This window comes from Carcharhinus amblyrhynchos, chromosome 2, assembly GCF_965287045.1.
Source record: "Carcharhinus amblyrhynchos chromosome 2, sCarAmb.v2.hapA, whole genome shotgun sequence".
In the NCBI taxonomy this organism is placed as follows: domain Eukaryota; kingdom Metazoa; phylum Chordata; class Chondrichthyes; order Carcharhiniformes; family Carcharhinidae; genus Carcharhinus; species Carcharhinus amblyrhynchos.
The window spans coordinates 132,602,072-132,746,250 of record NC_137325.1 but is presented as its reverse complement, the minus strand read 5'-3'; the positions used below and the strand labels follow the sequence as shown (position 1 = coordinate 132,746,250).

Sequence of the window (144,179 nt, the reverse complement as noted above, 5' to 3'; positions counted from 1 at the left end):
TGCCAGCATGTCTGAGTGCCAGGATTTTAACAGAGGTGCCAGCAGAGAAGGTATTACTCCCAGAATTTAGAATAGAATAGAATCCCTACAGCGCAGAAGGAATCCATTTGGCCTGTCAAGTCTGCACTGACCACAATGCTACTCAGATCCGACACCCATAACCTCATGCATTTATCCTGTTACTCCACCTGACACTAAGGGGCAATTTTCAAGGCCAATCAATCTAACCGCACATCTTTGGAGTGTGGGAGGAAACCGGAGCACCTGGAGGAAACCCACGCAGACATGGGGAGAACATACAAACTTCGCACAGAGAGTCACTCAAGGCTGGAATTGAACTCAGATCCCTGACACTGTGAGCCAGCAGTGCTAATCACTGTGCCGCCAATTTCCTAGATTCTAAAGTAATCCTTATGGATTAGAAGAGAGAAAATTTAACACACTGTTCAAGAAAGAAGGAAGAGAGAAAACAAGGAACGCTAGGTCAGTTAGCCTGCCATCAGTAGTAGGGGTAATGTTAGAAGCTATTATTAAGAACATGACAACAGAGCACTTGAAAAACCATGATACGACTGAACAGTCAAGAGTCAACGTGGTTTTATGAAAATCATGTCTGGCAAATCTAATTAGAGATTTTTCATAGTTGTAACTGGAATGCTGGAAAAGGGAAAACCAGTGAATGTATTTCATTTGGGTTTTCAGAAGGACTTAATAAGGTGGCACTGAAGAGGCTCCTACACACGATTGGGGCTTACGGAGTTAGGGTAATATATTAGCATGGATTGAGGATTTGTTAGTGAACAGTCAGCAGACAGAAGTAATTGTCGTCTTTAGTTGTTGTGCATTTGATTTGATGTGAGTCAATTTCCTATTGAAGGTCACTGTGCCTGATTGGTTAAGCCTGGGCATGGGCTCAGGGTGAAATAAACAAACAGTAATCGAGTGGATTCTCAGAGGCTTTTTCCCAGGGCTGAAATGGTCGCCACAAGACGACACAGGTTTAGGGTGCTGGGGAGTAGGTACAGAGGAGATGTCAGGGGTAAGTTTTTCACTCAGAGGGTGATGGGTGCGTGGAATCGGCTGCCAGCAGTGTGGTGGAGACGAATTCGATACGGTTTTAAGAGATTTTTGGATAAGTACACGGGACTTAGTAAGATAGAGGGTTATAGGTAAGCCTAGTAGATAGGGATAAGTTTGGCGCAACTTGTGGGCCGAAGGGCCTGTTTGTGCTGTAGTTTTTCTATGTTCTGTGTCCTATAAAAAGCTAGAAGTCAGAGCACGTGGCAGGCATTGTAAAGCGCTGTGAATCAAAACCTTTTGAACACGTAGAAATTAGTGTCATCTTTGCATAGATCTGAAATATAAAATATAAAAAAAGTAATGAATGGGTCATTTTTGCGACAGTGGGGTCTGACTAGTGTAGTGCTACAAGGATTACTTGATGGGTCTCAGTTACTTACAACCAATGTCAATATCCAACTATATTCAAGTTTGGTAATAATATAAATCTAGCTAGAAAAGTGAACAGTAAGGTGCACTGATAGGGGCTGCAAAGGGATATTGACCATATAACTATTGGGAAGGCTGAAGCCTTTGTCTTTGGTCTCCAACACAACTCTGCTCCCTCGCCACCAGTTCCAACTCTCTCCCTGGAAACAGTCTGAGGCCGAGCAAGACCATTCACATCCTGTGTCATAACTGACGCCGAAATTAGCTTTCAACCACATATCCACAGCATTATGAAGACAGTCTATTTTCACTTCCAAATATTGCCCATCTCCACCCTTTGCTCAGCTCTGCTGCTGCTGATATCCACAATCAAGCCTTTGATACCTCCAAGCTTGACTATTCCAGTACACTCCCAACATTCGATGCCCCAAAATCTTCAGGAAATCCAAACCATGGTGGGCCATGTCCTAACTTGCAGCAAACCCTTTACCCCTGACCTGCTCTGGTTTCTGATTGAATAACACCTGGATTTTAAAATTCTCATCCTTGTTTCCAAATGCCCCCAATACCTGGTTCCTCCCTAATTCTGTGCCCTCCCTCAGCCCTACTATCCCTGAGATAGCGACACTCTAACAAAGAACAAAGAAAATTACAGTACAGGAACAGCCCTTTGGCCCTCAAATCCTGCACCGACCATGCTGCCCGACTTAACTAAAACCCCCTATTCTTCCAGGGACCATATCCCTCTATTCCCATCCTATTCATATATTTTCAAGATGCCTCTTAAAAGCCACTACCGTATCCACTTCCACTACCTCCCACGACAACGAGTTTCAGGCACCCACCACCCTCTGTGTAAAACATCTGCCTTGTACATCTCCTTTAAACCTTGCCTCCTAGTAATTGACTCTTCCACCCTGGGAAAAACTTCTGACTATCCATTTTGTTCATGCCCCTTATAACCTTGTAGACTTCTACCAGGTCACCCCTCAACCTCTGTCGTACCAGTGAGAACAAACCAGGTTTCTCCAACCTCTCCTCTTAGCTAATGCCTTCTATACCAGGCAACATCCTGGTAAATCTTTTTTGTACCCTCTCCAAAGCCTCCACATCCTTCTGGTAGTGTGGCGACCAGAATTGAACACTATGTTCCAAGTGAGGCCTAACTAAGGTTCTATAAATCTAGTTCTGACCTCTCGAGCATTCCTGCGTTGGTGGCCATGTCTTCAGTTGCCTAGGTTCCAAGCTAAGGAATCCTCTCCCTAAACCTCTCCACCTCACTATCTGCTTTCCCCCTACGTCTTTAATTAAGCATTTTAATCATCTGATCTAATAACTCCTTATGTGGTCCAATGTCATTATTTTGTTTTATAATGCCTCCATTGAAATGTTTTAGTACATTGCTGTTGTTATTAGTGATTGAGCAAAAAGGTGGCAGATTGAGTATAACGTGGGAAAGTCTGAAGTTCTCCACTTTGCTAGGAAAAAATGGAAAAGCGCAATGGCAGGGATTCTCCCAAATCAAAACTAAGTGCCCAACGGGCAGGAAAATGGAAGAATTACCCGCCCATTTTTTGGACATGCTTACATGAATGAATCTCTGACATTCCATGTAATGCAGAGTGCATCGGTGTGATTCACCGGTGGAGCCAGGGAACTGACTGTGCTCAAAAAATGCACCTCGAACCCCTCTGCTGTTGTCTGCCTACCTGCCTCAAGCAGCGCAGCGGCCAACGTTTTCAAAAGGTGAGAGACTCGCTAATGTTGGGATTCAGATGAATCTCACATATCCTTGAACATGAGTCACAGAAAGCTGATGTGCAGGTGAAGCAAGCAAATAGGAGGGCAAATGGAATCTCACTGTAGGAAGATTAGAGGATAAAACTAGGGGAGACGTGTTGCACTTATATTGGACTTTGATGAGACCACACCTTGAGTACTTGTGTACAGTTTTGGTCTTATCTCAGGAAGGGTATACTTGTCTTAGGAGAGATGCCACAAAGGTTCATCGGATTGATTCCCAGAATGAGAGGGCTAATGAGAGAGAAAGTAGAATGGTCAGATATTCTCTGGAGTTTGAAAGGATGAGAAGTGATCTCATTGAAACTTGTGAAATTCTTAGAGGGCTTGACAGTGTAGCTTGTGACAGTCATAAAGTCACAGAGGTTTACAGCATGGAAACAGGCCCTTCAGCCCAACTTATCCATGCCATCCTTTTTTTTAAACCCTTAAGCTAATCCCAATTGCCCACATTTGGCCCATATCCCTCTATACCCATAGTACCCATGTAACTGTCTAAATGCTTTTTAAAAGGCAATATTGTGCCCACCTCTACTGTTAGCCCCCACTGGAGAGTCTGGAACTGGCAACCACAGATTCAGGATTTGGGTCAGGACTGAGATGAGAAGAAAGTTCCTGATCCACAGTTGGAGAAACTTTGCATATCCACCCAGAGGACTATGGACACTCAGTGAATATATCTGCAAGAATCAAATCAATAGATTATTTGACACTTTGGCGAATCAATAGACGTTGGACTCAGGTTGGAAAGTCGAGTTATAGAAACATAGAAAATGGGTGCAGGAATAGGCCATTCAGCCCTTTGAGCCTTCACCACCATTCAAGATGATCATGGCTGATCATGCACTTTCAGTATCCCACCCCCACTTTCTCACCATATCTCTTGATCCCTTTAGCCTCAAGGGCCACATCCAGATCCTTCTTGGACACATCTGGATGTCACAGATGGGTAGCACAGTGGTACAGTGGTTAGCCAGGGACCCGGGTGTGATTCCCAACTTGCATCATTGTCTGTGCAGAGTTTGCACACTCTCCCCATGTCTGCGAGGGTTTCCTCCGGGTGCTCCCATTTTCTCCCACAGTCCAAAGATGTGCAGGTTTGGTGGATTGGCCATGCTAAATTGCCCCTTAGTGTCAGGGGTCTGCTAGGGTAAATACATGGGGTTATGGGGATAAAGTCTGCATGCAATTGTGGTCGGTGCAGACTTAATGGACTTAATGATCTCCTTCTACACTGTAGTGTTCCATGATTCTATGATACCCAACAAACTGGTCTCAACAGCTTTCTGGGATAGAAAATTCCACAAGTTCACAACTCTGAGTGAAGAAGTTCTCCCTCATCTCAGTCCTGAATGGCTTACCCCTTATTTTCAGATTCTATCCCCTAGTTCTACACTTCCCCAACATCGGAAACATTCTTCCCACATCTAGCCTGTCCAGTCCCATCAGGATTTTATGTTTCTATGAGATCCCCTCTCATTCTTCCAAATTCCAGTGAGTACAAGCTCAGACGATCCAATCTTTCTTCATGTCAGTCCTATCATTCCGGGAATCGGTCTGGTGAACTTTGGCTCCACTCCCTCAGTAGCAAGAATGTCCTTCCTCAGACTAGGAAACCGAAATTACACGATACTCAAGGTGTGGCCTCACCAAGACCCTGTAAAATTGCAGCAAGGCATCCCTACTCCTGCACTCAAATCTTCTTGCTATGAAGGCCAGCATGCCACAGGTTCCTCACTACCTGCTGTACCTGCATGTCAGCCTTCAGCGACTGTTCCATCATGACACCCAGGTCACATTGCACTTTCCCTTCTCCTAAACTGCCACCACTCAGATGATAATCTTCCTTCCTGTTTTTACCACCAAATTGGATAACCTCACATTTATCCACATTATATTGCATTTGCCAAGCATTTGCCCACTCAGTCAGCCTGTCCAACTCACCCTGCAGCCTTTTAGCATCCTCCTCACAGCACACACTGTCACCCAGCTTAGTGTTGACTATAAATTTGAAGATATTGCACTCAATTCCTTCTTCCAAATCATTAATGTATATGGTGAACAGCAATAATGTATGGGGTCCCAGCACTAAACACTGTGGTACCCCACTAGTCACTGCCTGCCACTCTGTAAAAGACCAATTTATTCCCACTCTCTGCTTCCTGTCTGCCAACCAGTTCTTTATTCACATCAATACATTACCCCCCAATACCACGAGCTTTAATTTTGCTCACTAATCTCTTGTGTGGGACCTTGTTAAAAGCGTTTTGGAAGTCCAGATACACAACATGCACTGGTTCACCCTTGTCCACTCTACTGGTCACATTCTCAAAAAATTCCAGGTTTGTCAAGCACGATTTCCCTTGAGTGAATCCATGCTGATTTGAACTGATCCTGTCAATGCTTTCTGAGTGCTTAGATATTATATCCTTAATAATTGACTCCAGGATTTCCCCATCATGATCACGAGGTTCAGCCTTGATCTTACTAAATAACAAGTCAGGCTCTTTGTCCTAAATGCACCCTCTCTGTTGTATCATTATGATTCTATGACACTATGATATTAAAGTACTTCAACAGCTGAGAAGTGCTTTGGGATATACTGAAGTTATGAAAGCTGCTCTACATGACAACTTCTATCTTCTTTCCCAAGTAGCTTAATTTGTTTCCATGAAAAGAATGAAAAGAGAGTTTTGCCGGAAAGAATAAAGCAAACTGAAATCATTTCTCAAATGCATCTGGAACTTACTGGCTGAATTAATTTATGTGACACATAATAAAAAATAACCTCAGTTTAAGGATATATTTACCTGACGAAGATTGCATTGTGCTAAATGTGCAGAGTGTAAATCCAGCGTTAAGGTCCAAGCTGACTGTATAGGTGGCTCCATGCTCCAAACTTTTGTTGATTGGTGAGTAACAGTGGAAGGTGACAGCATGCCTTGAGGGCAAGGCTCTTTGCTGGTGCAAATCTAAGACCAGATCAGAGGCTGAGGTCAGGGCAGTTAAAGGGGATGGTGGAGTCGACATATCCAAGGGCAAGGTGAAAGGAATGCATGAAGAAAATTGGTGATATACAGTGCCAGTAGCTGAGTGCAGTAACACCATATAGAACTGTAAAGGTTACATTGCAACTATGGTATCAGTGAGAAGCCACTTCATTTTACATCAGTACTGTAGTTACGATGTAAACCAGTGTTGAGTGACCTATAATATTGACTCAATCTACACTTTCTGCTGCCTTAAAAAAGCAGCCAGCATAATCAAGAACCTCACACACCCTGGGCATACTTTCTTCCACCTTCTTCTGTCAGGAAAAATATACAAAAGTCTGAGGTCACCTACGAATAGCTTCTTCCTGCTGCCATCAGACTTTTGAATGGACCTATCTTACATTACGTTGATCTTTCTCTATACCCTAGCTATGACTGTAACACTACATTCTGCACTCGCTTGTTTCCTTCTCTATGAATGGTGTGCTTTGTCTGTATAGCATGCAAGAAACGATGTATACCAATTCATGTGACAATATGGGTGGCACGATATTTTTCAATGTCTACTAATACATGTGACAATATGAGTGGCACAATATTTTTCAATGTATACTAATACATGTGACAAAATGGGTTAGCACTGCTGCCTCACAGCGCCAGGGACTCGGGTTTGATTCTGGCCTTGGGTCACTGTCTGTGAGGAGTTTGCACATTCTCCCCATGTTTGTGTGGGTTTCCTCTGGGTGCTCTGGTTTCCTCCCACAGTCCAAAGATGTGCGGGTAGATTGATGATAAATTGCCCTTTAGTGTCAGGGGGATTAACAGGGTAAATGCATGAGGTTATGAGGATACGGTCTCAGTGGGATTGTGATTGGTGCAGACTTCATGGGCCAAATGGCCTCCTTCTGCGCTGTAGGATTCTATGACCTAATAAAACATCAAAGGATAGTGAGTGGGCTGCATGAGTGGCCCTTTTTCATCTCAGTGGGCTGTAAGATTTAAATTAGGCATGATCACTAACTATGATTTTGGGATAAGAATGAATACATTTATTGCATGCCAAATATTTCATAACAAATTATAGAAAATGCTGAATAATTCATATATTAATAGAACTGTCATCAATCTCAAATGGTCAAAGCAAAAAGAAATGCAAAGGAAATGCATGGTTTGACAAATTTATTGGAATTCTGTGAGGATGTGACTAGTGCGGTAGACAGAGGGGAACCGGTGGATGTAGTGTTTCCGATTTTCAAAAGGCGTTTGATAAGGTGCCGCACAAAAGATTGCTTCAGAAGGTTAGGGGGCATGGAGTTGGGGGTAAGGTGTTAGCGTGGATAGAGGATTGGTTGTCTAATAGGAGGCAGAGAGTTGGTATCAATGGGTGCTATTCTGATTGGCAGTTGGTATCTAGTGGAGTACCGCAGGGATCGGTGCTGGGGCCTCAGCTATTTACTATTTATATAGATGATCTGGAGGAGGCGGCTGAGTGTAGGGTGACGAAATTTGCTGATGACACAAAGATGAGTGGAAAAGCAAATTGCGCGGAGGGTGTAGAAAGTCTGCAGAGGGATCTGGATAGGCTGAGTGAGTGGGCGAGGACCTGGCAGATGGAGTATAATGTTAGCATGTGTGAGGTTATCCACTTTGGCAGGAATAATAGTAGGAGGGATTACTATTTAAAGGGCAAAAACCTGCAGCATGCTACGGTGCAGAGGGACCTGGGGGTCCTTGTGCATGAGTCGCAAAAACCCAGTCTGCAGGTGCAGCAGGTGATCAAGAAGGCGAATGGGATGCTGGCCTTTATAGCGAGGGGGATAGAACATAAAAGCAGGGAGGTCTTGCTGCAACTGTACAGGGCACTGGTGAGGCCGCAGCTGGAGTACTATGTGCAGTTTTGGTCACCGCATTTGCAAAAGGATATTTTGGCCTTGGAGGGAGTACAGAGGAGGTTCACTAGGCTGATACCGGAGATGAGGGGGTTAGACTATGAAGAGAGACTAAATAGACGGGGTTTGTACTTGTTGGAGTTTAGAAGGATGAGGGGGGATCTTATAAAGACATTTAAGATAATGAAAGGGATGGATAGGGTAGAGGTAGAGAGATTCTTCCCGCTCAGAAAGGACAGCAGGACTAGAGGGCACAGCCTCAAGATAAGCGGGGGGGCGCAGTTTAGAACAGAGTTGAGGAGGAACTTCTTCACTGAAAGGGTGGTGAATCTCTGGAATTCTCTGCCCGTTGAAGTGGTGGAGGCTACCTCGCTAAATATATTTAAGACACAAATAGATAGGTTTTTGGCAGACAAGGGAATTAAGGGTTATGGGGAGAAAGCGGGAAACTGGAACTGAGCCACTTCAGATCAGCCATGATCTTATTGAATGGCGGGGCAGGCTCGAAGGGCTAGATGGCCTACTCCTGCTCCTACTTCTTATGTTCTTATGTTCTCTCACAGTCAGTGTTGTGTGCAATCAACATGCAGCTCACTTCACATGATCTTGCTTTACATGTGTATCACTTGAGTTAGGGTAAGATCCTGGCATGGATAGAGGATTGGCTGACTGGCAGAATGGAGACAGTGGAGATAAAGGGGCTTTTTTCAGGATGGCAGCCAGTGACGAGTGGTGTGCCTCAGGGGTTGGTGCTGGGACCTCAACCTTTCACAATATACATTAGCAATTTGAAAGAAGGAAGTGAAGGCACTGTTGCTAAGTTTGCAGATGATACAAAGATATGCAGAGGGACAGGTAGTGTTGAGGAAGCGGGGGGGGCTGCAGAAGGACTTGGACAGGCTAGGAGAATAGGCAAAAAAGTGGCAGGTGGAATACAATGTGGAAAAATGTGAGGTTATGCACTTGGAAGGAGGAATGGAGGCATAGACTATTTTCTAAATGGGAAATAAGAACATAAGAACATAAGAAATAGGAGCAGAAGTAGGCCATCTGGCCCTTCGAGCCTGCCCCGCCATTCAATAAGATCATGGCTGATCTGTCGTGGCTCAGTTCCACTTTCCCGCCCTCTCCCCATAACCCTTAATCCCTTCTCTTATCAAAAACCCATCAACCCGCTTCTTAAAAATATTTAGCGAGGCAGCCTCCACCACTTCAACGGGCAGAGAATTCCAGAGATTCACCACCCTTTGAGTGAAGAAGTTCCTCCTCAACTCCGTTCTGAACCGCCCCCCCTTTATCTTGAGGCTGTGCCCCCTAGTCCTACTGTCTTTTTTGAGCGGGAAGAGTCTTTCCACCTCTATCCTATCCATCCCATTCATCATCTTATACGTCTCAATGAGATCTCCCCTCATTCTTCTAAACTCTAACGAGTACAAGCCTAGTTTATTCAGCCTCTCCTCATAGCTCAACCCCCTCAACTCCGGTATCAGCCTAGTAAACCTCCTCTGCACTCCCTCCAAGGCCAAAATATCCTTGCGCAGGTGCGGCGCCCAAAACTGCACACAGTACTCCAGCTGCGGCCTCACCAATGCCCTATACAGCTGCAGCAAGACCTCCCTACTTTTATATTCAATCCCCCTCGCTATGAAGGCCAGCATCCCATTTGCCTTCCTGACCACCTGCTGCACCTGCAGGCTGGGTTTTTGCGACTCATGCACAAGGACCCCGAGGTCCCTCTGCACCGTCGCCTGCTGCAGTTTTTCGCCACGTAAGTAATAGTCCTTCCTACCATTCTTCCTACCAAAGTGGACCACCTCACACTTGCCAACATTAAATTCCATTTGCCATTTCCTGGCCCATTCGCCCAGCCTATCTAGATCCTTCTGCAGACTCTCCACACCCTCCGCACAATTTGCCTTTCCCCCAATCTTGGTGTCATCAGCAAATTTCGACACCCTACACTCGGTTCCCTCCTCCAGATCATCTATATAAATGGTAAATAGCTGAGGCCCCAGCACCGACCCCTGGGGCACCCCACTAGTCACCAACCGCCAATCCGAATAGCACCCATTGACCCCCACTCTCTGCCTCCTATTTGACAACCAATCCTCTATCCACGCTAACACCCTACCCCCAACTCCATGTCCTCTGACCTTCTGCAGTAACCTCTTGTGAGGTACCTTATCAAACGCCTTCTGAAAATCCAGAAAGACCACATCCACCGGCTCTCCTCTATCCACCGCCCTAGACACATCCTCATAGAACTCCAGTAAATTTGTCAGACACGACTTCCCTTTAATGAAACCGTGTTGCGTCTGCCCTATCAAGCAATTCCCTTCAAGATGCCTCGCAATTTCCTCCTTAATGACGGATTCTAACATTTTACCTACCACAGACGTTAAACTAACCGGCCTGTAATTCCCCGCCTTTTGCCTGGCACCCTTCTTAAACAACGGCGTAACATTAGCCGTTTTCCAATCCTCCGGCACTTCCCCGGAATCCAGCGACGTCTGGAAAATAACCACCAAGGCATCCACTATCACCTCCGCCATTTCTTTCAGAACCCTCGGATGCATTCCATCCGGTCCTGGGGACTTGTCCACAATCAGCCCCTCCAGTCTGTTGCGCACCACCTCTCTAGTAACAGTAATGTCATTAAGACCCTCCAGTCCTACCACCTTTCCATCGCTAACACCCGGCAAATTATTCACGTCCTCCTCCGTGAAGACAGAAACAAAAAAGTTATTCAAGACCTTAGCCATATCCCCATCCCCTACCACTAGGTCCCCTTTCTCATCCGCTAAGGGACCAACGTTCACCCTAGCCAGCCTCTTCCTTTTTATATATTTATAAAAACTCTTGCTATCCTTTTTTATATTAAGCGCTAGCCCAGCTTCATAGCTTCTTCTACCCTCCTTTATCAACTTTTTTGTCAATCTTTGTTGACATTTAAACCTCTCCCAATCCTCTTCTCGCCCACTGCTCTTAGCTACTCTAAATTCCTCCGCTTTTAATTTAACACTTTCCTTCACCTCCTTCGTTATCCACGGCTTATTACCTCTCTTCCTACTGTCCTTTTTAACCATCGGAATAAATTTCTGCTGAGCACCAAGAAAGATCTCCTTAAAGATCCTCCACTGCTCCTCAGTGTATGGGATCAGAAGCACAAAGGGATTAGGAGTCCTTGTTCAAGATTCTCTTAAGGTTAATGTGCAGGTTCAGTCAGCAGTTAGGAAAGCAAATGCAATGTTAGCATTCATGTCAAGAGGGCTAGAATACAACAGCAAGGATGTACTTCTGAGGCTGTAGAAGGATCTGGTCAAACCCCATCTGGAGTATTGTGAGCAGTTTTGGGCGCTGTATCAAAGAAAGGATGTGCTGGTCTTGGAAAGGGTCCAGAGGACGTTCACAAGAATGATCCCTGGAATGAAGAATTTGTTGTATGAGGAATGGCTGAGGACTCTGGTCGATAATTGTTGGAGTTTAGAAGGATGAGGAGGGATCTTATTGAAACTTACAGGATACTACAAGACCTGGATAGAGTGGACATGAAGAGGATGTTTCCACAAGTAGGAAAAATTAGAACCAGAGAGCACAACCTCAGGCTGAAAGGACGATTCTTTTAAACAGAGATGAGAAGGAATTTCTCCAGCCAGGGGATGGTAAATCTGTGGAACTTTTTGCCGCAGAAGGTTGTGGAGGCCAGGTCATTGAGTGTCTTTAAGACAGAGATAGATAGGTTCTTGATTAATAAGGGGATCAAGGCTTATGGGGAAAAGACAGGACAATGAGGATGAGAAAGATATCAGCCATGATTGAATGGCGGAGCAGACTCGATGAGCCAAGTGGCCTAATTCTGTTCCTATGTCTTATGGTCTTATGGTCGTAAAGCAATAGGGAAAAAAGGTACATTTGTGGAAACCAGTAGAATGTGGAAATTCTGCAAGTGTGCAACAGTCAAAAAAAGGCCTTGTAGGCTGCATTCAGAACCCTGATGGGTCACAGGTGGCCCTCACTGGTATAAACCATTGTTCAATCATGACTCTTTGGGGAGGAGGAGGTCATACCTCTGTTTCATTTCAGTATTAGTTCAGATTTCAATCATTGATTGATAATACACAAGTGTAGCATTGATGAGCGGGCAGCACGGTGGTTAGCACTGCTACCTCACAGCGCCAGGGACCCAGGTTCAATTCCCAGCTTGAGTCATTGTCTGTGTGGGGTTTGCACATTCTCCCTGTGTCTGTGTGGGTTTCCTCCAAGTGTTCCAGTTTCCTCCCACATCCTGAAAGACATGCTGGTTTAGGTGTTAAACTCTCCCTCACTGTAATTGAACAGGCATCTGAGTGTGGCGACTAGGGGATTTTCACAGTAACTTCATTGCAGTGTTAATATAAGCCTACTTGTGACACTAATAAATAAACAAAAACTAGGTTGTTCCTATGTTAAAATAGCAGAGAGAATTCACCCCAATGTGGAGTGTTGAGAAGTAACAGAGTGACTAGACCACCAGAGGCATTGTTAGAGTGCAGAAGGAAGAATGCGTTGAAATGAATAGCCAACACGATATGAATGGCAATGCAGGCTAGTTTGCTGCTGATCCCAGGATTGAGTTATTGTGATGATGGCTGACAGCTTCAGAGAAGCTGCATAGTCGCTAGAGCAGGAAATGGCCATCATTCCAAACTTCCAAATAATATTCAAAATGGCTGCCAGCAACTCAGTGCAGCGCCATCAACAAACTGATAAGTTCTGAATATTTTCAACAGCACTCAAGCTTGTTCTTTTGGGTTTTTAGACTGTTATAATTACCCCAAACAAAGAACAACTTGTTTCCATATGGCTCTGTTTATAACGTAAATTGCCCCCGCATTTCATGGCATTGTTATCAAGTGACACCTGTCACTGTACTGCACTAGGGGACATTCGGGCACATGATCAAACGCTTGTTAAAGATGTAGGTATTGAGGGGCATATTAAAGCAGCAAAGAAAGGTGAGGGGATGTGAGCAGGGAATGCCAGAACTTCAAGTCCAGGCAACTGAAGTCTTGGCCACCAATAGAGGATCAATTAATGTCAGGAACACAACAGATATCTCAGAGGATTATTGGCCTGGAGGGGATCACAGAGACAGGGGAAGGGGTGAGGTCCCTTGGAGAGATTGAAAAACAAGGAAGAGAATTTTAAAATTAAAGTTTTGCTTAACTGACAGCCCTTTCCGGGCACAAGGCTGAACTCACTGTTAATCCAGCTCTGGTAAGATCGCAAGAGACAAGAAATGGGTGGCACGGTGGCACAGTGGTTAGTACTGCTGCCTCACAGCGCCAGGGACCCGGGTTCGATTCCCAGCTTGGGTCACTGTCTCTATGGAGTCTGCACCTTCTCCCTATGTCTGGGTGGGTTTCCTCTGGGTGCTCTGGTTTCCTCCCACAATCCAAAAGACATGCTGGTTAGGTGAATTGACCATACTAAATTCTCCCTCAGTGTACCCAAACAGGCACCAGAGTGTGGTGACTAGGGGATTTTCACAGTAACTTCATTGCAGTGTTAATGTAAGCTCACTTGTGACACTAATAAATAAACATTTACATTTGAACCCGATTTTTAGCCTCTCTCGTGATCTCACCAGCTCACCCCAATCATCAACCAATGGGATGAGAAGGTAAGATCATCCCCATTATTTTATTCGAAGTTAGCGAATCTGTGCCAACTGTTTGTTCTGAGGCATCCATAAGCAGTCATAGGGCGGGTTTTTCTGGCCACGCTCACCCCAAAACCGGACAATCCCACCCAAGGTCAACATTGTCCCTCGCCCACTACGATTCCCACAACTAGCAGAAAAGGGCCCTTCAGCCCATCAATTCTGCACCAACAATAACTACCACTAAAGGCACGCAAATCCCATTTTGATACATATTCTGTGGATGGATTTATTCTTAAAATTCCACACACCTGTGTGACAATGCAGAACATTTCCCTCTGGAAACCTAGAGAGTTGATGGTTGGATGGGAACTGGGTTGGGAGAGGAGGGAATGGAAGTTGCTGAGGGACATCTTTCCATGGCAGGTTCTGGGAAGAGGTAGGGCGGGGCCAATGAGGAGTGATTGACAGGACGGGCCACGTGACTGAAGTATAGACGTCACAATGCTGGTCCGCCCCCTGGTGACGTCGCGGCATTCTAATTCCCTCTCCCTAGCCTGCCCCCCCCCCCAAGGAATGATTCAGTGCTGCTCCAATCCTGGTAATTGACTGTGACAAATAAATAGTGACTGCAATTTTCTGCGTGTAAGTTTACAGGAATGACCTCGAGTCTCCAGCAATGCCCCCAGCCCATTAAGCTCTTATTCTATTCCATAACATTTGTGTGTGTGTGTGTTTTGCTCCTCTCTGTTTGAATACCCTCACATGCTATCATGGGAGATACTTAACAGAAATACCATTTGGGGAGATTAAAACAAAACACAGGGAAGAAGGAAAAAGGCCCCCATTTCAGTCCATAACAATCAAAAATAATAATTAGTGGAGGAGATTTTTTTCCCCCCAGCATTTTCTGTTTTGTGTTGCAAAAAAAAATTAGTTTGGTCAAACGGCAAGATTGACCTCTTAAGGTGTGACCAGACCTTTTTAAATCCACATTCCAATCTTATAACCCTCTCTCCATAATCCAGGGGTAATTAGCATAGCTCCAAAACTCCAGCAGGCTTTACAGTTGAGTAAGGCCTGGTCTTGATTTAAATTGGTATTTGTTGTAAATGCATTTTTTTTGCATATTTTAAGGAACATGTTTTGATAACAAAGGTTTGTTTGTTTTTATTTTTTTTAAAGAAATCACGTTCTGCCTTTTAAACCTGAACTGCTGTTGCACTAAAAAATGTTTGGGAAGCTGGCGCCTATGGTAATTAGGTTTATTGTAGCCCACAGCTGTGGCTGGAGGCGGTGCAAGTGTATTGTCTTCCCCTGTAATGAGTTTCTGAGAATTCATAATTGCCAACTATCTGGGATTAAAGCGAATAAAGGCGATGTTTCTACGCCGCCGAGTTGTGGCTGAATGTTGCACTTCGGAAGAGGGGGGAGTAGGAGCAAATAGCATGCAGCAACCCCCGCTAATCGTTTCGGTTTTATTCCAGGCTTGGCGTGTGTTTGCTGCAAATGAGGAATAAGTGAAGGGGAGGAAGTTAGGGGAAGAGGGTGGGTTAAACTTCAGGAAAGAGATGGGGACATATTCTGCTGCCGTGTGTGTGTGAAAGTAGCAACACAACGATTTTTTTAAAAGCCAAATGAAAAGCGTTTTGCCTGCTGCAGATAAACTGTGGAAGTCACTGATGCGCTGCGGTGACAATGTAACTAGGTAGGAAAGGGAGAATCAATGTGAAGATGGGATATGGGAGTGGGGGGGGGGAGAAAAAGAGAGAATTCCCCCTGTGTAGTAACAAAATGCGAAAAAAAAGGATGTGTATTTTGTAGCATGATCAAATCAGGATTCCTTTTGCCAGAACGGAAGTTCTGAGGAACTGAACCCAGTTCAAAAGTTACACCCACTGAAAGGAACCGAAATTTTAAAAAGAATGCAAGCCCCAGCCTCCCTGAAAGTTAACACTGCCGCTGCAGGGTCACAGTGGCAGTCCCGTCCCGTCTCATACCTTCTGTCCGGCATTACTGGCACTGAGATCGCCCCTTCCATCTATTATTAACGCTTCCGGTGTGAATATATACAAGTCAAGTTTATTAACAGGGGTCTTTGCAAACTATTTTGTTCAGAATTCAAATTCCAGACGTTTGTTGTCTATGAATCGATTGGTCATGGTGCTGATTCCCAAAAGCTGGGAGTCGACAGTGTCAAGTTTTTTTTTGATAGCAAGGTGCTAGCGAGACCTGGAGATAGATTGCTTTAGTGTTTATGTGAACACATTTCACCACCACCACCACCCCCCCCTCGTTTTTTTTCTCCAAAAGGAATGTTAAAGCACCCTAATTATTTTTCGCAAATGGGCTGATTTGTGTATAGAATTCGTACTGAAACATTCGTTATCCAGTTCTGGTGGTGTGGCCAAAAAAAAAGCTTCCCTTGTGTCTGTGCGTTTTCAGTTTTTTTATTTTCTAAGGATTCGTTGGCAAGGGGCGACTATTCATATTTTCGAATAGTAAAGTGTTGGTTTTAATCGTTCAAGTCGGGGCCGGGTGCCTTTTAATTGCCAATAATTTAGCCAGATGCAGCGATTTGGTCCAACATGTTCGCATCTTGCCTTAGCAGTTCAGCACCGCTGTGGGCTGTGATGTATTTTTCCCCAGAGTTAACTTTGCTAGCTTTCTTCAAATCCCCGCAATGCCTCTCACTCTTTACCTGCTCCAGCCTTTCACTCTGGAGCAGAATTAGATTCCCCGTTTCAAACGTATGGGGAGGTTTGTGAATGTGTTTCTTTTTAATAGCTTCTCCAAGAAGACAAAACAAAACAGATTTCCTCGGAGCCCTGACTAGTGAATGTTTACTGAGAATCAAGTGTTCTGGCTATATAGATTTCCCCAACAATCCAACGCAAACAATAATCCGGAAGCTGACGTGAAATTTAAAACAATACTGAAAATTTAAATTAATTTTTTTGGGCCAAATGCAATTTATTTCTCGCCATCTCTTGTTTACATTTAAGCAGAGGAACTTAACGATTTGGGTTGAACTCTTGGTCAGGAGGCTTCTGCTCAACCGGCTTTCCCTCAAATCTTTCCTTGATTAAGATGGGAGTCCTACTCACAAGAAGTAACTTCCTAAAGGTCGGAAGATATGGCCCGATTCGCCTTTAACTAATATTACATGTATCTCAGTTTTACTCGGGATGCAACATTTGCTATGTAGACAACCCTTAAAATAACTGCAACATTTGTAAGACCATTGCAATATGTCACAACTGTTTCCTTGAAGCATCTCAATGTTATTGATGTATATAAAGAGCCCGAATGTGGTCACATAAACACTAAAGTATTCTCCGGGAATCGCTAGCACCATGCTGTTTTTGTGAGTGGTGGTCATTTTGGAATGATTTTAATGTTCTCACAGTTTTATGAATAAAGTATATTTTTGGGGAAAAAACTTTTTTTCTTTTTATCAAAGACATTGAGTAGGAAATACTTTACAGCTTCTTCCGAGTGGAGCAAGGTACCTCACTTGATAGGAGCACATTGCTTGTTGTAGATGTTTTAAAGTAGGAAGCGATTTGGGGAACCAGTGATTTGGAATCGAACAACCGACACAGGGTTATGTGTGGGATTATCAATCGCCACATTTTATCAGTAAGTTCACTTGAATTCGACAGTCTTTGGGTGCAGAGATGTACAAAAATGAATCTGCTCCCTAAATCCCACCTTGTACACTGGGTTGCTGGGTGGTGGTTGAGTGGACAGCTGGTGTTGTTGTGTCTACAGTGCGCATTTGTTTTTAACATTCGGATTTCTGAAATTGCAACACCGGGAATGCAGCATTTGGAACAAAATATAAGTGCTAGGAACCTGGAGCAAGAGATAGGACGTGCAACAGTGCAGTCCTTTAACCACAACCTCCTAGTCAATCGGCGGAGAGACGTCTCTGACGAATTCACTTTTTGCCCGCATGTGTCGTTCCACAGTGTGTTATGTGACACCGTGCATTCTTAAACACTTCCTTGCCGGTGCCTTGATCTGCCTCCGTGCCCTTACATTGCTCACCGCGCAATAAGTAGCGAGATCTACCCCGAAGGAAAGCTGCGGAGGCGGCCAATTAGCAGTTGTTCCTGCCTTCGTAATTGCTGTCATTTATTTCCCTCTTTCGGGGCGGCGATAATATTCCCTGGAATCCACGTGCGCATTTTAAGAGCTAATGAAAATATCAGGAAAATGGCATCCTGGAAAAAAAAATGGGCCATTAATTCGAAAGACTAATGAGTCGAAATTGTTTATCATCCTATTATAACCCCAGCACCGTCTACACAAAAGTTGAAAGCAGGATAAATGACCAGGCTTCGGCTGTCAATGAAGCCATTTTTACTAAACGGTGTCTCCAAAGACAAGAACCATCATTCAATTAGGTTTATCTACAGGTCCTTAATTGCGTTTTCGGATAGAGGAGGGTGTAATACACTGCTGCAAAGGGCTCGATTAGAAGCCGCTAGCAGAGTCCTGACGGCGCTTTTCACTCAGGTCCATTCAGAGGGGATTTCTTCACGCCGCGGCGATCAGGCGGATTAAAGTGTAATTAAAACCTAGAAATTATCTTTCGCAACATTCTTCCCCCCCCCCAACCACCTCCCTTCCTCCCTCCCTCCGACACCAAAGTGTCCACTCCGCCGAACAGAAGAAGCCCTCTGATGCCTCCGTTCACCCTTTTCAAAAGAAATGGGATCAAACACTCAACAACAAAAAAAGGAAGGGGAGGGGTGTTGGGGGGAGAGAAAGAGGACAGCAGCAAGTGACCTGGCGCTAAATTGGACATCGATACTGTTATAATTAAAATCTAATTAAATAGATACCATTCCAGGGCGAAAATAAGGATCTTGAAAACAGTATTCGCCCACACTGACATTAGCAAGGTGCCAATGACTTACACAACATTTACGTTTCATATATATATATTAATTTAGTCACTGGGCGGAATTGGCTTGTTTGTTCCATCTTGGTTGAAGGTTACAATCTCTCCCTCCATTGAGCATCCCCCTGATCAGTTTCCTAATCACCTGATCGTGATTTCACGCGTTCTGAGTGTGACTTTAACGGTGTGTGTGTGTAAAAATAAGCACCAAAGTTGTAAAGGGCGAGAATGATTCAGATAAGACCATCACAACACATACGGGCACAGTAAAACTGCTACTTTAATATACAAGAGAGGAACTACAGCTTTGGAACAATTGTCAGAGGGAATGTGCGGCCTGCAAAAGAAAAGCAGATGTTTCACGCTTTGGATAACGCTGCATTTTAATAGAAATTGCGTCATCGGCTGGGCCCTCATAGGGGTCGATTTAAAAATGTGTCTTCTCACAACACATCGACCTGCTGTAAACCCAGACAGTTTTTGTCCAACACTCTAACCCCCCAACTCTTGCCCGCAATGTCCCTCGATGTATTTATTTTTTTTAATAATGAGTCACATTTGAAGGACATGACTTTCGGGGCAATTTGGCTCCCCTCTTCCCCTCCCCTTCCTCTTCTGCTCCCCTCCCCATGTCTGATGCTTAAGGATTCGGATGGTGACCTCTCGCATTGTTTCGCGGCTGCTGTTGCACCGATCCATTCGACCACATCCTTGTCGTCACCCTGGCTCTATGATCTATGGGCTGGCAACTCCAACGCCGTTCATTCATAAATACTTTTAAATGCGGAGACAAGTGTGACATCCTTTGACCTATAGCAATGAATTGTCAATGACGTTCTGAGTATTGGATCCGCCGCACAAGTCTCTGATGTGAGGTCCTAACAAATGCACACCTAAATACACACGCAGCAATTTCCCCCCAGCGCACAACAACATCAACAAATTGGCACTACTTTTTATATACATATATATATAGGGTTTAAGAAGTTTTGATGAAGAGCTTCTGGAAATTGAATGTACCGGCAAAGGTTTGAGTGGGGGAAGTACCAATTACTTCTGCAAAAGCTGCTTTCCGGCCCCATTCAAAGAGGGCCCTTCCTTGCTGCTTCGGAAATCACAAAATCCTAATTACGAGATTCTTTGACTTGAACCCTCAGCCAAACATTTTTAACTAAAGCATGCCTGTCCTTTAAAGCTCAAATAAATGTAAATGTTTTTGTGTATTTAGGTTGTTTTAAAAAGAAAGTGTACAAATGACATCCCCTTCCTCCCCCACCCCCCCTCAACCGCTGCAACCGTACCTGATAGTTTTAGCATCAGTCAGCAAATCTAATTTTATATTGAGTGAGATTGACAAAAAAAAACAGCGGGGGAAATAAGGGAGAAAGTGGTGTGGGATGGGGGTTAGCACTGAACGGGAGAATTAATCAGACACTGAAACGTGGGCAATTGCAATCGATTAACCGATTTGATGGATACACCTTCACGTGTCGTTCCCCCCCTCACTCTCTGTAGGGACATTTCTCTCCCTCTGGCTGTTTCTTTTCGCACGCGGATAAAGTGACTCAAAGTGCAAATAAACAAAAGTCGAGCAAAGCTTGAGACAAACTGAGTGCGGTGGTAGGGAACTGTTTAATTTACAGCAGGCGAGCTGGGGACCAAAGAACATTAATTAAGAGCGTCTCCAGTCACAGCGAGGAGGGTAAGTGGCAACTATTGGCCTTCGAAGTAGATTAGATCCACATTTTTCTCAAGTCTGCAAAAGGATACCCTCTTCCCAAGCAAATAAAAGTTATTCTAATCACCACAAACTTTATATATGTATATGATATTCATATCACTATATATAGACATATATACCATATTTTGCATATCTATAACACCTTCACACTTGGTTGATGTGGTTTTAAAGGGACTACTCGAAGGTGACCTTTCAGTGCTAATGAGAATTGAATGTGTGGGTTTAAATTGTCACATTGAGTGAGCTAGTTACTACACCCTGTTAGGAGAAAATTATACCGGGGTGAAAATCCAAAGGAATTCGCCACTTTTTTTTCCCCTGTGTCTTGAATGGTCGAGCGGATCTTGTTTCCCTGACTTGGGCCTACGTTAATACCCAAGATCGGCTAGTGTTGCAGGAGTTTACCGTCACAATACTCCTTGTTGTGTCTACAAGGATTAGCAGCTCGGAAGTGGTGGCGGGAGGTGGGAGGGAGGGGGAGCCTTGAAACTCGAGGCATTTTGGAGAAAAGAAACTTTATTTCACACCTTTCGGGTTTTGAAAGGAAAGAGGAAGATAAGAGAAATTGAGGATGGATTTCCAAAATGACTTTCTCTTCATCGGAACTCGAAGTTTGTCTGCCTTATCCCGGGGGCGGGGTGGGTGTTGGCGGGTTTTCCACCCCGCTAACACCTAGGACTTTCTGACATGTTCACCCACAGCTGCAGAAATTAGAACCCCCTCCTTCAGTCTCGGAGACAATTTTTTTTCTCTGCATTTCCCCATCCTGTCCCCAAGTGTCATCATACCTTTGAGGTATTTCACAACAAGGGGTAGAGAGAGTCACAAACTCCAGGTGGGGAGAGATTATCTGGTGGAAGAATGAACTCAAGAGAATGGAAACTCTCCCAAGTAACTGAAACACTGCTATTGCTTCACTTAATGTTGGCTGTTAACAACCCCCCCTCAAGAAAAAATCACCCAGGCACTCCCCTGTGAATGACCCTGAAAACTGTATCTCTGGAGAAGTCCAGAACTCGGGGGACGATGTGGCAATGTGATACCACATTGAGAGATTAGCTCCGATTTTCAACTCAATGTGTTTGCCCCTCGAACATAATCCAATTTCTGAACGGTTTCCTGAGAGCCGGGCTGTGCAATCTCAAGGGGGGGGGGGGAGCTGCAGGCCCAAAGGATGAGAGATCTCTGACAGGGGTATGTGCTCACAACATCCGTTCACTTATTGTGAACATCGCTGGAGCGAATAGAAATAAAATCGCAGGGCATTTTGCTTTTTGCTGCAGAGCTGGGAGGGACTCAAAAGCAACCTGCTGCAGCAATATTGGTGGAGGCAATATTGAAGGCAGAGCACAGCAGCACTTTCATCGTTTGTTGTACCATTTTACTGAGTTTTTTTTCTCAAGCTGAGAACACTTTCTCACTCTTTTCCCTATTGGATAGAAATATGCAATGGCATAAAGGGCGATTACATCTCCCATTTAATTATTTCAATCCTGATTGTGGGAGCATTTTATTTTCCAGGAGTGGATGGCAGAATTTTACATGCAAATATTTCTGAAATGTTGATCACGATTCAAAGCGCTGAAAAGACGTTTAAATGCATCTGAACAATTAAATTGTCGATAGACAGGGAGTACCAATGTATCTGAAAGCAGTGTGGGCATGAGGTAAACATATTGTGGTTCTACCGGGTAACTGTTGAACTTTGCATTTAGCCAATACTCAAGTTACTTCACCACTCGGGAGAGTACATGAAACCCTCTCCTAACGCACAAAATACCTTCCCGAAAGGAGAATCTGCTCATATTCCAGGATCCGTAATATTTTAACTTTATCTGGAGAATCTGCACGATTATGTACACTAAAGTGAGCCGATGTCCAAAAGAAATGTGGCGGGGATGGGGGTGTTTAGAAATAAAATTCAGCTTTTGGTTTCTTGTTGGCTCTTGGAGTTAGGCGCTTCGGAGGGATAACCTCTTGAACATTATTGTCCTTTGACATTTCATCATCTCTCCGGTGTTTCCCAATACTGCGCCCACAGTAGGTAGGAGACTCGTGCACTCGCTGTTGGGCCTTACAGTGTTTTAACCGTTGGAATCGATTCTGGGATAAACATCAGTCAGGTCGGGAGCTTCATCAACGCTTATTCTGAAACGGCCTCTAATCGTTCTGCCTCTTTAGAGGAGGTTAATGTTTCTGGAAATTACTGGCGGATGAGAATAGAGGTCCTGTGAATGGTGAGCGCAGCTGCAGGTACATGTGTACAGTGTCCCCATGGAGCAGATGCTCAGGTTGTAGGTGGTTTAATTAAAGGTGAACTCACCGGGACTTAATACCATCCTGCCGTATGTGAAAAGGCTGCAGGATTCGATTACCAGGCTGGTACTAAAGGACAAAACAGAAACAATGTAATTGTTGTGGCGTTAAACAGATTGTTAGACAACCTCAGAATAGCACAACACTGGCTAAGTAAACCTGCAGCCGCCTTAAACGTTTTGTTTTGATTTATTATGCAAAAAAGTTTATTTATTAGTCACAAACAGTCTTACATTAACAGTGCAACGAAGTTACTGTGAAAATCCCTTAGCCGCCGCCACACTGTGAAAGGTACTGTTTCTTGCGCGCTGTGCAGACAAAGCATGCTGTACATAGAGAAGGAAAGGACAGGGTGCAGAATGTAGCGCTACAGTCACAGCTAGGGTGTGGAGAAAAGTCAACTTAATTTGAGGTAGGTCCATTCAATCAAAAATCTGATGGCAGCAGGGAAGAACTGTGTCCCTGTTTCATCCGTTGTTTTTTTTTCCTCTCTATTTTAGTAAATCAACAGCAGCTGAAAAGAACAGAAGCTGCTTCAACAGGTCTCTCTGACCGAATGTGTAGTCTCTGAAAGTTTGACTACTATTTCAGCTGAGCGACCAACCTTCAGCTTCCCTGGGTTAGTTAATGTTCCATCCTATTTCCAAACTATCCTCGATGACTCCTGGCGGGGGGCGGGAGGGGGGGGGGTATCAATTGTTGGCAATCTCGCTGTGCACAGACCTCTCCCGGGCTCAGCGCTGAAGCTCAAAGTTTGGTTCGAGGCCTGGGCCTAACTTCTCATTCACCGACCTCCTCATGGGGAATCAAAGCGCCAGGCTACCACAGTATCTGTGAAAGGGGAGGAGTGGGAGAGGGGGTCGTGCAGCTGAGGTGTGGGGCTGTTGGAAAAAAAAATGCAGCGATTTGTCCTTTCAGGCCATCAGTATTAATTAGGAAGCCCTCTCATGCTAAAAACACCCTGGCGCACGCAAGGTGCATCCAACATACTCCCTCTGTTACTGAGGACTATTTGAAATGATGCCTTTAAAAGGAACTCGGCTGATTTTTAAGCATTGTGAAACGGATTCTGTTTAAGCAGCCGACACTAGAAGATAATAAAACAAAAGCAAAATACTGCGGGTGCTGGAATCTGAAACAAAAACAGAAAGTGCTGGAAAATCCCAGCAGGGTCTGACAGCATCTGTGGAGAGAGAATAGAGCAACGTTTAGCGCCTGGATGACTCCAGATTCTAAACCTTAATTCCATTCTCTCTCCAGAGATGCGAGAAGATAACAATATTGGTATTTATGGACAATTTTGAGCATAATTTTGGTCACCTGTCCCTGCTGGTAAAGTCAGGCTGGAGCAAAGGGCAAGGACTGAAACAGTCTCTTATGTTGCCATTCGCCCCCCCCCCCCCCATCAGCTGATTGAATTCAGGATTGGCGGGGCACCGCGACAACCCCAATTTAATATATGCCCCTATTCACTATTTACACCGCCTCTAACCTTGGTTCCAAAGGAAGGAAAGAAAGACTTGCATTTATGTGGCGCCTATCACGCTCTCAGAACGCCCCCGTGTCGCTTCAGGAAGCGCTTTTGAAGGACAGCCGCTGTTGCAATGCAGGAAAGGACATCTGACAATAAAATAAATGATCAAGATTAAAGGATCTTAGTTCACGCTGCAACTGATGGAAGTTCCCGCTCCGGCCAAGAACTCGTTAAATTCCCTTTTTAGTTCTGCATCGGATTATCCTCCCTGCTTCAGTCCACACTTTCAAAAAACAAAATCAATTGTGTTATGTGAGGGTAGGACTAGAAATAACAAGATAAAGGCGAATTACTGCGGACGTTGGAAATCTGAAATTTAAACAAACAGAAAATGCTTGATAAACTCAGCAGGTCTGACAGCGCCTATGGAGAGAGAAACAGAGTGAGTGTTAGGAGTCCATGTAGAAGGGTCATCCAGTACTCTAAACGTTAACTCTGTTCCCCTCTGCACGGATGCTGCCAGACCTCCTGAGTTTGTCCAGCATTTTTCCGTTTGAATACCCGCCTAATAGCACCGTGGCCACATAACATGAATGGGTGTTTTCTGTATTTGTACACAGCATAGTAAAAGAAATATAGCATTGTACCCAGCCTGCTTATCGGCAAAGTGCAGCCTTATTTCCATAACAATTATAAATGTTGATTTTTAGAAAACACGTGGAATGACTGGGATGGGGTGGGGGTAAGAAGCAATCTTAACAAGTGTATACTCCAGCAACAAGTCACAGTACACTACGGTGCTGGTTTAGAGTAGGTGCGATCTGGATTTAAATAGAGACATTTAGACACTTAAATATTTGAAAGGGCGCCTGCAGCAAAAACAAATCTGTCAGAATCGTAAAACTTAACGATTCACGCACTGTTGGTAACAATACGGAAAACTGTGAGTCGTTTTCAGGTTGTCGACCTACCTAGTTTAGCATGTATCTTTCATTAATGCAAACGAGGACTTTGAAACAGATGAAAGAAATAAGTGTATTTGAATGCAACACTCCAACGGGTTTATTGTGTGGTGTTTTTATATACATATAATATATGTAATTATAAATTCTTGACGGCACAAGTGGGGGAGGAGAGAGAGAGAGAGAGAGAAAATGTATAACCCTACAGGGTGTCAAACCAAGTTTAAGGTGGATGGGGAGATTAATAAGGGGATCAAGGGTTATGAGGAAAAGGCAGGAGAATGAGAAAAATATCAGCCATTATTGAATGGTGGAGCAGACTCGATGGGCCGAGTGGCCTAATTCTGCTCCTATGTCTTATGGGGGGGGGGGGGCGAGAGACAAATAAATAAAGTTTACTTTCAATGTATTCATAAAGCGAGAGTTTGCCGGCTAGAGTGAGAGAGAACCAGACGGAGCTCGGCTCAATGAAGGAGAACAGCGTTGAGAGTCCACCGTGTCGGCAAACAAGCAAACTGCATTCCTGTAGCGCCCCGTGGCGTCCCAAAGGGCTCTCCCGCCGCAGCGCAGCGATGCTGAAAATGGTTCTCCCGGCTCCAGCCGCCTCGATCTCACTCACTTCATTACCGCTGCAAGATTACACCTAAATCTGAAGGCGAGGCATTTTAAGTGCACCCAATTAAGACACAAGCCGAGTGCGACTGGAACTTGTTTCAACTGGTGAAGTGCTGCGAGGAGAATGCCTGGTGGCGAAACACCTTGCAACAACTTTTTTAAAAGGGGCTTAATGAGCGGGTATTAGCGCGCTAGAGCAACCCTAAACTGCTTTGGCAGACTCCCTCTAATCGGCTTCAGTGCAAAAGGGAGAATGCCAGAACTTGCCCAAATTTGGGGAGGAGGAGTGGGGGGGGGGGGGAGAGGGGGCAACCATTAACCGCCTCCAGATTTCCGCCCCAAGCCTGGCGAGTCCACAGCCCCAGCTGGCTCTTGGAAGTTAAAAAGGTGGAAATGTGTTACGAGGGTCGGGGTAGATGGTGCGGAATATTTTAGCAGGAATAAATGGAGGGGTCCAGCCACAAATGTGGATTTATTATCCGCCCCCACAGAGTTAGGAAGAGTGTGTGTGTGGGGGGTTGGGGGGGGGGTAACTTCACCCCCTGTTTTACTGGCATGTCTTTGAGCTTGTGATTTGGGGGGGGAGGGGATGGGTGAGGATAGGGGAGAGTGCTGAATCAATGTTACTGACCATTGCCACATTCATGTACAATTGCTGCCAGTCCTGTTATAGACCCTTCATATTGCATCCCCCAGGCTGGAGAGGGACTCCGGCTCAATCTACTACCGATTCGCCCCCCTCTTATCCTCCCTCTCACCTAATTCCCCACACCCCCCCCAGTCCTTTCGTAATGCCCGCCACAACCCCATTATAAATGTACCGCGAAATGAAAGCAGATTGCAATATGGGGATGAGGGAGGGGGGGGGAACGGCGGTATCTGCCTCCAGAAAGATCATTTCTCGAACTGCACCCCCCCCCCCTCCCCTCCCCTCCTCTCCTACATCGGCCTCTGGTTTCAAACTTCTGAAGCTTCCCCAATGCCTGGTTCACAGGGAAGAGTGTTGTTAGGGTGGGTGTAGGTGTGTGCGTGTGTGTGTGTGTTTGGTTGGTGGGGGTGGGGGGGGAGTAGTGGTGGCGAGGGGATGGTGCTGTGGGGAAGCCGAGGCTGTGTTACCAAAGGCTGACAAGCAGTCCATTCCACCCAGTTAAAATTAGTTGTGATCACTAATCGGTCGAACTAGCTCAGGGAAAGCAGCCGGCGGGAGAGGTGGGTGTCGGATGCGTGGCTTCTGCTAATGTTCCTCTCGCTGCCGATCCCTCGAGATCACAGGAGTTTGCATCAATGTTCATTTATATATAATAAAGAAAATGCAGGGTGGGGGGTTGAGAAATGGTTATTTTCTAAGGGACCCCCACCATCCCAGCTCACCACTCTAATGCAGTCTACCCCCGGCTGCAAGCCCCCCCCCCCCTCCGCCCCTGTTACTGGCAAACGTCTTACCTTAAAAACCTGGGACTGTCCCTGACTTTTCTAAAGCTTTGAAACGAGCCCTGGAAAGGGGAAGGAGGGAGAGAAAGGTCAGTGCAATTTCAGACTGAAATTCCAATGAGTGCAGTGATCAAGGGAGGTTGCAATGAAATTAAGAAGGCTTTGGATTGGAATGGGAAATAGCTGTTTTCTCTCTCTCTCTCTCTCTCTCTCTGTGCCACCCCCACCCCTACCACCTCTTTGTGTTTTACCCAATCAAAAATTATTTGTGTTATAACAGAGCGATGGATTGTGGGTAGGTGGGCAGAGGAGAGAGAAAGAGGGGGAAAGAAAAGAGAGATTTCTATTATAGAGTGTCAATTAGGGGAAATTGGCATTGCAAAATGTGTCTATTTTTTGGGGGGGTGCGGGCTGGGACGGGGAGGGGGGCTCGTTGCTGTTGTGGTTCTGTTGAGCCAAGGGCGGGAAAGAGAGTGTGAGGGGGCTGCTGGAGTGTGAGGGATGGAGTGGCTTCCTCCTTTCCTCCCCCCTCTGCGCTGGGGATGTGTGGTTGTGCCTTGGAGAGACTCTGCAAGCTTTGAAACAGAGGAGGAAAAAGGTGGTGCAGGGAGGGAGGGAGGGAGGGAGGGGGTGGGCGGCCGTGTGTCATCCACTGAAGAGAGAGAGAGAAAGACAGAGAGAGAGAAAGTGTCATAGTCATGTGGTGAAATCTCCTCCAGTTTATTGGACAGAGGCACGTGTCCAGGATACCGGGGACCTGCATCACGTGATGGGCCCTATTAAAAAAAAGAACAAAAAATCCGGCAGAGTGAAAGTATTTCTGATCCGTTGGCGGTCACTCTTTAATATTTATTTGCCAGCGACCAGAGAGAGATAGAGAGAGAGGGAGGGAGTGTGTGTCTAAGAGAGGTAGAGGTTGGCTTTCTCTTTTGCTGCAATAGTGGAAGGAGCTACCCAGCAGGTTGAGAGGAGGGGGATAACAGCCTGGGAAAAAGTGAAGGCTGAATAGATGTGTACCATGGATACTGGGGGAAGAGAGAGTATGCATATCCGTCTATAGAGAGACGGGGGAGGGAGGGAGGGAGGGTGGGTGGGTGGGGGGAGAAAGATCTTCTCAAAAGCTTAAGAGATCGATGCTGCAACCAACTTGAAGGAAGAAGGTTTTAGGGGTTTTTTTTTGTTTTAACAAAGCAAGATTGTGTGTGCTGTTTTTTTTTCCCCTCTCTCACGCACACACCAAGTTGGATATCGTGCGGGGAGCCAGTGAAGGCAAAAAGGAGAAGTGAGATTGGAAAGGGGAGGGGGGGTGGTGAAAGAAGAGGAGGAGAGAGTTCTGAAGATTTGACACATTATGGAAGAAAATGACCAGAATACTGCCCGCGTGGACAACCAGGAGTCGAGTAACGAGTCGAACCGGGTTATCATGCCCCTTCTCCAGGCGCCCGGCAACCAGCTCCCCCACCGCATCACCAACTTTTTCATCGACAACATCCTCCGGCCGGACTTTGGCAAGAGGAAAGAAGGTCACCGGGACTCCAGCCACGTCCCCGGGAGGGAGAATGTCAGCCCCTCGGCTCTGGTGGCAGCTCAGAGTGGAGGCAGTCCGCCCGGAGCAGGAGGAGGAGGAGGAGGAGGTGTGGGCGCTGGTGGAGGAGGTGGAGGTGGAGGTGGTGGTGGTGGTGGTGGAGGAGGAGGGGCTCCTGCCAGCCCCTCTGCCCCGGCCAAGAAACGTGATGTGGCGGCAGAAGGAGCGCGGAGGAAAGGCGAGAGCGCCGAACAGTCCTCCGACTCGGACAGCTCCCAGAGCAGCAGCACGGCAACTTCGCAGCCCATGCTGTGGCCTGCCTGGGTTTACTGCACTAGATACTCGGACCGACCTTCTTCAGGTGAGAAAACACCACACACACATACACAGACACACACAACCCCCACTCTTCATCTGTGCTTAATTCTAAAAAGAGAAATACAAGGCTAGTTTTACACTTCCAGGACAGGTATTACAACAAATTAAAAAAGGACACAATTCTCACTTCATTTTCTTTTGCAAGCCAAAGGCAACTTGAACTGAGCGAGTAGTGTCTCCCTGGCTGTTCTCAATCTCTCCCACGTGACAATAATATTTTACAGGGACGCTTCTTAGCCTTTCCAGCAAAGCAATGGCAGCAAAAAAAAGTTGCTGAAAATTGATCCTAACACCGCGGTGGGACATGCAATGAGCGTTTGTCTAAATGCTTGGGAAATAACAAAAGATAGGCCCCTCTCTCTCTCTCACACACACACACACACACGTGGGGTCTCGTCCACCCTCACTTCACTGTTAAAAAAATCATATTGCTGAATGAGTATATAAACCCGAGATTATTTTTTTTGGAGTGGGGGGAGAGAGAGAGGATAATGAATGTCACTCTCTACTTGACACACTTAGAGTCATGTCCAACTCTGAGATGGCTTTGCTGCTGTGTGTGTGTGTATATATTTTTTGTCCTCTCCAGTAAACCCAAAGGTTACATTTTCAAGTTTGGAAGGGGGCAGTTTTGCAGACAGGATCACCCGGTGAAGTGGCCGCTTCAAAATCTTTCCCAGAGCGGCTTTCGCTGTTGATATATATATTTTTTTCAATAGAGCGCCGACTGGGTAAATTATCACAGGACCTATTGTTTGAGAGCGAGAAAAAAAGCTCCATCCATTGTTAGATTAAAATGGACGATAACTAGGAGTTCCATTGCTGAAATAAGGTGCAAGGTTTTTTTCCCCCTCTCTAAGCAGAAATCTGTCTGGTAATTATTACAATATAAGAACACTCACGATGCGCTCCATCGCTCTTGTATGTCTGATGGAGCTCTTTGTTGACTGGTATTTAGCATATTTTTGTCAGGGAAGTGGGCCTCGCTAAACTAGCTCGGCTTCAGACTTGCAGCTTTCAAGGGCTGGGGAATAGATGTGGACGGAATTGGTAAAGAGTAAAAATATATATTTTTTAAAAATCCCTCGCAGTGAATGAACCCTCAGCGTACTGCACTGAAATCTGATTCTGACATTTCTCGAGGTGCAGAAAATGCAACTTTAGACCCCCCTCGGTATAAAAGACAGGAGTCAAATAATTTCGCCGGAAATAATAGGCAAATTCTGACCAAATAATAAATACCTCTGTTCTTTTAATTTGAGGGAATGATTATGTACAGGAGAGGAGGGAATGTTTAATTCATCGTAGCCTTTCGCTTTATTTCAAAATACATCCTAAGCGAGGCGAAATTTTGGAATACAGACCATTGTAGAATTGATCTCTGCTTGTAAACACAACTAGGCTTGTTACGCTGTCCGCTTTCGACATAATTATCCACATTTATTCGAACCTCGTAGTCCCGTGTGGTTGTGTCTGGTCGTGTGTTAGGTTCACACTTTTTGCCGAGCCGGGAAATGCATTAAAAATGTAACCGGCCCCAGCACCACAGTCGATTTGAAACCATCAGACAAAAAAAAACCCAGGCGACATTCCTCCTCCCTGCCCCCCAACCACCGAACCGTCACACTTCCTCCCAGTTCCAGTCAATAGATTTACTGCTACTGCCAACGATAACAATTTACCGAGAAATAGGTGCCCGCCGATTTTCCCCCCTTTCCTCTCACAAGCCATATTTTTTTTAAATGTACCCTTCCACATCTATCCCCCAGTGAAGCGAGAGAAACTTGCCTATTCCTGCCACTTCCAAATGTAGCTTGTGAACCAAACATTTGCTCCGATGGTGCTCCCTCCAACCTTTGATGATACTTTTTGACCCCAGGTTCAGGTAGAAATGAATGGTTTACTGGCTGACCTTTTATTCAAATAGATTTACTAATGGGATGTTCTTTTCTTTCTGAAGCGCCAATGGGGCTCCCCATTAATTCACCATTTTTTTTAAAAAAAAGTCTTCCTACCTCCAATTTAATGCCATTAAGAAATACAATTGGTAAATAATCATGGATCCGCATTTTATTAGACAGCTCACAGGATTGTCCAGATTAATAATAAATACGCCTGGATGACTTTTTTTCCCCCCTCCTTCTTTCTATCTGGAACGGTCAGCACACAATGTTCCATCTTCCCAATCCAAACAGCGAGGACGAGGCCACAGCCTGTGGGTTCATCTCTGGCCAATTTCTCAAAAAAAAACTTCACCAGTTTGTGGAACAAGGGCGCTTCGTCGAGTTCAATCCGGGATTCGAGACGCTACTTGTCCTGAGCAGCCCTGACGCTCGCAAATCGCTCCCATTAGCTCGGTCAAGTCGAGAACTCGAGCAAAGCGTCGTCCCCCTCTTCCCCCCTTAATTTGTAGGGCTGCTGGGTTTCGGGGAGAAGAGGCGTCAGGAGAACCTGGTCCAATTTGGTGGGGCTAATTTGCAAGAAGATCCACCGCACAGTTTGCGTTTGGACCAAGTTGCAGCTCACGCTGTAGTGTTGCAGTGATTTGTATCGTGTTGTACGCAGCATGCAAAAATGTCAGTTCCTGCAACCACTACATCAAAAACCTCAGTCTGTACCACTGAATAATTTAATTTCTGAAATTTACAATTGGGTGCTGATTGTCACAGTTATTTTACAGGCTAAAAATCAGCAGGTAAAACAGACAGAAATCGTGAATGGGCAATCACGACTTCAACCGAGACTGTTACCTTTTTAAAGTTCTGATATATTTGGGAGCGGAAAACGAAAAAGAGCCCAGTTTCTATCACACAAGAGTTTATTTTAAAAAAGACAAACTGTTATTTTTATTTTTCTGTTTCAAACCAAATTGCATTTTTTTAAAAAAGATTTGATTTATTATTGTCACATGTATTGGGTTGCAGTGAAAAGTATTGTTTCTTGCACGCTATGCAGACAAAACACGGTTCATAGAGTACATATGGGAGAAGGAAAGGAGAGGGTGCAGAATATAGTGCTACAGTCATTTTTTACAAGTTTATTTATTATTGTCACAAGTAGGCTTACATTAACACTGCAGTGAAGTTACCGTGAAAATCTCCTGGTCGCCACACTCCAGCGCCTGTTCGCTTAGGGTGTAGAGAAAGATTAATTCAATATATGGTAGGTTCATTCAAATATGTGAAGGCAGCAGAGAAAAAGTTGTTCTTGAGTCCGTTTTTTTTATTTGTTTTTTTTGTTCTTGTTTTGAAATTTTAGGTCCCAGGTCCCGCAAGCCAAAGAAAAAGAGCCTCAACAAAGAGGACAAGCGACCGAGGACAGCATTCACTGCAGAGCAGCTACAGAGACTAAAAGCCGAGTTTCAGACTAACCGCTATCTCACCGAGCAGCGCCGGCAGAGCTTGGCTCACGAACTGAGTCTCAACGAATCCCAAATTAAAATCTGGTTTCAGAACAAGCGAGCCAAAATCAAGAAAGCTAGCGGATCAAAGAACACACTGGCACTCCATTTAATGGCGCAAGGACTTTACAATCATTCCAGCACCGAGAAGGAACACAAGGAAGAGAGTGAATAGCAAAGATTTTAACAACTGAAGTGCGAGATACAATGCAATAATATAAATTTTAAAAAAAGGGCCAGTGTATTGAGAGAAAAGATACCAGCATAGTTTTTAAACAAAAATGAAATTGTATGAGATATTATTCCGCAATATTCTGTGTATATAATTCAGGTAAGGCAATGTAAAAAAAACTTGAGATATTTCAATATATGATGAGATTTTTTTGTTTGTTTCTGGGGTTTCAGAAACTATCTTTTTTTTGCCGTGGATGTTATTTGTTGGGCGCATTTTCTACCAAAGCGCCGACTGGATGCTGCAGACACTCTCGGTGAACTGTCTGATGTGATTTTTTTTAAAATACACTACACACAAACACACACACACACCACACACATACACACACAACCTGCTGAAGTCCAAAGAATTTTCCTGCTGTTGTTTTACAGAGAAAAAAAATGTTAAATTAAATAAATATCAAAATGTTTGACGCTACCACGAGGTTTACAGCTTTTTGGGGTCGATTTTGTTGAAGGGGATTGACAACAAGGCAATGTGTGGGGAATGTCTCCATTGTAGCAGCTCGCCTTTTAGACCACTTACATTCCCGAGGAAGGAACGGTTTTTCCACATTGGAGGGATTTGATTGTTCGGCTAATTTTGCAGTGAGGGGAGCTTGATTTTATTGCCCCCATCCCGCGAATTGTGCGAGTAGTTTAGGCATTGCATGTGGACAGCTCAACTTTCACTGTGTGTCTACCTTAGTTCCCAATCGAAATGGCTCAAACATTTGGGATATATCCACGAGTTGGAAGCTTGCAAGCGTCCGACGAAACTCTGGCAGAAATGTTTAAACACGGGAGGTTACAAAACAAAAAGTATAACCTTTAATTTTCAAAAAATAAGTTTAAAAAGAAAGGAGGGGAAGGTTAGAAAGCGAACGATCCGCAACGACGCGTTTCCGCCTCTGGAGCGCCTTCATGTGGTAGATAGCGAGGTGGAGAAGTCTCAAAATGTCAAGTTCAACTCACAAAACTTGATTCGAGATGTAAATGACCGGAAGTCCGGATAAAGGTTGTTTTTTTTAAAAAAAAACTTGAAAAGAGACACATACTTAAAATGGGGAAAGAGAAACATTTGATGTGCTCCAAATGACTTTCTGGCTCTCTTGCGATAGCATTGTTGTTGAGTGTAGGGTGGGAACTTTCTTTTTTAAGACAAGATACCATTCAGCAGAAAGCCACAAATCACCCTCTGCTCACCACATACTGGTGACTAGCCCGAGCAATGGGACGATCTGGAAATGGTTGCTGGTGTATTTGCTCTCTGCCGTGAGAGTACACTGAAAAAGGATCCTAGAGACTAGGACCTAATCTGGACTCTTCTCCGCCCTCAACTTGCAAGCGAGCAAAGCTTCACGTATAAACAACCCCTGCGGTTTTGTCCACGGTTCTGTATTTTTTTAAGGCGAAACGTGATTTTTTCCCCCTCCCGCTGTAACTAAGACCCGCACAGAAGCGTTCCCGCTTTGCAAAAGTAAAATTACCTTATTCGTTGATGCCTTTCAGATGCACTGAATTTTGAAGGATATGTGCCAAACACTTAACGCGGGCTTAGTTTCTGGTCGTTTAACCTCAACCCTTAAGTTGCGAAGAAGAGGTGCTGCCAGCAGCATGTTTAGGTCTCAGAATGATCCTAACGTGGTTGAATGTGCAGTTAAGGGAGACTTGGTAATCAAAAGATGTAGAGCTCCCAAACGGTGTGGTGCCGAATCTTGTAAAACAAAAGACATTATCAGAAAACTTAGCAAGTTGAGTGTAACTTGACTTTGCCCGCAAGGAGTACAAAACTGATAACATTAATTATGTTTTTGTTTTAAAAATGTTTTTCGTGAACTTCAGCTTTACACCTCTTCATTTTGGTTGACTGGCCTCGGCTGAGTGGTATACATAATACACACAGGACACTGGACAATGCTGTCTCCTTTAAGTAACTTAGCTGTTTGATTTCCGTGGAGCCGGTGTTAGTACAATGACACCGGGGAAAAGTTGTACAAAAGAGAAAAGAAAAAAATAGCAGCAAGTGCCTAGAATAGGAAGTATTCATAGGGAAGTAGGAACTGCGAGATATATTAGGTAGAGACGCAAACCGTGTACGAATGCTTTGCCAACTAGATATCAAAGAAAACCAATCAATCTGTATACATTCTTTCTAAATTATAATATTGTATGTGTGGTTTTATTTGTATGATTCCAGACTTGAAGCAATGGAAATTTTATATATATAATCTATATATCATTCATTCAAATTTGTCCTGTACAAGTGTTTTGTTCCGAGTGTGGATAAATAAACAACTGTACGCTCCTAGGCATAGCATTCAGTAATATTTCATTTAAAATCGAATGCGGATACAATGGAAGCCAGTGCAGCACAGGCAAAAAGAAAAAAAATCGAACACCGATTTCATTAGAAATTGAATCATTTTAAAGCCAAGATCATTGCCATAAAGGTTTTACATTTTCTATCCAATTTATCCAATCTCATTGAAATTAGACTTCGTCTGTGCCGATTTCTTACACTTTATATATAGCATGTTATGCAGCGACGTGCAATAACAACTTGACATGAAATATGCATAATTTGTCCCCCTCTGTTCTAATACAGTCTGGAACACGATGATTGAATCTAATTCGGCGAGAATATATTATGTCAGTATGGCGATAAACACTAAAAGGGATACGGTTTTTTTAAATAAAAGTATTTATTTTTATTTTTAAATGAGAAAACGCAGTTTATAATCAATGGATATTTTAATACAACAATATCGTTCTCTTTAATTTTACCAAAGGAAATAGCTTTGTTGTAATTACAGTTTGGTGACTCATAAATTCAGTGTAACGTATATAGAGGTTCTTAAGCATCGTATATAAAAATATAAATCAAACCCTCCCAAAATAAGCGACAGCAGGGAGAGTGATGAAGTCACAAGTTTAACACACCGACTTTAGCGTCATACAGTGTATGAGGCAAAATGCATGTTGTGTATGTGTGGACACATATGAAACGTTACTCGGTCTATTTATAAGTCCAATAATGTCCACAAAGGATTCTGACTAGCATTTTATAATATTTCAGCAGTCCGACGAAGTTTCGGAAAACAAAATTTAAAAATTCCTGAAACGACAGGCGCACATCTTGGTAAAACTGAAGAAAAGCCTGCATGCAGTATACCAAACAGGCCCTGCGTCTAACAATAGAACCGAGCACTGTGTTGACATGCTATATTCATGTTTCCCAAGACATTGCATGGTTGCATTAGGAAAATAAAGCCACGGTGTTGGAAACGAAGGGAAAACAAAACAAAATATTTTTAAATGAATAAAAGGGACTTTAAAATGTGTATAAATACGATGGGAAACAAAGGCCAGAGCTCAAATCGCTTTGGCTGAGATTCGTATTACATGCAACACTAAACAAAATTAGGGATTTTTTTATATCAGTGACTGATAATTCAACTGATCCTCCCTCCCCAAAAAAAGGAACAAAGCTTGTTGGCAAGCAATACTAACAGACCCTGTAATACTAACAAATATCTGCACTTTAAGAGGACAAGGGGAAACGATTCCAGTAGAATTTCCTTTGCATATTCTTAAGCAGATGCCAACTTTTGGCGAGTGGAAATTAACTGAGCATTTGTGGGGGTGCTAAATGTGGATGTTTCTGATGTTTTCTGCCGCCGTTTCTAACTGTCTTGGCGAGGAGAAGTCACTTCGAGACTTGTGGTCACAGCCTCGGCTGCGGGGAGAATGGACACAGAGGCAGCTTTAACACGTGGAGTTGGGCGAAAAACTCCCAAAGCAGAAATCTGAAAGACGAGCAAACGACATTCTGGGAGAAGAAATCGCCCTCGAAACTCCCCTTATTTTCACGTGTGACCCAAATTGTGCCGACTGATGCCAGTCAAGGGCTGAGGTTTGCATTGAGTGCAAAGGAGTCAAATAAAAATGAATGTAAATGTTGGAATCGAATGTTTACGATCATTTAATTGTTTAATGTGTTGTTCGGACAGAATCCGTATCCGATTAGCAGTGCTCCTGTAGATATGTTTCTGATTCTGTGGAGTGTTACCTATTTAAATACAGCCCAGTGAGATATCGATGGACGATGTTAGTGAAGGTAAAGATTCTCGAGTTTTTCTTGTTTTGGGTTCACCAAAGTCGCTCATTTTCAGTACAGTAAACCAAAGTGAAACTGTTTGTGGATGAAACATCACAAATACCATTTCAAATAACCAGGGCTGAACAACTGTAATCGACTCGTTGTTGACTGTTTGCGAAGCGCACCCCTGCAATACAAACCGCGGATTGTTTATAGAGTTACCTGAAGTACCGCGGTACAAACAAGCCATTAGTCAACCAAAACAGACTAAATATGATGGGCGGCCAGCATTCTGTGACAAGTGAAACATTAGGGAGCGCGTGGGTTTAACAGTATCCTTTTTTTCCTTAAAAAAAAGTCCCCTCTATTAAATGTCTGGGCTACTTGCTACAGTTAGAACGCGGGCATGAGTAGCTGTGCACAGACAGCATGAAGAAGTTTTGCAGGAGCAACAGCTGCCAATGTTGTAATGCTCTGCTTAGCAGATCACTAAATCTCTCGCCCTTGATAAAGCTATAACATGAAATGCAAGAGAAAGGACAGTTTCGGTTTACCAGAGAACTTGAAGCCGGTGCCTTGTAGAAAAATATCATTTTCCTTCCAAGTATTCCAACCCATTCTGATGATTTCAGATAACAGTCCAATTATTCAATGGGTTTAGCCACCTTAATTTTCGAATGAAAGGGTTTATTTCCCCTGAAAATATTGGCTGCTTTCAAATGCCAAAAAATTGAACAATTATTAATTGTGGCTGATGGACACAAGCTCCCCCCTCCCAAAAAAAACACTTAATTGGACTTTTTCCTCACTCCCAATATACAAGTCACAGAAGGGGCAAAGAGGTGAAGAGACCCCGGTCATACGTTTTTAAAGGTGTGAATTAACCTAGCCGCTCAAATGCCCAAGAATGTACAAATGCTCTTTTCTGTACTCTTGGGTACGGCTGAGCTTTGGAAAACATTCCAGGAATGATAATTAAAGACAGTTTCCCATCCGCGGAATGTCATTGTTAGCAAAATAAACGTCGCTTCACACTCCCGCTCACGTTCAAATTTCCCCTCGCTGATAAATTCTGAATCCCTCAACAAGATGCACATTTCACAGCACACGTTGTAAAGTTTGGAACCTTTGTAGCGAAAACTATCGCAACTTGTAATTAAAGGGACAGACCCAGGATTCCTTTCCAACAGCCTGCGCGCCGGTAATATTTAGGTTCTGAAAATGCGTGTGTATGAAATGCATACAGGTAAGGTGTGAACTGGAGCTGGCGGCTGCCACTCGTATGAATATTCTGGCGACCGAAAGATATCAGTGCCCGTTATGCCGGATGGATCGTCACTTGATTAATATTCCTTCTGTAAACCGCCCATCTTTAAATTGGGGTGGAGGAGGTGGAGAATTATATTGAAAACTTTTGCAACACTTTTCAAGTGTAAAGGTTCTTTATTAGTGTCACAAGTAGGCTTACATTAACACTGCAATGACGTTACTGTGAAAATCCTTGTTTAAATACTGGCAAATCAAGTTAATCAAAAAAAAACTTGGCCTGTATTAAACGCTTTTAAATATTTCACGTGCGGGGAAAGGGCTAAACAGATAGCGTTTTGATTCCAATTATTTGGAAACTTCAACTGGGGCCGGGGAAAGAAAGGGAAATAAGTTTCTTGGAGGAGCCAACAATAAGGTGTACTGTTCTTTGTATTCAACATTGCAATCTTCCATATTTTATTGAAATATAAAACATGCAAAGCATTATCTAATATTCACACTATTTATATAATTACACTCATCTTAAATTTCCCTCTTTATCTCTGCAAACTTTTTTTTTGGAAATGTTCCCAACAACTTTCCAGATTAAACGGTTTGAATTTAAAGAGTTGAAACGCGTGTATAATAAATTACACTTGTAAACATGCCGGAGAGTTTCTCCAAAGTTCTGGCTAATAGGTTTCATCTTCCTCTCCAGGCCTTTTGTTTGGTCTGAAACAGGAAGCCCTGGTTATATGAATTTTCTATTTACACCGCGGGATAGTGTATAAGAGGTGACATTTGCCCTCCGAAAGATCAATACCTTTATTTCCTCTCCAAACGTCATTAAGTTCCATTCGCTTCTACCTGTCTCTACTAAATACAGAGACTGGGAAACGTTACAGAAAATCTCAGACAAAAGAAGCTGTCAGAGCAGAGCATTTCCCAGCATTGACCTGGTATCAAATGCTAAAGAAGTAATCTGCATTTCTATTCTTGCTTAGCTTGTATGTGGAAGTAACGCCCAATGGTCACTGCCTTGATGAGCCTGGTCCTGTACAAGTGGGGAGCAACTGTGCCTCTCAGACACTGTGAATGGAGTCAGTGGCCAGGAGACTGGGGTGAAGGTCAAAGCTCCTGCCACAACTGCAGGTGGTTCGTTTCCTCCCGATCCCCCCACGCCTCTGGATAAAACTCTCAAAAACTCTTCCGAAGCATCTCTCGTCAAAACTATCGAGCTGACACTTTCCTAGCAAACCCGTTCTAACCAATCAAAACCTGCGACGACGAACTTAAAATGGATTATCCCCAGTGACTTTACAATCAAGTATTGCAAATGGCGGTGGATTAAAAAAAATGTTTCGGCGAGAACCAGAGTAGGCCAGTTTAAATGTTCTTTATGGCATCTCGCACTTACAGAGAAGATGAGGCGTTGGTGTGGCGGGGGGGGGGGGGGGGGGCGATGTACTGGGGGCGGGGAAGGGAAAGAGAGAAAATAGCAGGAAAGTATTTTTTTGGGTCTCAGTAGCTGTCCTCAACACAAAAGCGATCCCCTCCCCCCACAGTTATTTCACCCATACTTTTTAATGCTTCCTTGTCCAACTTGAATATGCAATGAAGCGCCAGTCTTTTGTGGCGGAAATATAATTAAACTGGTGAAAGATGTAAAAGTGAAGAATAGGGATGACATCAGGCCGATTTCACACTTGGCACTCGGATGGCCAGGACCAAGCCAGACTCTTGCCATGCAACACAGATCAAAGAACTGCCACCACCAAAAAGGGGAAGGGGGATTTAAGTATGCTAATCCCCAGGACAAATATATTTTAATCTTGTTAGAATACAAGTTAATGCTGCAGCTCAGAGGCTGAACTTTGTCAGACTGTAGAGAACCACTTTGCTGCAGCTCTGATTGAGGTGGACCTCCTGGTTCAATGATATTGAATTTAGGTAATTTTACAAAATGGTCCTTCATACAGATCGGACCAGTCTAAAGAAAGATACTCCCTCTCTTCCACCCAAAGCCTCAGCAGCTGTGTCACTGACCTTGCTAAGCTCCCCTGCCAAGGCGAATACGAGCAGAAGGAAATGAGCATTTATCTATCCAGTTTACAGATGGCAAACTGAGTCCATTCCACCAGTTTCACCTCGGGTCTTTGTACCAAGCACCAGGATCAATAGTCAGCAAATAATGTCTAGCACCCGCTTCGGCCAATGTGGACAGAAATATAACCATCATTATTCCAAATACATCCAAGAAACAGAAGAAAGTGGCGAAGAAAATTTGAGTGGGTGGCGGGGAAAGTTGTAGTTATAGCCTAAGGAAGCAATCTATTTCTAATATAGAATCCCATTTGTATGGTATCAAATATGCATTTTCGGAATACGTAATTTTCGGAATATATTCAAGAACTTGTATCAGCAAACTCGTGATAAGGAGCTGTTTTAACAACACAAAAGCCCTCCGTTCAAAACTTGCAAAGCATCAGCTCTCAAATTCACCAGATATATTTGTAGCAGATTTTTTTGCCAATAACACATACTGAGAATGTCGTTTTTAATTCGAAAGAAAACACAAATGTAACAACAAATATTTAGTTCCTCATAAACGCTCAAATATTTAGAGAATGGAAGTGTGTTCCTGGACCATGATCCACAATCCCATCAAAAAAAAACCATTGGAGGCCACTTAAAATGAAAAACAAAACCCGAATGCTTAATTCTTAATGACCACAAACGGATAGTGCTGGTCCTCACATAAAGCTCGTTTGCAAAGAAAAAAAAATCCTAGTGGTCAAACACGCGTTTAAAAGGGGCATCATGAACAAAAATTCCCACGAGTTTACATTTCCCAGCAGGACTCTGCATTGAATTACAAGTATGTGCCCTCCGCGAAAAAAAACACTGCAGGACCTTCACACTATTAATGGAGCCGTGTACAATTCGAAATGTAAACGGGGTAGGCAAAGAGTTAATACTCCGTCGTCTTTATCAGTAAAGAGATGAAGTGTTTCAAAGTATCTGCATCATATACATTTACTTACTTAGGTCCTCAGCTGAACAGGCCGTTTTATCAGTCTCCACTTTCTCCGGTGATTTCAAAATTCGAAAGTTCCTGTTTAAACTGGACATTCTCTAAGACTTTGACCTCATGACCACAGATTATGTGTCAATTTCAGCATTATAAAGAAACAATTATGGAGCCAATGACAGCAGCTCCACGTTTTAAGGGGTCTTTGGTTTCACGAGGTAACAATGAAATTTACTTGTAGAGCCGCTAAAAAGTCATCGATTTGAACATAAAAAACACATTTGCTGACACTTGCACATTGTCTTCCTTTTATTCTAATTCACTGAACAATGCAGTTTAAAAAAAACATGTCCGCTCAAGATGTGTGCATCATTGAAAACAGATCAAATCTGAGGGAAAGTTTCCTAGTAAAACATGTGATGTTTGAAAATCAGCTATCAATTAGGAAAAATTGTGGAAGAAAAGTTGAAAGGCAGCAGGAGTTGAAAGAAGGCAGTTTCTTCTGTACCGCGATAAAAGTGTTGGAATAAACATCAATATGTTGAGGCCTTAAGAATGATTTCGTGCTAAATGGATTATAAACACGGTGCAGATTTTAATTAGATTCCGTCTGATACTGTATCACAAAAAAGGCTTACAAATTAGTACAAATTAAGATAAACTGGAGCTAAGACAATGGAGGATTTTTAATTGAAAGATGAACATTTATATTTCATTGTGCAGATAAAAAGGATTGCTACGCAGACTGATGCGGTATTCATTGTGGCTTAACAGAATTCTTTAATGTTGGGTAGGGACATCAAATGAAAACGCTGCAATGGGAGCGGGAACCTCAAACCCAGTTTAAAAGTTTGTAGAACAATCTGAGGGTAACATAAAAGTTACATTTTGGAAGATAGTTGGACAATTTAATTCTTTTATTGTTGAATTCATGTTCAAAAATTCCATCCCAATAATTAACTTAAAATGAAAACAAATCAACCAATCTGGAATAATTTTATTTGAAAGCATAGATTATAAAATTGAAAATAAACTACTCCCCTCTTCAAAACAAATAATTATACACTTTATTTGATCAAAAAGAGGGGAACACTCAAGTGTTATTTTCTGGTTTTGGTATCAAGTTAAAATCTTCCGGAAGGTAGCTATTAATTTAATCCACATGATTCGGTTATAAAAAAATTTCTTTAATAAATTGTGGATAATATGGAAACATGAGAACAGATCAAGATGATCACAGGATACAGTCATAATGAAAATATCCAAACTAATGGTTTTCTTGAAGAGAGGATAACAAATTCAGAGCAGCAATCCTGGTCCAGTGTAAATTTACCAGATGTTGATGCTATCCCTTTATAATTCTTCTGTTCCAACTCCATATGCACCAGTTCTGTGCTGGATTATAGATCAGAGCGAGGAGCTTGGCTGGGTGGATCACACATCTCTGATTCGGGGGACAAGATAAATGAATAAATAGATAAATGTTTCAAGTTCTTGCTTTTGTTCATAAATATTCCACCAACTAGTGATACTTTTAATAGCTAAACTATTGTAACAGGTTAAGTTGATTTGAACAATATGCCTATTTTAATTAAAAAAGGAATAAACCACTAGCAATGCATTCCTTCAACTTAGGCAAAAAGGGCAAATGTAGCTGAATAATGTCTTGCATTACAAAGTGGCCTTTCCAAATGTCACATCTTTGATTACTTTTCCACATGTCTAAAATTAGATTCCTTTGTTTGAACCTGAGGAAGCTTTCGCAAGATAGTTGAGTAAGCCAGGGCGAAAAGTTCATTCAAAAAGCCACACTGGAAACAGTGGAACAAACACTTCCAACCACCTGTTAGGACCATTCCAAAATTCAACATCTGTTGATACCATTTAAAGAAATAATTCACAATACTTAACATATTATAGTGATGCAAACAGACCATCCTATTCAGTACCTGTACAATATCTCAAAACTAATTAAAAATATCCAAAGATTTCAAAGCTAATTGGTACTCGTACATATATGTTTTATTTGCCGTGCAGTCTTACTTTTAACATCAGCATCAATTTTTTGTATGGAATATGTTGGGCAATCAAAACTATTATTTTAATTTAAAGAAGTTGTAAACTCTACCAAATATTCCCAAATCAAAGTTGGTAGATGTCTGTTTGGAGTTTAAAATAGATATTATTAAAGGAAAATAAGTAGAGTTCCATCTATGCAGGCTATGACAGGACACTGCAGTACTATGATTGCTTACAAGCTTGTTAAATATACAAGACTCAAAATAAACTTAAGGTTTACCACATAGTAACATTTACTGAAAGAGACAGGAGGCTGACCCAAGAGATTGATTTTTATGAAATGGAGGTCTTATCAGATACCTCTAAGATACCTATTTGTATGACTAACTAATATAAAATTAACGTCACTGAGGCAACAGTTCAATGCAATTTTTGGGATTCTGAACTTCAAAAGAGAATCACTCATTTCAATGACACCTGTACCTTTTTTGGGATCACAGTTCACTATAATTTATGGAAAAATACATATCAATTTCCCTCCTCATTTATATAAATTTGATTAGAAACCCTAACAACACATGAGTAATCAGAGGTATTTTGCAGGAGAACTCAATCCTTACAAGCTTTATTACTTTATCTCTAAGTTTATTGTTGCCTATTTTGGTGAGCTCAGCTGCAAAACACACAACTACATTCTAAAGGTAGTTTAGATCTGGAAGGCAATATAAGCACGGTTTGAAATAAAACAGCAGCACTAGTGAGACACTTGAGAAGCACACTCGAGAACTAGCTATTGTCACAACTATTAACACACATCAAGCAAAACTGCTGAAATTAAAGGCTTTGCAGCTTTTTGACTGTTTTGAAATGAACATGACAATACATCACCTTTTCATTACCAGCACAATGGATGGAAAAAAATATTAGTTATTAACGATGGACTCTAATCAAAAGAAAATTGAGATTTTAGCCACTTATTCCCTAAAGAATCTCATTTCAGCCAAGGGGATTTTCAGTAGGCAGCTTTTCTGAATACTAATGGGAACCAGTCACAAACAGTGGGATAGACTTAGCTAAACATACAGTATATCTGTATATCTTCTGAACTGATGTAAGCATCAATAATTAAGCAAAAGTTCAATTTGGCTAATGGTAGCTTGGCAGAAGAAACTTCTACATTAAAGTAATGACCTGCGTTATTTTCATTAGATTAAACATTCCTACTGTCTCCACCCCCACAACCCTCCCCACCCCAGGGCATCAATGTGGCATAGCAACAAGAAACTCAGAAAAGGAAGTATACCGTCACATCAGATACAGTACCTGATTTCTCGCTGCATAGCTTGTCAGCCGCATGGTCTGCCTCATGGGTGAACAGAGAAATTATTTCATCTTCGTACTCCTCCACTATACTTTCACACTGAGATCAGAATAAAAAAAGGAGGGTGTTGAAGTACGAAACGGTCAAAATGAGTAATCATCATTGCTATGTAGCACATACAACTCTAGGTGTTTCTTTGTTGCCTGCTGCCATTTTCTATTCCCTATATTTCACCAACATGGCACAAACCATCTCGCAAATATTTTCACAGTTGAACAACAGAAGATTAAACTACAAAATGTGATCGTCATCTAACTATCGCCATTCTATGACCGTGGATTTTTCAGCTCCTTTTTGATGAATTACATAAACTTAAGTAGCATCATTTTTAATGACGGTTTCATGAGCTGAAGTGCTAGTGCCCTCTACTGTAAAGGCTGTCCGAACACATTGTAAAAGCCTTACCACAAACTTTAGTGATTTTGACTTTTCAGGATCAAACTTGAAATTCTTAAAATCTACCGAACCCAGTTTCTCAGAATCCCTCGGAGCAAATCGCATATATGTCTTCTTCTGGGTCTCTGGATCCTCATACAGTGCATAATCATCCATGTTTGAACAGATAGTTTCAAAGAGTTCAAGTAGATGGGTCTCTGACCTAGCGTATGGAATCTGCAGAAAAACAGAGCAACACGTGAACAATGCTGCAACATTACATTATGCATGCTGTTAAAAAATAAGAAATCTCAAACTAACTGAATGGCAGTTTTAAGACTTAAGATTTACAATGTAACTCTTGGGTCTGAAAAAAAAAGTCCTAGCATTCGTTTTTATCCATTTTGTTCATTTCAAATAGATTTTCTATATTGTGGATACCAACAAATTTGGCAAAACAAAACTTAATTTTAGGAAATTAAGTCAGGGAAGCAACACATCCAGTTTACTCAATGACTGGTCAGTCCAGGCGTTGTTCGTTTGCCTGCCAGCAGCTGCTTAATCCTCGTTCAGGATTCAGAGGGGAAGGCAAGGCCCAAAAGTCAATCAGGTCTACAGTCTCAGTTTTCAATTCCTGGAATAATAGTTGCTGGATTGTCTCATCTCCTCCCCCCTTCACCAAATTCAAGAAAACTCCAGTCAACACCTATACTCCTAGAGTGAATCACCACAAAGAGTGCACAAGAGGTCAAAATAGGCCTTTGCCTTGGTAACTGGACAAAAAGTTTTAACTGTCTAGACAGGTCAAGGTGCAAAATGTGCCCCGTTGCTTTCTCCGGAAGAATTTCAATTGAAGCCAAGTACAGGGTAAACAGCAGAGATACATCCGCAGGCCTACGCGAGTCCCTCCCTCCACCCTCTACTGATCAAAGTAGGAAGTTTGCATGACAACCGCAGTCAAAGGGCTGAATCGCTGATGAACTCGATTTCAGCAATGTAGATATGGCCAGATTCCATTGTCTCCTTTCAGACACAGTATGGCCCCTTCCGGTCCCAGTGATTACATTATGGATGCATTTTCACATAAGCAGTTCATTCACACAAAAGGTTTCTCCTTGCTTCACTGCCATCTGATCACAAAGCAAATACATCAGTGCCTAAACATTAAAATAAGTGATTTACTGACTGCCTTGCTAGCTCAGATGCTCCTTCCATTTTACTGGGTTGATGATTATTTTAGCAGAATGAAGCAACTTATCTTTATTGAATGCTGTTGGCAAAATCTACCCTTCGATCGAGGTTTTTGGTAAAGTGCGGGGAAACTACGTGCACATCTAGACATTTTATGCTACATCTGCATAAAACAACATTGTGGCCAACACTATGGATAGCGCCAAATTCTCTAGTGGCTTTGTAACAAATCAATGGAACTAAACACTATTTAGCTGGGGTGGAAAAATAATGCTTTTCTCCAACATAGTTGCAGAAGTTTAAATGCATCATGTTCATAAAAACATTTCTTGGTGTGACAGAGGGGAGGGGAAAGAAAAACACACATACATTGCCCTCTGCCAGTCGAAAAGATGTTTGAGATACTGCCCTGCAAATTGCGGCTGCCATTGAAATGAGAATGAAGAGACTGCCATTATTAAAATGTGATGGAAGAGAGTCACAATCAATTTTGCCTGTCTGCTTGGACAAAAGTTTCTTATCTTACTAAAAAATAAGACTGATGTTCTGCAAGGAGGCGATAAAGGTGAAGTGCTTTGGATTTTTCCAGTGTTGAGACACAAAAGAGAGGATTCCCACCTTCAGGATAACAAAAGCATTTAAAAAAATATAAAGATAGCCAAACCGCTAGTGAAAATGCATACGTACACAATTCTACAAAACACTGCTTAAATCCCAATAGATATGATAAAAACACAATAATGACTGCCTGGAACATAACCAGGAGTATAGAACTTGGGGGGGGGGGGAGAAATCTAAATATTTCTTGCTTGCCAGGTGGACACAAATCACTTAAATTTCATCCATTTGGATTCAGAAACCTGTTCTTTGAAATTTCAATTTTATTTTCATGATCACTATCTATCACCCAGGGTTGGGTACATGACTTAGGAAATATGTAAGCCTCAGATGTTTTGTATCAATGCATTTTTAAGTTAGATATCAAAATAAAATGATGCTCCACTGAGGGGAATAAATTACCTAAAAAGGTAGCACTACAAATGCATGACTAAAATTATTTCTTCATATGCGGAATTCAAAGAATCATTTTGAGATAGCATACAGATGTATTGTGATTGTAAGATTTTAGCATCAGTTTCAATCTAAAACAAACATTTCACTGATTTTCCGCTGAACATTATAAGATATTTGTAAGTTAATTACTAGCCTATATCATGCATTACAAGTTCATTTGTTTGAATATAACTGGCTTGTACTTTGGGTAGACAATCACATTTGTTCTAAAATTGCTGCTTTTTTAAAACGCTGAAAGTATCCAATTCAAATTTGCTAACTGCTTCAGTCAAAAGAAATAATGGCTAACCTGATGGAAGTGTTCTTTAAACTTAAGACTGCATTTAATTTAGTACGTTTAAGCACACTCAAATACGCTTTTGTGGATGTGCAACCTTATACATCCATATATAAACTTAACAGAAATTTGTATTACTCTACTAAACATAATTGAAACACAGAAGTGTGAAAATTGGATGGAAGAATTAATGCCGTTTACACCATCAAACAAATCTTATCAATGCTTTGAAATATGAGCCCAGTGAGGGCCAAACAAATCAAAAACATATTGCCCATGGTTTACATAGTAACTGTCAGATGTCAGTCTTCAGCCTCGAGCCACCTTTTAATGAAACCCCTCAAGTCATTTCTTTTAAACTGAAGGTGAACAATAAAATTCCACAGAGTATACTTGACAATTATTCAGTGAGTAAGCTTTAATATTGGTCACAGAGGATCATGGGAACATGGCCTCTGTAACTTAGTCAAGTAAAAACAACTGCTATACTAATCTATGCCACTTACACAAAAACCCACACAAAACCAAAGAAAAATATTCAAGCTTGAGAAGGTGAGTATCTAACATGTATGCAGTTTCTCATCAAAGGTGTAATGACAATCTGCAGCTTAAAAAAAACAAATGAACAATCAGTGTGCCTACACAGAGCAAAATGAGATCAACATAAAGAGCATTTACAAAGGTCACATTTTATCTTCAAACTGTGGATTTAAGTTTTGGGTGAGTAGAGGCTAAATATTCAGACAATGAATACTCCATTATGAATGAAGTAAAATGGAATTTTATATCAAACTCCACTGAACTTATCGTAGGACCAAGGTCTTCTTCAGCAGATACATTTTTTTGTGGTAATAGCGCAAAATATGACAATAGAGAGTTTTCTTTTAAAAAGAGACCATTGCATAAAAAGTTTTACTCAAATCATTTTGTGCAGTTGTAGTAGTTATATAATTTATTTATTAAAGTTTATTTATTGATTAGCGTCACAAGTAGGCTTACAGTAACACTGCAATGAAGTGACTGTCAAAATCCCCAAGTCTCCACACTCCAGCACCTGTTCGGGTACATTGAGGGAGAATTTAGCATGGCCAATGTACCTAACCAGCACGTCTTTTGGACTATGGGAGGAAACAGAGTACCTGGAGGAAACCCACACAGACAATGACCCAAGCGGGAATCAAACCCAGGCCCCCTGCATTGTGAAGCAGCAGTGCTAACCACTGTGCCACCGCAGTACTTGGACAGAGAGAGTATGAGGGGATAGGCACTAAATTAAAATGCAGAATGTCAAAGGTTTTCTGGGTTATTACCTTAGCCATGTGCAAAATGGTATTAGGGCAAATAAGATTAAAGAAATGAATGCATAGGTTAAAGACTGGTGTGGGAGAAGTGGATTCTAGTTCTTGGGGCATTGACGCTAGTCTGATAAAGTGGAATCTTGTCTACACCTGAACTATGGTGGAACTGCTGTTCTAGTGAGCTGCAATTAGGGAAGTACAGAAGGTCTCAAACTAACTATTGGGGGCAATGTGACCAAATTTGGAAGATGTGGTAAACGAAAGAGTAGAAACAAGGCAAGAGAAAAAGGTATTAATATGGGAAATGATTAACAGAATGTGACAGGAAATGATTGCGAGTAGAAATCTTGGAAGAGCAGTCAAGGCTAGAGGTTACAAAAATAATAAAAGAGACAACACTGTAAGCTCTGTATCTGAATGCACACAGCATTCAAAACAAAACAGATGAACTGATAGCACAAATAGAAATAAATAAGTATGATCTGATAGCCATTACAGAGGCATGGCTGCACAATGACATCAAATGAGGAATACAAATTGATCAAAAAAAAAACAAAACTTGAGGACTGGGAGCAGTTTAGTATTCATCAAAGGAAGACCAAGAGATTGATTAGAAGAGGAAAATTGATAACAAATGTAAACTTGCAGGGAACATATAAACTGACTCTAAGAGTCTCCACAGGCGCATGAAAAAAAAGATTGAAGAAAACAAATGTAGGTCCATTACGGTCAGGAACAGGGGATTTTATAATAGCAAACCAAAAAAAAAAATGGCTGACCAACTAAATACATAGTTTGGTTCTGTCTTCACAAAGAAGGACACAAATAACATACCAGAAATGTTCAGAACACAGGTTTAGTGAGAGGGAGGAACTGAAGGAAATCAGTATTAGCAGAGAAATGGCATTGGGATAATTTATGGGATTGAAGGCCAATAAATCTCCAGGGCCTGATAATCTACATCCCATTGTATTTAAGGAAGTGGCCTTTGAAATAGTGGATGCATTGGCGGTCACCTAAGATTCTATAGATTCTGGAGCAGCTCCTACAGATTGGAAGGTAGTTCATGAAGCCGCACTACTTAAAAAGGGAGGTCAAGAGAAAACAGGGAATCATCGACCAGTCATCTTGATATTGGTAATGGGGAAAATTCTAAAGTCCCCTATCAAAGATATTTTGGGGAGCATTTGGTAAACAGTAGTAGAATCGAACAGAGTCAGCATGGATTTATGAAATCATGCTCAACAAATCTGTTAGAATTCTTTGAGGATATAACTAGTAGAGTTGATGAGGGGGAGCCAGTAGATGTGATTTATTTGGACTTTCAGAAGGTTTTTGACAGAGAGAGATTAGCATGTAAAATTAGAGTGCATGGAATTGGGGGTAGCCTATTGAGATGGATAGAAAACTGGTTAGCAGGCAGGGAACAAAAAGTAGGAATAAACAAGTCTTTTTTCAAATCGCAGGCAGTGACAGGTGGTGTACCACAGGAATCATTACTACAATCCCAGCTATTTACAATGTATATTAGTTATTTAGATGTGGGAACTAAATGTAATATCTCCAAATTTGCAGGTGGGTGAACTGTGAGGGTGCTTCAGTGTGATTTGGACAAGCTGAGCAAGTGGGCAAATGCAGTATAATGTGGATAAACATGAGATTACCCCGTTTGGTAGCAAAAAACAGGAAAGCAGATTATTATCTGAACGACTATAAATTAATTCATGGGAATGTGCGATGAGATCTGGGAGTTCTCGTACACCAGTTGCTGAAAGTAAGCATATAAATACAGCAGACAGTATAGAAGGCAAATAGTATGTTTGCCTTCATAGTAAGAGGATTGGAGAACAGAAGTAGGCATGTCTTGGTGCAATTTGCAGGGCCTTGGTGAGGCCACACATGGAATATATTGTGCAGTTGTGGTCTCCTTACTCGAGGAAGGATGATCTTGCTATAAAAGGAGTGCAGCAAAGGTTTACTAGACTAATTTCTGGGATGGTAGGACTGACGTATGAGAAGAGTTTGCTGGACTTCAGATAAATGTGGGGGATCTCAGAAATCTAAAAAATACTAACAGGACTAGACAGGGTAGATGCAGGAAGGATGTTCCCAATGGTGGGGGTGTCCAGAATCAGTGGGTCTTAGTCTGAGGATAAGTGGTAAATCTTTTAGAGCTGAGATGAGGAACAACCTCTCTGGACGAGCCTGTGGAATTCGCTACCACGTAAAGCGGTTGAGGCAAAAACATTGTATGTTTTCCAGAAGGAGCTAAAAGCAAATTACTGCAGATGCTGGAATCTGAAACCAAAAGAGAAAATGCTGGAAAATCTCAGCAGGTCTGGCAGCATCTGTATGGAAAGAAAAGAGGTGACGTTTCAGTCCTGATGACCCTTTGTCCCAGGCAGCACATTCCAGACCATCACCACCATCTGGGTGAAAAAGATTTTCCTCAAATCCCCGCTAACCTTCCTGCCTCTCCCCTTGAACTTGTATCCCCTCGTGACTGACCCTTCAACTAAGGGAATCAACTGCTCCCTAGCCACTCTATCCCTCATTATCTTATACACCTCGATCAGGTCGCCCCTCAGTCTTCTCTGCTCCAACAAAAACAACCCAAACCTATCCAACTCTTTACACAACTTAAATGTTTTATCCCAGGCAATATTCTGGTTAATCTTCACTGCACCCCCTCCAGTATAGTCACATCTTTCCTATAACGTGGCGATCAGAACTGCACAGTACTCTAGCCATGGCCTGACCAAATTTCAATACAACTCAAACATGACTTCCCTGCTATTGTAATCAGTGAAGACATCCTGAGGTGGCAGTGATTATAACATCACTGAACTTCCCATTCAATATGAGGGAAGAAAGAGCAAATCTGAGACTAGTATTTTAAACTTAAATTTGGGCAATTAAATGGAAATGAAGAAAGTTAGCTGAAGTGAACTGACAAATGAGGTTAAGGAATAGGTCAATTGAGATGTTTTAGCAGACATTTAAAGAGATATTTCAAAATACACAGAATAGATTAATTTTAACAGAAAAAAAATCAAGGGGAGGACCCACCATTTATGGTTGACTAAAAAGTGAATGGCAGTATCAAACAAAGAATTGTGCAAAAATAGGTGACAGGTCAGAAAATTGGACAGAATATAAAGAATGACAAAAAAAACAAAGAAGATTATTCAGGAGGGAAAGGTTAGAGTGTAAGAGAGGCTAGCTAGAAATATAAAGATGGATAGTAGGAATTTCTGTTGATACTTAAACAAGAAAGTACTTAAAGAATGGAATACTTAAGGACGCCATTCAGTCCACCGTGTCTGAACTGACTCACTGACAGAGCATCTTACCCAGACCCACCCTCTGCATTTACCATGACTAAACCTATTAACTGACACATCTTTGGACAGTAGGAGAAAACTGGAGCACATGGGGGAAACCCATGCAGACACAGGGAGAACACGCAAACTCCACACAGAAACTCACTGAAGACTGGAAATGAACGCAGGTCCCTAGTGCAGTTAGACAGCAGTGCTAACCACTGTGCCGCCATGCCACCCACCCCAGTGTGCCACCGTGAGCATCAGTCCTATAGAAATTGAGTCTGGGGAATTGATAATGGAAAATAAAGAGATGGCAGATGAATTGAACAGGTATATTGCATCAGTCTTTACTATAGAGGATACAAGTATCATCCCAGAGATAGCAGAAGGAAGGAACTCAGGAAAAGTACAATCACCAGGGATGTGGTACTGAGCAAATTGTTGGCGGTGCAAGCTGACAACCCCTGGCCCAGATGGACTTCATCTTAGGATGTTAAAAGAAGTGACTAATGAGATTATGCATTGGTTTTAATTTTCCAACATTCCTTGGATTTGGGGAAGTTCCATTAAGATCAGAAAATAGCAAATCATAGAATATCTTCAATGCAGGAGGCTGTTTAGCCATCGAATCTGCACCTACTCTGACAGATTGTTTTACCCAGGCCCACCCTCCCGCCCCATTCCCTTGCATTTACCCATAAATCGCCCTAACCTATATGCCTTGGTTCATTGAGGGGCAATTTAGCATGGCCAATCAACCTAACCTGCACATCTTTGGACTGTGGGAGGAAACCCACACAGACACTAAAAGAACATGCAAACTCTGCACAGATAGTCACTCAACTCTGGAAACGAACCAAGATCCCTGGCACTGTGATGCAGCAGCACTAACCACCGTGCTACCCAAACGTAACTCCATTATTCAAAAAAGAGAGGGAAATAAAAAGTAGGAAACTTCAGGCCAGTTAACTTAACAATTGCCATAGGGAAAATGTTGAAAGCATTTTTTTTCTTTACTTACAGAGAGAAAGAAAAATTTCTGTTAGAATGAATCTATTCTGTGTATTTTGAAATATCTCTTTAAATGTACCAATGGTTAGCACAGGGGTACATCACATTAATCATCAGTACTGTTAACAGAAATATAAAAGAAACTTATTACAAAGACACTTTTAGTTTAAAAAATCAAGTGTATATATGTATATATGTTGATACAGCAGATAAACAAGAATTTGATGATGACAACTGGTCTGTATGAAAGTTGTTGCCTTACGCTGCGTACCAGTGAAAAATGACTATAGAAAGTAGATGGGAAAGCATAGTAAAAGAAAATCAAATAAATAGAAGTACCAAAACAGGATAAATAAAATTTACATGAGTGGTGTTGGATTGGGGTGGGGTAGGCATGTGCTCTGTGATTTAGTTCATGAGAACAATATTCCCATTACTGGGATCCACCTTTGGAAGAATTTTTCACTCTGAAAGTCTAATACATTCTTGATTCTTTCAATCCCAAATAGCACTCTGACTTTGGATAATCAAGATTCATAGGTTGGGCGTATGGATTTCATCCAGTTGGGGACAAAAATTTGTAAAAGATAGTTATATTTTCTTCCTTCCATTCTCTTCTGGAATTGTACCTAGTAGAGCAGTCAGAGGTCTGTGGAATGTCCATGTGGAATACTTTGGTCAATGTTTTGAATATCTTACTCCAACGGTCCCTTAACTTTGGACATGGTCAGAATGTGTGTAAGTAATGATCAATTGGGTCCCCATTCTCTCCAGCAAATGCTTGTGTGGGAGGAGCCAATTTCTACAGTGATATGTGGTGTTCTGAAGTACCTAGTAATGAGGTTTCATTAATATTTCCTCCAGCTATTTGAGTAGGTGACAAGATGGCCCTCAGAACAGATTTCATTCCAGTTTTCCACCGGAATCTCCTGTTCCAGTTCAAACTCCCATTTCCTTTTAATGTAGAAGGAATTGCTAGGCACCATGGAGAGCAATGTCTGATATATGCAGCATATTACTTTTCCCCCAGTGACACTTCGTTGAATGTTTGCAAAGTAGGACTTCATTGGAGGTGGACTTCATACTTTGTTTATGTCTTTATGTTTTAAAAAAAATTCTTCAAAAGAAAATAGGAGGACAGATTATTATTTGAATGAGTATAAATTGAGAGAGGGTAGATATTCAACAAGATCTTGGAATCCTCATGCGTCAGTCATTGAAAGTAAGCAAGCAGTAAAGGCAAACGGTATGTTGGCCTTTTATAGAGAGAGGATTTCTGCTCCTTATAATTTGAGTATAGGGATTGGGATGTTTTGCTGCAATTGTATAGGATGTTGGTGAGGCCATATCTGGATTACTGTGTTCAGTTTTGGTGTCCTATAGTAATATTAATAGTATATTAATATGGACACTTGTATGTCCATATTCAATGTAGATTTTGGAATCTGAATAGGCAGCATCTGAAACAGATACAACAACTTGGGGAGGATATTCATCCTAAATAACTTCAATTTGCCCTGACAGAAAGAGGGGTAGGATCAGCCACCGATCCAGATCATTCTTGATACAGTACTAGTATAATTTGCACCATATCATTCATGGTGGGACAAGAAACAGATATTTAATGCCTTGAGTGGGCTATTTAAATACACTTTGTGTCTTACTATGTTTGGGGATTCTTTCAGTTTTATCAACATTAACTTTGTAACCTGAGCAATTGCTAAACTTTTTAATACTCTCTTTCAGAAAAAGAATTATGGGTATTGTAGGACAACCGCAGGATATAATGACAATTTATGCTCTTCTAGTTGGGTCCAAACCCTAGGCGGTCTACAGTCTGAAATAGATTCACCTATTCAGCATCTAAAGATAAGGTCAGAGCCTCAACTCCACTATTTAAGGGATGAGTTACGATATTAAGAAGCCTCTAGAGTATTGGCCCATTATAAAACCAGTTTGGTCTGGGTGCATAATCTCAGTTATTATTCTATTTATTCTATGGTTAGTATTGATGTTAGAATTTTCAGATTGCGATCAAGTAACAATATTGGACGATATGTTCCATACTCTGTTGGGTCCCTACTCTCCTTATGAATGAATGCTGCAGTTCTTTTCTCTCAAATTCAACAAATTCTTCATCATTAAGACAGATGCATTCAAACACCACCTTTTTAAGGTAGATTTTTATCCCAGATCCCAAGTCACAGCTATAAGTCCATGATTGGAAAGAATTATTGGGAGGAGGTCAATTATTCTATGGCCTCTGGCTTAGTTGGAAAGAAATGAAAGAGTAAGAACACTGCCTATTGGAATAAAAATCATTGTGACACAGGTACATTTTCTGCCAGGTGTCTACTCACCCAACTTCCATAACATGGCTTCTTAATTATTTGCCCATTTTGGAGCAGGGGTTTGATGATTCTGAATCCTGTACTTTTAAAGTAAGGTTGAAGATTTTTTTAATAAATTGTGCATCATCCTCAATCAGGGCATATACATTTATCAATGATTCCTCTGTCCCAACTATTGGTCCATTAAGTAATAAGAACTGGCTTACATTGTTCTTATGTTGCGAGTGGATACAGAAATTCACTGATCTGTGGAATAAGATTGCTGCACCCAGTTTTCTCCCTTATGCAAGAGATGGAAATAATACCTAGTTTGCCTGAACCAGCTTACTATGTTTTATGTCTGACAAATGTGTTTCTTGTAAAAAAAAATGCAATTTTGCAGATTAGATATTTTTGATAACTATATGCAGTTTAGTGATAGGAAACATTTAGAAACAATTGTCAGGGCAAAATTAATTCTCATTTAGAGAAGCATAGCAGCCAGCCTGCATAGGTTCATTAACGGCAACTTGATTAAGTTCTTTGATGAAATAACAGAGAGGAATATATATGGACTCTCAAAGAGCTTCCTAGTGACAAAGTTATTCAGACAATGGAAATGTATGTTATTAAAGGGATGATGGCAACTTGGCTATGTAACTAGCCAAGGGATAGGAGGCAGAAGAAGCGTCGAGTTAATGCTTTTTGACCAGAGGAAAGCTTGCAGTAGGTTCTCTCGGGAAATAATATTAGGACCACACTCATTATACATAATCACTAATTCCTGCCACCCAACAGTGCAGTTCCCCATTTGCCCACTGGCACGCATGCAGTTTCACCCACCGCCAGCTGTCTTCCTCCGTTTGCTACCCTTCTCCTGAGCTCCTGCACCTCCTGCTGGTTACCTGAGACGTTGTCACCCCTCACTCCCACGCCCTTGGCATCCCCTGCTCATCACCCTAAATCCCAAAACCTACACTGCGCTTCCTTCAAGCCCTTGTCACCTGTTGTTCACCACCCCTCTCCTGAGCTGTACCCACAAGCCTACAGCACTGCCTACTCGCTATTCTTCTCCCTCACTGTCATGTTTGAGGCAAGGGCTCTAGAAGAGGCAACAGGCATATTGTTCTTTTCAGCAAAATGCAGTTTGCACCATCACAAGCAGTGTAACTGCATGTATAAGGAGTGCACCTTCTAGAGTTGCAGCATCAGTAGCCACAGATAAACGACCTGGACCAGGATATAGTTTGTGCAACTTGGAAGTTGTACAAAAATAAAAAGTTCAAAACTTGATAATGCAGTAAATAATAACAGACTTCAGAAGGACATAAACAGAATGTGAAATGGGCAGGCACATGACAGTTCAATTTAATATGCCAAGTGCTAGCAATGCAGTTTAGATGAAGCAATAATATAAAATGGTATAATCTGGGCCGGGGCAGGAAAGATGGTGCGAGTAGAACAGAAGATGGCAGGAAAAGCACACGGGACACTTGGCTTTGTAAATTGGGATATTTGAATACAGAAAAGAAAGTCGTACTAAGCACTCAAAAATCTATGGTTAGGACTCAGCTGGATTAGTACATAAGTACATAAGTACATAAGAAATAGGAGCAGGAGTAGGCCAACTAGCCCTTCGAGCCTGCCCCGCCATTCAATAAGATCATGGCTGATTAGTGTGTACAATTCTGGACACCATCCTAACAAAATTAAAGACTCAGGAGAGGATAAAGAGATTTAGCAGGAATGAGAATCTTCAGTTATGTGGCAAGTTTAGAAAAGCTAGGTTTGTTTTCCTTGGAGCAGAGAAGAGAAAAAGATGGGATGTAGATGCAATGGGACCCTCAATTCAAATGGATCTTTCTTTTTGTATTCAAAAACTTAGCAGACAAAGATATGCTGCCCTTTGGATGGCTGGCTGCTCAGATGTAAAACTAAAATTGTCAATTAACAATACTAACTTGCATCTTGGTTTTTATATAGTGGGAATTCTCCAAGGTGCTTCACAGAAGTGCAATTCACTAAGCCAAGCAACAGGAAGATAACAGGTTGGGTGATTAAAAACTTGGTCAAGGGGATGTGTTTTAAAGGAAGGTCTTAGGGGAAATGGAATGGCAGGATGAGTGAGTATATTCTATAGAATACAAGGTCTGTGTAGTTGATGGTAAGGCTGCCAATGGTGGAGGCAAAGGGGATACATACAAAGTCTTGATGTAGATAAAAAGACAAGGAGGAATAATGAGCTTAAACAGGGTGCTAGTGAGCACAGATGAGATAAGTGAGTAGAGTTTGGTGTGGATTAAGCCATACACAGCAAAACGCTGGATAAGCTGAAGTTTACAGACAATGGGAGACCAGTTAAGACAGTATACTTAGTGGACTGTGCTGACTTGAAACCACAAGTAAGGTAATCAAATGCATTGTTTAAAAGTAGTTGTTTTGTCTTTTGTTTGTAATTGATAAAAGTTCTTGCTAATTTTCTTAAATAAACTTTGTTTGACAAAAGCTTCCTAGTGGGTCACTTGAATCATACCAAAAGTGAAACATCTCATGTTTTTCCTAACAATGATCCAGGTAGATTTCATAGGTTTCTAATCTGAACCATAACAACGGCAGAGGTAATAGATGGGTGAACACTGATAGCCAGCTTTCCTGGTGCATCCTATGCTTAGATTGAATAATCACCTCGTCTGGTAGGCTTACATTCTAGATAACTAAAGAAAGTGAAGGTGGAAATAGCAGATGGATTTGCCGTGTCTACCCCAGATTTTGGAGAGATGCCAAAAGTTGGTGAGCAGCAAATCTGACATAGTGTTATTACTAGCAACATGTGCGCAGTTTAATATCAGTGGTGGTAAGATTTCAGAAACAATAAATCCAGTGGGAAGGGGGAAATCAATGGACACTTGGGGAGGTTTGAATTAATTAATGAGAGCCAACATGGATTGTAAAAGAGCAAGTTTGATTAATCAAATTGAACTTTCTGATCAAGTAACAGAGTAGGTACATGAGGGAAAATGTGGTAGGTGCTGGCTATATGAATTTTAAGAAAATGTTTTGTAGGGTACTTCATAAGACTTATGGAATCTTGAGCAATTTGAGCACATAACCCAGGCTGAGATTGTGGTGCAATACAAGTATTGCGTTCTTACAGACTTCATCCTTCGGTTCAGACATGAAATCTGTTACATCTAGTTACTTCAGATGGTTAGAGTGTGGTGCTAATAACGCAAAGGTCGTGGGTTCAATCCCTGTAGTGGCCAGCACCTCTTTGCTCGCAAGGATCGACCACACAGCTGTTTTTTTGTTGAAAATTTAGAAGTTGTTGCACCTTAAGGCATTTCAGCCCCTCTTCGAAGAGGTGGTGGTATAGTGGTATTATCACTGGACTAGTATTGCAGAGGTCAAGGTAGTGCACTAGGGACCTGGGTTTGAATCCCACTGTGGCTGATAGTGAAATTTGAACCTAGCAAGGATTGAAACTCTAACAATGACCATGACATCACTGTTGATTGTCATAAAAAAAAACACATCTGGTTTACTAATGCCTTTTAAGGAAGAAAATCTGCCACCCTTACCTGGTCTGGCCCACATATGACTCCAAATCCACAGCAATGTTGTTGATTCTTAAATACCCTCTGAAATGATCTAGTTAGCCTGCAGTTGAACGGCAATAAATGCTGGTCCAGCCAGCAATACCCACATCTCATGAAAGAATAAAGATAAAATATCTGCTTTCTTTGCCTCTCCCTAAAGTTCTAATAACACTTTGCAAAACAAAACAGGAAGTTCTCATGACATCGCAGTCAAAATTCATCCATCATGACAGCTGATAAATAGTTCATACTGCAGCCAAAGCGCTTTGGTGCTGGATAATGCATTGTTTAAGATGCTAGATGCTGATCAGACTTGTTAAACATGGTGTCAGGTTTCTTCAGTCGTTGCAGCTATCCCCACCAACATAAACTGAGTATTAGCTTGTGTTTTGTAGGTAGTGGCAAGCGAATGAGAAAGCACACTCAGAATATCCAATCTCATGATTGTTCTGGTAGTGACTGATCAATGGCACAGTAGTTAGCACTGCTACTTCACAGCTCCTGGGTTCAATTCCTGGCCCAGGTCACTGTCTGCGAGAAGTTTGCACATTCTCCTCGTGTGTGCGTGGGTTTCCTCCAGGTACTCCGGTTTCCTTCCAAAGATGTGCGGGTTAGGTTGATTGGCTATGCTAAGAAATTGCCCCTTGGTGTCTAGGGATGTACAGGTTAGAGGGATTAGTGGGTATAATATGTAGGGATATGGGGGTAGGGCCTGGGTGGGATTGTGTTGGGTGCAGACTCGATGGGCCAAAGGGCCTCTTTCTGCACTGTAGGGTTCTATGATCTAATGGTATTGATAGTGGGAGATATAAGAACATAAGAAATAGGAGCAGGAGTAGGCCATCTAGCCCTTCGAGCCTGCCCCGCCATTCAGTAAGATCATGGCTGATCTGTCGTGGCTCAGTTCCACTTTCCTGCCCTCTCCCCATAACCCTTAATCCCCTCTCTTATCAAAAACCCATCAACCCGTGTCTTAAAAATATTTAGCGAGGCAGCCTCCACCACTTCAACGGGCAGAGAATTCCAGAGATTCACCACCCTTTGAGTGAAGAAGTTCCTCCTCAATTCCATTCTAAACCGCCCCCCTTTTATCTTGAGGCTGTGCCCCCTAGTCCTACTGTCTTTTTTGAGCGGGAAGAGTCTCTCCACCTCTATCCTATCCATCCCATTCATTATCTTATACGTCTCAATGAGATCTCCCCTCATTCTTCTAAACTCTAACGAGTACAAGCCTAATCTATTCAGCCTCTCCTCATAGCTCAACCCCCTCAACTCTGGCATCAGCCTAGTAAACCTCCTCTGCACTCCCTCCAAGGCCAAAATATCTTTGCGCAGGTGCAGCGCCCAAAACTGCACACAGTACTCCAGCTGCGGCCTCACCAATGCCCTATACAGCTGCAGCAAGACCTCCCTACTTTTATATTCAATCCCCCTCGCTATGAAGGCCAGCATCCCATTCGCCTTCCTGACCACCTGCTGCACCTGCAAGCTGGGTTTTTGCGACTCATGCACAAGGACCCCGAGGTCCCTCTGCACCGTCGCCTGCTGCAGTTTTTCGCCACGTAAGTAATAGTCCTTCCTACCATTCTTCCTACCAAAGTGTTATTGATGTTATCGATTTTTGTTAGGAGTGGTCATTGCCTGGCATTTTCCTAGCACAATTTAAAAAAAAATAATTTACAGGATACAGGTGTCATTGGCAAGGTTAACATTTATTGCCCATCCCTAGTTGCCCTCGAGAAGATGGTGGTGAGCTGTTTTCTCGAACCGCTGCAGTTGTTTTAAAGGTGCTATTAGGGAGAAAGTTCCAGCAACATTAAAGAAACAGCAATATATTTCTGAGTCAGGATGATTGAGTGACGTGTAGGGAAGCCTCCAAGTTTTCAGGTATTTGCTGATTTTTGTCCTTCAAAGTGGTAACGGTTGAGGATTTGGAAGGTACTGCCTATGGAACCTTGGTGCATTCCAGCAGTGCAACTTGTAGATGGCAAACACAGCTGCCACTGTTAGTCAGTGAAGACAGGTTTGAATATTTGCTATCCCTTCTACAATCAAAAGGGTTGCTTTGTCTTGGATATTGTCAAGCTTTGAGTGTTGGAGCAGCACCCATCTGGGCAAGTGGAGAATATTCCTTGACACTCCTGCCTTGTTGGACAGTGACCCAAGCTAGGAATCGAACCCAGCTCTCTGGAGTTGTGAAGCAGAAGTGCTAACCACTATGCTACTGTGCCACCCCAATGCTGCCTTGATGCCAAGCACAGTCTCTTTCATTTCACCTCTCGCACTCAGCTCTTTTGTCCATATTTCAACCAAGGCTGCAATGTGGTTAACAGCAGAGTGACGGCACAGCAGCACAGTGGTTAGCATTGCTGCTTCACAGCTCCAGGGACCTGGTTTGATTCCTGGCTTAGGTCACTGTCTGTGTGGAATTTATACATTCTCCTTGTGTCTGCGTGGGTTTCCTCCCACAGTCCAAAGATGTGCGGGCTAGGTTGATTGGCTATGCTAAAATTGCCCCTTAGTGTCCTGGGATGCATAGTTTAGAGGGATTAGTGGGTAAATATGTAGGGATGTGGGGATAGGGCCTGGGTGGGATTGCGGTCAGTGCAGATTCGATGGGCCGAATGGCCTCTTCCTGTACTGTAGGAATTCTTAGTCTTAATTTTAAGTCGATTCTAAGCAGAGTGATCCTGGGAGAATACAAACTGAACATCCACGAGCAGATTATTGCTGAATAATTCCACTTGAAGCGCTGTTGATGACCTCTTTCCATCACCATACTGATGATTGAGAGTAGACTTTTGAGGCGATAATTGGCTGGGTTGGATTTGTTCTGTCCCTCGTGTACAGGACCTACCACATTGTTGGATGGATGCCAGTGTTGTAGTTGTACTGGAACAGCTTATCTAGAGTGCGCAGCAAATTCTGGAGCACAGTCTTCAGTACTATTGCTTAAATAGTCTCAGATTCTATTGCTCTCACTGTATCAAATGTCTTTTGGCGTCTGTTGATATTACATGGATTGCATTGAATTGCTGCATGATGACCTTGGCTGCTTTCTTATCTGAACAATTGCAAGTGGAGGTTAAAATTGTGCAATCATCAAAAAACATTCCTAATGGAGATGATGGTGAGCTGTCTTCTTGAACTGCTGCAGTCCAAGCGGTATAGATACAGCACAATGCTGATTGAGTCAAAATCTTGCAACTCCTCTATGACAGAGAATGAATGGCAATGCTATTTCAAAGTCAGGATGACACATGGTATGGAGGGGAACATATGACTGCCAGGCTTTTTCTTTGAGGTGGTAGACATTGCAGGTTTGGAACATGCTGCCAAAGGAGGCTTGATGAGTTGCTGTAGTGCATTTTGTACGTGACACACACACACACACACACACACACACAAACAAATGTTGCATTATATCAGGGGCAGTTGTTCTTGCCTCAACCTTTGAATTTAGCTGTTGGCCAATTGACCCAGGATACTGTGCAAACCTTGCACTGGTGACAATATCAGGCACAGCCAATCCAATCGGTACTCTGGATTTCATCATCATTGAAAGCCAGGGTGTTAATGAAGCCTGACTACCACAACAATCTCGGCTGCAACTCTTCACACCCCGCTTCCTACAAGGACTCTGTTCAATTTTCTCAGTTTCTTTGTCTCTGCTACATCTGCTCCGATGATTCCACTTTCCAAAATAGTGCTGCCAGTACGTATTCCTTAATCGTGGTTTTTCACCCACTATGGTAGACATAGCTTTCAACCAGTGTCCAACCTATCCCCTGGAGTACTGCTCTCATCCCCTCCCCTCCCCCCCAGAACCAGGACAGGGTTCCTCTTGTCCTCACTTTTCTCCTCACCAGCCTCCGCATTCAAAGAACTTTCCTCTGCCATTTCTGCAACTCAAGCATGATGCCCCGACTCAACACATCATCCCCTCACTTCCCCTCAACATTCTGCAGGGACTGCTCTCTCCAGGACACCTGGCCCAGCCTTCGGTCTCACCATCCCCCCCTCCCTGCAGGTAGAATTAGGGACCTTGTGGTGAAGGATCCTCTTGGGAAGAGTGATCATCGTATGGTGGAGTTTCTGATGCAGATGGAGGAGGAGAAAGTGGGTTCCCGGACACACGTCCTTTGTTTGAACAGAGGGGAGTACGATAGGATGAGAGAGGAATTGGCAAGTGTTGATTGGGGGAGCGCATTGGAAGGTAGGTCTGCTGAGGAACAGTGGAGGATCTTTAAGTAGATCTTTCTTGGTGCTCAGCAGAAATTTATTCCAATGGTTAAAAAGGATCGTAGGAGGAGAGATAATCAGCCTTGGGTAACAAAGGAGGTAAAGGAAAGTGTTAAATTAAAAGCGAATGCATTTAGAGTAGCTAAGAGTAGTGGGCGAGAAGAGGATTGGGAGAGGTTTAAATATCAACAAAGAATGACAAAAGTTGATAAAGAAGGGTAGGATAAACTATGAAGCTGGGCTAGCGCTTAATATAAAAAAGGATAGTAAGAGTTTTTATAAATATATAAAAAGGAAGAGGCTGACTAGGGTGAACGTTGGACCCTTAGAGGATGAGAGGGCGGGGGGCTTAGTGGTAGGGGATGGGGAAACGGCTGAGGCCTTGAATAATTTTTTTGTTTCGGTCTTCACGGAGGAGGACGTGAATAATTTGCCGGGTGTTAGCGATGGAAAGATGGTAGGAGTGGAGGGCCTGAATGACATTATTGTTACTAGAGAGGCAGTGCTCGACAGACTGGAGGGACCGATTGTAGACAATACCCCAGGACCGGATGGAATGCATCCAAGGGTTCTGAAAGACATGGCGGAGGTGATAGTGGATGCCTTTGTGATTATTTTCCAAACATCGCTGGATTCCGGGGAAGTGCCGGAAGATTGGAAAACGGCTAATGTTACGCCGTTGTTTAAGAAGGGTGGCAGGCAAAAGGCAGGGAATTATAGGCCGGTTAGTTTAACGTCTGTTGTAGGTAAAATGTTAGAATCCGTCATCAAGGAGAAAATAGCGAGGCATCTTGAGTAGAATTGTTTGATAGAGCAGACGCAGCATGGTTTCGTTAAGGGGAAGTCGTGTCTGACGAATTTATTGGAGTTCCATGAGGATGTGTCTAGGGCGGTGGATAGAGGAGAGCCGGTGGATGTGGCGTTTCTTGATTTTCAGAAGGCGTTTGATAAGGTGCCGCACAAGAGGTTATTACAGGTTAGAGGGCATGGAGTTGGGGGCAGGGTGTTAGCGTGGATAGGGGATTGGCTGTCAAATAGGAGGCAGAGAGTGGGGATCAATGGGTGCTATTCGGATTGGCGGTTGGTGACTAGTGGAGTGCCCCAGGGGTCGGTGCTGGGGCGTCAGCTATTTACCATTTATATAGATGATCTGGAGGAGGGAAGCGAGTACATGGTGTCGAAATTTGCTGATGACACCAAGATTGGTGGAACGGCAAATAGTGCGGAGGGTGTGGAAAGTCTGCAGAAGGATCTAGATAGGCTGGGCGAATGGGCCAGGAGTTGGCAAATGGAATTTAATGTTGGCAAGTGTGAAGTTGTCCACTTTGGTAGGAATAACGGTAGGAAGGACTATTACTTACATGGCGAAAAACTGCAGCATGCGACAGTGCAGAGGGACCTCGGGGTCCTTGTGCATGAGTCGCAAAAACCCAGCCTGCAGGTGCAGCAGGTGGTCAGGAAGGCAAATGGGATGCTGGCCTTCATAGCGAGGGAGACTGAATATAAAAGTAGGGAGGTCTTGCTGCAACTGTACAGGGCACTGGTGAGGCTGCAGCTGGAGTACAGTGTGCAGTTTTGGTCACCGCACTTACGCAAGGATATTTTGGCCTTGGAGGGAGTGCAGAGGTGGTTTACTAGGCTGATACCAGGGTTGAGGGGGTTGAACTATGAGGAGAGGCTGAATAAACTAGGCTTGTACTCATGAGAGTTTAGAAGAATGAGGGGAGATCTCATTGAGACATATAAGATAATGAATGGAATGGATAGGATAGAGGTGGAGAGGCTCTTCCCGCTCAGAAAGGACAGTAGGACTAGGGGGCACAGCCTCAAGATAAAGGGGGGGCGGTTTAGAATGGAGTTGAGGAGGAACTTCTTCACTCAAAAGGTGGTGAATCTCTGGAATTCTCTGCCCGTTGAAGTGGTGGAGGTGCGGGTTGATAGGTTTTTGATAGGCAAGGGGATTAAGGGTTATGGGGAGAGGGCGGGAAAGTGGAACTGAGCCACGACAGATCAGCCATGATCTTATTGAATGGTGGTGCAGGCTCGAGGGGCTAGATGACCTACTCCTGCTCCTATTTCTTATGTTCTTATGTTCTGCCCACAACATCTTCCCATACAACTACCTGCCTCTTTACCTCCTGCCTGCTCACTATCCCAGGGCCTAACACCCCTTTTGGTGAAGCTATGCTTCACATTTCATCTTCAATTTGGTCTATTGTATTCACTGCTCCCATTATGGTCTACTCTACATTGGAGATACCAAATGCAGACTGGGTGACCACTTTGCATAAACCTTTGGTCTGTCTGCAAGCATAACCCAGACCCTCCTGTTGCTTCAATAGACCATTCTGCTCTCCTGTCCACATGTCTGTCCATGGTCTTTTGCAATGATCTAGTGAGACCCAACAAACTGAAGGAACAGCACTTCATCTTCCGATTGGGCACTTTACAGCCTTCTGGACTGAACATGGAGTTTAAAAACTTCAGCACATGAACTCATCCTTCCACTTTCACCCTATTTCCATTTATTCTTTTCATGCCATTCATCCATTTTTACCATCCTTCATTCTCATTTCCATTTTTCCACCTTTCCAGTCTTGCCCTCCATCTTGCATCCAAATCCCTACTCCCTCCCTCTTTCAGGGCAACTGTCACATTCCTGTACTTACATCATTTACACATTCTGATCACTTAATGGACATTTTTAGCACCTTTACCAGCCTTTTTCATCATCATCATTTACATTTTCTTTGTCCAATTACAGCAACAAACCCCCTCCCTCATAAGAACATAAGAAATAGGAGCAGGAGTAGGCCATCTAGCCCTTCGAGCCTGCCCCGCCATTCAATAAGATCATGGCTGATCTGAAGTGGATCAGTTCCACCTTCCCGCTTTCTCCACATAACCCTTAATTTCCTTGTCTGTCAAAAACCTAGCTACCCGTGACTTAAATATATTTAGCGAGGTAGCCTCCACCACTTCAACGGGCAGAGAATTCCAGAGATTCACCACCCTTTGAGTGAAGAAGTTCCTCCTCAACTCATCTAAACTGCCCCCACCTTATCTTGAGGCTGTGCCCTCTAGTCCTGCTATCCTTTCTAAGTGGGAAGAATCTCTCTACCTCTACCCTATCCATACCCTTCATCATTTTAGACATCTCTATAAGATTCCCCCTTGATCCTTCTAAACTCCAACGAGCACAGACCCAGTCTATTCAATCTCTCTTCATAGTCCAACCCCCTCATCTCCGGTGTCAGCCTAGCGAACCTCCTCTGCACTCCCTCCAAGGCCAATATATCCTTGCGCAAGTGCGGCGACCAAAACCGCACACAGTACTCCAGCTGCGGCCTCACCAGTACCCTGTACAGTTGCAGCAAGACCTCCCTACTTTTATATTCTATCCCCCTCGCTATAAAGGCCAACATTCCATTTGCCTTCTTGATCACCTGCTGCCCCTGCAGACTGGGTTTTTGCGACTCGTGCACAAGGACCCCCAGGTCCCTCTGCATCGTAGCACGCTGCAGCTTTTCGCCTTTTAAATAATAATCCCTCCTACTATTATTTCTGCCAAAGTGGATAACCTCAGACTTGCTAACATTATAGTCCATTTGCCAGGTCCTCGCCCACTCGCTTAGCCTATCCAGATCCCTCTGCAGACTTTCCACACCCTCCATGCAATTTGCTTTTCCACTCATCTTCATGTCATCAGCAAATTTCGTCACCCTACACTCAGCCCCCTCCTCCAGATCATTACGTAAATCTGGTCTGATTTTCTTTGCTCTTAACTTTCGGGTCACCCAGACTCAAAACTCTCGGCTCTATTCTTTTTCCAGATGCTGTCTGACCTGCTGAGATTTTCCAGCATTTTCTGTTTTTATTACAGAATCATTTAACTTCACGATTCTATGGGTCGTACCATTTAGCTTAAATGGCTAATTACTCACCTTTGCTGCTGTAAGACCCAGAAGAGGAGACTTTAGCCAGGTTTCTTTTAATACACTCAGGTGACTGATATTTTATTATATAACAAGTTGGAAGAACTGATACACTTTATCCCTGTTTAACAATATCCCCAAGTTTATAGGGCAAATCTTTATAAACTTTAGTGTGAAGTTGATGGTGCTTTACATGTACATAATAAAGTTTGTGTTCAAAAAAAACATGAAATCTTGTAGCTTTGGTGTGTCAGTTAATTGCTTTAAAACGTTAAATGGTCCCTAACCAGATTGAAACAATATGCACAAAATTCAATCCTGGGCCCCACTGTTCCTAATCCACCTTTAATGACTTTGTTTTCACAAGCCAAAATAAACAGCTTAAGTATGGAGATGATACTAAATCCAAAGACAGTTAAAGATGGAAGCAGTACTCAAGGATACCCAAAAAAGTTAAATAAAATCTGAAATCAGGAAAGTCAGTGACATATGAAACTCAATAGAAAAGGATACAACACACAACAGGATAAATAGTGGCCCAAGTATTTGGGATCTAGGTGTGAAAGCACTTAACACACCAAATCTCTGTGGAAAGCAGTGAAAGCATGAATAGAATATTTACACTCATACAAGACATTAAAATAAACTGATACATCTCTTGCTGAAAATGTACAATGCATTGGTTAGATCATACTTCAAGCAATGTTCCATTCTGGTTAACATACAAAAGAGTAATTAATCATTTCAATTAAAAATAAAATGATGATTAAAGGAATGGGGCTATTGGGCTTCTTCATCTTTGGTCAGAGTATTATAGGAGTTGACAAGATGCTAAGCACCACAGTTTCTGATGATTTGCAGCATATGTTACTTCATGGTATGCCAAAACACAAACTAGTTTAAACTAGTGAATGTTTGCACCAATTCTGAGGAAATTTCTTCAAACTTGAATGGACTGCCAGTCAGGGTTCCACCTATAAAGATCTATTTAAAAGAAATGCAGGGTATGCAGCTCAATATTTAACCTGCAGCCACCATTAAAACAGGTGATCAGGTATTATCACAGTTTGCTGGTCACATTTGGCCACCTCATTTTTCCAACATCCTAACAGTACTTTGCTTCAAAAAGTGGCATTCTAAAGAGAACACAGGCAGGAATTCAAATCTACATTCCTCCATTGAAGCATAGAATCCTACAGTGCAGGAAGCCGCCATTCGGCCCATCGAGTCTGCACCAACCACAATCCTACCCAGGCCCAATCCTCAGATCCCCATGTGTTTACCTTAGCTAGTCCCCCAACACTAAGGAGCAATTTAGCATTGCCAATCCACCCATCTTTGGGCAATGGGAGGAAACCGGAGCACCCGGAGGAAACCCACACAGATACGGGGAGAATGGGCAGACTCCGCACAGACAGTGACCCAAGCCAGGAATCGAACCTGGGTCCCTGGCGCTGTGAGGCAGCTGTGCAAACCGTGCCACAGTGCCGCCCCTATTTGATACAATTTCCCTAAGGACACTCAGAATCATTTTATGTTTTTAACTCTGTGGCTTATTTCTTGTCCAAACATTTCAATCAGTTGAAGTAACAAGGTGATAACTGGTAAACAGTAATTCTGATGTAGTTTTCTAGCATTCATTTGGCAGCTATGGTACACATTTTGAGCTGGAATGGTGAGTGGTATCATAAATATCATAATAGTCTGAATTCAGATACACAACCAAAGAATCCCCAGATTGGAGAATCCAGAGAAGGATACTAAATTCGTCACTGGGCCAATAATAGTGCATCATTATGCAGGATGTACCTCATTGGTCAGGTCCTTATCAATTCTGCTGGCTTAGATGTTGGCCTTGAGGCCAATAGGTGTAAATAGGCCAATAGGTGTAAAGATTCGCATTCTAAACAGTAATCTGTGAACAGTCTGTGCTTTATATGCTCCGTCTGAGGCCAGAACTCTCCATTCACCTGACGAAGGGACTAACCCGAAAGCTTGTGCATTTACTATCAAATAAATCGGTTGGACTAAAACCTGGTGTTAGAACATAGAACATAGAACATAGAACATTACAGCGCGGAACAGGCCCTTCGGCCCACAATGTTGCGCCGACCAGTCTTATTTTTAAAAAAAAACATTGACCCACTAATCTAAACCAATCCCTTTTCGTCCTTAAACCTATCCACCAATCTCTTAAACGCCCCCAAACTAGGCGCATTTACAACTGCAGCAGGCAGGGCATTCCAGTCCCTCACCACCCTCTGGGTAAAGAACCTGCCCCTGACATCCGTCCTATAACTACCCCCCCTTAATTTAAAGCCATGCCCCCTCGTGCTAGATTTCTCCATCCGAGGAAACAGGCTATCACCATCCACCCTATCTAAACCTCTAATCATCTTATATGTTTCTATAAGATCCCCTCTTAGCCGCCTTCTTTCCAGTGAAAACAACCCCAAATCCCTCAGTCTCTCCTCATAGGACCTCCCCTGCATACCAGGCAACATCCTGGTAAACCTCCTCTGCACCCTCTCCAAAGCCTCCACATCCTTCCTGTAATGTGGGGACCAGAACTGCACACAGTACTCCAAGTGCGGCTGCACCAGAGTTGTGTACAGTTGCAACATGACGCTGCGACTCCTAAATTCAATCCCCCTACCAATAAACGCCAAGACACCGTACGCCTTCTTAACAACCTTATCTACTTGATTCCCAACTTTCAGGGATCTATGTACACATACACCTAGATCCCTCTGCTCCTCCACTCTATTCAAAGTCCTCCCGTTAGCCCTATACTCAACACATCTGTTATTCCTACCGAAATGGATTACCTCACACTTCTCCGCATTAAACTCCATCCGCCACCTCGCGGCCCAGCTCTGCAACCTGTCCAAGTCACCCTGCAAACTTCGACACCCTTCCTCACAATCTACCACATCTCCGACTTTGGTGTCATCAGCAAACTTACTAATCCACCCAACTATACCCTCATCCAGATCATTAATAAAGATTACGAACAGCAGTGGCCCCAAAACAGATCCCTGAGGCACACCACTCGTAACCGAACTCCATGATGAATAATTACCATCAACCACCACCCTCTGTCTCCTATCTGCTAACCAATTCCTGATCCAAGTACCTAACTTACCACCAATCCCATACATCTGCATTTTCTGCAGAAGCATACCATGGTGAACCTTATCAAACGCCTTACTAAAATCCATATATACCACATCTACTGCCTTACCCCTATCCACCTCTTTGGTCACCTTCTCAAAGAACTCAATAAGGTTAGTAAGGCACGACCTTCCCGCTACAAAACCATGCTGACTATCTCTAATCAATTCATTACTCTCCAATCAATTCATTACTCTCTGGTGTTGTCAGACTTTTTACGGCCTTGAGGCCTACATGGGAGTCTAGAATGGGGGAGAGGGGCAAGCAAGGACCAGCAGTGTCCACTAGCTTAATGGTGAGTCAGGCAAAGTGTCCCATCAGAATAGCCATGAAGTTTCAGAATTAACCTTTCTAACTTCAAGGAATACTATATATTTTCCAGTTGGAAAACTAATGGGTGTTAGGTGTCATTACAATCCATCCGACTGTTATAGAATAATCCCACCAGATTTACCCATCAGTCAAAAAGGCTTGCTTCATAAAATATCTAGAATCCCTACAGTACAGAAGGAGGCCATTCAGTATGTTGAGTCTGCACTGACCACAATCCCACCCTGGCCCTCTTCCCGCAACGCCACACATTTTGCCCTACTAATCCTCCTGACGTTCAAGGACAATACAGCATGGCCAATCATCCTAACCCACAGACTGTGGGAGGAAACCGGAGCACCCGGAGGAAACCTACGCAGAAACAGGGAGAATGTGCAAACTCCATACATAGTGACCCCAGGCCAGAATTGAACCTAGGACTCTGGTGCTGTGAGGCAGCAGTGCTAACCACTGTGCCACCCAAGTCAAGGAGCAGGTGATACATTTAAACCAAACTTCAAGTCAGAATAAAATGCAACATTGCTGAAGATACACAGATGTAGGGCATCTTTTTAACTATCAGAAAAATAAACCTTTCACAACAGGAATCTTCATCAGGAGCTTCCTCAAGAAAGTTTTGAGAAAAGTAATATAGCAAAGTTTAATGGGATAATTTTTTTGTTTGAATTGTTTAAAAATTTGCAGCTTAGATCAAAAGAACCATTTATCTCATTCCTTGGTTTAATTTGCAGTGCTATTCCTCTGCAAGAAATAGTGGCTGTAAGAAAGGTAAACAAATCCTCCTTGGCCTGCCTAATAGCCATCAACATTGTTGACTACACCATTTTCTTCTACTGTCTCTCTGTCCAACCCTGCTGCTGAAATCTTCATCTGTGTCTTTGTTACTCTAGATATGACTATTTCAAAGCACTCAACTCTCTGTAAACTTGAAGTCATCCAAAACTCTGCCACTAGTGTCCCAACTCACATCAAGTCCTGTGCACCCACCATCTGTGCTCATTACCTCCCAATTAAACATCTATTTTCTAAAATCCTCATCCATGGGTTTAACCTTCCATACTTCTAGGACCACAATTCTTCCAGGTTTTTTTTGTAAATAAAGAAATGTTTTTCAGTTATTAGTAGGTGAATTCTCTTCCTCAAAGCAATGGAGGTTGGATCATTGAATTTATTCAAAGCATATTTAGGCAAGATTTTGAAAAACAAGGGAGTTAAGAGTTATGGATGGTAGACAAGAAAGTGCAGTCAAAACCATAACAGCACAGCAGGCTTGAAAGGCTTAATGGCCTACTTCCAAGTCCTAGTTTGTAGTTTACTTATTAGTGTCACAAGTAGGCTTACGTCAATACTGCAACGAAGTTACTGTGAAAATTCCCTAGTTGCCTTACTCTGGTGGCTATTTCGGATACAGAGGGAGAATTTAGCATGGCCAATGCACCCAACCAGCAGGTCTTTCTTTGGATTGTGGGAGGAAACAGGAGCACCCAGAGGTACCCATGCAGACATGGGGAGAACGTGCAGACCCCACACAGGCAGACAGTGACCCAAGCCAAGAATTGAACCTGGGTCTCTGGTGCTGTGAGGCAGCAGTGCTAACCACTGTTCCTGTTTCTACACTTTTCCAATTTTGGCCTCAAGTCTTATAATTACTTCACCATTGGTGGCTGTATCTTCAGCAGCAAAAGATGCTAATCTCTGGAATTCCCTCTTTCAGCCTCACTTTCCTCCTTTAAGACACTCCCATAAAACCTACCAGTTTCCCATTTAACCAAGTTTTTGGTCAGCTGTCTTAATATCTCAGGTAACTCGGTGTTTGTTGAATTTTAATTTATAATGCTCCTATTAAGCACCTTGGAATATTTTATTATGGTTAAAATGCTTTATAAACACAACTTGTTGTTATGAACATCTGTTCGTTTGGCAAGCGAGCCCAAGATTCATGCCTACTAAATAAATTTAAAATTGTTGGTTTTAACACCCAAAGGTTAAAAATTTTAAAAATTAGTTCTTCTGAAAAATGGAATTTGATCACAGTACAATGTCCATTATTCTTTTGCAGTTAAGACACAAAAACATACATAGTAAACAGAAGCAAACAAGGGGACAGAGGTTTTAAACAATTATGGTGTATTTTGAAAATTGAACATGGAAAGACTATTTCTTTGAGAAGTCAGTGAGAAAAGGTGATCACTTTAAAATTGTCAAAGGATAAGGAGGAGCCAAGAGAAATCTCTTTACACATGTGTGGCATGAAATGCTTTGCCACAGGGATGTATGAGGCAGAGATCATAATTGGTTCCTACGCACCAAAGGCACCTCTGATTGAATGCATCATAGCCGTTTCTAACACACAGTTGCGGATTCCTGCCACACCAGGAGCAGCTCAAACAGTTTCAATGTCTGCTTCTAAAAAAGTGACAGCGATTCAAACATCCCACGCTGTGCTGAGACTGCCCTGCATTGCAGCTCATCTGGCTATGCAAAGCTGCATCAGCTGAAATTAAATTTCTGTGGCATGTTCTGATTACTACATGGAGGTAGAGATCATTGAAGCAGTTGGCTATTTGAGGCATATAGTCTCTGCATGAGTAAAGGCAGGTTACATAATTTAGACTTCTCAATTTCTTCAACTCCCCCAACCCCTCCCCGATCCTCCAGTTTCTGAAATCAATACATTTGAACTTTGCAATCTTCTTGAGAAAAGGACCTTTAGGTAAAGAAGTGGTGCAAATGCAACATAAATCTCCAATCTGGCACTAAGCAGAACTGTTTTGTGAAAAGATTGCAAGCCTCTTATAATTAACGTAAATAACCAAAATGGTGTACTACAGAATCTCAGTGTGAGATAACGGAAGTACCTCTGACCCTGCTCTCCCTATTTTTAAAAGTGAACACTTAATAGAAAAGCAAAACATCGAAAATGCTGGAAGTTGAAAACAAACCTAAAAAATACAGGAAATACTCAGTGCCAGCATCATCTGTGGAAAGAGAAAGTGAACTAAAGTTTCAGCTTGATAACCTTTTATTGGAACTGGAAAAAGTCAGATGTAACAGCTTTTCAGCAAGTACAATGGCAAAGGTGGACATGGGAGGAAAGAACAAAAGGAGAAATCAAATAATAAGACAGTGGTAATGAAACAAGCAAAGAAGCAAACAAAAAAACTCTTTAAAGTCTAGAGGAGCTATAAATAGTCATGTCAGAATCATCACCAACAGCTGGTAGGGAAAAGGGGGAAGTGGTTACAACCTGAAAATGTTGGACTCAAACACAGATTTCCAAAAAAATTGAAGAGGAAGTGCTGTTCCTTGAGCTGTAAAAAGGTTTGGAGGCCAAGGACAGAGGTCAAAGTGGGGCAGAAAATCACATCCCTTTATTGAACTTTCTCATTCTGTCCTTCCCTCTCTCCTCCCCGTTCCTCTGTACTGGCTTAAAATCTCTTGCACCTCCATTTTCCAGTTCTGAATCACATTGATGAAAGAGTTGACTGTTCAGATCACAGATGCTGCCAGACCTGCTGAGCATTTCCAGCACCATTTTTGAATTTAGATTTCTAGCACCTGGAGTATTTTGCTTTCATTTTGGTGTTTAATTCACTGCCACTTCTCTTGCAAGAATAGTTACCTTGGAGAAGTTGTGGCACAATTTTAGGTTGCCTCTTTTACCTTATTTGCTTTCATTTATTTTGGTTTCCTTTCTCATGTTTGATCAAGTATTTACAGTCATGCTTCTTGCTTAACAATTACCTATAGTTCCGTGTAGGTTCCAACTGAAAATCCACCTTTTATGTTATGTTTCAGATCAACCACTATTACATGCCATGATTAAACCAGGGCCTTTCTGCTCTCTGTGGTTCAGTACATCATCATATGATGCATTTACTGCCAAGTCATAAGGACAGCCCCACAGATGGTTTGTTAAGTGTTAAAATGCACAATTAATATTGTGTAATCTTCATTGTCAAAGAAACGTACAGCATCTGTATGTTTCATAACTGGCATAATGGTTTGAATAACACAAGCACAACATGCTGCCCTAACATGTCAAGCTGTCCAGTTCATTGAAACACCACTCTCACTGCACTGAGGCCCACAGTCAGTCACACACCACAAATATGCATGTTCTTGACCACTGTTCAGCAGCACCACTCACCTGCTCTCCACTCAACGTGGTCTTGTTCCACAGCACGTCTGTTTTGGATCTCAACACCCTTTTAAATACTTCTGTTGACTCCATCTTTCTTTACAATCTCACGCTTTTGTGTTTTCATTCCCTCTGACTCTGAACAATTAGTTAATCACTTACATCCTCATCCCAATAAATTTTCAGCAAAGCTCTTCTAGATGAAAGAGCCTAGGGCATTGTGGCTAAGTTTGCAGAAGATACAAAGCTAAGTGGAGGGACGGGTAGCATTGAGGAGGCAGGGAGGCTGCAGAAGGACTTGGACAGGTTAGGAGAGTGTGCAGTGAAGCGGCAGATGGAATACAACATGGGAAAGTGTGAGGTAAAGTACTTCGGTAGGAAGAAGAGGTATAGACTATTTTCTAAATGGGGAGAGAATTCAGAAAAAGGAAGTGGAAAGGGACTTGAGTCCTAGTTCAGGGTTGTCTTAAGGTTAACTTGCAGGTTGACTTGGTAGTTAGGAAGCCAAATGCAATGTTAGCATTCATTTCAAGAGAACTAGAATACAAAAGCAAGGATGTACTGCTGAGGCTTTATAAGCTCTGGTCAGACCATATTTGGAATTGTGAGCAATTTTGGGCTCCGTACCTGAGAACAATGTGCTGGCCTTAGAGATTCCAGAGGAGGTTCACAAAAATGATCCCAGGAATGAAAAAAAGTGTTTGAGGACTCTGGATCTGTGCTCGATAGAAATTAGAAGGATGAGGGGGATCTCAGAAACTTACAGAATAATGAAAAACCAGATAGAGTGGATATGGGGGAAAGGTGTTTCCATCAGTAGGAGAGATGAGGATCCCAGGGCACAGCCTCAGAGTAAAAGGGATGATACCATAGAATTGAGGTGAAAAGGAATTTCTTCATCCAGAGGATGATGGATCTATGGAATTCATTGCTGCAAAAAACTGTGAAGGCCAAGTCATTGAGTGTATTAAGGCAGAGGTGGATAGGTTCTTGATTTGGTAAGGGGATCAAAGGTTACAGGGAAAAGATGGGAGAATGGCATTGAGAAGGTTATCAGCCATGACTAAAAGGGGGAGCAGACTCGATGGGCCGAATGGGATGTTTTACTCCATAAATATGCTATATAAATGCAAATTATTTCTATGAACAGCACAAAAATTTTGTAATACAGGAAAATTCTAACATATTATGGTATTACACTGAGGTCACATTTTTAAATGGATAGTTGCTCACTACTTCTCCATCCCAAAACAAAGCTCTACAAATCCCAAGACAAAAAGAGCAAACAATGACCAGCACATTGCACCAGCAGATGGAGCTATAGAGGGAACATATATCACAGTACGGAGTTACACTTAATGTTAATCAAGTCAGCTGAGACCACAAACACACACACCTTGATGAAGTCAGGACCTTTCTGCTCTGTGTGGTTCAGTATATCACCATATCATGCATTTACTGCCAAGTATTAAGGACAACCCCACAGATGTTTTTGGTGAGTGTTAAAATGCATGATTAATACTGTGTAATCTTCAATGTCAAAGAAATGTACACCATCTGTATGTTTTATAACTGGCATAATGATTTGAGTAACACAAGCTCAACATGCTGTTCTAACATGTAGTGAACTTGTCTGTTGATGAAGCAAACTATTCTCATCTTCAAACGGGAGTCCCAAAATATACATTTGAAGCTACAGTTCTCCACCTAGTGGGCCACTGAGAGTTAGTTAGCTACCCTTAACAGGAGGGGAAAAATGACAGTAAGCCAGCAAGATGCTCAGCTATTTTTTCTGCCAGGCATTTAAAGTTTATTTATTAGTCACAACTAAGGTTTACATTAACACTACAATGAAATTACTGTGTAATTCCCCTAGTCGCCGCAGTCCAGCACCTGTTCGGGTCATTGCATCTAACCAGCATGTCTTTCAGAATGTGGGAGAAAGCCCAAAGGAAACCCATGCAGACACAGGGAGAACATGCAAACTCCTCATAAACAGTGACTCAAGCCGGAAATTGAACCCGGGTCCCTGGTGCTGTGAAGCTAACCACTGTGCTACCCTGTCGTCCCGCACTTGAAAGGCAGGCAAGATTTACCCCACCAGTCTTGGATGGCTGCATAGCAAATTTAAAAAGGTACAGAGGGTTTGCATTAAAATGTCATGAATAAAATTTGCAGTTATAATCTAGATCACTTTCTAAAAGAAGAAACCACCAAATATCCACGCGAAAGACCAGCAACTAAATTCAATGAGTTACAGAGTCTAACTGTATGTTAGTAAGTGGGAATCATTATCCACTTAACCAGGATAATGCAATCTCACATTTTCAACATGGCTTTTCCATAGCGATGTTCGAAGACTGTGGTTTTACGGTTTTGAAGCCTACAATTATCATTAAGTGTCATATTTGCAGGGTGGATTTAACCTCTCAGAAGTTCCATGCCTTTAAAATTACCCTGAAGAATACCATTTTATCTGTCCCAAAGATGTTCCCATTTTTCATGTGGATATAGCAACAAAACATAATCAGAGCACTACCAGGAAGCAGAAGCTCTCTGCAAATGTTTTCACTACATGCAAAGATATTCTAGAAACAAAGAGGTGTCCCTCATTGACATCCCCTTTACTATAAATTCAGGGATGAGGCACTTGTTTGTTTGGAATATCTTTACACTATCTTTTCCCCTTAGAGAGAATGGTGTGGAGCATTGGAAGGATTTACAAGGCTGAATAACAACACATTGAACCATGTCATTAAATGTTGGAATGGACTTGGTCAAAGACAGATGTGCCATCAAGTGAACCCCAAGACCTGGATGAGCGATGAGGTTATCAAATACAATAACTGCAAAAATTGTGATTGGTGAAATATAAATCTGATGTACGTAAAATTAGTGGTACTCATAATGGTATACTTTAGTGCTGCAATTCTGAGATTCAATGAAAACATGAAGAAATTTTGTTTAAAACATATAATCTGTTCCTGTACGTATAAAGATTTGAACTATGCTACAAAAGGCGACTAGATGCTGAAACTGAAAAGCATGGAGATTGCCAGAATCACACTGAGGCTTCAGATACCAGAGTCGGGATAAGTGGCAAAAGTACTTCTGTGATCCCAGGCAAGGATTGGATGGGAGACAACTGGAAAAATAACCTTCCTGGAATTTCAGGTAGAATAATAGCAGATCATGAACATCAAATTCATGGAGATCACAACTGATGATACATTTCCTGTTTCTGATGTGTTTTATGGGAAACAAAGAAGGGCAAGTGGGTGAAGTGAGAGTTGGCGACCATATTGGGGATAGTGATCACAATTCAGTTAAAATTTAACATTACTATGGAAAAGGAAAAGATGAAACAGAAGCAAAAGTTTTGAACTGGGGAAGGCAAATATTGCAGGAATGAGAAGGGACATGGCTGAGGTGGACTGGAAAGCACTGTAGAGGAAAAATCAGTGGATAACCCAGTGGGAAGCATTCAAAAGCGAGATTCTAAATGTACAAAGTAGACACAGCCCCTCCAAAAATAATAGTGGTACTGCCAAATCTAGACCTTCCCTGGTTGTCTAGAGAAATACAGGGGAAGATCAAACAGAAAAAGAAAGCATACAATAGGCACAAAGAACTAAGCACTGCAGGTCACCAAGACAAAAATTAGAAGTGGTGGGATGAAGTAAAAAAGAAAATGAGGAGATCAAAGAGGGCATAAAAAAAATTAGCAAGTCAAAAGAAACTCCAAAGATGTTTTACCAACATAATGGTAAAAGGTTAGTTAACGAAAAAATGGGATCTATCAAAGATGAAGATGGGAATACATGTAGATGCAGAGGCTGCAGAAAGGATTTTAAATTAATACTTTGTAAACACGGAGACAAAGGGAAACGATGGTGCAGATATAGTAGTCCAAGAAGAACAAAGATTGGACAGGATAACTATAAAAGAGAGAGGAAGTATTCAAAGGGTTGGAATTCTTTAAAGTTGACAAGTTGCCAGGGCCAGATGAATTGTTTCCAAGGCTGCTGAAGGAGGTCAGGGAGGAGATAGCAAGTGATCTGAGGATAATTTTCCAATCCTCACTAGATGCAGGGAAAGTACCAAAGGACTGGAGAAATGTAAACGTAGTTCCATTGTTTAAAAAGAGTTCAAAGGGAAATTATAGGTTAGTTAGTTGGTGGTGGGAAAAATTAATAGAATCAATCCTGAGTGATAGCACCGTCGCCTGCTGCAGTTTTTCGCCAATAATAGTCCTATTAATAGGACTATTAATAGTAATAGTCCTTCCTACCATTCTTCCTACCAAAGTGGACCACCTCACACTTGCCAACATTAAATTCCATTTGCCATTTCCTGGCCCATTCGCCCAGCCTATCTAGATCCTTCTGCAGACTCTCCACACCCTCCGCACAATTTGCCGTTCCCCCAGTCTTGGTGTCATCCGCAAATTTTGACACCATACACTCGGTTCCCTCCTCCAGATCATCTATATAAAATGGTAAATAGCTGAGGCCCCAGCACCGACCCCTGGGGCACTCCACTAGTCACCAACCGCCAATCCGAATAGCACCCATTGACCCCCACCCTCTGCCTCCTATTTGACAACCAATCCTCTATCCACGCTAACACCCTACTCCCAACTCCATGCCCCCTTACCTTCTGCAATAACCTCTTGTGAGGTACCTTGTCAAACGCCTTCTGAAAATCAAGAAAGACCACATCCACCGGCTCTCCTCTATCCACCGCCCTAGACACATCCTCATAGAACTCCAATAACTTTGTCAGACACAAATTCCGTGCTGCGTCTGCTCTATCAAGCAATTCCCCTCAAGATGCCTCGCTATTTCCTCCTTGATGACAGATTCTAACATTTTACCTACAACAGACGTTAAACTAACCGGCCTATAATTCCCTGCCTTTTGCCTGCCACCCTTCTTAAACAACGGCGTAACATTAGCCATTTTCCAATCTTCCAGCACTTCCCAGGAATCCAGCGACGTTTGGAAAATAACCACCAAGGCATCCACTATCACCTCTGCCATTTCTTGCAGAACCCTCAGATGCATTCCATCCAGTCCTGGGGACTTGTCCACAATCAGTCCCTCCAGCCTGTCGAGCACCGCCTCTCTAGTAACAATAATGTCATTGAGACCCTCCAGTCCTACCACCTTTCCATCGCTAACACCCGGCAGGCATGGACTAGTCAGAGATGGTCAGCATGGATGTGTTTAAGGAAGGTCTTGCCTCACAAATTTGAATGAATTTTTTGAGGAAGTGACAAGAAGGATTGATGAAGGTAGTGCAATGGATGTTGTGTACATGGATTGTAGCAAGGCATTTGACAAGGTCCCACATGGCACATTTGTCAAAAAAAGTAAAAGCCCATGGGATACAAGGTAATGTGGCAAACTTGATAAAAAGTTGGTGTAGTAACAGGAAACAAAAGGGTAGTGGTCGATGGATGTCCTTGTGAATGGAAAGTTGTTTCAAGTGGTGTTCCACAGGCCTCGGTGTTGGGATCCTTACTGTTTATGTTATATTTAATGATTTGTACGTGAATATGGGGGACACAATTGGAAAATTTGCAGACAACACAAAGATTGGCAGTAGTGGAAAGTGTAAAGGAAAGCTATAATCTCCAAAATGATACAGATGGGATGATGGAGTGGTTGGTAAAGTAGCAGATGGATTTTAAAACAAAATTGTGTGGTCATGCATTTACAGAGGTCGAACAGTTATCGGGAGCACAGAATAAAATGGGAATTTATTAAAAAGGGTAGATGAAGTGAGAGAGCTTGGCATACAAATACACAGGTCCCTAAAGGCAGCAATTAAAGTAGACAAGGTTGTAAAGAAAACATATGGAATACTCTTCCTCAGTGACAGATATATAGGATATAAAAGGATACAATGTTGGAATTGTATAAATCACGGGTGAGGCCTCAACTGAAATACTGTATGTAGTTCTGTCACCACATTACAGGAAGGATATAATCAATTTGGAGAGAATGCAGAAGTGGTTTACAAGAATGTTGCTAGGGCTAGAAAAGTGTAGTTGTAAAGAGAAATTGGATAGGTTGGGTCATTTTCCTTGGAAGAAGGCTGAATTGATTGAGGTGTGCAAAATTATGAGAAGAGATAGAATGGATAGGATAACATTGTTTCCCTTGGTGGAGATTTCTTGAACCAGGGAGCATAGGTTCAAAATAAGTGACAGAAGATATAGCAAGGACATGAGGAAGAGTTTTTTTGAAAAACGCAGAGGGTGGTAGGTATCTGGAATTCACTGCCTGACGATTGGTGATGGAGGTAGAAACCATAAACTCTTAAAAAAGTGCCTGTACCTGCACCTTAAGTGCTGTAAGCTGCAGGGCCATGGGCCAGGTTCTAGAAGCTGGGATTAGAAAGGGCACTTGGGTGTCCAGGGGTTGGCATGGACAAGTTTGGCTGAATGGCCTCCATCTGTGCTGCAAGTTTTCAACTGCACAATATTTATAAAGTTGTATTGTCGAACAATTTCTATAAAAAGCAACATGCAGCAAAGCTACTAATTCTTAATTGAAAGAAAACCGTACAAAATCGGCAGATTTTGGTTTCTTATGTGACGATAGAAATAAGATGAAATTCCAATTATAATTTAAAATCCAATTTAAGATTTCAAAAGTTCATCACCATATCCTTTTCAAAAGAAACGTAAAATTGTACATGTTTTTTTAAAATTATGAATCAAACTTGGGCATTTTCTATTAGTTTCTTAGCTCAATTCAACTGTCCTCTGGCTAGCTATTGTCCTTTGTTTCAATGACCTGCCATCTAACACAAGGTCATAATTAAGTTGCTCATTGGTGACTCTGTGTTCAGCTCCATTCACATCTTCTCCACCCCATGCCAGCCTTCAATGGGGACTGTATAACATCCAGTTGACAAATGGGAGAGTCACATGAGATATTGAACAAGAGACAAAACACTCAGTCATATCCCTATGGTCTGCAACACGCCATCATTGCCCAATATGCCATCATCAGCATCTTGGATGTGCATTTGGACTTCCAAGAGGCATGTGATATAGTGCCACCCAGTTGGCTTGTCAATGTGAGGCCCATGGAATAAAAGGGGTACTTGCAGCATGGAAACTAAGTTGGCTGAGTGACAGGAAACAGTTATTCTTCAGACTAAAGAAAGGCATAGAAATGGTGTTCTCCCAGTGTTCCGTATTGGGACCACTGCTTTTCTGGATTTAGATTAATCACTTCAACTTGGGTCTACAGGGCGCAATAGCAAAATTGAAAACTTCTAGTGTTGTGAACTGCAAGAAGGATAGTGACTTGAAGAGGACATACATTAATGGAATGGACAGATGTTGCAGATAAAATTTAATGCAGAGAAAAGTGAAGTGATACATTTTGGCAGGAAGAATGAGAGGCAAGAGAAGCTAAAGTGTACCATTTTAAACCAGGTGCAAAATGGAGGAATGTGCAAAATTATTGAAGGCAATAGGGCAGGCTGAGAAAGGGGTTCCAAAGCTCAGAATCCTGAGCTTTTCCATCAAAACAGAGTACAAAAGCAAGGAAAGATATAATGAAAGCACATAGTACCCCAGTTGAGACTGAAACAGTCTTAATTTATGGGCACCACATTGAGGATGGACCTGAATTAGAGAAGATGCAGGAAAAAAATTACCAGAATGATTCCAAGGATGAGATGATTTAAATTATAGGGCAGGACTGGAAAAGCTTGGAAGATTGAGGGGAAATTTGATGGAAGTGTGCAAAACAGAGTAGATGGGGAGAAACTGTTCCTATTGGCAGAGGGGTCAAGGACCACAGGGCACAGATTTAAAGGTAATTGGCAAAAGAACCAAACATGAAACAACATTTTATTTTTTAAATGCAGTGAGCTGTTAGGATATGGAATGCTCCCAGGAAGGTGGACGAGGCAGATTCAAATTGTGGCTTTCAAAAGGGAATTGGATAGGCACATTAAGGTGAGAAATATGCAGAGTAACAGGGATAAGCAAGGGTATGAGACAAACTGAATAGCTCTTGGAGAAAGATGGCACTAACTCGACAAGTCCAATGACTGCCTTCTGTGTTGGAACCATTCTAAGTTCTATAACTTCATGGCACTCAATATATACTGTAACCTCTCCAATCTGGGGTGTTTGGGTCAAAATCATTTTGGGACTATAGAATGACATTAGAATGTCTGATCACAAATGTGAACAGGAAAACATAGCACCAAATCATAAAAGAGTGATAAACATTATATTGCAGTAATGGAAAATCATTTTAATGATCCAAGTACTGTATGTGTTTCCACTCCCAAAGTGCTGTGCTAAAATGATGCTGAGAGTTGCTCAAGTCTGCTCAAAAATTTCCAAACAACTGCTGCTTCTGAGCAGTTGATTTCCAAACGGGAGGTGTTACAGTTTAGTTGAATGGGGAGCCAGACAGACAGAGATGCTGTTTTCATGCATCTTATGGCTGAGTGGCAGATCTCTTGACAATGATTTCCACGATTAACTGTGCAGCTGCGCTTGGTTGAAGCTGCTGTCAGATTCGCACATGGTGAGCACTGTTCACATACCCTTATTTTCACAGTAAATTCTGGACCATTGCTCCAGTTAGCGATTCCCCCCCCCCTCAGTTGGGTTAAAAGCCAGAAATGTAGTTAGAATAATTGCTGCCTGCACAGATTTTTTACTGTTGTAGTATCAAATACAAGTTGATTAGACTCCACAGGACCCACAATTTTTCTGAACAGCAGGGGGTTAGAAGTCAGTGTATTTCCAGGACACACATACTTTTATCCACTGATCACTAATTCCAATTCAAAATCCACATTAGCTGTGATATGCTTTTCAGACACCTCCTGCTGCAAACAATTAACATGATTAATGAAACATATATGCTCACACCAAATTGCTCAACACAACTGACTTGATACAAATAAGATTAAATACAGTAGTATAGTTACATTACTGAAGTAGTGAGCCAGAATATATGAGTTGAAATCCTACCCTGGCTATATAAGAATTTGAATTCAATTTAAAAGATTACTTTTAAACTAGTATGTTGGATCCTTATGCAGAAAAAAAACTGACTCATGATTTTAGGGATGGAAATCTTCTGTCTTTATCTGGCCAATTCAAATATGGTTGCCTCTTAACTGCTTTCCAAAGCGACCAAGCAAGCCACACAATTGAGCCAAACCAACACAACAGGTTTAGAAGATGGTCCACTACTGCTTCAGCTCCAATTAACTAGGGATGGGCAATAAATGCCAAGCTTGGCAATACTGCCCTCATCCAGGAGCTGATAAAACAAGCTTGATGTCCACAAATCAACTATGCTGGTAAACATCAGCAAAGTGAACTTTGAGTGTTTTGGTTGAGGGAAGAATGTTAGTCAAGACATCGGGAAGAGACAGAAGTGCAGTTTATCAAATCCAAAAGGGCAGCGTTTCTGACGCAGTTCTGTTTCACTACTGAAGCAATGCATGAGCCCAGCCTCTATGCCAAATCTTGAATGTTTGTCAAATTCACAAACATCATCCCAGTTTTGAAATGTCTACCCTCAAGCTTAGCTACAATGTCAAAGCTAACAAACAAAAGTTCATCAGAAGGTGGAGTCTACTCTAGTTTAAAGCTGTTGCTTACACTTGAAGTTTTTAAATGATAAAGCACAGAAGGAGGTATTCAGCTCATCATGCCTCTGCTGGTTCCTTGGTCAAGTCATTTAATTAATCCCACAGTCCTGCACTATCTCCATAGCCTTGTCATTCCTTTTCCCTTCAACTGCTTGTCCAATTCTGCTACATAGCAGCATCTTCTTCTTCAATGAGGACAAATACAAACAACTTATTATTACCCCAGCGATGTCCACTGCCTCCACAAGATCTTCTTTTTGGACTCTAACTGGATCCTTTCTACCTTTGACTACCCTTTTATTATGTACACTTTTAGAGGCAACTAAGTTCTTTCTATGTTAGTTATTAATCTATTCTCATACCCATCCTTAACCTTTGTATTTCTTGTTTTCAAAAGATCTCTTTAGTACGTTATAAATTTAGCTTTGTTTTCTCCTGGATTAACTTTAGAATTGACATACACTTCTTTTTTTGGACATAAGTCTCCTTTTTCTGTCTCATTTTAACCTCTATCTGAGTACAGCGCTTGAATACTATAATAGAAGTTTAGATTAATTTAAACTCATTTACTCCTTCGGTGATGAATCTCATCTTCTTTTGGGTTATACAGAAAAATTGTTGGAAGAACTTTGAGTAGGATACAAGTTATTCCTTTGAATATATACCAGTAAGTTGTTACTTCAGAGGGTATTACTTCAGTTTAAGAGAAATTGATGCAAACTAAACACATTATTGATCTCCCTTTCATATTGAATGCAAACTCCATTAAACAATAAAACTAGAAGTTTAAACAAACAGGTCATGTGAACTCCACTCATTCCACTTAAAAATATCAGTACACAACACTAAATATTCCAGCTGTTTCCTCAGAATAAGTCATCATGGTGCTCCAATTACTCTTTTGTTAAACTCAGAACCACTACCAAAAGCTATGAACAGCAAGGGTAAAACTTGGATTTTCTTTTCTGTATTTCATGAAGATTGTGAGAATACTTTAATTATTTTATATATTAAAGTCTATTCGATAAATTATAAAAAGATTATTTCCATTTCCCAAGGGTAGACTCAATTTATAATCTATTACCCCGTATGATTAAGGTTACTGAATTCATGGACCACTGCTGTTTGAATAAGTGGCTATAAATGTGCTTATTAAAAATAGTATACATACCTCATTTGGTTTTTGAGAGCCATCAGGACTAATTCGGAAAGATCCCACTTGAATAGTCTTTTTAGGATCCACTTTCTTAACTGCCCAGTCTATTTCATCTACTAATGCCCTGCAAACTTAAGTTAAAACAAAATCAAGTTAAATAAATGCAAAAAGACAAGACTTTTTCCAATAAAAGAGCAAAATACTTTCACATATTGACAGAATAGCATTTTTCCCTCCATGGAAAGAAAATCTAAAACATTCAATCTGGTGAAGCTCTCTGACAAATTGCAGCATACAAAACAAATGGATATTGGCATACGAAAAATTTGAAGTGAAATCCTGAAATTATGAGCAACAGAAATCCCAGTTAAAAACACTTCTGATCAATGTGATTATATTGTGAAATGAAAACTCAATGGGTGTGGGAGAATAGTGAAAGCCACACGTCATTCTTCTCAGCAGTTACATTTCTAAATTTTACCTGAACTCAAAATATTATCTCAAATGAAAAATTTTGTTGCAAAGTTTGATGAGATTTAAAATTTGTATGCAAAACAATTCCATCTACTTTGATCTGGCAGTCTCTACACAGCTTTGAATCAGGGGTATAAAATAAATGTGCAGTTCACAGAATTTGACAATTCAGGAACATCTAATTTTAAAATATTGTATTGGCTGAGGTTACTGTTACCTCTGAATTTATGGTACGTTATCCTGGATTGTCAGCTTGAAGCATGTAGCCAACAAATCCCCAATGCAAACCAATTTTTCAATATTCTTGAAGATTAATAATGTACAGGAAAAAAGATTTGAACTACTGTAATATTAGGATTTATATGACTAGTGTTAGTCATTTCTCATGTCATTCAGAAGTCTGCTTCGACTTAGGAAATGTAAATTTGGATATTAATTAAAACAGGAACAAAGACTACATTCACTAGAAAACTGCATTCCTTCAGGAAAACAGCCTTTTTAAAAAATAGGACAGTCTTAGTTTATGGAATAAAGTACAAATACAACTTGAGAAACAACAGCTAATTTTTCTATCATATTGTAATTATGCTCCATGAAATGTTGCTGATGGATAGCAAGTAAAATATTTGAAGTTTTTTTAAACATTACAGCTAATTGGATAAGAGCAACTTAGTAGAACTGTTTGAGCCAATGAAGGAGCAAACACTCTAGAACTTTTCAAAACAGAAACCGTAGCACAATTTAAGTTTGTATATAGAACTGAACTATTCACAATGTTCTGCAATACATTTAAAAGCCAAACACCACCTCAAAGGCATTTCCTGCCAGCTGTATCTGAATATTAATTTGAAATTCAAAAACCATGGGCCAGAATTTACAGAACCAGCAAATAGGTGCTGTTAGTCACACGTGCTTGCCCATTTTGGACTGGGAAGTTGTTGTAGGGGTCCAAGTGGCAAGTAACAAACAATGATGTGTCTCTTGGACTAATCATCCTAAGGTATTGTTAACGAATAGCACACCAAGATATGAAAGTTAAAATAATAAGCCCAACATCAAATCAGGGATGGAAAGCGAAAGGGAGAATGAAGGATTGGATTAAGATCAAAAGAAAAAAAAAGTATATTTTTAAAAAATCTCCAAAGGCCTCACACTTAGAAAAAGTTAATTTCCATTGCCAGAGGTGCTGCTTGGCAGTAGTTAACACAATGCACATTGAAAAGGATTCCAAGACTGAAACAAAGAACAATACAGGCCTTTCGGCCCTCCAAGCCTGCACTGATCATGTGTTCCTAACTAGGCCATACATTTGTATCCCTCTATTCCCAATTCCTAAACGAACAAGCTTTTAATTTTCTGACAAGTTTAGTACACATCTACCATGCAAGTGTCGGAACTTTGGGCTATCCAATACATTTGAATGGGGAGCCGGATAGTGATGCCATTTTTATACACTCTACATATCTGCAGATTTTCACATTTTAACTATGCAGCTCTGCTCATCTAAAGTTGCTGTCCAGGTAGTGCATAAATAATAGTCACTAGCCATTATGTCACAGTGAAAAGCCCAGAAAAGAGGCTGAAAAAATTGCTGTCCACAAACACTCCACAACATTCCCTCAATTTTTCAGAGCAGGAAGGGATTTGGAAGACAATGTTTCCAGGACTCAAGTACTTCTTTCCACTGATCATCAATTCACCATTCACAGTCATGTGCTTTTAAAAACACTTTGCTCGTATGTAACGAAGGTCAAATATTTTAAACACACTAAATTACTCAACACAAAAAGTAAGTAATACAGTGTCATAGCAGTGTAGTTAAGTAATGATACAGCTGTATTTTTCTGAAGTTGCTTTTTTCCTATTTCTTTCACAAGTCGTGGGCGTCACTGGATGGGCCAGCATTATTTCTGCCTATCCCTTATTGCCCTGAAGATGGTGGTGATGAGCAGCCTTCTTGAACCATATGTTGCAGGAACACCCAGAGTGTTGTTTGGAAGGGAGTTTGACTCAGCAACAACGAGGGAATAATGATATTGGAACGTGACTTAGAAGAGAACTTGCAGGTGATGTTACCATGCATCTACTGCATTAGTCCATCTCAGTGGTAGAAAAAGCAGTTTGAGAAGATGCTGTTGAAGGAGTCTTAGTGAGTTGCTGCAATGCATCTTGCAGGTGGTACAGACTGCTGCTACTGTGCATTGCGGTGGAGGGAGTAGATGGGGTGCCATTCAAGCAGGCTGAATGTTGTCAAGCTTCTTGTGTGTTGTTGTTGGTGCTGCACTTATCCAGGCAGGTGGAGAGAATTCCTTCATACTTGTCCACTACCTGCAAGACACAAGCTTTCAGGAGTTACCCACCACAGAACTTCCTGTGTCTGTACTGCTCTTGTAGCCACAGTATTTATATGTCAAGTCCAGTTCAGTTTCTGGTCAAAGGCAATTCTCAGGATATTGACTGTGGGGTATTCAGCAATGGTAATGCTTTTGAAGGTCAAGGGGAGATATTTGATTCTCTTATTAGAGGTGGTCATTTCCTAGCATTTGTCAACAGAAGGAGAGAGGGCATGGGATCCAAGGGGCTTTGGCCTTGTGGATCCAGAATTGGCTTGCCTGCAGAAGGCAGACAGTGGTCGTGGATGGGTCTTTTTCTGCATGGAGGTCAGTCACCAGTGGGGTGCCCCAGGGATCTGTTCTAGGACCCTTGCTGTTTGTCATTTTCATAAATGACCTGGATGAGGAAGTGAAGGGATGGATTAGTAAGTTCGCCGATGATACGAAGGTTGGTGGTGTTGTGAATAATCTGGAGGGATGTCAGAAGTTGCAGAGTGACATAGATAGGATGCAAGACTGGGCAGAGAAGTGGCAGATGGACTTCAATGCGGATAAACGTGTAGTGGTCCATTTTGGCAGGACCAACGGGACGAAGGAGTACAATATCAAAGGTAGGAGTCTTAGCCGGGCTGAAGAGAAAGATCTTGGGGTCTGGGTCCATAAGACTCTTAAATCGGCCTCGCAGGTGGAGGATGTGGTCAAGAAGGCGTATGGTGTACATAAGAACATAAGAACATAAGAAATAGGAGCAGGAGTAGGCCATCTGGCCCTTCGAGCCTGCCCCGCCATTCAATAAGATCATGGCTGATCTGTCGTGGCTCAGTTCCACTTTCCCGCCCTCTCCCCATAACCCTTAATCCCCTCTCTTATCAAAAACCCATCAACCCGCTTCTTAAAAATATTTAGCGAGGCAGCCTCCACCACTTCAACGGGCAGAGAATTCCAGAGATTCACCACCCTTTGAGTGAAGAAGTTCCTCCTCAACTCCGTTCTGAACCGCCCCCCCTTTATCTTGAGGCTGTGCCCCCTAGTCCTACTGTCTTTTTTGAGCGGGAATAGTCTTTCCACCTCTATCCTATCCATCCCATTCATCATCTTATACGTCTCAATGAGATCTCCCCTCATTCTTCTAAACTCTAACGAGTACAAGCCTAGTTTACTGACCTTTATTAATCGAGGGATTGAGTTTAGGAGTTGGGGAGGTAATGCTGCAACTTTATAGGACCCTTGTCAGACCCCACTTGGAGTACTGTGCGCAGTTCTGGTCGCCTCACTACAGGAAGGATGTGGAAGCTATTGAGAGGGTGCAGAGGAGATTTACAAGGATGTTGCCTGGATTGGGAGGCATGCCTTATGAAGGTAGGTTGAGGGAGCTAAGCCTCTTCTCCCTCGAGACGAAGGTTGAGAGGTGACCTGATAGAGGTTTATAAAAACGGAGAGAGGAATAGATAGGGTGCATTCTCGGAGGCTATTTCCCAGGGCTGAAATGGTCGCTACGAGAGGACACAGGTTTAAGGTGCTAGGAAGCAAGTACAGAGGAGATGTTAGGGGAAAGATTTTCACTCAGAGGGTGGTGAGTGGAATCGGCTGCCGTCGGTAGTGGTAGAGGCGAACTCGCTGGGGTCTTTTAAAAGATTTCTGGATGAGTATATGGGATCTAATGAATTGGAAGTTATAGCTAGTTCTATGGCTTGGTAGGTATAGATATGATCGGCACAACATGTGGGCCGAAGGGCCTATTTGTGCTGTAGTGTTCTATGTTCTATTCAAGCCTAAATGCTGCCCAGGTCTTGCTGCAAATGGGGCCAGACTCCTTCAGTATCTGAGTTGGTGCAAATGGTGCACAATCAGTAGTGAACTATCCTACTTCTGATGGAGGGAAGGCAATTGATAAAAGTAACAAAGATGGTTGGGTCTAAGCTACTGTCCTGAGGAACACATGCAGTGGCATGAATTGGCCATGACAGACTGGGAAACATTACTGAAAGGAAACAGTGGACAGGCAATGGCAGGCATTTAAAAGAACGAATAGGTGGACTCCAGAAATAGTTTATTTCTGTTTGGCGCAAGAGTGGCGAGGGAATTTTGGCCAAAACATGGCTCATACAGGGAAATGAGAGATAATATCAGATTCAAGCATACAGGTTGGTAAGAAAAAGATCTGGCAGCAGTTTAAAAATTCAGCAAACGGAGGGCCAAGGGATTGATTTAGAAAGGAAAAATGAATATACCCTGTCTAATTCTGTTACAATTTTATAAGTTTCTATGAGATCCCCTCTCACTCTTCTAAACTCCAATGAATACAATCCTAACCAACTTAATCTCCCTTCATATGACAGACCTGCCATCCTAGGAATCAGCCTGGTAGACCTTCGCTGTACTCCCTCTATTGCAAGTACATCCTTTCTCAGATAAGGACACCAAACTAATAAGGACACCTCAACATCCTATACAACTGCAGCAAAGCATCCCTATCCCTCTACTCAAATCCTCTTGCTATGAAGGCCAACATCTCCTTTGCCTTCTTTACTGCCTGCTATATCTGTGTGCTTACTTTTAACGACTGATGCATGAGGACTCAAATCTCATTGAGTATCCACTCCTCTCAATTTACACCCATGTTTTAGTGAGGAGCTGAAGGAAATCAACATTAGTAGAGAAATGGTTTGGGGGTAAATTGATAGGATTGAAGATGGGTAAATCTCCAAGTCCTGACAATCTTCATCCCATAGTGCCCTGGAAATAGATCCATTGGTGGTTATTTTTCAAAATTCTTTGGACTCTGAAATAGTTCCTACAGATTGGAGGGTAGCTAATGTGATCCCGCTATTCAAAGAGGGAGGTAGAGAGAAAACAAGTTCCACAGACCAGTGAACCGAACATCAGTACTGGGGAAGTTGCTACAGTCCATTATCAAGGATTTCATAACTTGACATTTGGAGGGCAGTGACAAATCAGACAAAGTCAGCAGGGATTTACAAAAGGGGAAATCATATTTGATGAATCAAATGGAATTTTTTGTGGATGTAACCAGTAGAGTTGACCAAGAAGAACCAGTGAATGTGGTTTATTTAGGCTTTCAGAAGGTCTCACGTAAGACTACTATGTGTGTAAAGGAACGTTGTGGGGGAGTGGGGGAAAGGAAAATTAGGATATTGAATTTGACAGTTATGATCAAGATGATTGGTGGAGAATGCTCAAAAGGGCTGAATGGCCTACTCCTACTTCTAGTTTCTCTGCTTGGAAGTTGTTTCCACAAGAACTGCACAGTAGCCACTACTACCAATACTGTCATGGACAGATGCATCTGCGATAGGTGAATTGGTGAAGATGAAGTCAAGTAGGTTTTTCCCTCCTGTTGTTTCTAGCAGCTATATCCTTTAGGACTCTTGCCAGCTTGGTCAGGAGTGATGCTGCCAAACCACTCTTGCTGATGGACATAGAATGGACTCTGGGTTGGGGACTTCAATGTCCTTCAGTGCTTCCTTCAACATGGAAGTACTGATTCATCAGCTGAGGGGCATGGGGGCCTGCAGGTGGTAGCCAGGAGGTTTCCAGATCTACATTTGACCTGGCGCCATGAGACTTTCTGGGGTACAGATACAATGTTGAGGGCTCCCAGGTTAACACTCCCCAAACTGTATACCACTATGCCACCAAGTCTGGTGGTTTCAGTGGGACATGAGGTACCCAGGAATCATGATGGTGCTGTCTAGGATATTGTGTGTAAGACACGATTGAGAGAATGATTATGCTAGTTAGCTGCTTGATTAGACTGACAGACAGCTCTACAGGGTTGACATTCCAATAAATCATCCAATGCCAGTTGATCCATCCAGTTTAATTCCTTTCAGGCTTCATAGCAGTTCAATAAAACCAAATGGCGTGCTAGGCCATTTCAGAGGGCAGCTCAAGTCAACCATATTGCTTGGGTCTGGAGCTACATGTAGGTCAGGTTTCCTGCCCTAAAGGGCAATGGTGATCAGGTGGCTTTTTCCAACAATTGACAATGGTTCTGTGATCACGTGTTAAGCTTTTGTTTTGTGCAGATTAATTTAGTTTACATCCTACTTATTGCCATTGCAGGATTTGAACCCATGGCCCCAGAGTATGAGTTTGGGCCTCTGGATCACAAGCAAGTGGTAAAACCATTACCACTACCCATCTGCTATCTGCACGGTAGCACAATGGTTAGCACTGCTGCTTCATACTGCCAGGGACTTAGGTTTGATTCCTGGCTTGGGTCACTATCTGCATGGAGTTTGCACATTCTCCCCATGTCTGCATGGGTTTCCTCCAGACGCTCCAGTTTCCTCCCACATTCTGAAAGACATGCTGGTTAGGTGCATTGACCCGACAGGCACCGGAATGTGGCAACTAGGGGAATTTCACAGTAACTTCATTGCAGTGTTAATGTAAGCCTTACTTGTGGCTAATAAACTTGAAACGCTAAAAATACTCAGCAGATAACGTTCGTATTTCAGATCCAGTATCTGCAGTATTTTCACCTTTGAATATACAAGTTTTTATTCAAACACTATCAAAGTCTATTAAGTACACGAATGTACTGCATAGATCCTCGTATTTCACCACTTACCACTTTGAATACATATCCATTGTCTCCAACCAATCACTTTCCCTGATCAATAACTGCCTTCAATTAATTGGCTTTAATTTTAAACAAATGATCTCACAATATCCTAGCTACATTAGGGGATGTGGGTTTTAAACAAAAAAAGCAGTGGTCTGCACACAAATTAATACTAACAGATTTATGTTATTTTAGGTGGTTTTGCCTGGACAGAGTACAAACTGAAAGGACTCTCTGAAATACTAAAATGGCATCAAATCATGCGATCAGCTCTTAAAGGAACAAAGCATTTTAAATATATAAAGTCTCTTCTACGAAATCTCACTAGTCTTCGAAGTACATATAAAAAAAAATCCATAGAAAGTGGAGAAAAGTTACAGCACAGAAGGAAGTCATTCTGCCCATCTTGTCCATGCCAGCACAAGGACACCCAGGTGCCTTTCCTAATCCTATTTCTCATCCCACACCGTATTTTGTAGCATTTAAGGTGCAGATCCAGGTACTTTTCAAAGAGCTTAGGGACTCTGCCACCACAACAACTTGGGCACTGAATTCCACATACCCACTACCCTCTTTGCAAAAAAAGTTCTTCATGTGCTGCCACTTACCTTGAATCTATGTCCTCTGGTTCTAAAATTCTCCAACGAAGGAAACAATTTTACCCTGTCCACTCTTTCCCTTGTAATTTTGTACACATCTATCAAATTTTCCTTGGAACAAAAGGCTGAGGAATCACAACCCTAACCTATCCAATCTCTCCTCATGGCTACACTTTGAGCCCAGACAACACTTTTGCAAGCCTTCTCTACACTCCGGAGCATATTAAGACCTTCCTGTAATATGGTGACCTCTTTCCATTAAAGTGTTCCTTTAAAATAAAATATTCAAGTATACTCAGTTGACCTGACCTACTCTTTACAAATCTGTGTTGATTCTCTCCAAAATCAGCGTTAACTTCTGTCAGTGCTCACTCAGTCTATAAGAAATAGGAACAAGCTCTGCTGTCAATTAATAGGTTCATGGCTGATCCAATATTCCTCAGTGCCACTTCCCTGCCCTTTCCCCGTAACCCTCGATTCCCTCACTAATCAAAAATCCATCTATTTCAGCCTTAAATATACGTGAGGACTCTGCCTCCACAGCTCTCTGCAGCAAACAGTACCAAAGACTCAACTCTCAGAAGAAATTCCTCTTCATCTAGTCTTAATTTGGCACCCCTTTATTCTGAGACAATGACCTCTGGTCCTATGCTGTCAAGTCCCTTAAAAATATGTCACAATGAGATCACCTCATTCATCTTCTTTCCTCTGAATAGAGTTACAATCTCTTTAACCTTTCCTCATAAAACAATCCATCCATACTAGGTATCATCCAAGTGAACCTTCTATGAACTGTCTCCCTTATTATATACACCTTTGACTGTGTGGCCCTCCAACTCAATTTTAAAGTTTGCTGATGACATTGTGGGTCAGATCTCAAACAATGATGACACACAGTACAGGAAAGAGAGAAACTGGTGAACTGGTGTTAATATCTCCCTCAATGTCAATGTCAACGTCAACGTCAACAAAACGAAGGAGATAGTCATCGACTTCAGGAAGTATACTGGAGGACATGTCCCTGTCTACATCACCTCTAACCTATCCTGGTCCCTCCACATAGATGCTATAGTTTGGAAAGCCCACCAACAACTCTACTTTCTCAGGAGACTAAGGAAATTTGGCATGTCTGCTACAACTCTCACCAACTTCTACAGATACACCATAGAAAGCATTATTTTTGGTTGCAACACAGCTTGGTATGACTCATGCTCTGTCCAAAACTGCAAGGAACTACAAAAGGTTGTGAATGAGGCCCAGTCCATCATTCAAACCAGCCTCCCATCCATTGACTCTGTCTACACTTCCCACTGCCTGGAAAAGCAGCCAGCATGATCAAGGACCCCACATATCTCAGTCATACACTCTTCCACCTTTTTCCGTTGGGAAAAAGATACAAAAATTCTGAGGTCATGTTCCAACTGATTCAAAAACAGCTTTTTCCCCTGCTGCAATCGGACTTCTGAATGGGCATACCTTGCATTAAGTTGATCTTTCTCAACACCCTAGCTATGACTAACATTATATTCTGCACTGTCTCCTTTTCTTCCTTCTGTACAGTATATACATAAGGAAGCTTTGTCTGTAAAGCACACAAGAAACAATACTTTTCACTATATACTAATAAATGTGACAATAATAAATCTATTCAGTGAAATAATATTTTTGAAGCACAGTACTCCATTTGTCCCTCTATCCTCATTATATATTCCAATAACTTCACTGCAGCAAAAAAGACTAACAAATCTGTAACTTCCTGGTTGCCCTGACCTTTGTTAAATAATGGTGTTCCATTTTAGAGTAGAAAATTGCAAATGTAACAATTCCTTAACCAAAAAGTTTTGGAAGGTTGTGACTAACATCCATAATTTTCTCACCAATTTAAACTTTAAAATGCTGGGCGGAAATCAGATTATGGGGATTCAATCTTTCGTCTCACTATTCTTTCTAATTCTGCAACTTTTGTGGATTCATGTCATGATCCATTCATGGTTAGTTTCCCTACAATGTCAGGTGCATAACCCCCCTCCCTCAGCTATGAAAACCAACCACAAAATAAAGACTCCAAAATGTGTGCCATTTCCTTATTTTCATTTGTAATATTACCCCCTACATTAGCCTTGGTTATAGTTTTAAAAAATTTTTTATTTTAATCCTGTTGTCTCAAGCAAGCTTCCTTTCTTCAACTGTTGTTTTGAAGGGGTGAAAATAAGAGCTGGTTAGCTTAACTTGGCATTGGGCAGGTTGTCAAAGAAATTCTGACGGCTGGTACGTATTATCACTCTTTGAATGTATATTTTAATTAACTTTTCTAGATGGCAAGTTTTGCTGGCAAACCCAACATTTACTGCCTATCTCTCATCCTACCCAACATGCAAGTGCTGAGAGAAGTGGAAAGAGAGGGGGTAAATGGTAGGAAAAGATAAAATTAGAAGTGGGGAGGGAAGAGAAAACAACAAGAGATATTTAAAGAGCAGGTTGTTGAAGGCAAAAAAGCAAAATACTTTTGGTACATTTGAGCATTCTAAAAAGGCAAGGGCTGAGTTGAGAATAAGTCTAAAAAGATAATCTAAATAAATAGTACTGTGGAAATGCTGTAGACAAATACGAAAATAAGGAGATTTTTGTTAATAAAACAAGTGATTTGTCAGGGAAAAGGAAGCTAATGATGATGATGATGCACATGGCAGCTGTGTTCTTTGAAGTGGAGATTGGCAGCATTTTAGGAGGAAAAAAATCAATAGGAAGAAGGTGAAGATGCATGAGGGCTTTAGTAGCAGAGAAGATTATGTGCTGCGGAATAAGTAGGCACTGTTGATGGTGGAAGATCACATGATCAGTCAAAAATGCAAATAAAATTTGCCTGTATAAACACTCTTAAATTCTGCATAGTTGGTTACACTTCCTAAATACAATTTCCACCCCCTCCCACAGTGACTCAACCTTAAAAGCTTGAAAATTGGTATAACCTCAGCATTGATTCCACAATTATCCCAACAGAGTCTCCACTTGACAGTCACCATTGACTGTTTGGAGCATGCAACCCTTAATGATTGTCCCACGAACCCAAAAGGGGAGGAAGGGTGGTAATATGTTGTTACCCACGGTTACAGGAGTTTATACAGTTCTGGGACCCTTGCTGTTTGTGATTTTTATAAATGACCTGGATGAGGAAGTGGAGGGTTGGGTTGGTAAGTTTGCCGATGACACGAAGGTCGGAGGTGTTTTGGATAGTTTGGAGGGATGTCAGAAGTTGCAGCGAGACATTGATAGGGTGCAAGACTGGGCAGAGATGTGGCAGATGGAGTTCAACCCGGATAAACATGTAGTGGTACGTTTTGGCAGGCCAAATGGGATGAAGGAATATAATATTAAAGGTAAGACTCTTAGCAGTGTGGAAGATTAGAAGGATCTTGGGGTCCGGGTTCACAGGACTCTCAAATCAGCTTCGCAGGTAGAGGATATGGTTAAGAAGGCATATGGTGTACTGGCCTTCATCAATCGAGGAATTGAGTTTAGGAGTCGAGAGATAATGCTGCAAACTTTATAGGACCCTCGTCAGGCCCCACTCAGACTACCGTGCGCGGTTCTGGTCGCGTCACTACAAGAAGGATGTGGAAGCTATTGAAAGGGTGCAGAGGAGATTTACAAGGATGTTGCCTGGGTTGGGCGGCATGCCTTATGAGGATAGGTTGAGGGAGCTAGGTCTTCTCCCTTGAGAGACGAAGGATGAGACGCAACCTGATAGAGGCCTATAAGATGTTGAGAGGTATAGATCGAGTGGATTCTCAGAGGCTATTTCCCAGGGCTGAAATGTTCGCTATGCGACGACACAGGTTTAAGGTGCTGGGGAGTAGGTACAGAGGAGATGTCGGGGTAAGTTTTTCACTCAGAAGGTGGTGAGTGAGTGGAATCGGCTGCTGTCGGTGGTGGTGGAGGCGAACTTGTTAGGGTCTTTTAAGAGACTTCTGGATGAGTACATGGGATTTAATGGGATTGAGAGTTATAGATAGGTAGGGATATGATCAGTGCAACTTGTGGACCGAAGGGCCTGTTTGCGCTGTAGTTTTCTATGTTTTATGTTCTAAAGCACTATCCAATTATTCTCACTCTCATTTTCTTTGCTCATAACCTTGCACTTTATGGGTGCAGTGCATTTTTTTTATTCATTCGTGGGACATGGGTGTCGCTGGTTATCCAACATTTATTGCCCATCCCTAGTTACCCAAGGGCAGTTGACAGTCAACCACATTGCTGAGGCTCTGGAGTCAAATGTCATTCGGACCAAGCAAGGATGGCAGATTTTCTTCCCTAAAGAATACATTAGTGAACTAGATGAGTTTTTCCCCCCAAGAATCGACAATGGTTTCATTGTCATCAACAGATTCCGAATTCCAGATTTTTTTTATTGAATTCAAATTCCACCATTTGCTGAGGCAGGATTTGAACCCGGGTCCTCTAGTCCAGCGATAATACCACTAGGACAGCACCTCCCCTAATTTATTGGATTTTCTTTAGAAGTTCGTATTGAATGTTTCCCACCCTTCTTTCAGGCAATGTACTCCAGATCATAACTTGCTGCATAAGTTTCTTTACTTCTCCACCCTGACAGTAATATTAAATGCATGTCTTCTGCCAGTGGACAAGTAACCAGAACCGACCTGCCAGTTAAAAAACAAATCACTTTTGCCACGCCAAAACCCATCATAATTTTAAGTATTCCTAATAAGTCTCTCTTCCATCTCTGTTCCAAGGAGAATAATTCCAGATTCTCTAGTCTCTCCACATAACTGAAATCTTTCATCCCCAGTAAATCTCCTCTGCACACTCTCCAAGGCCTTGACATCCTTCCTAAAGTACGGTCGCCAGAATTGGGCACAACACTCCGATAAATCATAGGTGAAGTTTTTTTTAGCTTAAGCTTAACTATAACCTCTTTACTTATTTAGCTTTATAAAGAAAGAAATAGACTAAGATTCCTGTATGCTATATTATCAGCCTTTTCAAATCATCCAGTCACCTTCAAAAATGTCTATACATTAATCTGCAAGTCCTTCTGTTCCTGTACCCCTTATCAATTGTACCATTTAGTTTTTATTGCCTCCCCTCGGTTTTCCTTCCAAAATGCATCATTTCACGTTTAAATTATATCTACCATTCCATTTCATTCTAAAGTTTGCTGCTATCCTTCTGACCGTTTGTTACATTTCCAAATTTTGGAAACGTGCATCTTTTGACAAACCCAGGTTATAATCAAAAACAGTGGCCTCAATATATAACCCAGGGGAAACAACTGCATCATTCCATTCAGAATCAACCATTCTCCACTACTCACAGTCAGGTTTGTGCCCATAGCACCATGACCTCTTTAATCCCATGGGCTTTAATTTAATACTTCTGATTTTAACATTTTTATACATCAAACTGGTGTGTTTTGTGGGTATGTAGCAAAGGAAAATCATAGGTTTTCTAAAAAATCAGTGTTAGGTAGCATACAGGCAATAGTTGCAGGTTATCAATTGCAACAATGTCATTTGTTCCTGGAGGTGACGTTAGGCTGTTCTGACCACTGACAGGTTTATTCATCCTTTAGGCAGCTCTTGCTGTGGTGACTTTTTGTTTACACATTGATCTGATCACAACATAAACCATCATGGTTATCTTTTGATTGAAAAATTGCTTTTCAGTCAAAAGACCAGTGCCAAATTGCTTCAATTTCAAGTAGATAGCACAAGCCAAGGGGTAGTAGTCAAAATAAAATTTAACAGAAAGTGACATAGGATAAAAAAACCATCAGAAATTTTATTTTCTTTTAGTTTTGTCATGCTAATCCTCTTTTTCACCGCTTTGTTCCTACCTACACTTTTCGTGGAACACAAAAAGCGTGAGTATAGGCAAATAAAGAGCAAAATATAGCTTTTATAAAAAACATAGGCAGGGAGAAAGAAATATATTTCTATCAAGTACTAGAGACAGTTAATGTAAGCAATTCTTCAGATCTTCACAGCACGTACGAGTCAAACGATTTGGAGGCAGACAGGTTAATGAAAAGAAAAATGGCTGGATTATACTCTCCAGAGGAATGTGTAAGGCAGTTTGTGGCTTTATAAGAGATTGCAGAATGTCACAAGGCTCAAGGGAAACCAATTTAAATTTGTTTCAGTGATTTTTGTGGAGCTTTGACCTACTATCTCCTGCAACCGTCATGAAGTGGGAAAGCTATGGGAATATATGGCTAAATCTTGGATTTTGTTTTTAAAATGTGTATTGCAGCTCCAGTACAGACAAAACATTCAGTATAAAAAAAATACACAAGTTATTACAATTAGCACAACTTGCCTTCAAATTTCCTGAAGGAACATGCCCAAGAAACAGCATATTTACATGTGTTTAATCAGAATGCACTAATCATCCAATTTTATTTGGTGAAATCAATTCAAACATTGTTCTGGTCAATGCTTTGCCAGACAGAGCTTGGAAGGGCAGAAATATGTTATTCAGTCCTATACTGGTTTTAGGGTGGGAGGCAAGTTAACTTTAGATAACACAGAACATAGAACACTACAGCACAAACAACCCTTCAGCCCACAAGTTGCACCGATCATATCCATACCTAACAGGCCTATCTATAACTCTCAATCCCATTAAATCCCATGTACTCATCCAGAAGTCTCTTAAAAGACCCCAGTGAGTTCGCCTCTACCACCACCGACGGCAGCCGATTCCACTCACTCACCACCCTCTGAGTGAAAAACTTACCCCTGACATCTCCTCTGTTAACGAATAAAAAATGTAATTTTTCTCATAACTCCCTATATTGTTACCCAGTTTTAATATTTTCAGAATTTGATTTGCTACACTTTAATAAAGGTGTATAGTTAAATAATTCTTCCTATTCCAATCTCAATTTTTGTCTGCCTATTTTATTGGTGCAAAATCTTTTCATTTTTGAAATCAGGAACTAAATGAAAAGGTTGGAAAATTTACATTAAAGATTCTTTTATACACAATTAAAATAGAGATGAAACATGACATTGATTATGTTTTAAACTGGCCCTGCTGCACTTCAGGAGGGACAAAGACATCTGGTCAGTATTCATCGACTTACCAGTATGTTAAGCTGACAGCTTACAAATATAAAATCATAAGACTTGAATTTACACCATGATTTGCACAAGTGCTGCACCAATGGCCTCTAGAGAGAGATGAGACAAGTTTCCTGAGCCATCCTGTCTGCATATGTATCGATGTAAAGGAATGTGGTGTTATCACCATATAGGAAGTAGATAAGACAGAAACATTTGTTTGGCTCTTTCCATTTCCTCTCAAGTTACTATGTAAACACATATAATTTTATGATTCAATTAGGGACCACTAACTTCTTATTTGATGCAAAGTTTGAAATCCCAGTTACCCACTCAAAATAAAGCCACAACATTCCACAACTTTGAACAAAAATAACCCTTACTAAATCAGAAAATTAAAATGGTCTAGTATTTCTCTTGTACTCTTAGAGTTAACATGAGGCAAACTGTGATCAAATGGCTGATGTGATCAAGACAGATCCTACAGATTTTTCTGCAAACCATCCAGATGTCAGTGACCACACAGTCACAAATTCTCATCAAAAAACTCAGTCTCCCTCATGAGCAATTTCAACTCAGTTCCCTCAAAAACCGCTCCAACTCTGTTCCAATTGGTGGTTGCAGCAGAGATGCGATTCATTTAAAAAAAAGGCCTACATCAGAAGTGGTTAGGATTAAAAAGGGCAGCTTGTTGCATTTTTACAACTGGCACAGGCAGGATAGGTTGAATGGCCTCTGTGCTGTAACTTTTCAATAGTTCCATGGCTCCTCGGAGACCTAGTTGCCTCCAACTCAGAACTAATGACCCTCCACCACCTTCTCAATTCCCTATGATATGCTTGCGAACAATTCTCTGGGTTTCCACAGTCAACTGTAAACCACAAAAGGTCCAAATTGCAACTAACCCCCTTAACCCAAACAGAAATTGAAATCAGAGAACCTCAAGTTCCAGAACAACGTAGCATTTTTCAGGATCGTTAAAGCTTTTAAGCTTAGCTCTAACCAAATTTGAAAACAAAACATCTTGGGACACTGAACCTCTTTACAAACAATGGAGACATCATGGATTGCATATTACAACAGGACATTGGACAGGGAGGATTTGGCCATCCAGAAAGGGTACATAGTAGGGGGAAATGACAGACAGACAAGTGAGGGTATGCCACCCCCCCCAAAAGATAGTACACACTCTTCCTGCCCGTTTGACAAGTTTTCACCAAAACAGCCTGACACAGCAACTTATTATGGCATGGACAGCAAAGTATCTTGATCAGTTGGCTTAATAAGTTCAAGTGACACCTACTTATTTATTTTGACATCTGCCTACTTACTGTGTTATGGGGGTCAGTGGGAAGAAGATGGCAGGCTGGGTGGGGTAACGTCAAATTCAACCCACAACTCCAACTAAAGTTAGCCCACCTGCTGTTTTAGGATCTGACCTAAAGTGCCAAGGTGCATGCAGTATGCGCACTGTAGCTCTGGCAATCAATGCCTGAAGTTCTAAACCCATGCTTTATAGCTAAAATGGTTATCTATTTATTGAGCTGAAACTACTAGTTGATATCTAAAAGACTAAACAACTTTTCAATGAGTTAAAGCAAGTTCCTAACATGATTGAACATTAATAAAGTTGCAACCTGCAAAGTGCAAATCCATGATAATGAAGCCAGAAAAAACAGAGATAATAATCTTGGGTGAATAAAAATGGCCCATCTCCTGTGCCATTCACAAAACATTCCAGCCCTCATCTGTGTAATCAACTGACTGTGGGGAAAAAAACATTAGTTGCAATCACTTTAAACCAATAGGTATGGGGGAGAAGGGAATCCTTCTAGCCATAAACTGATTATACCTAAATCATGGACCTTAAATTGACTATATTTGTGTTGCTGGTCAGTTGGAGAGAGAGAGGGGATTATCTGATAAGCCAATTAACCCTCTGTATTTAAACTCTATTTTCCTCCAGGCCAAATCAGAATAAGAGGCACTAAATAGGAACTGCTAACTTCAGGAGAAGTCCATCTACTAACATCTCTTCCTGTCACAGAATTCAGGAAGACCCCTGGGCCTGGTCTGAAACTATTCAGGTATTAAGTTTACTGAATCCATCTCAAACTGCCTTTGTTTGGATTTATAATGGTGACAGAGTGTAAGAGCAGTCAAAGGAATAAACACTCATTAAATTCAACAATTTAAACCATCTTCCGTTGTGGTAGAAGTCATAACTAGCATAAAGGAAGATGGTTGTGGTTGTTGAAGATCAATCATCAGCTCACGGCATCACTTCAGGACTTCAAGTTGTGTCCTACAAAGAACAAAACAGCCCGGGAAACAGGCCCTTCGGCCCAACGAGCCCGCGCCGCCATTTTAACACTACCAGTCCCCCCCTCCACCCATGACCCTTATCTATTGTTTTATGGCCATCCACATTGAGGGAAACTAATTTAGGGACAATTTATTACTGCCAAATGAGCCTAATAGCATATCTTTGGGGTGTGGGAAGAAACCGGAGCACCTGGAGAAAACCCACGCAAGCACGGGGAGAATGCGCAAACTCCCACAGACACCGGCCCAAATCCATGTGTCTGCACAGCAGTGATAGTCACTGAGCTGTCGTGTTGCCCAGTATCTGGTCCAGTTTAAGCACATGCTAACGACATGAAGCACTAGGCCAATCTCGAACAACCAAGAGCAGCCCAAGTACGACCCATCGCGTGTATGCCCCTCGTTGGACACAAGGCGGACCGACTTAAAACCTGTGAATGAAAAGAAAAAAAACATTATTACTGTACCATATCCAATTGCCTTACCAGGGACGTCCCAATGCTAATGACCCTTATTTAAAACAATCTCCTATATCCACCCATCTCCAACTCACTCATGTGCCTGTCTACGTTACTCTTAAATGACTCTAGCGTGTTTGCCTCCACCACCTTACTTGGCAGAGCATTCCATACCCCCACTACCCTCTGTGTGAAAAACCTCCCTCTAATATCTGTGTTATACCTCTCCCCCCCTCACCTTAAGTCCATGGCCCCCTGTCTGATGTGTCCCTATCATAGGAAATAGCTTACCTCTGTTTACTCTATCTATACCCTTCATAATCTTATATACCTCTATTAGATCCCCCCTCAGTCGCCATCTTTCAAGGGAAAAGAGCCCCAATTTATTCAAGAACATAAGAAATAGGAGCAGGAGTAGGCCATCTAGCCCGTCGAGCCTGCCCCGCCATTCAATAAGGTCATGGCTGATCTGTAGTGTCTCAGTTCCACCTTCCCACCCTCTCCCCATAACCCTTAATCCCCTTGCCTATCAACCCGCGTCTTAAATATATTTAGCGAGGCAGCCTCCACCACTTCAACGGGCAGAGAATTCCAGAGATTCACCACCCTGTGAGTGAAGAAGTTCCTCCTCAACTCTGTTCTAAACCGCCCGCCCTTTATCTTAATGCTGTGCCCTCTAGTCCTACTGTCCTTTGAGCGGGAAGAGCCTCTCCACCTCTATCCTATCCATCCCATTCATCATCTTATATGTCTCAATGAGATCCCCCCTCATTCTTCTAAATTCTAACGAGTACAAGCCCAGTTTATTCAGCCTCTCCTCAGAGTTCAACCCCCTCAACTCCGGCATCAGCCTAGTAAACCTCCTCTGCACTCCCTCCAAGGCCAAAATATCCTTGCGCAAGTGCGGCGACCAAAACTGCACACAGTACTCCAGCTGCGCCCTCACCAGTGCCCTGTACAGTTGCAGCAAGACCTCCCTACTTTTATATTCAATCCCCCTCGCCATGAAGGCCAGCATCCTATTTGCCTTCCTGACCACCTGCTGCACCTGCAGGCTGGGTTTTTGCGACTCATGCACAAGGACCCCGAGGTCCCTCTGCACCGTCGCATGCTGCAGTTTTTCGCCATGTAAGTAATAGTCCTTCCTACAATTATTCCTACCAAAGTGAACAACTTCACACTTGCCAACATTAAATTCAATCTTTCCTCATACCCCAGTCCTTCCATACCAGGCAACATCCTGGTAAACCTCCTCTGCACTCTCTCCAGAGTCTCCACGTCCTTCCGGTAATAAGGCGACCAGAACTGGACACAGTACTCTAAATGCGGCCTAACCAATGTTCTATACAACTGCAACATTAGACTCCAGCTCTTATATTCTATACCCCTTCCTGTAAAGGCTAACGTACCATAGGCTTTCTTCACCACACTCTCCACTTGCACTGCCACCTTCAAAGACTTGTGCACTTGCACCCCCAGGTCCCACTGCAATTCTATACTCCTTATGGGCTTACCTTTTATCATATAACTCCCCCCTACATTATTCTGGCCAAAATGCATCACCTCACATTTATCCTGATTAAACTCCATTTGCCACGTATCTGCCCAATCAACCAGCCCATCAATATCCCGTTGTATTGCCAGACACTGCTCCTCACTGCCTGCCAATCCAGCCATCTTTGTGTCATCAGCAAATTTGCTGATCACACCACCTACTCCCTCTTTCAAATCATTTATATACAGTACAAAGAGGAGGTCCCAGTACTGAGCCCTGTGGCACACCACTAGCGACAGACCTCCAGCTAGAAAAAGGACCCCTCCACTACTACTCTGACTCCTCTTTGCAAGCCAGTTCTCTACCCATCTAGATACCTAGCCATGTATCCCATGAGCTTTAATCTTCTCTACCAACCTACCGTGAGGGACTTTGTCAAACGCCTTTCTGAAATCCATATAGACGATGTCAACGGCTCGTCCTTCGTCAACCGTTTTTGTCACCTTCTCAAAGAATTCTACCAGATTCGCAAGGCAGGACTTCCCCTTTACAAAGCCATGCTGCGTATCCTTAATCAGATCGCAACGCTCCAAGTGCTCATACATCCTATCCCTAAGAATCCTCTCCATCAACTTGCCTACCACTAACGTTAAACTCACCGGCCTATAGTTACCCGGGCTATCCCTCCTACCCTTTTTAAACAACAGTACCACGTTTGCTATCCTCCAGTCCTCTGGGACCTCACCTGTGTCCAAAGAGACAAAGATTTGCATCAGAGGCCCAGCAATCTCATCCCTCGCCTCCCTTCCTAGGCCAAACAATCTTCAACGGCTTCATCAACGACCTTCCTTCCATGTTCACTGACAATTGCACAATGCTCACCGGCATTCACAACTCCCCAGATACAGAAGCAATCTAAATTCAAATACAGCAAGGCTTGGACAATATTCAGGCTTGGGCCAACAAGTGGTAAGTAACATTCACATCTCAAGTGCCAGGTAATGACCATTCCCAGCGAGAGAATCTAACCATTGCCCTCAACATCCTGGGTGTTACCATTGATCAGAAACTGAACTGGACTAGCCATATAAATACTACAAGAATGGCTATAAGAACAGATCAGAGGCTAAGAATGCGGTGGCAGGTAATTTATCTGATTGCCAAAATTTGCATTTGCCTGGAAGAGTGCAACTCCTCAAGAAACTCAACAGATAAACATTCACCCCCTCCACCACCCACACAGTGGCAGCTGTGTACATCAAAATGCAATGCAGGAAGGCTTCTTTAGGCAGCTAGAAGAAAGAGAACAGCAGATACATAGGAACACCACCACCTGGAAGTTCCCCTCCAAGCCACTCATCATCCTGACTTGAAAAGATACCACAATTCCTTCACTATCACTGGGTCAAAATCCTGGAACTCCCTCCCCAACAGTACTGTGGTGTACTGACACCACATGGACTGCAGCAGTCCCCCACTACGTTCAAGGGCAATTAGGGATGGGAAATGTGTGCTGGCCTAGCTAGTGATGAATGAATGAACACATCCCATGAATGAATGAAAAAGACAATCTTTCAGTATCAGACATGGCTCAGTGGCAGGATGCTCGAGTCTACATCACAAGGTTCCAGGTTCAAGTTCCACTCCAGGACTTGAGCAGAAGAGACAAGACTGACAATCCGTTGCAGGACTGAGGGTTTGCTGAACTGTCAGCGCTCTTGTCTTTTGGATGAAATGTTAAACCAAGGCCCAGCTGTTTGCTCTGGTGAATGCAAAATATGATGTGGAGATGCCGGTGTTGGGCTGGAGTAAACAAAGTAGTCTCACAACACCAGGTTAAAGTCCAACCAGTTTATTTGATAGTAAACCCACAAGCTTTCTGAAACACTGTTCCTTCGTCAGGTGTGAGGAAGGTTATTCCATGGCACTATTTCAAAGAAAAACTTGTGAAGATGGGTCTGCAAAGAAGATGGATAGTTTAAGTGAGTGGGAAAAAATTGGAAGATGGAGTATAATATGTAAAAGATGTGAACTTGTCCGTTTTGGTAAGAAGCCTTTCCCCCCCCAGTTTATCTTGATGTGGGACAGGGAATTGCTGGCAAATGCCTTCAATTATTGCCAACGCCTAGATGTCCTGATACACACAAGAAATAAAGAAGCAGGAATAGGCCATTCGGCCCTTCGAGCCTGCTCTGCCATTCATTCTAAGAACATAAGAAATAGGAGCAGGAGTAGGCCATCCAGCCCCTCGAGCCTGCCCCGCCATTCAATAAGATCATGGCTGATCTGTCGTGTCTCAGTTCCACATTCCTGCCCTCTCCCCATAACCCTTAATCCCCTTGCCTATCAACCCGCGTCTTAAAAATATTTAGTGAGGCAGCCTCCACCACTTCGATGGGCAGAGAATTCCAGAGATTCACCACCCTTTGAGTGAAGAAGTTCCTCCTCAACTCCGTTCTAAACCACCCGCCCTTTATCATGAGGCTGTGCCCTCTAGTCCTACTGTCCTTTGAGCGGGAAGAGCCTCTCCACCTCTATCCTATCCATCCCATTCATCATCTTATATGTCTCAATGAAATCTCCCCTCATTCTTCTAAACTCTTAACGAGTACAAGCCTAGTTTATTCAGCCTCTCCTCATAGTTCAACCCCCTCAACTCCGGTATCAGCCTAGTAAACCTCCTCTGCACTCCCTCCAAGGCCAAAATATTCTTGCGTAAGCGCGGCGACCAAAACCGCACACAGTACGGTGAGGGCTGCGGCCTCACCAGTGCCCCATACAGCTGCAGCAAGACCTCCCTACTTTTATATTCAATCCCCCTCGCTATGAAGGCCAGCATCCCATTCGCCTTCCTGACCACCTGCTGCACCTGCAGGCTGGGTTTTTGCGACTCATGCACAAGGACCCCGAGGTCCCTCTGCACTGTCGCATGCTGCAGTTTTTCGCCAAGTAATAGTCCTTCCTACTAATATTCCTACCAAAGTGGACAACTTCACATTTGCCAACATTAAATTCCATTTGCCAGTTCCTGGCCCATTCGCCCAGCCTATCTAGATCCTTCTGCAGACTCTCCACACCCTCCGCACAATTTGCCGTTCCACCAATCTTGGTGTCATCAGCAAATTTCGACACCATACACTCGGTTCCCTCCTCCAGATCATAAGTTTGTGGAATTCTCTTCCCAGGAGGGTGGTAGAGTTACAGTCATTAAATAGTTTTAAAAAAGGTGGAACTATATAGATTCTTGACTAACAAGGGCAAAGCATATGGAGGTAAGCAGGGAAATAGTTTTGAGACCATAAATCAGATCAACTGTGATCTTAGTAAATGCAGAAAAAGCTCGAGATTAAATGGCCCACTAATACCTAGTGGTCTGGCCTAAATCCCTGAAATGACTATCATAAAAACAGAGGTGGGAGCTTGCCATGTGCAAATTGTCTGCTGCATTTCCTACATCACAATAGTGTAATGTAGAACATGTAATGTAGAAAGTGTATCACTGGCTGCAAAGTTTTGAAATGCCTGGTGATCATGAAAATCATTATAAAATGCAAGTCTTTTTTCGAACTCCTTCACTGTCAACTTAATCTGAAGAGTGCAGTGCTCAGGCATTGTTGGCTTCTACCTTTTTCCAAAATTCCTTAAATTCAGAGAAGGTTCTATTAGATTGGAAAATAGCAAAAACAATTCCTTTATTCAAAAAAAAAAGGGAGTGATTCAGAAAAAGAAACTATACACCAGGTAGCTTAACAGCTATCAGAAACATTGCCTTGCCATAACATTTTTTAATAGCTTTCAATCAGCCAAGATCAACATGGTTGTGTGAATGAAAAATCATATTTAACTAATTTATTGGACTTTTGTTTTGAAAAAAGGAATTGCACACACAGTGAATAAAGGGGAAGCAGTAGATGTATTGTACTTAGATTTCCAAAAAGCATTTGCTAAGGTGTGACATTAAAGGTTATTATGGAAAATAAGGTTACATAGGTGGTAATATATTGACATGGATAGAAGATCGACTAATGAATAGGAAATAATTGGTCTTTTTCTTGTTGGCAAGATGTAGCAAGTGGTACACCACAGGGATCAATGCTGGGACCTCAACCTTTTATAATTTATAGAAACGACTTGGATAAAAAGAGACTGAAGGTATGTTTGCTAAATTTATTGATGATACAAAAGACAGGTAGGAAATGGTGAGAGATTGCAGAACAGATACAAGAGGGATCTGGCTGCTCTCATGCATGCATGCAGGTAATTAGCAAAGCTAACAGAACATTACTGTTTGCGAGAGGAATGGGTTACTAAAGTAGGGAAGTTATGCTTCAATTGTACGATATAGGAATTAGGAGAAGTAGTACGCAAATTCAGTCCTTTGAGCTTGCTTTGCCATTCAATCATACGATGGTTCATCTGTCCCTAGTCTTAAATCCACCTCCCCACCTGTTTCCCATATCCCCTTATCCCAGATACAAAAAGGATAAAAAGTCATAAAGGGCACTGGTAGGACCACATTTGGGCTATTGTGTACAGTATTGATCTCCTCTTAAAGAAAAGAAGATGTAAATGCGTTAACAGTTCAGAGAAGGCGGAGTAAACTCAGACCAGGAATGGGCAAGTTGTCTTGAGGGAAAAAGTTCATAGAATCCCTTCTATGTAGAAATATCTGACCCCCAAATTGGGCAGGATAGACTTGTATTCACAGGAGTTTAGATGAGTGTGGCTCAACTGAAACTTTTTAAATAAGATCAAGAGATCTTGACAGGGTAGATGTCAAGAAGACGTTTCCTCTTGTGGGCAAATCTAGAATTTGGGGTCAAATGTTTAAAAATAAAGGGTTGCTCATTTAAAACCTTAGATGAGAAGGTTTTGTGTCTCTGTCATAGTCAAGAAGAGCTACAAAGTCTTTGAATATATTTAAAGGCAGAGCTAGATAGATTTTGATTAACAAGTAGGTGAAAGATTACTGTGCTAAGCAGGAATATGGGGTTGAGGTTATAATCAAATTGAATTGAGTGCACGGTGTCACAGTGGTTAGCGTTGATGCCTTACAGGACCAAGTACCTGATTTCATTCCCGGCTTGGTCACTGTGCAGAGTCTGCACGTTCTCCCAGTTCTGCATGGGTGTCCTCCCATTTCCTCCCACAGTCTGAAAGACTTGCTGGTTAGGCGCATTGACCATGCTAAATTCTTCCTCAGCGAACCCAAACAGGCACCAGAGTGTGGTGACTAGGAGATTTTTTACAGCAACTTCATTGAATATGTTAATGCAAGCCTATTTGTGACGCTATTAAAAATTGTATTGAATGGCAGGGCAGGCTTAAAGGGCTGAATAGCCAACTCCTAGTTCTGGTATGTTCTCGTAGTTCTAAAAGTTAGTGCCTCAGATTGTTTCTATCCTTCACAAGTTATCTACTGAATGTAGGGACTTTAATTATATCATAAACATTTTAATTCACCAATAATTTTAGGAATGAAATGGAGATAATTTTGAGTATTTCTACAACTGAAATATTTATGATGCAAGTTCCTAGAGCCTGTGAATATTCTTGGCATGCATAATATATAGCAAGTGTGTTTGATAGAACAGCCTAAGAAAAAGACAAGGTAGCTAATGAGTAGGAGAAAGAGGCAGAGATGCAATCTTGTCATATGAACCTGCTAAAACAGTAAAGAGCTACTCAATCACAATAATGGATCATCTTATACATAGAAATAAGTTTCAACCATCTTTAAATAATTACTGCACTTGTAACCAGCATGCCCTAGAAACTAGAATGGAGAAAAAAAATTAGTTATGAAATTCCTCTTGACACAATGCAAACAACTCCAGCTTAGTCAAGTAGGTTCAGCAAAAGCAAACTGACTGCACAATTTTGCCACAGCCCAAAATGAGAAAGGATTTCAGAGAATTAAATCTATGCAGATAAGAGAGCCCCCAGAGAAGGAAAAAAAATACACAAACCAATGAAAGAAAGAATCTAAACCAAAAACTGGAACAGCGAACAAAAGCAAGGCTTTGATTGGATGCAGGCTCGTTTTGCACACGATTCCAGGAAAGTTAACCAAGAAATAGCAATTCACTGTCCATGAAATTGTCCTTGGGTTGCATTTAAACTGCTAGTCCAGAACAACAGGATGGAGGCAGACGAGAGAGAAAGAAAAATCAAACTCCTGCCTTGAGCAATATTTGGTACATTTATTTGGCGACCATCTGCAGTTATCCTTAAAACCGCCAAGGGAGCAATGGAAAATTTAATGAAATCTACATGAAAGAAATATTTCTAGAATTGTAATTATACAGATATTTTTCATTTGAAATAGAATTTGTCTTGATCTGTACTGCAATCTTTCCATTTAACAGAATGATTCAAACGGCTAATGGCCACTACAGTAATCAATCAACATCAGATTAGGTCATGTCCACACAGCTGACTAAAACTAGAAGAAACAGAAAAATTCTGATTGAAAGCAATACAAGACTGAAGAATTTTTTTTTCTGAATTTAATTTTGTCAGTAGGTACAGTGTTTAATATTGCAGTGTTTAAAAGAAAAACAAATTTGAACACAAGATCTATTCAGTTTTATGATTATAACAGAGTGCTTCTTTATACCATCTGGTAACAAAGTCAGTTAAAATCTGATAGCTCAAGGGGTAAATACATCATGTGGTGCAGCACTCAGCCATGCAGACCAGGAATGTCTTGGATTTCATCAATACTAATTGAAAGGGTTCCTCCACGTCTCAAACTTCAAATATATAAACTAATGCAATCAAACAAGAACTCAAACTGAACAGCATTCTTTAATGATGCAAAGCAACGTTTTGCTGCATTTGACAGACAGAATTGTTGAAATAAAGCATGAAATACATACAAATGTGAAATATAATTCTATATAGCACAACCACTGCCTCCCTGGACTCTGACTCATCATACTGCTCATTATCCCTGGAGCAGACAGATCCTCCAGTTAAAATATTGCAAAGACCACCATCTTTGGTTCTCATCACAAACTCTATTCAGTCAATATAGACTTGAATCCTGGTTACAGTCCAAGCATGAACCTAACCATCTGCAAACCTGAGCTTCTAACCCCCTTTCTTCATCACCAAGACTGCCTGGTTTCCATTTTGCAACATTACCCATCTCTGCAACTCATCAGCTGCTGAAATCCTGAAATATATTAGGCTAGGCTATTCTAATACTCCATTGGCCAGTCTAAATGACCTTGCTCCACAACATCTAACCTCTGCCAGCCCTGCAACCAACACCGGCAGGCATGCCTTCCGTTACTGAACCTAAAGCTCCCTATGCCACTCTCTCTCCCCCTTAAAGACATTCCTTCAAATTTGAATGGTTCCAATCCCACAACCAAGAAAGTTGTAGTTAATAGTTGTGATTCAGCTTGGAGATTTTACAAGTGGCGATTTGCAAACAAACATCGCCACTTGTAAAATCTCCAAGCCGAGTCACAACTATTAACTACAACTTCATATTGCATTAACAATCTTCAGTGGCATTGGGAGTATAACATTATTAAAAGGTTAAGGGAGAAAGCAGGATTAGGCTATTGAGTTGGACAATCAGCCACATGGCCTTCTTCTGCTCGTGTTTCTATAAATTACAGCAAAACCCGTGATAGAATTACAAAGAAAATAACAGCACAGGAACAGACCCTTCGGCCCTCCGTGCCTGCACCAACCATGCTGCCCAACTAAACTAAAATCCCCTACCCTTCCACTGCGTCCACTGGCAGCAAATTCCAGGTACCCACCACCTTCTGTAAAAAAAAACTGTCTTGTACATCTCCCTTAAAACCTTGCCCCTTAAACCTATGCCCCCCTTGACTCTTCCACCCTGGGAAAAAGTTTCTGACTATCCACTGTCCATCCCCCTCAATCTTGTAGACTTTTATCAGGTCGCCCCTCAACCTCCATCGTTCTCCAGTGAGAACAAACCAAGTTTCTCCAACTCTCCTCATAGCTAATTCCCTCTATACCAGGCAACATCCCAGTAAATCTTTTCTGTATACTCTCCAAAGCTTCCACATCCTTACATTAGTGTGGCGACCAGAATTGAACACTATCCAAATGCGGCCTAAGGTTCTATAAAGCTGTAACATGACTTGCCAATTTTTAAACTCAATGCCCCAGCCAATGAAGGCAAGCATGCCACATGCTTTCTTGACTACCTTCTCCACCTGTGCGGTCACTTTCAGTGACCTGTGTACCTATGCACCCAGATCCCTCTACCTATCAATACTCTCAAGGGTTCTGCCATTTTATTTCCTATCTGTATTAGGCCTTCCAAAATGCAATACCTCACATTGTCCGGATTAAACTCCATCTGCCATCTCTCTGCCCAAATCTCCAACCGATCTATATCCTGCCATATCCTCTGATGGTCGTCATCGCAATCTGCAAATCCATCAACCTTTGTGTCATCTGCAAACTTACTAATCAAACCAGTTACATTTTCCTCCAAATCAAAGCAAAGGTCCCAGCACTGATCCCTGAAGAACCCCTCCTGTCACAGCCCTCCATTCAGAAACACACCCTTCCACTGCTATCCCCGTCTATGACCAAGCCAGTTTTGTATTCACTTTGCCAGCTGACCTCTGATCCCATGTGACTTCACCTTCTACACCAGTCTGCCATGAGGGACCTTGTCAAAGGCCTTACTGAAGTCCATGTAAACAACATTCACTACCCTACCCTCAATCATCTTCAGCAGTTCCTCGAAAAACTCCATCAAGTTAGTGAGACATGACTTCCACTTCACAAAACCATGTTGCCTCTTGCTAACACATCCACTTATTTCCAAGTGGAAGTAAATCCTGTCTCGAAGAATCCTCTCCAATAATTTCCCTACCACTTACATACGGCTCACCAGCCTGTAATTACCTGGATTATTCTTGCTACCCTTCTTAAACAAAGGAACAACATTGGCTATTCTCCAATCCTTTGGGACCTCCCCTGTAGCCACTGAGGAAAGAAAGATTTCTCTCAAGGCCTCTGCAATTTCCTCCCTTGTCTGGGATATATCCCATCAGGCCCTGGGGACTTCTCCTTAATGTTTCTCAAGAACCCCAAACTCCTCCTTTTTGACTTCAACCTGACTCAAATTATCGACACCCTTTCTCGGATTCATCATCCAACAAGTCTCTCTCTTTGGTGCAAAGTACTCATTTAATGCCTCACCCATTGCCTCTGGCTCCATGCATAGATTCCCTCCCCTGTCCTTGAGTGGGCTCTTTACATATGTATAAAAAGCCTTGGGATTTTCTTTAAACCTGCTGGCCAATGATTTTTAGCGCTCCTCACACATTGAGTAAGTTTTTCTACTTTTCTTCTATTCCACACTTGCTTCGTGTGTTCCCAGCCTCCTAACCTTGACAAATGCTTCCTTTCTCTCTTTGACTAGGCTCACAATATCTCTCGTTAACCAAGGTTCCCAAAACTTGAATGTGCTGGTCCCGAATCCCCGTCAACTTACACTTGAAAGCCTCCCACATGCCAGATGTTGATTTGCCCCCAATCTACATTCTCCAGTTCCTGCCTAATAGTATTGTAATTAGCCTTCCCCCAGTTTAGCACCTTAACTTGAGGACTACATTTATCTTTATCCAGTACTTCAAGCTTACTGAATTGTGGTCACTGTTCCCAAACTGCTCCCTTGCTGAAATGTCAACCACCTGATCAGGCTCATTCCCCAATACCATATCCAGTATGGCCTTTTCCCTAGTTGGACTATCTACATACTGTTTCAAGAAACTCTCCTGGATGCTCCTCACAAACTGTGTCCCATCCACGCCCCTAGCCGTAAGTGAGTTATGATGGTTGAAATTACAATAGTAAAGTGGGCTGCATATTGGCAAATAGCATTTAGTTTACATGAAAATGATGCTGAACACATCGGTCGGGCCAACATAGAATGCCAATTGCTTTACCAGGGAACATCAGAAAAAGATCTTGATGTTATTGTGAAGGTTTATGACCAACATTGAGAAAGTATAGCCAAAGCCACAAGGTATTTGGCTCCTCAGGTGCAATCTTTCAGTATAAATCAGAGGACACCATTTCAACACTGTGTAGGCAGTAGGTCCCTACATCTAGAGTACTGTCCCTGTTTCAGTCCCTCATCAGTACAAAAAGTCTAGAGTAGAGCTACAGAAATGATTCCTAGTTTAAAAGACCCACAGTTACTCAAATACACCCAAGGACTTTGTTCTATTTCAGAGTAGGGTAAACTTGGAGGTGACCTGATAGAGGTCAATAAATAATTGAACAGCTGGAGGCCATCCGTAGTTATAGATTATTCCAGTTTAACAGACTGTGGAGGACCAGGGGACACAAATTTAAACAATGTAAGCTAGAAATACACTGGCTATTAAGTGGTTCTTCTTTCCCCAGGCAATCGAGAGCCTCAAAATAGTGTCAGCTGGTGTGGTAGACACTGACTCTCCAACAGCAGGCTGCACTAGCTCCGAACTGTGACAGGGTCTATATCATATCAAAGACATGATATAGGCATTCAACCTCTATACAATGAGATAATACTTGATGTGTCTGATGCCCTAGATTAGTTTGATTGTATGAGGGCCAAAGAACTTTAGCATATTCTTCCTCATTTTTTGGCTCTGGATTCCATCCCTCATACAATTATATGGCTTCGGGGATGAATATGAAGTATTTGGCCAAGATGGTCCAGCCACTGGTTTACCTGCCTGTCATCTTCATATATGTCAGTATATGCCTATTGCCCTGAAGATATTATTGAATGTTTTCATACACCTTTTAGCATGTAACTAAATGAATAATAAACCAAGGAGGTGAAGCAAATAACACCAGCCTTTGTCTTTACCATTTTAACCCATAAAAAGGTTGAAGAAAATATGCCAAGGAAATGCAAATATGCAGAGATCGCTTGCCTAATGTTTATTACTCATTTTGCCCAACACATTGAACAGCACTGGACTTTACCATTTACCAAATACTATTCGTTTCACACTAAATTCTAGAAAGTTGCTCAATAAGAAGGCGGCATTTAACGAGTCGTGCTTGTGCTGGCACTTTGAAAAAGCATTCATATTTAGTCCCACACTGCAACCTTTTCATCCATAATGCTATAAGCTCCTCATCCTGAAGTACCTGTCCAAATCTGTTTTCAAATTACAGAATTCCACCACCTTTTCAAACATTGTGTTCCAGATTCAGGGACCTCAAGTGAAAAAAAAATCCAATCCTCTTTTTGACTTTTAAAAAGCATTCACAAAAAATCCAGTGGCCTGTGGTTACAAATCCAAGAACAGGAGTAGACCATTTGGCCCCTCAGGTCTGTTCCATCATTCAACATGATTATGGTGATCTGATTATGACCCCAATTCCACTTTCCAATCTGCCCCACAATAAAAAGGATTCCCTTACAGATAGATCATAAATCTGCCCAACTCAGTCTTTTGAATGTATTCAATGACTAAGCCTCTCCACTGCTCTGTGGAAGATAATTCCAAAGGTTAAAGAACCTCAAGAGAAGAAATTCCTCCTTATCTCAGTCTGAATCTTTTATTTTAAAATTCTGCCAAGTTCAAGATTCCAAAACATTAGCATCTACCTTTGATCCTCCATGACTCTCAGCCCAGCATACCTGCGCAGGTCAAAAATAAAAAAAACAGCTGCCCATTCTAATCCCACTTTCCAGCACCTGATCTGTAGCCCTGCAGGTTACAGCACTTACTGATCAATTTTTTTTTCCTTCAGTAATGGAGGTTAGTGTATATGAATATTTATCCTAGTTATGATAATATGGAGACCAGATGTACACAAGGATGGTCACAAGTTATCAACTAAATATAAAAAAGGAAAAATTGCAAATATTTGAAACAGGAAAGAAATACAGCTCAGTATCTTTTAACCTTAATCTGAAGCTCAGTTAACTTGGAAGGATAGATTGTGAAAAATAATTCCTGGGCAGTAACGCTCTTGCCTCAGATTCAAAGCATTATGGCTTCAGGTTCATTCCAGAGAATTTAGCACGTAACCTAGGTTTACAGTGCTAGTGCAGTAGTTCACTAATGTTGGCAAGTGTGAGGTGGTCCACTTTGGTAGGAAGAATGGTAGGAAGGACTATTACTTACGGGGCGAAAAACTGCAGCAGGCGGCGGTGCAGAGGGACCTCGGGGTCCTTGTGCATGAGTCGCAAAAACCCAGCTTGCAGGTGCAGCAGGTGGTCAGGAAGGCGAATGGGATGCTGGCCTTCATAGCGAGGGGGATTGAATATAAAAGTAGGGAGGTCTTGCTGCAGCTGTATAGGGCATTGGTGAGGCCGCAGCTGGAGTACTGTGTGCAGTTTTGGGCGCCGCACCTGCACAAAGATATTTTGGCCTTGGAGGGAGTGCAGAGGAGGTTTGCTAGGCTGATACCGGAGTTGAGGGGGTTGAGCTATGAGGAGAGGCTGAATAAACTAGGCTTGTACTCGTTAGAGTTTAGAAGAATGAGGGGAGATCTCATTGAGACGTATAAGATGATGAATGGGATGGATAGGATAGAGGTGGAGAGACTCTTCCCGCTCAAAAAAGACAGTAGGACTAGGGGGCACAGCCTCAAGATAAAAGGGGGGCGGTTTAGAACGGAGTTGAGGAGGAACTTCTTCACTCAAAGGGTGGTGAATCTCTGGAATTCTCTGCCCGTTGAAGTGGTGGAGGCTGCCTCGCTAAATATTTTTAAGACGCGGGTTGATGGGTTTTTGATAAGAGAGGGGATTAAGGGTTATGGGGAGAGGGCGGGAAAGTGGAACTGAGCAGCGGCAGATCAGCCATGATCTTATTGAATGGCGGGGCAGGCTCGAAGGGCTGGATGGCCTACTCCTGCTCCTATTTCTTATGTTCTTATGTTCACTGCGAGAGGTGTGCTTCCACTCTTGTGGCCATTAACAAGATCCCCCACGATAGTATTTCAAATATTAGCAGGAGAATTCTCCCTGGTGTTCTGGTCAATGTGCATCCCTCACTTCGTTACTGACATTTTTTGTTTACACCATCTGGTCATTATCTTATTGTTGATTCTGGAAACTTGCTGAACATACTTTAAGGCCATATTATTTACCTTAGCAGCATTAACCACAACCACTGGATCCTCCCCCATCACTGCAAATTCTTCTCCAGTCCAGAGCAGAGATCCCGAATGCTGACACCAAGCAGACAACGTAGCCATTTGGATTTTTCCTTTGCTAGAGAACAGTGCCCATTCTCCTTAATATACTGTCCCCTATCACTGCATGATGCTCCCTGGACTTGAATAGCTTCTTGTCCACAGTGCCATGGTCAGTCAGCTCATCCATCTTGCAGCCTCCACTCTCACCCAAACAAGTTGGAAAAACTTCAAACCTGTTTGGCAATTGCAGAGGCTGACACTTGTGCACTCCTGGATCTCTTTGTGGCTTGAGGAACTTCAGCTGAATTTTTGAGCTGCAGACTCTGCAATACAACAGGAGATGCAAATGTTCCTTGAATGATCAGCCACTTATGATAGGGTCTTCTGATTTGATCAGTGGTCAGGGACAGGATAGTGCGACTGCATTAGTATTCTCGGACATTCCTCATTCAATTTTTTGCGGCACTGTTGTCTCATTCTTTTCTTGCACTCACCAGGGCAGCCAATACCTCCCAGGCGGGGGTGGTGACCCTGCTGGAATGGGAGTAGACAGCATCCCAACTCTGCTTCTCTCCATCCAGCATCCTGGTCAGGGCTCCCTCCAAGAACCGAGGTGCCGACTTCTTAGCTTCCATCCCCTGCAGTCGCTGTGGAACCAGGTGCACTCACATGCTGAAGCATCGACACATCAGCTAATCTGCTGCCTTAATGCATTTTAAACAATTAAATTCATTTACTATTAAACCTGTAGTGTTTAGGATTGAGTAGTACTTACCCACTTACTAGATTCTCAAAACAGCCAGCTCCCTTCCTTGAGGTACACATAAGAATTTGTTGAGTGCAAAAGGAGGCTATTCAGCCCATCATGTTTGCACAGAACACATTTTAGTGATTAAGCAGCAGTTGCACTTCCACTTCAGAACTTTATAATGAGTTTTTTTTCCCCCAAAATTCTTTAATGGAATGTGAGCGCCAGCATTTGTTGCCCATCCCCAATCACTCTGGAGATGGGTTGTGCCAAGCTGCCTTCTTGAACCACGGGAACCCTCAATTTTTCTGCAATGGTTTGTTATGTCCAAATTAGGGGGAGCAGACCCCTGAGCCCTTAAAAGCCTGCTCCACTATTTAATAAGATCATAGTTGATCAACCAGGTTGATAAGGTTGTTAAGAAGGCATACAGTGTGTCAGCTTTTGTTGGTAGAGGGATTGAATTTCAGAGCCATGAGGTCATGTTACAACTGTACAAAACTCTGGTGCAGCCGCACTTGGAGTATTGCGTACAGTTCTGGTCGCCGCATTATGAGAAAGATGTGGAGGCATTGGAAAGGGTGCAGAGGAGGTTTACCGGGATGTTGCCTGGTATGATGGGAAGATCTTAGGAGGAAAGGCTGAGGGACTTGAGGTTATTTTCCTTAGAGAGAAGGAGGTTACAAGGTGACCTAATTGAGGCATACAAGATGATCAAAGGATTGGATAGGGTGGACAGTGAGAGCCTTTTACCTCGGACGGTGATGGCTAACACAAGGGGACATAGCTTTAAATTGAGGGATGGTAATTATAGGACGGATGTCAGGAGGTAGGTTCTTTACTCAGAGGGTAGTAAGGGCATGGAATGCCCTGCCTGTGAAAGTTGGCGACTCCACAACTGCAAGGGCATTCAAATGGTCAGTGGATAGGCATATGGATAACATTGGAATAGTTCAGGTTGGAGGGTCATTAGATTGGTTCCACTGGTCGGCACAACATCGAGGGCCGAAGGGCCTGTACTGCGCTGTAATGTTCTAACGTCTACTCCACATTCCCGCCTACCTCATAGATTTTCACTAAGAAAAGAGGCGAAATGTTATCTGCATCTGTCTTAAAGATAATCAAAGGCTCTGCTTCAACCACCTTTAGGAGGAAGAGGATTCCAAAGTCTCACAACTTTCAGAAAAAAATTGGTCTCATCTTGGTTTTAAATGAGCGAACCCCTATTTTTAAACAGTGACTGCTTGTTTCAGATATTCCAAGAGGAAACACGCTCTCCACATCCACCCCGTCAAAACCCTTTAGGATCTTAAAAGATTTCAAGGTTGCCTCTTAAACTCCAGTGGATACAAGCCAGCCTTTTCTCTTAAGGTAATCCTCCCATTCCAGGTATTAGTCTAGTAAACTCTCTGAACTGTACACAGTATTCTAAATGTAGCCTCAGGAAATGTCCCGTACACCTGAAGCATAACATCTGTGCTCTTGTATTCAATTCACCTCACAATAAGCAATAATATTCTATTGGCTTCGATAATTACTTGCTGTATCTGCATACAACATTTTGCAATTTATGTATTTGGACACCCAGATCCCTCTGCATCTCACCATTTAGATAACATACTTTTTTTTTTAAATTTGTCCTTCCAAAATGGACCACCTCACATTTTCCCATATTATACCCCACTTGCCAGATTTTTGCCCACTCACTTAAACCTTCTATATCCTTTTGTGGCGTTATGTTCTCTCCATGACTTAAAGGGAAGGCAGGAAAGTAAGTTACCAGCAAACATAGCAATCATACTACTGGCCCCTTCATCAAATGGTCTAGCAAGTCATTATAATAGGGCAGACAGTCAAGAAAATTGAGAGAGTGTCTGGAGTCACATGTCAGCCAGACCAGATAAGGATGTTAGATTTTCTTCCCAAAAACGGATATTAGTGAACAAGGGACTTTTTTAAAAAAAACATTCTGACCATGAAAACTCGGCTAGCTATTATTTTAGATTTTTAAATTCCACCAACTTCCGTGGTAGGATTTGAACCCATATTCTCAAAGCATTAACATGATCCATTATGCCACTGCCCCCTTAAAGTTTAAAATTTCAAATTAATATTAATATTTACAGACGTTACATTTCCATACATTTAAACTTGGATATTAATTTTTCAAACCAGAACCATAAAGCAACTTCAATGTAGTTAAGTGTCCCATGGTGCTGCACAAGAGGTTAACAAAATTTGACAAGAACAGGAGATAATGAGGAATTCCCTCTGAACTTCTCTGCTGTTAAGGTGTACCTTCAAGATTTTTTTAAAAAACCTTCATCTTCTTCTGGTTGGGTGAGGATGTGTGAAGCTACGGAGGGATTTGAAGGCAAGGGATAAGAATTTCAAAATCTGGTTGCTGGACTTGGAGCCAATGAGCAAAGGATGTATAAATGAACAGAGCAAGTGATTAATTAGACCATGGATTTAGTAAATTGGCTAAGTGTCAAAAAAATTGAATTCAATTAGATTCATGCATGTTTGACACAAGGAGAAGGGAATTTGCTTTTCTTGTGCTCAAAAAATTGTACTGCCTAACTAAACAGAGCATCACACATGCTTGCTTTCTCATATTAGCCAAATAGAAGAGTAGCAAATAGCTTGCATCACAATCTCAACGTAGAAAGATCTGTTAAATTTTAACTTGTTTCGTGTCAAAAAAAAAAACTAGTTGCATCTGTTCTTTCTCTGCTCTATAGTAAGAGCCAGGCTCCAATCATTCAGCAAGAAAAGTGAGGTAGCATAAACATTTCTGGAATTTTACCAAGTACAAAAGTACGATTAGAAATTGTTCACACTCTTTGGTTTGAAAAGAGAATCCCACAGGCTACCTATTGGGTCTGAGCCCTCCCATTCCACTACAGAAAACACAATTAAATGGGAAAAATGGGTTCCAAGATGGCAAATTTTAATCTGATGATTGCAGCTCTATGTTTATTCAGTTCTTGTGTTTTCAGCCCACTATCTGAACTCTCTCATTGGGAATGGCAGCAGGTGCAAGTGTTCTTGTCTATTCCCTCACATTGCATTGTTCGTGACTTTACAAGCCAGTAGCTTAAGTTTTCAACAAGCCCATGAACTAAAGAACTCTCACAGACCATACGTTGAGAACCACTGAATTCATGCACCCTAGATAACAATAATTATCACTGCACAACACAAAGAAAAGTAGATCCCATTATATAGTCTCTGCACATCTCCAGATGTAGGAAATTACAAGTATCACACATGCTATTAGGGCTTCCTAACTGGTTTGCAGTTTTGTGAACAACAGGAAGGAGACTACTTATCGGCTACTAAGAATCAAATCCCAGCACCATGTGAGTTTTGACACTACATCTGGAAAAAGAGAAAAAAAATTAGAAATGCAGAAGTCAAAAGGGAATTCAATAGTTAGGGACAGAGGCAAGCAAATGGTATGTTGCTCCACTGGTGCCAGGGCAAAGATAGGTGATCAGATGCAGGATATTTTTTTCAAATTCGTTGGGTGTGGACATTAGTGGCTGGGCCATCACAAATGTCCACAGTTCAAGGGTAATTAGAGAGTGGAGTCACATGAAGGCCAGAAGGGAAGAATGGCAGATTTCCTTCTTTAAGAGATTAGTGAGCCAGATGGTTTTTCTTTTATACAAAGGAAAACGATTTCATGATCACCTTTAGACTTTTGATTCAAACTTTTTAAATGAAATCAAATTTCACCATCTGCATGGTGGGATTTGAACCCAAGTACCTTGGCTCTCTGGGTTACTAGTCCAGTAACAATACGTTGTGCCTGCTATGGACCAGCTGTAGAGGTAGGCGGTGAATCAAGGTAATATGGGAGACCCGAGTTGATGCGTGTCACGACTAGCCTTTTAAAGCATTTTATATGGTGGGTGCGGGCTTGTAGGACCGTAGGGCCAAAGGGCCTGTTTCCTGTGCTGTGCTGTTCTTTTGTTATATTGATGGATATCAGGATTCTTTATCATTAAAGAACATTGCCAGATTATTCTTTGGTACCAGAATAATGGTGGTCTTCTTGAAGTAGGTGGGAACCTCAGTTCCAAGCAAGGAGAGGTTAAAGATGTCTGCAAATGGTCCAGTAGCTGGTTCATGCAGGACCTGAGTGGGGACTCCACCTTGGCCAGTTGCTTTACATTGGCTTCCTTGACCCATCTGACCTCTATGGCAGTGACTGTAGGTACAGATGCACCCCAAGCAATCAGGACAGGCAACATTATATCACGGACCTTCTGTTCAAAATGAGCATAGAGTGCATCAAGCATGGGGAGTAGAGTGTAATTGCCAGCGATTCTCCTCAACTTTGCTTAGTGCAAGTCTTGCCACAAATCAATGGGTGTTTGTGTAGTTAGTCTAGAACTCTAGCTAAGTGTGGTCTCTTGACATCCTAGATGACCTTGCAAAGGTCATACCTAGATATTCTGTATAGGTCAAGGTCTCCCAACTTGAACACCTCAGACTTGGGCTTCAGTAGGGAGTGGATCCCAGTTCATCCATGGTTTTCTGTTAGGAACATATGGATTTATTTCTTTGGCATGCAGTTCCCTACAGACTTACTGATGAAGTCTGTGATGGTAGTGGCATACACATTTAGGTTGGCCACTGAATTCAAGCAGTTATGTAGAAGATCTTCTGTTGCCTCAGACCAGCACTATTAAGAGCTGGGCCAGAAACTCCTAAAATGATTTATAAAAGGTAGCCTCGATCTAATATTTTACACTTGAATTTGATATGGGTGAGACTAAGGTGCTTCATTCCAGATATGATTCAATTGACCCTCTAGGAAGCTTTTATCAGAAAGTTTGAGAACAGTTAAAAATAATAAAAAAGATTTAGAACTTTTACCAATTACAAGAATCAAATATGATAATACTATAAACCTTAACAGCTAGCTATGATGTTCCAAGTCAAACAACGCTCCTTCCTAGGCTTGGCACAAAAAGCAAGTATGCTCACATGACGCTGGATTTTGCAGTTTTTTAAGCACCTGCTGTGAATTGGTCCTTTGAACTGTTTCATTGATTAAAATGGATCTAAAACCTTTGTGGAAAAAAAACAGACCCCAGGCATTACCTGATCCATCAATCATGTTCCACCCAGCAATTCCAAAAAGATAAAACCCCAGGACACTGCATTAGGCTAGATTAAAAATAAACATGATATCCATTATATTGCTGCAGTAACAATTAGAGAGACAGGTTGCAGACAAAACCATGCCAAAATAAAACATTAACACTTGCTTGAAAAACCCTTCAGAGAACATTTCTTAAAAGGTACAGTATCATCAAAGCACTGCATGACTTTCTGTACCAGATCCTCACACTTCTCCTTGTAAGCTGGGAGTAGGGTTTATGGTCTGATCTTTCAAAATGCAGTCAGAGAGGTAGCTGTTCTTGATAGTTGAGTAGCAAGTGGTCAAGGGTGTTTGGGCTTCTGGTGGGACAGGAAACGTGTTGATGGTATTTTGGTAGCACAGTCTTGGAGGTTGACCTGGTTGAAGTCACCAACTACAATGAACAATGCCTAGGGGCATTCTGTTTCAAGGCTGCTTAGTGATATACATTTTCAGCCAGTGCACTCTTCTCTTCTGCCTGGGGTGTGATAGAACATAGAACACTACAGCACAAACAGGCCCTTCGGCCCACATGTTGCGCCAATCATTTCCATACCTACCAGGCCATAGAACTATCCCATTAAATCCCATCTACTCATCCAGAAGTCTTTTAAAAGACCCCAGTGAGTTCGGCTCTACCACCACCGACAGTAGCCAATTCCATTCACTCAACGCCCTCCGAGTGAAAAACTTACCCCTAACATCTCCTCTGTACTTACTCCCCAGCACCTTAAACCTGTGTCCTCTCGTAGCGGCCATGTCAGCCCTGGGAAATAGCCTCCGAGAATCCACCCTATCTATTCCTCTCAACATTTTATAAACCTCTATCAGGTCGCCTCTCAACCTTCGTCTCTCCAAGGAAAAGAGACCTAGCTCCCTCAACCTAAGGCATGCCTCCCAATCCAGGCAACATCCTTGTAAATCTCCTCTGCACCCTCAATAGCTTCCACATCTTTCTTGTAATGAGGCGACCAGAATTGCACACAATACTCCAAGTGGGGTCTGACAAGGGTCCTATAAAGTTGCAGCATTATCTCCCGACTCCCAAACTCAATCCCTCAATTAATGAAGGCCAGTACACCATATGCCTTCTTGACCACATCCTCCACCTGCGAGGCCGATTTAAGAGTCCTATGGACCCAGACCCCAAGGTCCTTCTGCTCCTCAACACTGCGAAGATTCCTACCCTTTCTATCGTACTCCTTAGAACACAGAACACAGAACACTACAGCACAAACAGGCCCTTCGGCCCACGAGTTGCGCCGATCACATCAACACCTATCTATAACCCCCAATCCCATAAAACCCCATATACTCATCCAGAAGTCTTTTAAAAGACCCCAGCCAGTTCGCCTCCACCACCACTGACGGCAGCCGATTCCACTCACTCACCACCCTGAGTGAAAAACTTACCCCTAACATCACTTCTGTACTTTCCTCCCCGCACCTTAAATCTGTGTCCTCTCGTAGCGACCATTTCAACCCGGGGAAATAGCCTCTGAGAATCCACCCTATCCATTCCTCTCAACATTTTATAAACCTCTATCAGGTCGCCTCTCAACCTTCGTCTCTCCAGGGAAAAAGAGACCCAGCTCCCTCAACCTAACTTCATAAGGCATGCCTCCCAGTCCAGGCAACATCCTTGTAAATCTCCTCTGTACCCTTTCAATAGCTTCTACGTCTTTCCTATAGTGAGGCGACCAGAACTGCACACAGTACTCCAAATGAGGCCTGACAAGGGTCTTATAAAGTTGCAGCATTACCTCCCAACTCCTAAACTCAATCCCTCGATTAATGAAGGCCAGTACACCATACGCCTTCTTGACCACCTCTTCCACCTGCGAGGCTGATTTAAAGAGTCCTGTGGACCCGGACCCCAAGATCCTTCTGCTCTTCAACACTAAGACTCCTGCCCTTGATAGTGTACTCGTTCATCCTGTTGGTTCTGCCAAAATGGACGACTACGCATTTATCTGCGTTGAAGTCCATCTGCCACTTCTCCGCCCAGTCCTGCATCCTATTTATGTCCTGGTGCAAATTTTGACATCCTTCCAGACCATCCACAACACCACCAACCTTCGTGTCATCAGCGAACTTACTTACCCATCCCTCCACTTCCTCATCCAGGTCATTTATGAAAATGACAAACAGCAAGGGTCCTAGAACAGATCCCTGGGGCACTCCACTGGTGACTGACCTCCATTCAGAAAAAGACCCATCCACAACCACTCTCTGCCTTCTGCAGGCAAGCCAGTTCTGGATCCACAAGGCCAAAGGCCCTTGGATCCCATGCCCTCTCACCTTCTCAAGAAGTCTTGCATGGGGGAACCTTATCAAACACCTTGCTGAAGTCCATGTACACCACGTCCACGGCACTTCCTTCGTCAATGTGTTCAGTCACATTATTGAAGAACTCAACTAGGCTTGTAAGGCACGACCTGCCCTTGACAAATCCATGCTGACTATTCCTGATCATGTCAAACCTCTCCAAATGCTCGTAAATCTTGTCCCTCAGAAGCCTCTCCATCAGCTTACCAACCACTGAGGTCAGACTCACCGGTCGGTAATTTCCCAGGCTATCTCTGTTCCCTTTCTTGAAAATAGGGACTACATCCGCAATCCTCCAATCTTCCGGAACCTCTCCCGTCTCCATTGACGACGCAAAGATCATCGCCAGGGGCTCTGCAATCACTTCCCTCGCCTCCCACAGTATCCTGGGGTATATCCCATCTGGTCCCAGCGACTTATCTATCTTGATAGAATTCAAAAGTTCTAACACATCCTCCACCTTAATATCCACAAACTCAATCTTTTCCATCTGCTGCAAATCCGTAGCAAAATCTCCCAGATCAGCTTCCACCGTGAATACTGAGGCAAAGTACTCATTGAGCACCTCTGCCATTTCTTCTGGTTCCACACAGACCTTTCCCCCTTCACCTTTTATAGGTCCTATCCCTTCTCTTCTCATCCTTTTACCTTTCACATATTTATAAAAGGCCTTGGGATTCTCCTTAATCTTACCCGCCAAGGTCTTCTCATGACCCCTTCTGGCTCTCCTAATTTCCCTTTTAAGCTCCTTCATCCCATTGAACCTGCCAAAATAGACCACTACACATTTATCCGCATTGAAATCCATCTGCCACTTCTCCGCCCAGTCTTGCATCTTATCTATATCACGCTGCAACTTCCGACATCCCTCCAGACTATCCATAACACCACCAACCTTCGCGTCATCAGCAAACTTACTAACCCAACCCTCCACTTCCTCATCCAGGTCATTTGTGAAAATGACAATCAGCAAGGAACCTAGAACAGATTCCTGAGGCACTCCACTGGTGACTGACCTCCATGCAGAAAAAGACCCATCCACAACCACTCTCTGCCTTCTGCAGGCAAGCCAGTTCTGGATCCACAAGGCCAAAGCCCCCTGGATCCCATGCCCTCTCACCTTCTCAAGAAGTCTTACATGGGGGGCCTTATCAAACGCCTTGCTGGAGTCCATGTAAACCACACCCACCAATCTTCCTTCGTCAATGTGTTCAGTCACATCTTCAAAGAACTCAACTAGGCTCATAAGGCACAACCTGCCCTTGACAAGGCCATGTTGACTATTTCTAATCATACTAAACTTCTCTAAATGCTCATAAATCCTGTCCCTCCGAATCCTCTCCATCAACTTACCAACCACTGAGGTTAGACTCACCAGTTGGTAATTTCCCAGGCTATCCCTGTTCCCTTTCTTGATGTAGGCTGCTGTCAGGAAAGCAGAGGTAAACCAGTTCCCCACGGTATGAACTAGGGTCAACATTTCACTGCTAGATATTTTGGGTCCAAGGAGCAGTAGCTTGCCACATCTAACACCAAGAGTTGATTAGGAGACAGACCACTCTGCCCCTTGCCTTGCCTAAAGGATGTCCTGTGGTCCATCAGGTTGTAAGACACAGTCAGGTGAGGCAACATTGAGCCACGTTTCTATATTAAAAAAAACCACACAGCAGTATTTTCGCTCTCTTTGAAAGCTTCAAGTTCATTCAGCTTCTTTTCAATTGCTTGGACATTTGCCAAGAGCATGCCAGGAAGGGCGATTTGAATCCTGGGGAGGAGGCTGCTTCTGGTTGGCCCTGGTGGTTGATGAGGGTCCTTCCAGCAGGTAAGAAGAGGGTACATCCAGTGGGGCCCTGGGCTCTGGCTTCAGGCACTCAGGGCTCCTTTGTGGTCCAGTCAGGCCTCAAATGTCAGGGCTTGCACTCAGTCTGGTTGGGCCTCGTGGAGTTTGCACATTCTACCAATATCTCCATTGATTTCTTCTGACTGCTCTGTTGTCCCCTCACACTCCAAAAACATGCAGATAAAGTTGATTAATTGTCCCTTAGTCAGGGGGGATTAGCTGGATAAATACATAGGGTTATGGGGACGAGGCCTGGGTGGAATTTATTGTCAGTGCAGGTTCGATGAGCCAAATGGCTTCTTCGGCACCTTAGGGATTCCATGATTCAATGAAAAAGGCGACAAATATTTTCAGTGTCATGAGTTTATGGTCTGGAATGTATTGAAGAGGGTGGTGGAAGTAGATTCACTAAGGGAACTGAAAAAGCAAAAAAACTTGCAAGTGCCATGAGGTAACAGTAGGGTAAGGCTACTTGAATAACTCATTCGTAAAGGCATCAATCGGAACAACCTCTTTTTGTTAAGATTTGGAACAAGGTACAGCTCCATAACGTCTGTGACACTGAATTAAAAATAAGGACATAAGAATTTACAAAGGAAGAGAAGAACAATTGAGACAGGTTTCGTCATGAAGTATGCATTGGCTGAAGATTTTTACAAGACACTATTTGATTTCCCATGGCATTGCATATAGCAAGTCAAGGCATGTGCTTCTCATGTTTAACCCTGATAAAAAGTGTGAAGTGATTCATTTTGGTAGGACAAACTTGAATGCAGATTACAGGGTCAACGGCAGGGTTCTAAGGAATGTGGAGGAACGGAGAGATCTTGGGGTTCACATCCACAGATCTCTGAAGGTTGCTACTCAAGTGGATAGAGCCGTGAAGAAGGCTTATACTGCGTCAGTGTTTATTAACAGGGGGTTTCAGTTTAAGAGCCATGGGGTTATGCTGCAACTATACTGGACACTGGTGAGACCACATTTGGAATATTGTGTTCAGTTCTGGTCACCTCACTATAAAAGAAGGATGTGGAAACATTGGAGAGAGTGCAGAGGAGATTTACCAGGATGCCGCCTGGTTTGGAGGATAGATCTTATGAGGAAAGGTTCAGGGAGCTGGGGCTTTTCTCTTTGGAGCAGAGGAGGACAAGAGGCAACTTAGAGGTTTATAAGATGAGAAGGATTGATAATCTCTGCACGTGCAGAGACTACTTCCTCAGGTGGATGTAGCTGTTACTAGGGGGCATAACTATAAAGGTTCATGGTGGGATGTCCGAGGTAGATTCTTCACTGTGTTTGGGGTGTGGAATAGACTGCTTATTGTGATAGTGGAGTAGGACACTTTAGAAACTTTCAAGCAGTTATTGGATAGGCACATGGAGCACACCAGAATGATAGGGAGTAGGATAGCTTGATCTTGGGATTGGACATAGAAGCATAGTACAGGCCCTTCAGCCCTCAACGTTGAGCCAAGCTGTTCTATATCATGGGGAGTTGTAGGGTCAGGAGGTAATTGGTCTAAAGCATGTAGTCACAATTCAGTCCCCATTTTAAAGTCATATTTCTGTTCTATTAGAAATTCTAGTATAATGGAAAATGTTTTCGTAAACTTGTATTGTAATTACACTGTTCACATGGCACTGCAGCATTCCCATTTGGAGAATACATCTCATCCAGTTCACACAAGTTGCTTCCTTTATTAAAACAAGCATAGGAATTTAGAAATGGAAAACATTGCAGGTAAGTGCATTCATTAACAACACATTCATTAACTAACACACACGGGACATAAGAACACATTCCAATTTGTGTCTAAAATTTCTTGCTGAAAGGAAAGTTGGCACTACAAAAATTACAAATGGGGAGGCGGGGAGGGGGGGGGGGGGGGGGGAAACAAAAAGGGAGTTTAGGCTGAGAAATAATGTAGAGATGAGTAACATTTATATATAAAAATGTCACAAGATAAGCAACTGTAATTTACATCAAATTTGTTTCCAAAATAAATCAGTACTAATCACAACATGAACAATTATTTGAAAGGAGACATCAGAAAGCAGACTTATTCCTCTTTGCATGCAAAGACAAAGTTGAAATTTTATTAGTGTCAAGTAAGACTTACATTACCACTGCAATGAAGTTACTATGAAGTTCCCATGGTTGCCAGAGTCCAGCACCCATTCAGGTCAACACACCTAACCAGCACATCTTTCAGATTGTGGGAGGAAACTGGAGCACCAGAAGGAAACCTACACAGACACAGGAAGAATGTGCAAACTCTGCACAGTGACCCAAGCCTGAAATCTGAACACAGATCCCTGGTGCTGTGAAGTACAGTAAGAAGTCTCAGAACCCCAGGTTAAAGTCCAACAAGTTTATTTGACAGCACTAGCTTTTGGAGGCTCAAGCTCCTTCTTCAGGTGAGTGAGGACTTGTGTTCACAAAACAGGGCATATAAAGAGACAAACTCAAAAATTTACAAGATAATGATTATCTGTAAAGACTCGCATTCCAACCAAGTCTTAAAAACGGGACAGACAGACAGACAGACAGACAGACAGACAGACAGACAGACAGACAATGTGAGTGGAGAGAGGGTTAAGCGCAGCTTAGAGATGTGTATTGTCTCCAGGCAGGATAATTAGTGAGATTTTGCCAGTTATGGCGGCGGGGGGGGGGTTTTACAGATTGTGTGACGTGAACCCAAGATCCCGGTTGAGGCCATCCTCACGCGTGCAGAACTTGACAGTTTCTGTTAGCGATTCTGTGTTGTCATGTGTCGTGAAGGCTACCTTGGAGAACGCTGACCTGAAAATCAAAGGCTGAATGCCTGTGACTGCTGAAGTGTTCCGACTGGAAGGGAACACTCCTGCCTGTTGTTCATTCATTTTGTTGTCACAGCATCTGCATGGTCTCCCCAATGTACCATACCTTGGAACATCCTTTCCTGCAGCACATCAAGTAGACAATGTTGACCGAGTCGCAGGAGTATGTACCATGTATCTGGTGGATGGTGTTCACTTGAGAGGATGGCATCCATGTCAATGATCCAGCATGTCTTGCAGAGGTTGCTGTGGCAGGGCTGTGATGTCGTGGTCATTGTTCTCCTGAAGGCTGGGTAGTTAGCTGCAGTCTATGGTCTGTTTGAGGTTGTGACGGTTGTTTGAAAGCAAGAAGTGAGGGCGTGGGGATGGCCTTGGTGAGATGTTTGTCCTTACCTGATGACAAGAAGACTCCAGAAGATGTTGAAGCTTCTCCGCTCCAAGGAAGTACTGGAAGAAGGGTACTCTTTCCGCCATGTCCCACGTTTGTCTTCTGAGGTCAGTGCAGTTTCTCGCAGTGGCACATCGGAACCATTGAGTGAGTCAAACGCCATATCTTGTCCTTATAAAGGGCATCCTTCAGTGTCTGTAGGCGTCTACTGCGATTTTCCTCATCTGAGCAGATCCTGTGTATATGGAGAGAGTTTGTCCGTAGGGGATGGCTTCTTTAACGTGTTTAGGGTGGAAGCTGGAGAAGTGGAACATTGAGGTTCTGTGAGCTTGCAGTAAAAGTGAAGTGCTGAGGTGATTGTCCTTGATTGAGATGCATGTGTTGAAGAACATAACTGATTTCGGCGATAGTCCATGGATGAGTCTGATGGTGGCATGGAAGTCATTATATAGTTGTTTCAAAGATTGTTCGCTATGAGTCCAAAAGGAAGAAAATGTCATCAATCTAGTGTATAGCATCAGTTGAAGGTCCTGTGCAGTGAAGAGGTCTTGTTTGAATCTGTGCATAAGGATTTGGCATATTGAGGTGCAAATTTGGTCCCCCTGGCTATTTCATGTGTCTGGATGAAGAATTGGTTATTGAAAGTGAAGACATTGTGGTCCAGAATGAAACAGATGAATTTTTAGAATTGCATCTGGAGATTGGCAGTTGTCGGCGTTGAGTCCTGAGGCAGTTGCAGCAATGCCGCTGTCGTGGGGTGGGGGGGAATGCTGGTGAATGCCGAGACATCCATTGTGACAAGGAGTGCTCTAGTTCAATTGCTCCTTGTGTGCTGAGTTTCTGTAGGAAGTCCATAGTGTCAAGACAGAAGCTGGGAGTTCTTTGTACAATGGGTTTCAGGATGCCCTTGGAGCTGAAGAGGTTCTCAGAGGGTTCCATTGCCTAATATGATGGCATGGCCGGGTGTGTTGGCCAGGTCTTTTGGGAGGCAGTAGAGGTCTCCAATGCAGGGAGTACGTGGGATGAGAGCAAGGAGGGTGCTCTGAAGGTCTGGATCAAAAGGTTTGTAGAGTTGACAGGTGTGTTCTTTAATCTGATCTCCAGGTAACTGTCTGTAGTGTTCCTGGTTGTTCAGTTGTTGGTACACTTCTTTGCAGTAATCTGTTCTGTTCAGTATGATGGTAGCCCTTTCTTTGTTGGTTTGATGACAATGTTGCAGTTGGTCTTGAGCGTGGATGGCATTACATTGTGCTTGGGTGACATTCGGAGCTGAAAAGGATGTCCTACGCAATGGTACATTGGGGAGAACATGCAGATGCTACGACAAAGAATGAATGAACACGGCTCAAATCACCAGGCCCTTCCAGTTGGGGAACACTTTAGTCATGGGCATTCAGCCTCCGATCTTCCAGCAAGTGTTCTCCAAAACAGCTTTTCATGGCATACGACAATGCAGAGTCGCTGAGCAGAGGCGGATAGCCAAGTTCCACACGTGAGGACAGCCTCAACAGGAATCTTGGATTCATGTCACACTATCTATAACTCCCACAATTTGCCTGGGCTTGCAAAATCTCACCAACTGTCCTGGCTGGATACAATACAATCTCTTTAACCTGTGCTTAACACTCTCTACTCATTGTCTGTACCTTTAAGACTGGATTACCTGTAAAGGCTTGCATTCCAACCATTATCTTTTAAAAATTGAGTTTGTCTCTTCACATGCCCTGTTTGCGAATACAAGTCTTCACTCACCTGAAGAAGCATGAGGCTCTGAAAGCTAGTGCTGCCAAATAAACCTGTTGGACTTTAACTAGGTGTTGAGAGACTTCTTACTGTGCTTACCTCAATCTAACGCTGGCACCTCCATATCATGGCTGTGAAGCAGCAGTGCTAATCACTGTGCTATCGTGCCGCCCCTGAAGTTACTTCAGCAGGACAAATGAATAACTCTTCATCTTCCTCCACACAAGTAAACATGCCATTACTGTGTGTTTATCAATCAAATAACCTTGAGGTATTTCATTAGCACCAAGCCCAGTTCTTTAAATTCAGCAAGATTTTCTTTCCTATAGTCAGTGGAATGTTGACTTGTAGCTTTGAGTGTTATGGGCATTGGTTATTTTGTTGAAATACTCAAACATAAATGAATGTATTCCAATCAGTGATTATTCATATTGCATTAGTTCATCTTAAATACTTTTTCTTCAGGGAGAGCAAACCTCAAGACAACATTTATTACCCCTTCCGCCCAAGATAAGACTGCTGATTTGTTTTCTTGATTAGTGGCTGTTTTTGCTGGTTACATACTGAAATCACAGACTCCAGGTTTGCACGAAACGTTTAAATATTGAAATACAAAATCTGGAAAACTTTTATAAAATGAAAACTGAACAAAGTGCTAACATCCAAAACATTCTGATAGAAGACACACAGTTCATCTACCAGTTCCAAAGAGAAATGTTTCAATCCCCAAATTCTTTCCCTCCATCTTCTCCCCCAACCCCTGAAAAATAAATCACATGATTATAGTATTTATGATCTGTAACAGGTGCAGAGGCCACTTCAGAACAAGTAAAATTAGACTTCAAGGGGGTAGAAATATTCATTATTCATCCATTTATCTTTTATTACCATCAAGACTGTAGACCAACAAACTAATTTAAAATCAGTAGTGACCTCAGGTTTTCAATATTACAGAATTTAATGCAGGTGTGGCACGTGATGATACCGTGCCTTTAAAGAAATATACATACATCCCATTTCTTGCAACAGGTATGTTTAGAATTCAGATCTGTTTGCAAGGTGTTGATTTGTCCAAGAAATCTTTAAAATTGGTAGCTGGCAGCACAGGTTAAGTACTTATTTTAGACCTGAAGTATTTCAAACAGAGATAATGCATTTGTGCTTACTTAAGTCTCCTTGGGGGTTTCAGCAATTCCATTCATTGACAAGGACAGAATCAGGTACTTGGGAGGAGCTAGGTTGTAGGGAAGAAATATTGTTTGAGTTTTATTTTTAAACATACCATTTGGGCTGTCAGAAGAAACAGGTGTCACTGTGTTCTGAGACCTCTAGGACTGTTCATCTGAGACAAGTAAGCCTGCATTTGGCAAACTAACGTTAAAGAGAGGGTTTAAGTCTGAGAAAATTTGGTTGAGTTGGAACTCAATGAGAGGTTAGCAGTTAATGAGTGTATTTTGTCTTAAGTATTGGTCTTTTGTTATAATTAAACTGTGCTGTTAAATAAAATTTGTTGTGCTAAAAAGTGTCAACAGAACTGTGCATGGAATGAAATATCACATCCTCACATTAATGCCAAAATAGCAAATTGTTGGGATCTAGTCTGACTTCATAATATACCTTGGCGTTTCTGATCTGTACCCCAACACATGCAATACAGGATCAAGCAACTCAAAGTCCATCATGTTATTCAACTCACACACATGCCTTTAATGTAGAAAAAGAGCTTCATGGATGAATAATCAGACAAAAAGTGACACCAATGCAAATCAAGAAATGTTAGGACAAGGTGATGGTCATAAAGAAAGAAGAGATGGAGATATCAAGAGTTAGTGAGGCTCACCCCTTTGAAGTATTATCAAACTCAGTTTCTATTGACAACTGCATGGAGAGTGGGGAGGTTGGAAATGGGGGAAAAAGGGAAAGCACAAGGTGAAGAATGAAAACAGGAAAGGCGAGAAAGAACAAGAGGGAAAAATGAGATCATGAGAAGGGATTATATATTGTAGGCATGTTATCATGAGAGCTGACATGTTCAGCATTCTAATATGGCTACATAATGTTGACAAGTTATTTTTGCATTGTCCAGAACAGCACAACTCGGGAATTTAGCCTACGCTTCATGGTAGTTAAATTCATAACGAATTTACAGAAACAATATTTCAGTCAATCCATGAGATGCACTCCCTGGGGAGTTTTTTTGAAGCAGAGTATATTGCTTCATTCAAATGAAAAATTAGATAGCTTTCTTTAAAATAGAACATTTTGGTATAAAGTAGTAATTTGATATAGTCTACAAGTTGAAGCATAACATATGGCAAGACTATCATATTTGGGAGAAACTGGTGACCTTGGACCTAGGGTTTGCTTTGGCAATCAGTTATGCCATGACTGGGTATATTGCAGATTAAACAGTGAAGGGACTGATCACTACAATTAGTCAACAATTCAGTTATCTTGGATGTTACAACTACTCTAGCTGTCAGGTGACTAAGATAGACCTTGGCCTTCTCATCCAGCAATTCCAATAGTTGTCAAATCAATAGGTAGATGATAAGCTGGTTCATTTTCTCACAAATTCATTCATATAGTTCATAACTAATATCAATCTGTACTTATTCAGTGAGGAATATGCCTAAATTATAATTAAGTGCACTTCAATAAATGCTATTTTAAAATTTGCAGTCATTGTCACATATTTCATTTTCCCCCTCCCAAACTTAATTCCTTCAACCTATCCAACAAATGCAATTAAACGTTGACACTTAGCTACAGGATGGAAGATTTCATAATCCACTATCCTAACCTGGCTCAAAATTATTCTGGCCATCTTAACTTCTCAGCTCCTCCTTCCATCTTCCCCTTCAACTTTCATCATGTTAATTTGTCAAAACCTACTGTCAGCCATTGCACAGTTGAGACATCAGAGACATGAACATTGATTGCATCTAGGTGATTGCCAGCCTTTTAAAGCAGAATCACTTTTAACATCAAAATGCAACACAAGATCTATTCTCAAAAAAGTGACTTGACTAAAACCCCCTGAAAATATACTTATACGTAACACTCACATTCTTAGTGTGACACCTGTGCTTGCACACTAAAATGTGGTGAAGTCTGGGTCATAGTTTGAGATGGCCAGTCTCATACAGCCCTTCTAAAGGAGCATCCGTAAGACATGTGCAATACTTGAACTTGATTTTCATCCGGGGAAAAAGCCACCTCATGAGGTATGTGGAACCAAAGTAAGCCTTCACCTGGAGTGCGCACAATGTCAGAAGAGTTCTGTTTATAAACGCCCAAAAGTTTTTGTCCCAGCTTTCAGCTCCATGTTATTTTGCATAGTGATTTCCATATCAGGTCCACATCAAGTTTTGTTTGAACACCTGAAATTTTGCTGTCAGTTCTCCAATATCCACGTGAAAGGAAGGATTCGAGACAAACGCTGATTTGTTCCATCTTGTCTAACTCCTGAAATCATCTGCTGAATTCACTTACCAATTTGTTCAGGGAATCAGAATTTGTTTGAATGGAATCCTTTCTATTTGACCTGTTGTCGAATTTATCCCAAATTTGGGAAGTGCTCAGTAATTCGATTCTTTAACTGGGGGGACCACAGGCCCAGTTTCAACGTGAACACATTCACTGCACTCATCACGTCTGCAGTTCATTGTTCAGCTCATTCAATCTTGCACTTGTCTCTAAGAAACACCTAGTCCAGCTGCCATACACGATCTGACAGCTCTGTACACCTCATCTCTTGAAGAAGGGTGACAATTTCAGGTAGCAGATCTAAAAAGCTCTGAAGGACTTTTCCTTGAACTATCTCGCATCTGCTGAAGGATTAGCCCATTGAAGGTGGCATCAGGTAACAATTTGAGCCTGAGCTCTAGGAGGAATGTAATTGACAAACTTGACAACTGTCATTACATGAGAGAAGTTAATAACCCTAATGCATTTCTTTGTCTAAATGGTACTGTTTAAAGGGAAGTTATCCTGAAATGATGCTTGCATTGTCCTGTGATGCCTTTCCAAATTACCTCTTTAACTCAAGGCTATACACTTGACAAATGTTCTGCCTTTGGCATTCATACAAATATGTTTTCCCATTCCTTGTCGGAATGGAAATACACTCTTGGAGGTTTCTGGCTCCTCCCTTATCATTTTGTCGTCAACAATAGAATCTATAGAACCCCTAAGGTACAGAAAGTGGCAGTTTAACACTCCACACAGTCACCCAAGGCCAGAGATCAAACCCAGGTCCCTGGTGCCATGGGGCAACAGTGCTAACCACTGTTCCACTGAGCTTAGTCCATGTTTCAGCATCTGCGATTGCCAATGATTTACTCATCATTACAAGAAGCCAGAGTCCTATGCATTTTCAGGAGCGGTTCAGCAGCCAATGACAATCAACTTTCAGGCTCTAGGATCAACTTATTTGCCTGCATTGTCCTAATGACTTGAAGACCACTGATCTAGGCTGACACTGCAGTGTCATGAGTATGTGCTATGCTGCCAGGGCCACCATCTTGCAGATGAGATGTTAGACCGAGGCTTGAACTACCCTCTCGGGTGAGCATTAATTTTGAAGAAAGGCAGGAAAGTGTTTTTTGGTATTGTGACCAATATTTATCCCTCAATGTCACGAAAAGGGAACATCTCATAGCCATACATGGGACCTCGTTGTGCACAAATCGGCTGTTGCAGGCTCAGTGAATATCCTTGAAAAGTAATAACTACTTCTGCATAACTAATGCATTTTGAGATGTCCAGAGATTGAAAAATTGACTTTTGATAAAGGGTCAGCTGGACTCAAAACATCAGCTCTTTTCTCTCCTTACAGATAACATAAGAAATAGGAGCAGGAGTAGGCCAACTAGCCCTTCGAGCCTGCCCCGCCATTCAATAAGATCATGGCTGATCTGTCTTGGCTCAGTTCCACACTCCCGCTCTCCCCATAACCCTTAATCCCCTCTCTTATCAAAAACCCATCAACCCGCGTCTTAAAAATATTTAGCGAGGCAGCCTCCACCACTTCAACAGGCAGAGAATTCCAGAGAATCACCACCCTTTGAGTGAAGAAGTTCCTCCTCAACTCCGTTCTAAACAGCCCCCCCTTTATCTTGAGGCTGTGCCCCCTAGTCCTACTATCCTTTCTGAGCAGGAAGAGTCTCTCCACCTCTATCCTATCCATCCCATTCATCATCTTATACGTCTCAATGAGATCTCCCCTCATTCTTCTAAACTCTAACGAGTACAAGCCTAATTTATTCAGCCTCTCCTCATAGCTCAACCCCCTCAACTCCGGCATCAGCCTAGTAAACCTCCTCTGCACTCCCTCCAAGGCCAAAATATCCTTGCGTAAGTACAGCGCCCAAAACTGCACACAGTACTCCAGCTGCGGCCTCACCAATGCCCTATACAGCCGCAGCAAGACCTCCCTACGTTTATATTCAATCCCCTTCACGATGAAGGCCAGCATCCCATTCGCCTTCCTGACCACCTGCTGCACCTGCAAGCTGGGTTTTTGCGACTATGCACAAGGACCCCGAGGTCCCTCTGCACCGTCGCCTTCTGCAGTTTTTCTCCACGTAAGTAATAATCCTTCCTACCATTATTCCTACCAAAGTGGACCACCTCGCACTTGCCAACATTAAATTCCATCTGCCATTTCCTGGCCTGTTCGCCCAGCCTATCTAGATCCTTCTGTAGACTCTCACCACCCTCCACACAATTTGCCTTTCCACCAATTTTGGTGTCATCAGCAAATTTCGACACCCTACACTCGGTTCCCTCCTCCAGATCATCTATATAAATGGTAAATAGCTGAGGCCCCAGCACCGACCCCTGGGGCACTCCACTAGTCACTATCCGCCAATCCGAATAGCACCCATTGACCCCCACCCTCTGCCTCCTATTTGACAACCAGTCCTCTATCCACGCTAACACCCTACCCCCAACTCCATGCCCCCTTACCTTCTGCAATAACCTCTTGTGAGGTACCTTGTCAAACGCCTTCTGAAAATCAAGAAAGACCACATCCTCCGGCTCTCCTCTATCCACCGCCCTAGACACATCCTCGTAGAACTCCAGTAAATTTGTCAGACACGACTTCCCTTTAATGAAACCGTGCTGCGTCTGCTCCATCAAGCAGTTCCCCTCAAGATGCCTTGCTATTTCCTCCTTGATGACAGATTCTAACATTTTACCTACAACAGACGTTAAGCTAACAGGCCTATAATTCCCCGCCTTTTGCCTGGCACCCTTCTTAAACAACAGCGTAACATTAGCCATTTTCCAATCTTCCGGCACTTCCCCGGAATCCAGCGACGTCTGGAAAATAACCACCAAGGCATCCACTATCACCTCCGCCATTTCTTTCAGGACCCTCGGATGCATTCCATCCAGTCCTGGGGACTTGTCCACAATCAGCCCCTCCAGTCTGCTGAGCACCACCTCTCTAGTAACAGTAATGTCATCGAGACCCTCCAGTCCTACCACCTTTCCATCTCTAACATCCGGCAAATTATTCACGTCCTCCTCCGTGAAGACCGAAACAAAAAAGTTATTCAAGACCTCAGCCATTTCCCCATCCCCTACCACTAAGTCCCCCTTCTCATCCTCTAAGGGACCAACGTTCGCCCTAGCCAGCCTCTTCCTCTTTATAGATGCTGCCAGATCTGCTGAGATTTTCCAGCATTCTCTCTAAACTTTGCTGTCCATATCTTAACTTGCTCCAAGCCTTGTTCACTCCTTGCTGTGCTTATTAATACACAATTATCACTTAATCAATAATTCAATTTTAAAACCCTCATCCTTATTTTCAAGTCCCTCTATGGCTCAAACCCACCACATATTTCTGTAACTTCAGCCGTTCCAATTGAAAGGTCAAATGGGTGACTAAGGGGCAGATGGATTTAACCCTGAAAAGTGTTGACAAGGAAGTATATTATGAAAGGTTTGACATTGGGAAGTTCTGAAGAACAAAGGGACTTTGGCACATTTGTCCATAGATCTCAGAAGGTGGAAAGACAGGTAAATAGAGTAGCAAAAAAAGGGATATGGCACACTCACCTTTATTAATCGGGGTATAGATTCCAAAAGCAGAGAGGTCATGAAGGAGTTGTATAGAACTTTGGTGAGGATACCACTGTGCGCAGTTCTGGTCGTCACATTATAGGAAGTTGTGATTGCACTGGAGAGGGTGCAGAGGAGATTCACTTGGATGTTACCTGGTTTTGGAACTATTAAGTTATAAGACATGTTGCATAGGCTTGATTTTGTTGGAGCAGAGACGACTGAGGGGCAGATTGAAGTGATAGAGGTTTACAGCATGGAAACGGGTCCTTGGGCCCGACTTGTCCATGCCACCTTTTTTAAAAAACCCCTAAGCTAGTCCCAATTGCCCGTATTTGGCCCATATCCCTCTATATCCATCTTCCCCATGTAACTGTTTAAATGCTTTTTAAAAGACAACACTGTACCTGCCTCTACTACTACCACCTTTGGCAGCTTGTTCCATACACTCACCACCCTCTGTAAAGTTTTGTTTCTCTCCCCTCTCATCTTAAACCTATGCCCTCTAATTTTAGATTCCCCTACCTTTGGGAAAAGATATGCCTTCTGTCATCAAGCTAATTTTGTATCCATTTAGATACCTCACCCTGGATCCCGTGAGAGATTTAACCTTATGCAACAACCTACCATGCAGTACTTTGTTAAAGATCTTGCTAAAGTCCATGCAGACAACTTTAGGGGCAACTAATGTGTTCCTCATTATTTTTATAGACCTCTGTAAGATCACCCCTCAGTCTTCTGTGCACCAGAGGAAAAAGGTCCCAGTCTATCCAGCCTCTCCTCATAACTCAAGCCATCGAGTCCCAGTTGCATCCTAGTAAATCTTTTCAGCACTCTTTCTAGTTTAATAATTTCCTTTATAATAGTGACCAGAACTGGAATACACACTATTCCAAGCGTGGCCTTGCCAATGTCTTTTACAACTTCAGCAAGGTGTCCCAACTCCTATATTTAATGTTCTGATCAATGGAACCAAGCATGCTAAATGCCTTCTTCACCACTCTATCCACCTGTGGCTTCACTTTCAAGGAGTTATGAACTTGTACCCTTAGATCTCTTTGCTCTGTAACTCTGCCCAGCGCCTTATCATTAACTGCGCAAGTCCTGCCCTAGTTCAAATGTACCAAAATGCATCAACTCACATTTATCTAAATTAAACTCCATCTGCCATTCGTCAGCACACTGGCCCAGTTGGTCAAGATCCTGTTGCAATCCGAGATAACCTTCTTCACTGTCCACTATGGCACTAATATTGGTGTCATCTGCAAGTTTACTAACCATGCCTCTTATATTCTCATCCAAATCATTAATATAAGTGACAAATAACAGTGGACCCAGCACTGCTCCCTGAGGCACATTGCGGTCACAGGCCTCCAGTCTGAAAAACAACCGTCTACAACCACACTCTGCCTTCTGTCATCAAGCTAATTTTGTATCCATTTAGATACCTCACCCTGGATCCTGTGAGATTTAACCTTATGCAACAACCTACCATGCAGTACTTTGTTAAAGATTTTGCTAAAGTCCATGTAGACAACATCAACTGCACTGCCCTCAAATATCTTCTTGGTTACCCCTTCAAAAAACTCAAAATTTGAGAGACACGATTTTCCACTCAAAGCCATGCTGACTGTCCTTAAATCAGTCCTTGTGTCTCTAAATGCCTGTAGATCCTGTTCCTCAAAATATCTTCCAACAACTTACCATAGATGTAAGGCTCACAAACCTGTAATTCCCAGGCTTTTCCCTGCAGCCCTTTTTAAGCAAAGGCACAACTCTTGTCACCGTCCAATCTTCAGGCACCTCACCTGTGATTATTGATGATTCAAATATCTCTGCAATTTCCTCCCTAGCCTCCCATGTCCTGAGATGCACTTCATCAGGTCCCAGGGATTTATATATCTTGATGCACTTTAAGACTTCTAGCATCTCCTTCTCTGTTATACATACATTCCTCAAAACATCACTATTTATTTCCCTAAGTTCCCTAACATCCATGCTTTTTCAACAGTAATGCTGATGAGAAATATTCATCTCTTGTGGATCTGCACACAGATGATCTCGTTGATCCTTAAGAGGGCCTATTCTCTCCCTGGTTACTCTTTTGCCCTTTATGTATTTGTAGAAGGTCTTTGGATTCTTCTTTGCCTTATCTGCCAAAGCAAGCTCGTGTCCCCTTTTTGCCCTCCCAATTTCTCTCTTAACTGTATTCCTACTCTCAAGGGATTCACTTAATCCCAGCTGCCTAAGCATGTCATCTGCCTCCTTCATTGCAGCATTAATGTAAGCCTACATGTGACACTAATAAATAAAATAAACTCCTTCTGTGGCTCAGTGTCAAAATTGAGAGAGAGATTAAGGAGTTACAAATAAAAGGCAAATGAGACAGAAAACGGTAGAAAGGGCAGCAGTGGTTAGCACTGCTGCCTCACAACACCAGAGGCCTGGATTTGATTCTCAGCTTGGGTCACTGTTTGTGTGGAGTTTGCACATTCTCCCTATGTCTGCATGGGTTTCCTCCAGGTGCTCTGGTTTCCTCCCATAGTCATGATGTGGGTATGCCAGCGTTGGACTGGCGTAAACACAGTAAAAAGTCTGACAACACCAGGTTTTAGTCCAACCTATTTATTTGATAATATACTCACAAGCTTTCGAGGGACACCCTCTTCGTCAGGTGAATGGAGAGTTTGTCTGAGGCCAGAACTCTCCATTCACCTGACAAAGAGGGTGTCCCTCAAAAGCTTGTGAGCATATTATCAAATAAATAGGTTGGACTAAAACCTGGTGTTGTCAGACTTTTTACTGTGTTCCTCCCATAGGCCAAAGATGCACAGGTTAGGTGGACTGGCTATGTTCTTATGTTCTATGCCAAGTTGTCCCTTAGGGTCAAGGGGACTAGTTAGGGTAAATGCATTGAGTTGTGAGGATAGAGCCTGGGTGGGATTGCGGTCAGTGCTGAGTCAATGGGCCGAATGGCTGCCTTCTACGATACTGTTTTCAGGCTTCCAGCACCTGAAGTATTTTGCTTCTGACATTAAGACACGTTTGCAAGTTCATCCTGCCTGATCACCTGTCCTAATGTCTTCTTTGGCCGCGATGCTGTTGGGAGTTAATGTGTCTCCTGTTAGGTGCGTTGGGATGGAGCTGTCGTCAATGACAGTGCAACAACATATCCAGTCCTTCCCCCGCTCACCCTCACTCACCTCCGCAGTACAGTTCCGTGTCCTTCTCCCCGCGCACCGACGGAAGCAGCAGCAACGGCACCACCAGTAGCAGCAGCTCGAGCCCCTGGCACCGCCGCCAGCCCATTGTCAACGCACGCGCTGCCCTCCAACCGTCACCAACAGCAGAGGGTGCAGTAACCGACACCCCCAAAGCGCCGGCTAACAACTCAGGAGGGAGTGAAAGTTTCTCTCCCGTTTAAAAAAGTTTCCTGTAAAGGCAAACTTCGGAGTCGCTCTTCTGTTTAAGATCGGACGGGAGCCCGAACAGTGTCCAATCGATTGGAACCTTATATCCCACGCACAGAAAAGCAAAGCGTAATACCAGAAAAGAGGACAACCGTGACCCCAACTCCTGGAAGCGGCCAAGCGCCGCCTCTTAATCCCCGCTAGCACCGCCCCCTGCCCCCTGCCCCCCCAGAGGTTGGTCCTGCAAGCCCCGCCCCTATCTCGAGTCCCGCCCTCTTATCCGTGTAAGACCCGCCCCTTTACCAATGAGAACCCTCGTCCTTATAGCCCCGCCCCTTAAACTGAAAGCCCTGCCCCTTTTCCTGCGAGCCCCGCCCTCCCATCCCTACAAGCACCGCCCCCTTGCCGCTGGGGTCCCCCGCCCCTTACCATTCAGAGCCCCGCCTCTTACCACTCAGAGCCCCGCCCTCCATCCCCGGTGGCCCCCAGCACCTATCCCCGAGAGCCTTCGCACTCCGGAGCCCCG

The 144,179-nt window shown here is 42.5% G+C and overlaps 2 protein-coding genes across 2 annotated transcripts; one reads left to right on the top strand and one right to left on the bottom strand.

Annotated features, from left to right (window-relative positions):
• The first annotated feature begins 28,574 nt into the window (after positions 1 to 28,574).
• Positions 28,575 to 32,701, top strand: en2a (engrailed homeobox 2a). Its single transcript, XM_080217527.1, has 3 exons — positions 28,575 to 28,824; positions 28,918 to 29,109; positions 32,385 to 32,701. Exons 1-3 carry the CDS (start codon positions 28,575 to 28,577, stop codon positions 32,699 to 32,701), a joined length of 759 nt encoding a protein of 252 aa, XP_080073653.1.
• An 8,990-nt stretch (positions 32,702 to 41,691) lies between these two features.
• cnpy1 (canopy FGF signaling regulator 1) lies at positions 41,692 to 143,847 on the bottom strand. The gene is made up of 5 exons (XM_080212946.1): positions 143,447 to 143,847; positions 85,640 to 85,755; positions 44,926 to 45,132; positions 44,463 to 44,559; positions 41,692 to 42,564 (listed from the first exon to the last, which is right to left on the bottom strand). The coding sequence occupies exons 1-5, from the start codon at positions 143,550 to 143,552 to the stop codon at positions 42,521 to 42,523; spliced, it is 570 nt and encodes a 189-aa protein (XP_080069072.1). The 5' UTR covers positions 143,553 to 143,847; the 3' UTR covers positions 41,692 to 42,520.
• Positions 143,848 to 144,179: the final 332 nt, after the last annotated feature.

Coding starts and splice junctions, on each gene's coding strand:
- en2a (XM_080217527.1), top strand. CDS start 28,575: ATGGAAGAAAATGACCAGAATACTGCCCGCGTGGACAACCAGGAGTCG. Junction 28,825..28,917: donor GGCAGCTCAGAGTGGAGGCA/GTCCGCCCGGAG, acceptor GTGGAGGAGGAG/GGGCTCCTGCCAGCCCCTCT. Junction 29,110..32,384: donor CTCGGACCGACCTTCTTCAG/GTGAGAAAACAC, acceptor TTGAAATTTTAG/GTCCCAGGTCCCGCAAGCCA.
- cnpy1 (XM_080212946.1), bottom strand. CDS start 143,552: ATGGGCTGGCGGCGGTGCCAGGGGCTCGAGCTGCTGCTACTGGTGGTG. Junction 85,756..143,446: donor CACGGAACTGTACTGCGGAG/GTGAGTGAGGGT, acceptor TTTTAACTTAAG/TTTGCAGGGCATTAGTAGAT. Junction 42,565..44,462: donor GCTATGCAGCGAGAAATCAG/GTACTGTATCTG, acceptor CCCCCGAATCAG/AGATGTGTGATCCACCCAGC.